Source organism: Haemaphysalis longicornis, unplaced genomic scaffold (assembly GCF_048455015.1).
Source record: "Haemaphysalis longicornis isolate Haplotype H1 unplaced genomic scaffold, Haemaphysalis longicornis Haplotype H1 scaffold_4, whole genome shotgun sequence".
Classification (NCBI taxonomy): Eukaryota; Metazoa; Arthropoda; class Arachnida; order Ixodida; family Ixodidae; genus Haemaphysalis; species Haemaphysalis longicornis.
Genome location: NW_027526361.1, coordinates 39,541,881 through 39,683,491, shown reverse-complemented (window position 1 = coordinate 39,683,491; position 141,611 = coordinate 39,541,881). Strand labels below are relative to the sequence as shown.

General features: G+C 47.3%; 5 protein-coding genes across 7 annotated transcripts; 4 read left to right on the top strand and 1 right to left on the bottom strand.

Annotated features, from left to right (window-relative positions):
- The first annotated feature begins 20,193 nt into the window (after nt 1-20,193).
- Nucleotides 20,194-50,564, top strand: LOC144180317 (uncharacterized). Of its 2 annotated transcripts, XM_077708690.1 has the most exons (4): nt 20,194-20,528; nt 41,589-41,611; nt 47,346-47,648; nt 50,343-50,564. In XM_077708690.1, the coding sequence occupies exons 1-3, from the start codon at nt 20,311-20,313 to the stop codon at nt 47,594-47,596; spliced, it is 492 nt and encodes a 163-aa protein (XP_077564816.1). In that variant the 5' UTR covers nt 20,194-20,310; the 3' UTR covers nt 47,597-47,648; nt 50,343-50,564. The 2 variants fall into 2 exon arrangements, with proteins under 2 accessions (XP_077564816.1, XP_077564815.1); XM_077708689.1 differs by lacking the exons at nt 41,589-41,611; nt 50,343-50,564 and having other exon boundaries at nt 20,202-20,528; nt 47,325-47,523.
- A 14,022-nt stretch (nt 50,565-64,586) lies between these two features.
- Nucleotides 64,587-71,320, bottom strand: LOC144180316 (uncharacterized). Its single transcript, XM_077708687.1, has 4 exons — nt 70,972-71,320; nt 68,360-68,516; nt 67,155-67,244; nt 64,587-64,830 (listed from the first exon to the last, which is right to left on the bottom strand). Exons 2-4 carry the CDS (start codon nt 68,504-68,506, stop codon nt 64,633-64,635), a joined length of 435 nt encoding a protein of 144 aa, XP_077564813.1. The 5' UTR covers nt 68,507-68,516; nt 70,972-71,320; the 3' UTR covers nt 64,587-64,632.
- A 4,203-nt stretch (nt 71,321-75,523) lies between these two features.
- Nucleotides 75,524-94,121, top strand: LOC144180315 (uncharacterized). The gene is made up of 6 exons (XM_077708686.1): nt 75,524-76,264; nt 83,775-83,970; nt 87,415-87,463; nt 88,523-88,643; nt 92,019-92,215; nt 93,621-94,121. The coding sequence occupies exons 1-6, from the start codon at nt 76,043-76,045 to the stop codon at nt 93,994-93,996; spliced, it is 1,161 nt and encodes a 386-aa protein (XP_077564812.1). The 5' UTR covers nt 75,524-76,042; the 3' UTR covers nt 93,997-94,121.
- A 12,944-nt stretch (nt 94,122-107,065) lies between these two features.
- On the top strand, nt 107,066-109,612 carry LOC144180314 (uncharacterized). Its single transcript, XM_077708685.1, has 2 exons — nt 107,066-107,231; nt 109,199-109,612. The coding sequence occupies exons 1-2, from the start codon at nt 107,086-107,088 to the stop codon at nt 109,572-109,574; spliced, it is 522 nt and encodes a 173-aa protein (XP_077564811.1). The 5' UTR covers nt 107,066-107,085; the 3' UTR covers nt 109,575-109,612.
- A 4,408-nt stretch (nt 109,613-114,020) lies between these two features.
- LOC144180313 (uncharacterized) lies at nt 114,021-128,242 on the top strand. Of its 2 annotated transcripts, XM_077708684.1 has the most exons (7): nt 114,021-114,133; nt 114,294-114,803; nt 117,945-118,137; nt 121,369-121,417; nt 124,173-124,431; nt 125,436-125,632; nt 127,628-128,242. In XM_077708684.1, the coding sequence occupies exons 2-7, from the start codon at nt 114,513-114,515 to the stop codon at nt 128,010-128,012; spliced, it is 1,374 nt and encodes a 457-aa protein (XP_077564810.1). In that variant the 5' UTR covers nt 114,021-114,133; nt 114,294-114,512; the 3' UTR covers nt 128,013-128,242. The 2 variants fall into 2 exon arrangements, with proteins under 2 accessions (XP_077564810.1, XP_077564809.1); XM_077708683.1 differs by having other exon boundaries at nt 114,055-114,803.
- Nucleotides 128,243-141,611: the final 13,369 nt, after the last annotated feature.

The window sequence follows — 141,611 nt, the reverse complement described above, 5'->3', positions numbered from 1 at the left end:
GTTGCGCATTCGCACACAATAGGTAAGCGCCCCCCCCCCCCCCTTCATGTATTGTTTATTTTTATTTATTTATTTGTAGATGCTGCGATCTCGTAACGAGACCTTAGCACGGTTGGTTACATCTTTGTAACGAGTACATAACATGACACAAAGTTATACAGGAACATAGTCGATGGTAGGTAATAGAAACAAAAGACAACAACAACAATCAAAGCAAGTGCGACTCGAATAAGGGTAATGAACTTAGTGAAACAACATCATTCGCCAGGTCATTCCAATCTACAATGGTCCGTGTGAAAAAAGAATATTTAAAACAGTTATTTCGCGGAACAAGTGGTGTAATCATAAGAGAGTGCCGTTTTCTGGTAGCATAACCTGAAGAAAAGGATAAAATGTGCGACGTATCTACACGGTAGTGCCCTTTCACTAACTAAAAAAGAAATTTTAAGCGACAGATGCGATTTCTCTCGGAAACTGATTGGAACCCACTTTTGTTTAGGAGTTCTGTAATGGAGGAGCGACCATATGAGTTATATATAAATCGAACTGCTTTCTTTTGTATTCTTTCTAATTTTTCTATATTATTCCTAGTGCAAGGGTTCCAAATGTCGACTGCGTACTCCATTATCGGTGAACTATTGAATTGTAGGCAAGAAGGCGTAGATCGGGTGTGGCGGACTTTAACGAATGCCTTAAAAAAAAGTTTCCGAAGACATTTTGCGGTTACAACATCAATATGCTTCGTCCAAGAGAGGTCATTTGAAATCCACACACCGAGATATTTGTACTCCTGTACTTCTGAAAGTAAAACGTTGTTTGCTGTGTAAGAAAACAAAAGCAGTCGCTTTTTATGTGTTATTCTCATAAATACCGTTTTTTCAAAGTTTATTGACATTTGCCTCTTATCGCACCAAGAAATTACTTTCGCAAAGTTTTCGTTTAGCCTGGCCTGATCTTCAACGGAACTAATTTTCTCATAGCAGTGCATTTCGCAACTGGTTGGGTCTGGTGCTTCCTCCCTGGATTAATTTAAGACGAACGTCTTTAGCATTCCCGAGGCTGCGCTGGGATTTTTTGATTCCGTTGCGAGCTAATATATTTCTTCCCGACATGCAGGTCATTTATTATTTCGTGGTTTCATTAACTTTCTAATTGGTTCTCGCTATACGGCGTGAGTGTGCACGTATTTAACGACGCTGAGCTTTGCACTATTCTTAACATGTTCGCGTGGCTTATATTCCCTTAGAAGACACAAGTGTTTGTTTGGTATTGGGATAATCACATCCCTTAGACAAATTTTTCAACGAATTCTATATTCGAAACTAAGCCACATTCGTTGTACGCGCTGCAGGACGATACCAAACCCTCACTCTGCCAATGTCAGGTTTAAACGAGGTGACAATAGAATTCGCTTGTGCCTGGCTTGTTTGGAGGTGACAGTGGTGATATGCTGCTGCCGTCGCTGACGCCCGTAAGAGAGGTCAGGAAGCGCGGACAACCGCTTCCCCGGATAGCTTTTGTTGGCGTTCGAGCACTCTACCAAGACGCAGCTGTTTTTTGAAGAGCCCTAAACTTATTATTTGCTTACAGACATGACCATAACGAGTTATTTAGGGCGCGGAAAGGCAAAAAAGAAGCGAAAGAAGATCAAAACATTGCATGAGTCCCTATCACCCACCCAGGGCTAGCATTCCGTAGACGCCGCGGAGAAGCGGGGGCAGGAGCTGCCATCGCGAACCTCGAGGCGTATAGAGGATTCCAACCAAATAAAAGTTTTTGTCCTCCTCCTTCTTCTCCTCTTTCTAAAACACGTATATAGGAAACTGAAATTGTACTTTCATCAACAAAGAAGAGTGGCTAAATGTATTGTATCTCCGCCTTCAAAAGTGATGGGACATAGGTTCCATTTCGAGAATTGGCGTACGCGTTTGGGAGCGGAATCTCCTTTTTAGTTCTTCTATCGCTGAATTTGCGTGGTGCAGCGGGTTTCACAGGACGTGGGGATGTACGGCCCAATTGGGATAGAAACGGATGGGCTACAAGGTTTCATAACTAGTGGCCAAATGACCAACACAGAGAAAGCAAAGACACTCACTCCACAATTTCAGTCAATCAATCAATAAATTTTGCAAATGCAACTAATAAAATCAACAAAACGTCGCGGGGTGTTGAAAGTATACGCGCTCCTCTGTGGTAGCCCCTCAAAAATGCCCTCAGTGGAACCCACACTCCGGAAGGGGAATTAGCTGTCGTTACTTTACAGCCTACAATTAAGCGAACTCGTATTTCCCGGCATCCAAAGCAAAGTTATGTTATCCCCGAATGCTCAAAAGTATTTCAGTTTAGAGCAACTCGCCGCTGTCTACCTCACCAACATTTTTTTCTTTCGAAAAGAAGGGTGACGGAGGCATCGTCTGTCACAGGGGTGTTAATCCTGTCAACCTGCCGACTATCACCGCTATGCTCAGGGACAAGACGCCGTCGATGATTAGAGAACTGGCGGTCCTTTCCGCTGCATTTGCTCATGCATTAGCACCGGTTCATGCATAAGCATTGTGCACTGAATCTCGTGCAGCCGTTCAGGACTTGATCGTACTGTGGATGAGCAGATAGCTCAAGAAATAAATAACCTGCACTCGCGGGCATCAGATAACCAAGATGGTTTTGCCCTGAAGTGGTTTAAAGCTCGTTGTGTCGTGGCTGGCAACGACAAAGCCGACCGAGCTACGGCTTTCGTTCATCACGACTCCTTAATTACCCCAGTGTCTTGCCCGATTGGCGAGACACTGGGGTACGGTTGCGGAGAGCTCTCAGCGCTCCCTCTGGATCGACCACAGCAAAACCTACTCGCCGCTGCACAAAATCCAGTCAGACTGCAGCTTCCATATGCCGAGCTGCATGCGTAAGCATGATGAAGCGTACAAGAAGCCTTTTTTTATTAATCTTCTACAGACTTAATCCCCTGTGCGCCAGATCTGTGCAGTTTGCGAGGGCCCCAAGCACAATCTTCGCTCGTCTCCTCACTATGAACTCAAGCGAGAGAGAGAGAGAGAGAGAGAGAGAGAGAGAGAGAGAGAGAGAGAGAGAGAGAGAGAGAAAGAGAGAGAAAGTTTTATTGAGCGAAAATAGGTCAAAGGAGTAATGGGGCCGCCGGCGCGAGTCTGGCGGCGACAGTAGCAGGTCTATCCACGGGTGAGGCTTGTACTCCCGGGTCAGAGCTACCCAGCGCTCCCTCCCACTGCTCCTCAGAGGTAATTGAAGGGAAGGGGTCAAGAGGGCAGCCCCACATGGAGTGGGGGACGGTAGCATGAATACCACACGCGGGGTAGTTAGGTGGTGGGTATAGAAAGGGACATGTGGTAACTCAAATGAAACAGGGGGAAGGTTTCTGCAGGCCTCCCATGCCCTCCAAGGTTCCTTTACGGGAACTTCTCGAGCGTTGTGCAACCTCAGGAACGACAACAAAGGCGCTATGAATATTTATCCGGCTGACTGGTCACGATGGGACGTTTTACTACTGGGGAATATGATTGTGTAGCCTAAACGCGCGTGTGCGTTTCGCGCGTGTGTGTTCGCATGTATATGTGCATGTGTGTGAACTTTTCATGCCACCTACACCAACTTCTGGCTGTGTAGTCGGGCGGTTAGTCTGACGGACCTCGCTTGTTCAATAAAAAAGTTCTCTCTCTCTCTCTCTCTCTCTCTCTCTCTCTCTCTCTCTCTCTCTCTCTCTCTCTCTCTCTCTCTCTCTCTCTCTCTCTCTCTCTCTCTCAAGGATGCCTTAATTTCTGTCCGGAAGCAAATATTCCTGCGCTCATACTCTTGGAGAACGCAACAGCTAGGCAAGCCACCAGCAAGGGAGAGTTTTAATGCCCTCTTTAAGTAACCCCTGGGGCTCTAAGACCGTCCTTTTTTTTTTCCTTGAAGACCACTTGTTTAATAGGCCACCGCAAGCCCCATAGCAGTAGCCCTCCGGCCTTGTCTGGCGTCTGCTCAGCGTTTGCAAATGCACGAATCCATTTCCTCACTTTCTTTTCCAATCTGCCGCTCGTATTTAGTGTTGCGACAGGGCGGGAGGAGGAGAGGGCGCACTTTTTCGAAAACAGAAACAAAAGTATCTAATTTCGTTCTGCTGTTAGCGAAAGAGCAAACAGTGGCAACTTTGTTGCAAGGGATTTAATCTGAGGACCTCTCGACGCTACATTACATTAACGGTCGCGAGTCGGTCGAGTTATGGCCGCCGCGCAGAACATAATGGAGAGGAGCTCTGAAGCAAGCCAGTTGTAATATATCTGATGCGTTTGTATGAAGTGCGTGCTTGTTGGTGTTTAAAATGATTGCAGCAGTCAACAGTGCATTATAGGGCGTAGTTTTCCATGGCGTGTGTCTGTCGTCATGGGTACGCCGCCGGTATCCTGGCACAAAAACTGCGACCGAGCATGGATTTGAAAAACAAAGTACTTTCGCCACAGGTTGAAAGTGATTGGCGAAAGCCCACGTCCTTCTGCTTCTGAAGAGGGATTCTGTAACTACTCGGGCACCAGGCGTCGAATATAAGAAGTACTTGCAGCATTTTAAAGACGATAGTCATTCTCGGTCTACTTAAACGCAAAAGTTTTGGTCTTCCTGTATGTCTGCCTGTCTCTGACTCGATTCAGCCACCCGACCAAAGTGAAACATAATTTGCGCAATAGTCTTACACACCCACAGCCAAATCTAAACGTCTAAGTCCGGTGTTAATGTTCATACTTGTCAACACTGCTGAACAAGAACAATACTTTACGGAAATATAGGGCTTAAAATCAATAAATGAGTGATAGTTCCAGTGTTCCTTGGTTAAAAAATTCACGGATGCTCGGTTTTTGCGACACCAAATGAAATACTACATCAACTGCAGAAAAACGTCGCCTGCTGTTGCTCACACTACCTGGTGGCATTTAAAAAATCAGATGGCAGTATCGAAAGGTTCCAATAGATAGGTTCCACGTTCCGCTTGGAATGCTCGTGGTGTAGGGAAATTTGGCTTTATAAATGTAGTAGGGTGCCTCGATTCACGCGCGTCTCCGCCGTACCGCAGCTCTGGCATCGAGGCACCCGACTTGGAACAGTGGAACGCGGTAAATCTAAATTGATTTGAGCAAACCTTTAGCGTGTTATCTTGGGCAGAACGAGACGGGAGAGGATCAGCATGAAAGGTGAGCGGGAAAGAGAAAGAAGGCATTTACTGGGCAGGGGCGCCAGTCGACTATCGTCTTTCGTTGACATTTGCAACAAAAGGAGCAGATACGCGGTTTTCAATCGAATGGACCACCGGTTTAAAGGCCATTAATTTCTTTGTTGACAGAACCCTCACTGAGAAAGTTTCCTCCAGTACTGGCTTTCTTAACGTATTTTGAATATTTCCGCCGTCAGCCATTTTTCGTGCCATACAATAAAAATAAAGAGTTTTTTTTTACTCATAATACGAAAGCAATAATGCTTTCGCGTTATCATCATACTCCCGCAACACGGCGTACAATGCGTGTAGTATTATCTACGCCGTCTAACTGGCGTCATGGCCGTCACTGGACGCAACGGAGCAAACAAGCCCTACGCTTTCCGAGCTGTACATGTATACACTGAGCGAAGGAAAGGAGAAGTAAAACAAACACGGTAAATAATTAACTCCCGGGCCCTTGGTCGCAATTGCCACCATGGCTGAGCTTGGTTTCCGATTGCGCCCCTTCATCTTGATGCCACAGTGCGCAAGGTGGCACGAGCGCTAACCAAGGATCCCACATTGCCCCGTTCTTGCCCTGTAGGGAGGCACTCGCCACTGGCGGGAATTGGTGGGACGTTGACGCTCTGCTCAAAGGGAGCCCGTGCGGCGGCTCCGGTGGTCTCACCTCAGGTCTCCGCCCAAACTGAAGCTAGAGCCCCTTTATACTAGTGGGCTCTCGTCGGTAACCCAAGTTAAGTACCGCTGACTTGCCCTCCCCTCCCACTTTCGTTGTTTTCCTCGTCTCCGAGCTACAGAAGCGGAATGATATTAACCAGCGACCTCGCCATCCCCGCGTGCTAGTAGACCATTGTTATTTCGTAGGGCACAAAGCCGGCGTAGACGGCCCGATTGCGTTCGGTATTGCGTTCGGCCTGATTGCGTTTTCGGCCCGATTGCGACTATTCTCGGCACAAGCAAAAAATGGGGTGTGCGTGTGAAGGGGGGGAGGGGGAGGGGGAGGGTGCAGGCGCGGACGGACAGAAGCAATTTTTCGGATCCAGGGGAACGGAAATTAGCAGCCGTGGCTCTTCAAACGGTGGCGGCATAATGATTCTTAACTAATATATACTTAGTGAATGGCGGTACGTTAAGAAAGCGTTGGAGGCCATTATGAATCCTCTACGGGTAAAAAGGAATACAATAAGTAAAGGGCCACACCTTTGTAAAACATAATAAAAATAGAAATGAAACCCCAATGTCGGGCACCAAATATTACGCTAGCTGGCCCATTGTTTCTACCTCTTACAATATACACCGAGTTTCAAGCGTGCTAATTACGGAAGCAGCAAATCCTGTTTACGTGCCACTGGTTGCCTATGAGAATAGTTTGGAGAGCTAAATACGAAATTAACAGACCATGTTAGCACTAATAGCGCACATGTCAGACTACCATCGGTGATTTGCGAGGCCCCTAAGTCACAGTTACAGCTAGAGAGGGAGGGAGGGAGGGAGGGAGGGAGGGAGGGAGGGAGGGAGAGGGAGGGAGGGAGGGAGGGAGGGAGGGACAAAGCTTTTTAATGTGGACTTGAGAGGTCAACTCTGCTAGCGGCAGTGCTTGCAACGACAGATCGGGAGGATTTCAGTGGGTGGATGTGGAAGATTGGGAAGTCAACATGGAGAGAGAAGAAGATATTGGGGTAATGGGAAAACGGTAGTGACGGTGATAATGAGGACACAATCGCATCACTGAACACCTTTCTGTGTAGCTCTGCGGCATCTACTGATATACACTTCGGGGCGTAAACGTCAGAGGAGACTGTGAAACGTGGTCGTCCGCGTAAGCACGTCTCAGAGAAAGATGCAAGAAAACACAAAAATGCCGCACTGCGTACGATCACAGAACACCACCACCCTCAGACAACACCGAAAACGTTACAATGCTAAGATAACAAGCCAGACATGTAGATGGCTTCTGAGAAGCACGCTTTTGTATACACTGAAATAACTCCGACTGACGTATACCATTAGACAGAGGATCACACTGCCTAAAATAAAATGTAACGCTTTCGCATTCCACAGCCTGAGCAGCCTAAGGTGTGTCTGAATTTTTTCATAGCTGACGTAAAGGAAGTAAAACGGAGCAGTTATAGAGACTACGGTGTCACTAAGCTACGATTTGATATAAGAATCCGTGAACTAACATCATTTCTCGCTGAATCATGTCGGCGAGTTATGTCACTCGATTTTGTGTCGCTTAGCCTTGTGCTTCTAAGCTTAGCGTCGCTAAGTGTCTGATCTCGGGAAACACGCAAGACGGCAAACTTGCCATATTGTGGCTATTTTTGTTCACCCTCTTCCTTCATGTCTTTTCCTCCTTCGCTGCGTAACATCGACGAATTACCATGAACAATTGCCCATGTGAGGCGAGCTCTAACTTGTGGGATGCTACTTTTCACGCACTAGTTATTCCCCACCACACAGCCATCCGCGCTCAGCAAATATGCCTTGCGTGCGCCGGCTGCGGACGGGTTCATTGGTTGCGGAGACAAAGGCAGGAGGCGACAAGGGCAAAACATCAATGGCAGCATTTATTGCAACGTGCAAATCAAATATACTGCGTACAGACTAATCGCAGGCCATAACGGTAACATTGGTAGCGAGGCACTAAACAACACTGGAGATCGAGATGGTTCGACTCACCGATGGAATACCGGAGAAGCGGGGCGCTGCGCGTGCGAGCGTGGGTGCAGTCTCCGAGCTCGCCCGGAAGCGTTCGCTTGTGGCTTGTTCCCCAGGTCCGGACCAGAGCGCCGAAACATCCGCGCGCTACCGCATCCCCAAGACGAGAGGCTGTCTCCTCGTCATGCTACATCCCACCAAACCTCGCCAAACGGTGGCGCAAGTGCTGAGGAAGAACTGCTTCTCCGGTAAGGCTGAGGGGAAAGGGTCCACTCCACCCCGGCGACAACAAACCCTTCGGTTGTGGCGCTCCCGTCGCGCGAACGAGGTGCGCTGTGCAACGCCGGCCGCGATGGAAAGCTAGGCAGAAAGGGGTTCGCGTCCAAGTCGCGATCCCACAAACTTGACGTAATTGTAACATAGCCTAAACTCATTCTACGTCTAGCTGCGGGTACCAGTTGACAGCGTTAAGCTTAATAGCGTAACATAAGGATTGGTGGAACGTTGCATGCCCGCGTACCACCACATCTAACGTCCCCCCCCCCCCCCCCCCCCCGCTCCTCTCTGTATACGGCGCCAGAAGTTTGGAGGCCGGCATATAGCTACGTTAGCAGCCACAAGAGTCGTCGCAGCCAATAGGGAACTTGAGCCGGCGCATACCGCGTTTGCAGCGGAAGAGAACTTTGAGCCGAGACTCTAGTTACGCGGGTCAGGGTGCTGCTATGCTACCGCCTACTGGGCCATAAGTAGGCCCTTAGCGACGCTTAGGCATTAAAATGCCCATGCAGCAAATCGAAACGCGTTCGTGGAGCTGAAGCTGCGCAACACCAGAGCAGCTGAATTTCTGTTTCTGATTACTGGGCTGTTGCGTCACTCTAACAGTGCAATATCGGCAGAACAGAAAAACTAGAAAACGGCCGACCAACATAGGGTTCAAGATGTTACGGAGAGGAATATGTAAAAATGAAGGTGTATTCCCCACCCGTATGTACAGGGAAGCGAGAACCGCGTTGTACCTAGCACGAACCCCTTCTACTCAGCTGAGCCCTAGCACATGTCCGCAATGCTTGGGGCTATGTACTACCTTCCCGTTCTTTGGCTGCTGACATGGGAAAGGGGACGAAGTACCTGCTCATCTGGAAGAGCTTGTTGCAGGGTTAGTTGGTTTAGCTTGACGCCATGACTTTAGCGCTAAAGCTACAAACACATGATAGGTGATAAGACACACGCTACTCACAACTAATTGATTGCGTTGCATTGCCACGACCTATCTAACAATGATGCACGGAGGGGTCTAGCGTACATCTATGCAAACACTCTCACCGAGGTTCGGCAGTGCCACATCAAAATAAAAAGGAATAAAAAAGGCAGATGAGCACTCCTTATGAGTGATAATAATAATGTAACATTAGTATTAACTTTAATTGGCGTGGAAGGTGCATGATACAGGAGATCCACGCAAGAGCATCGTTGTCATATACAACGCAGCTGAGTGCTCCTTCTAGCCTTGCGTGCCAAGTAATGGTGGCTTCTGCGCCCCTGGGGTCAGCGGGCTGCGTGCTTGATATGACGTTTCTCTGCCGCCAAAGGCCGCTCTCACAGCCTCAGCGGCACTCTCCGCTTTTCACTTGGCTCTCCGCAGTCGAAGGCGTTGCCTAGCGGCATGGTTCTCTACTTCCGCTTTTATTAACGCGCACCTCGTGACATAAAACGCTTCGCGGTCGCGTAGGAGCCGTTTCTCACCTTACGAAGCCGCCGTCGACGCCTACGTCGACGCCAACGCCAAAAGCCAAACTCCAATGCTGACACCAGATTTAGCTCTCAATTGCCCGTTTAATGCTCTCCCATAAAAGTGAATTACAGCCGACTTGTAAAGGCCATGCCACTAACACAACCAGCCTAGGAAGATGGTATGTGGCTTAGAGCGCTGGTGCAGCGCTCGTCCTGCCGCCTGTCTTTTCTTTGTCTTTTCGTTGCTATAATCACGTCTGCTCACCCAGGCCCAGTTCGAATGGCACAACTACTGGGTGGGACGAGGCTGTCGGATGCAGTTATGCGGAAAAGGCGTGTCAGGCGCGCGCCGCTATACAGGAACGAGCTCGGAACACCATGCGTGAACGGACAGCCATCCAAATGCCACAAGAGCGGGAAGCCATTCTGCAGTAGCATCGAGGGGTCGGCAAACAGCCACTGGTGACCTAGTGCCGCTCCGCGGTGGCGGACCTCAATTTCGAGAACCGCTCTCCTAACGACCAATTCGAGACGCTGTGTAGGCTGTGCGACAAACTTCGGTTCTCCGCAGACAGCTACCCGATCCGTGACCCGCAGTGTCATTCTCGCACGAGAATGGCATTAAAACTGACAAGTCGCATTACGTTGGGCTAAGTCTAGTTCTGGCTGATTTAATTTTTAATAAGACAGTTCCTCAAAATGTGCTTCATTCAAATACCGTAATTGTCCGACATATATAACGAGCTTAGTTAGGTCATTTCTTGACTTACACAAGTTTCGGCTGAGTGTCTCACTCGTCGCCTTTTCATTTTAGTCTTGCGTGTCGCGAATGACTTGCCTTGGCGTAGATAGTCCGGGCAACTGCAGCTAGGCGGTGTCGATTTCGGAGTACTTCACTACTGTTTTCAAATGTTTCCTATGCGGAGTGAATATAATCAGATTCTCGGACAGAACAGGCTGCCGCAAACAAAACAAAAAAAAAGAAAACGATAAGAAGACGGGAAAACAACGCGAGTGTTTATAGAAATAAAATAAGTTACAACCCTCCTTAGGGATGTATTTTATTCAAGGTAATAATGCGAAGCTTTCTATGCCTTACAGATGGCGACGTTGCCCCAAGACGAACTGCAGGAAAGACAACTTTCCCTGACGATGACTATGATCGTGAGTGAAGTGATAGATGGCTGAAACGCGATTTGTCTGGTCGAAAGCCGATGTCTTTAATATCCAAACTCAATGTCCTAAATCCATATCGTCACGCCCAAAACACACTGAAAAGGAGACAACCTATTCAATATGTTTCCACAAAGGCGCACCAAGCGCCTCAAGAAAAAAAGAACACTTTCCGCGGTTGGAATCGAGCCTAGGTCTCTCGCGTTATGAAGCCAACGTCTATCCGCTTGCGCCTTTCCGACAATTTTTCTTCTACCTTTCCAAACATGTTCCGGTGATACAAACACAATAAGTAACAAAACAGAATAATGTTGAACTAAATTATAAAATCACTATCCACTTTAGGTATAGCCCTAGTGGATAAAATACTTTCATCTCTATTAGCTTTTTCACCTCTGACAGCCAGTTTATTACATCAGCTTGTGCCTTTTCTACTTCAATGAAGGAGACTATGGCCTCTTGGAAATAGTCCCGGACAGGACGCCATCAATGTCGGAGTACCGCACCGCCATCCGACAGCTCCATATACTGTGCAGGCCCAGGAGCATGGTTAAATCCAATGAAATACCATCATCGCTTCGAACGGACGAATACCGAATACCGTGCGCGTCGATTTGCAGTTCTTTTGTCAGCGTTCGTTGCAGCACATCCATCCCAGGAGAATACCCCGTCCCAACTATCAATGAAAACGTGTCGATCGTTTCCGGTTCCTTTCAAAACCAACAATGTTCCCACCACGGCATGAAGAGGTCGTGGGGGGCCCATGGCATGAAGAGAAAAACGTTTTAACACCCGGTGCAAGTGGCATTTTTCAAACAGTCTAGATTTTTTACTTTGACTTTTATTCCGGCTGCATCAGGGAAAGACTCACGGTTTAACCATTTTTCTCTTAAGAAAGGGACCTTGATTATTTTACTGCTATGTAGTATACCCCTAACCAGCGAAGAAAATTTTCTTGTCCACGTCAGCAGGAAACTCCCAGGCTACTACCGGCTACTTTCCACACCCAAGCTACACAAACAAACTACTGGCACCGCCAGGAATCATTAAAGTGTCATTAAAGTGTATAAAATGTACACGAGCTCCTAACTCTGGATCGTCTACGGCTCGCTGACATTTTTCGGTCGATTTACCGGTTCGATATTCGGGTTTGTACCGAAGGGGTCGCATCCGTTCTCGTGTAGTGGCGCGACAGCCTCCGCGCCGCTCTTCCCCTTCTTCAAGAGGGACGCTCTTCTACTGCCACCCCATGTCTCCCTCCGTCAGCTACCCGGCCGTTGCACCCTCACGTGGATTTCCGAACTTGCCGCTGAAGGTTCTCCATAGCTGGCAGGCCCGGATAGTTCTGTCCGCAGGATTTCACATGTCTCCCAGAGCGGACCGCGGCGCTGGAACCTGCAGCAACCGGCTTTGTCGCCTGTAACGCAAGCTGTTCGTGCTTGCCACTTCAGGCGCGAACGCACGTGAACTGGAGAGAAGAGCACATGAGAGGTCACGCCACGAATGCTAAGGAAAGTCTTCTCGAAGGTCGAGTGGTGCGAGCGCGCGCGATGGCGTCCTCGCTCGGCGAAATTTTTTTTCGCGTATGTTCGGCCGCCCAAAGCAAGCTCAAGCTGCATCGCTGTAAAACTAACCGGGTCTTAGATTCAAACTCAGATCCTGCGGAACGGAAGTGCAACACGCATCCTCAGCACCATAGCAGAGCATTGGCATGATCACACAAAGGGTGGATCTACTGATTGCGATGTGGCCTTCGACTTAGAAACGGAAGTTAGAGACACGTATCGAGAGCCACAGCAGTAATCTGAGCAGTATAATTACAGAAGTAGCAAAGCACATTTGCGCTTACAAGGGAGAAGCACAAGGAAACAAAATAGAAAAAAGGCACCTCCCACCATGGGTGCACACGATGTTCTACAATAAGAAGAAGAAAACTGAGGAGGAGAAAAAAAGCACCCAAAGGGAAAATGACCATGGTGGTGTTAGGGAGCGAACACAATGGCCCGGCGGGAACATTGCAAAAGTATTGTTACGGGGCATACTTGAACGATGCCCCATGGAGCCATGGCTTGGCATCGATGACGACGAGGCGGTGGCGGATGTGTAGACTGCGCGGGCTCCGTTTTTGACGCCATTAAATACATTGTCCTCATCCTGTAAATACATCGCTTCATCACCAACCGTCGTTCCTCTCGTCGGTTCTGCCACCACGTAGCCGTGTTGTGAGCAAGCTAATTACACTCTGCGAGAAAGCGGCAAGAGCTAGCTGTAGCTAAAACCACGGCCACCCAACACCACGGAAACCAATACCACGCGAACACCCCCCTCTCTTCCCAGATATATATATATATATATATATATATATATATATATATATATATATATATATTATATATATATATATATATATATATATATATATATATATATATATATATATATATATATATATATATATATATATATATATATATATATATATATATATATATATATATAGATCCTCCTCGGGACAAGTACGTTGCCGCAACAGAAAAGGACATATTCCCGACACACCTACCATTAAACATACAGCAATGCACAGCTTGAAAGAAAAGGTAATGCTTTTTGTTTCGCTCTTCGAAAAATGAAATTTAAGAGTGTCATTTAAAGAACTAAATTTTTCGCTGAAATTTGCTGCCTAGATTCTGCCAAAACCAGACCACCTCACTTTTGTATGGTGATATATGGTGCTTGTTTGTCAGCCATGCCAGCATCCCTCAATACCAATAGGCCAGAATTGGTTTCTACTTCAGTAATTTCAGTTCTGAGAAAACAAATACCACTGCCATTCCTCTCTGTGGAGAAGGATTACCAGCGAAGTTTTTCGCAGTCCAAGGAAGTCACAAAAGCCTATTTGTTTGTAATTTGGCATTGAGTACACTTCTTGGTGAATCAAATGTGGAAGGGCTACAGTTCTGTTCTATTAGACAAACATGGGGTAGCCCGTTTCCCTTTCCCGTCGTAAACATCTTACTGTCCCTCAAGCACAAACCGCTCGACCTAAAGAGTACAGCATTCAGGCCGAATCAGAGCCGTGAGACGACCATGTTGAAGTCTCCCGCCAGGGCAACGGACATGTCATCGGTGACCGCATGAAGCCTAGCTGCGCGGGCACACTCATCCCACCCCTCCCTCATAAACCGCGGCAATTGGTACTGTGCGCTTACTTAGACGTGAAGCACACCGGCCAAAATGTCGCTCCGTAAGCCCTTCGAGCTGGACGGAAAAAACACCGGTAAGAACATCACACCTGAAGCACTTCAGAAGAAAACACAAAATCAATAAAGTGGGGATCCGAACAATTTCTGGTCTACGCCAATTTATCCCCACACGCTATATGTGGAAACCGAGACACGTACACCTTCGCTGTAAAAGAATAAATCAAGAGGACTACGTTTTTTGTGCCGCTTACGTCCACTTCCCCCCCCCCCCCAAAAAAAAAAATTACGGGGAAGCATAGAACTCTATTAGAATGTGAAGGCGACAGCCTAGTTTGACCTTCTGTTGATCTGCTGTCAAGTTTTCTCTGGAAGTTTGCGGCCATGCCTGGCACCGCTGGACCAGCTCCCTGGACAGCATCCTCAGAAGCTCGTTCCGTTCGCTCGCATCGCCAGAAGCCCGTTGTTCATCCCCGTAGGCAGCATCACCTCTCAAGGCGGCTCGTATTGTACATACTGCAGCAGGCTCTCTCCCCACGCGTCCTAAGTCGCGATTCCTCAGAAACCAACTCCGGAGCTGCTCTTTTCCTTTTAAGTGCAGAGCACTTCATGGGCTCGCCTTGTCGTCTTAGTTCGCTAACGGTCGATGCGACTTCCGGAATCAGGCGGCGCAGCGAGATAACGGACCCAAGTAGGGCCTGGTGTACCGTCGTTAGGTGGTCACGCTGAGGCTTTGAAAACCACGCGGTTTAAATAGTCATAACCATTTTAACCTCGTGAACCTCTGGCGCTTGTCATACATCTACCCGTTGTTGAGCGCAAAGACTGCAGGTACATTTCAGGCAGAATATGTGTATGTAACCGGCAGCCCCCGCGTTCATTTAGTCAGGAACCCTGGTTGGGTTGGTTTTTACGATAGCAAGCGAAAAAGGAACTAGCGATTACGATATTCCCTAATGCGATATTTGGGCGCGGCAGCAGTGCGCTGAGACAGCACTCACTCGTGGGTTCTCACGAAAACCCACATGGTGATCCTTTGCGGCTGCGGCGCGAAGTGCGCCTTAGCAAGGGACCATGAACTGCGTCTTAAGCGAACGCACATCATAGTCACGCGCACGCCCCCCTCACGTTTACTTCCCAACGTCGCACCGTCGAGCGCCACGTGCGGGCACAGCATGCTGCCCCCTCCTCTCCTCCACCGCATACTTACGGAGCGCGCTGGCTCGCGCCGCCACCGCGATCCACCCTCCCCTCCAAATTTCGTGACACTCTCCTACTTTGCTTGCTTCTATCGTTCGCTTTTTCTTTCACTAGTCGGTCCTGGCCACCGTGGTCCTGGCCATCGTTCCCTCGGTTACGCCGACAACCGGCTCAGCCCAGGGATGGCCGCCAAACTGCTGCGCCCTAAAAAGTGGCCGCGCAAGAAACAAATGGCGCGTTCGAAATTCCGCAGAAAGGCTCCAGCCGAGTAAGAAAAAAAAGGCGCGTTCGAAAGGCCGCAGAAAGGCTCCAGCAGCGCAAGAAAAAAAAATTACGCTTTCGAAATCAATCAAAATAGCTCCAGCATACGAAAATAAAGCAAGCACAAAAAGAGCAGAACTCCCGCTGGCGCAGTTTCAGGCAGGGGGTGCGCGAGCACTGCGATGGCGGGAAATTTGAAATGCATTGGTGACAGCAGTGAGCGGATAACTGCGCTGCAGCCCATTATGGCGAATCACGGCGCTGCCCTTCTGACAGCTTTCACATGGAGTGGAACGGTTCTAATTTTTTCCGGTGCGCCATCCTATTTTCTGTGTGATTTTGTGTGCCTCACAGCGATTTTCTGTACCTCGCGCTTTCCATGAAGCATACGTATCTAAGGCTGTAACCTTGAAAACGTCAAACAAGCAAAAAAAGTTTGCGAGCTGTTACTGTGGCGAGATATTGCTGCAAAGTGAATAACTTAGATTCTCGTGCGAGATGAATGCCACAAGAAAAGTTCGGGGAAGTTGTAAATAAATAAATACGAAGCAAACATACAATAACTTCTTGGTCGAACAGTGAACAATTTTTCCCTAGATTTGTGCAGTAAATTCAAGCATACTTTTTGGCCTGTGATAGCCTGAAAAAATGTAGATGGAACAATTGAAAAAGCAAGCAAGACGGCTATATGCGTCTGCCGTTCTTGGTTCTCGGTATTGCTAGGTGTTGACTGTTAATGCCATAAACTATTATTCCACTAACCAGATTTTTCATGCCAATTCAATGCAAAAAATCGTTCTCGTGCTGGCGTATTATATAAAAGGAGCGAGCATTCAAGACCATTTCACGGGCGGATACGGTGTGACGCAAAAACTAACTTTACATCCCTTAGTGTCAGCAAGACTCTAAATCTCCTTTTGGGAAGAGCTTTTCTGGGATACAAGCGAGTGATAAATCTCTAGAAAACTTTAAATAGAACCTCTTCCACCCATTAACGGCCTTCACAGACTGCAGAAGCTAGCTATTCTAAATAGGCAATTCCGCTTTTGCAATTTACGATTTTGCCTCCTGATATTAGTTCTTCGCAATATATCCATCACACGGAAAAGTTCGTCGTGATTGCGATTAGCCCGGATGTGCCCCTTAAAATTGCTCGTAAAAAGGAACCGGTATGCGCATTTAGGTCTGCCTTCACGGAAACCTATTATGCCTTCCCCTCTTAAAAAAAACACAACACCGTGCGACTCCTCCTATGAAATTTCAGTGTTTTTGTTTAAGGGGGGAGGGGTCATTCTGAACTTGCGATCGTGCTCTTTTCAGTCGCTTTCGGTAAACAGAGATAATATTGTTTTCCTATAAAAAAAACTCATTGAATCATCGTATCATCATCGTCGTCGTCGTCGTCGTCATCATCAGCCTACTCGGATCCACTGCAGGACGAAGTCATCTCTCAACCACCTCCAACCCCTCCTGTCCTGCGCTGCTCTAATCCACAGTTTACCCCCGAATTTCTTTATTTCCTTCCTCCACCGGGTTAATGGCCGCCCCTTCTTCTATACGCATCTCTCGGTATTCACTTAGTTACCCTAATTGTCCACTGGTCAACGGCTCGTCTCAACGGATGACCAGCCCAAGTCCATTTCTTTTTTCTTTATTTCAACTATGATATCGTCAACTCTAGTTTGTTCTTCGATCCAAACAGCTTTTTTCCTGTCCCTGAGTGTTACTCCTAAGATTACTTGTTCCGTGGCCCGTTGAGCAGACCTAAGTTTGCTTCCTAGTTGTTTATTTAAGGCGCCACGTTTCAGCTCCGTATGTTATTACCGATTGTAGGCGCTGGTTGTAGATTTTTCTTTTGAGTGACAGAGCTGGCTTACTTTTCATTATTTGGGAGTGCCTGTCGAGTGCTGCCCCACCCATATCTATTCGGCGCCGGATTTATTTCTCGCGGTTGGGGTCAGCACTAACCATGTGTCCAACGTATAGTTATATTCTTTAACTTCTTCTGGCGTTTTGTTACCTAAGCACGCTGTGGCATGCTTATTCCTCATTGCTTTATATTTATTCATATTCATTGTATTTCTTTTTCAGTGAACTGATCAAAAAATCCACAGAGTACACTAAACCCCTATACGTGCCATTTAGAGAGTGTACTCACCGCATCCTAGCAAGAAGCATTAAAGGACCAGTAAATAGAGATACCATCGCTCCAAACTGTTCGCACCATGTCTGGAGGGGGTGTTTAGAAAGCTTGACTGGGACAACAGAGTATTAAAGATAAACGGGGAATACTTGAGCCATTTGAGGTTTGCGGACGACATGGTCTTGCTGAGTGATACTGCGGAACACCTTCAACCAATGCTTAAGGAACTACAACCACAGACCACGGCCGCGGGGCTAAAAGAAACTCATTGAAACTCATTAAAATTAGAGAAACGTGCTCTTTCCCTCGATATCACGATACCAGGGGGGATAAAATTACTCGTCCATTAAGTGTAGGTAGAATAAAACACAGTCGAGAAACGTATTACAGTAGCATTACAAAATGCATGAAAGCCCGGTTAAACATTATGTTCGCTTGAAAAATAGTGCCAAGCCAATCTGCCAAAATATATGAAACAAAAACACCACGTTTTATTGGGAAGCCACCGTAAAGAATCCAGTGGGAAGCCATCTGTTTCAAGGTTGGTAAAAGCATCTGCGACCTAAATATTGCAGTGGAGATTACGAGCGGTATACAACGAAACTGGAACAATGGTCATAGAGGAATTTAACCTCCGGCAACGAACCCTGCTAGAATAATAATAAATTCTAAGTATGGAGAAAATGCGAGTACAAGGGATGTTCAATAGCCCCATTTATTTGGGATCACTATACGGGTCAAGCAGGTAGGTAATGATTCGTTGCTTTCTTATTCAATGCGCTCCGAAATGACTTCCGTGAGGTGTTCTATATGACGATAGGGTCAGGAGATTTCGTATGCTCGTAGATTATATTCCGATTTATCTTCGGTATTTTTAGATAATTCCGTGGTTGTATTTACGACATGTTCACGTAGCCGTTAGTGCACCAAAGAACCCAACACATCTGCCTATACATCGCTACACCGCACATATCCGCTCACAACACCACCTCAACATTAAAAGCACCGACGTAAACACGACAAAAACAACGGATGGCTGCGTAGCCCAATGCGCCGGCCCATTCCAGTAACGAGGGCGGCGTCGAGTCGAGGCGCCACCCGTCCAGCTGCGTGGTCTGTATAGGGGGACCAACTCTTGTAACTTCGAAACGTGCGCCCTACCCAAAAAATCCAGTAAACCTGAATACCTTCCACACCATGAAAATAAGGTGGCTTCGTCCTGACCTTGGCTTCAGAGTTTGCTCTGCAGTTTGTAGAGTTTGCAAAGTTAAGAGAGCCAAGCTGGAAGCAAACGTGTACGAACAAAATTAATTACCAAGGCTACTTCGTCCCCTACGATACCGCAGTACGGTACATGAACTGGATCAGACATTATTCTAGATACGATATGGCCAAACCTAAATACATTTTTTACCAGAGAATATTTATAAATTCTTTTCCCGCAGCTGACATCCCCGAAATAAATTTTAAACAAAGTGCATAAAAATATTTAGTTATGCAGTCCAGACGTAATTTCGGGGCGCTAAACTCACAAACTTTAAATTTTAAATAATTGGGTTCTTTATTCATGGGCAGTGGAATGATATTCTTGTGAGGCTGCTTAAGGTTGCGTGACCACATAGCACAGTTTTTCTTTTTTCGAAGATTGGCTCCATTCTAGCCGCATATCTCGGCAACGTAAGTGGTTGCTACTCAGGACGTTTCTTTTCAAGTCGTAAAAACTGTAAACAGTTTTCTTTTTCAAATACTCTGCTTAAAGGGCAAGGACGAGTTCAGCGACAAAACCTGAACTGTGTAGTTTTTTTTTTAATTTCTAGGAACATTTAAATGTGTCTAGGATTAAAAAACACCGTGCTGCCGGTTTAGCACTGATCGCAATTATTTGCGTTCATTTTATTCTGGCTGTTCACTACTATTACCCCGCCCAAATTCGTAATAATAATCTTTGCATTGAAAACGTGGAACGAAAATTCGCCTAAATAAAACACGAAGAGTGAAGGACCACTGTAACAAAGAGAAACTTCAACTTAGCAGGGGCCCCTCGAACACGAGTATATCGGCCTTCTAATAACGGTGTCACCTTTCACAACTCCAGCTGAAGGTCTCTTCAAGTCGCCCTTTAGTCGTTAGACGCCTAGCAACAGGTGTTTGTAGACATCTTCTCAAGAACAAGCGCTTTCAACTATACACTGCTTCCTTTCCCGCTCGCATGCGCTCAAAACTCGAGAAATTGGCATAGCGCGGGAAAACAAGATTACCCGCCGTTGTGAAAGTTTTCTGACGTCATTGGCAATTTTCACGCACGACAAGCGGCAGAGGCACAACGCTGATATTTCTAAGCAGGCCCTGGGACGCGGCGTTCACCCTCCCTTAGTGTAATGGATTATGTATTCCCGCTGGCGACTAACGCACACACACAGCCTCCCAGACTCACGCGTGTACGAGCAACAAGCTTCACATCGTTCAGCATGTATGCCGTGCGCATACACGCGTCACGAGCGGTCGGGCCAGCCACGGGCCGCAGCCCGCCGTCCGGGGTCCAATCGACGAGCCAAGCAGGCGGAACGGGGCGGAGTCCGGGCTCCGGCCGGCCTCTCCGACGGCGCGTTTTTAAGGCGCCCTGGGCGAACTTGACCGGCGCCGCAACTTCGAAAGGCCCGTCGTGCGAGAGAAGACGAAGAGCGAGGAACAAGTGGGCGACGTCCTGCGCAGTGCAGCGGAACATGACGCCGGCTCGAGCGTGGTCCTCCTCGGCGATCTCGTGCCCCGTTGCCGGCTGCCTCGTGCTCACGCTACTGCTGACCCTGACGCCCAGCGTCGAGCCGGCCAAGCGACTCGACTGCAAGGCCTTCTGCCGCCTCACGGGCTTCCGCTTCAACGCGGGCCTCTGCAAGTGCGGCTACATGCTGTTCGCCAGCAAGCGCTCCTGGCACCAACCGCTGTGAGTCGGGATTTTAAATGACACCCCTTCCTACACCTCCTCCCCTGCGACCTTGCGGATTCTCAGTCCGGGTACTAAATCGAATACTAAGCACATTTTTTTCCCTCTTTGATTGTGCCTGCTCTTGGACAAATGCCCTTAAGTGAAGTTTCTGCAGAATTTTCCACGCCCAGATGCTTGTCAACCCAAAGATAACGTCCATAAGCGATATGATTTCTATATATCCCACCTTATATTTTGAGACTATACATGAAATAATGAAAGTTGATTCATCTTGGTGTATCCTCGATTTGTGTTTCTATTTATTGTGAGATTTCAGTGAAACTCGATTATTTTCATAAAGGCACAAAGGCGTCAGCTCCGAAACATTTATGGCAATGCGTACTGTTTGTCAGCAAAGTAAAGTTTTGGTGACAGTATGGAAGCTGCTATGGCAGCTACGGAAGTCGGCTCTATAGAGTGCTTGTTGAGAACTATCGCTTGTGCATCTTCGGGGAAGCATTTACTGCGGATATTTCTTGGAAGTTGCTGTAGGTCTTATTTTGCAGGCTTTGTGTGTGCACTGTGTTCATTATTTATGGAGAGTTTTGCACGTGCCATTCGAAGGAATGGCGTCCAAAAAATCTCCCAACTACAAGTGATAGACAGCAATGACCAATCACAGTACTGTAAGCGTCATACTGATGCCCTCGCATTTATTTTTTGTTTGTTTGCTAGCATAGATTCTTTGAATATTTAGGTTACCAAATGAGAAGTGGGTCTCGCAGAAGAAGAGGCGGATGATCTGGAGCACTCTGGTACACAAATGGCACTGATAGTAATTCCAGTCTTTAAGGCCCGCTTCGTCTTTGGGGGTGCACGGAAAAGAATTTTGCTATCACATAAATGTGTTGTAAAAAAGAAGCTTTGTTACCCATTTGCCTGTTCCTGCTCATAAGACATCATCTCTAGTGTTTCATATCGCCCACCACCTCAAATGGTGAGACTAATTTCACTAGTAATTTGGTCAGAGAACTCAATACTTTATTTTGCCATGAGTTCTGTTCAACTGTTTTTATTTGGTTTGTGAGGAAAATATAGCACATAATATATAGACGACAGACCTATAATCAAACATAAAGCATCGCATAGCTGTATTAATAATGAGCCTTATTGGTTTCCTTGATATTTATTACTTTTACAATATATGTGTTTAATAACTATGTATTCAATGAAAAGTTACTGCCCGAGGCAATGCTCTGGACGGCAATCTCCGGCACGATGTCAGCTAGACATTCCGATAAGACGTCGGTCCAGAATTAAATGTCTTCATAGTGGCATCGGTTGACTGGAACGGAAGGATCGTGTTTCTGGTTTTAGTGCTTCATGATCCTAGAAGAAACTACCCGCAAAAACGGATCGATTTGGGCGCGCAAATGTGTACTCGAGACAGCAGTAATCCTTGCGGATCACACGAACTTTAATATCCCCAACTATGTTTTTTGCATTGTGCTCAACTGTTCAAGTGTCAGAACTCTTGGGGAGGCAGCCCGAATTCAGTAACACCCACTCCCTAGTGTTAACGGCTTCGCAATTGCAACTAAAATAAACAGAAAACAACAATTTTTAATTAGGCGTATTTTTTGAGCAGGAGATACCTTGAGACACTTGGGTCAGCGAAGCTAGGACGATTCCTGTCGGATAAGACCCAAAGTGTTAGTTGGATAGAGTGCCGGCGTCAAGGAATGTGACCCGCGACACCGGAAACCAGCCCGTAGAGGTCTGCTGGGCACTCAACAACCTTGGCGACAGACTCCTTCCTCATCTTTTTCTTGCCGCCAGGAAAAGGACGATTCGGTGAGCTACCCGGGCGGATTGCGCGGGCTCAATTCTCGCCCCGTTACTCTCATCGATCGCGTCGCTTGTTGCCACGTGGTGAGCGATTAAAAGAAATTCAACTGTTCCTTTCAGTGCAGCCTCAGGCAAGAAGGCATTGCTGATGAGCATAACAGATATTCAACGGCAACAAGCTCATAACTTAAGAGACAAGAATCAAGATCTGTAAATTTCACGGAATTTGCCTCACTTAACTTCCAGGAAGAGAAATAACGGTGGTGTAAGAATATAACAGCTCACCCTTGATGAGGCGTTATCAGCGCATAGTTTTAGAAGAAAAACTTGGGCAAACAACGCGTCCTTGACTGAGAGGCATTGGCACGAAGTTCCTATGTGTTTACTAAGGACAGAGTAAGAAGAAACATAAAATTGTCATGCAACCAATGACGCATTGCCACGGGTCAGGGTTGGTTTCGTGCGGTTGGTTTGGTTGGATTTTTAGTGGGCGTGTGTCGCTTAAGTCTTCGAGCCGCCATTTGTGTCGACACTTCATTGGTTAGTTTATGCGCAAGCTTTACTGCTCCTTGCTCAAAGCATGGGGTAAGAAAAGTTTCGACGTTCGTTCTTGAACTTCAAAACTGATGATCGCAACAGCAACAAAATAACAAAAGAGCCTGTTCCATTTATTGCTCTCAGAGCCCAATTTCAACGTGATCCATGGCCGGGCACTGCTTATAATTGCATTGATTTTCTCACTTTCCTAAGTTAATATGATACACATTGACACAAAAGTAACTATAAAATAACCTCACACCCAAAAAGCTTAGAAAGTGACGCTCTTCTTTCCAAGATCCACGAAAAAGAGCTGCATATTGAGGTCAGCCAGAGTTATGCACTCCTAGTACAGAAAAGGGGGCTGTGACAACTGCTTCCTCACCGCGTCACCTTTTTTTGGGAGGGGGGGAGGGGGCGTTTTATTAGAGAACATCTCATCTGTTCCAGTAGGCGCGACTCGTTGCTCCACAGCGACATTTTTGTGGCATCCTGGATACTGACAGTTAGGGGTCTGTTTCTACAGTTCAACATCTTTAACAAACAAAACAACAGGAATACAAGATGAAGTGCGCCGACGGAATCGCGAAGTTATTTCAACGAATTTTGGTTGACTCCTGTTTAATCTGTTAGTCCTTAAGGCGAAGATTTAGTGCCCTCACTGATGCCGTTGTACGCCAATATGCCCTGCAGGAAAGCCAACTTTCTATGACGATAATGACGAATCATTGCGGATGAAGTGAAATAAAAAATAAACGCTTCCCATGGCCGAATCAAAGCTGGATCCCTCGTGTTATGAATGTGGCGTCTATCTGACTGTTCCGTTTTGACGCGGTTGAAGCGAAAGCCAAGAAGCAGGTACCGATTAGCGCCATAAACCCAAACCCAAGCGTTAAGCCTATGGAGTGCAACGAGTTGTTGTGGGTATTCTAGAAAAGTGGTGCGTCCCTCCAGAGTAGCACATACTCGCAAAGTGGGATTGCCCAACCAAGGAATCCATCCCAAGAAAGCTTCGTGTTCAACCATCGTCCTCGTTAGACGGAAAGGGTGCGTGATTTTTTATCCTGAACACTACATTGCTGTGTTTTAATGCCTTCAAAGCGCTACACTTGTACTGCCGTACTGTAAACTGCTTCTCAAGTGTTGATAGACAAAAAAATTTCTTCTCATCTCGTTTGGTTAAGATACTAAATAATTATCTACCGTGCTGACTCAGGCGCAGCTTATTTTATGCCCAACAATAACGAGACAGCGATGATTCCGACTTAAACCTTCAAGGCAAGCGATATGAGGCGAACACGAACTTAACATGCATCTGTTCCGGTTTTCAGCGTGCCTTAAAAGGTTTTATTTATTTTCCCCCGAGTACAACAATATAAGCTCTTATGCTGAGTTCGCTCGTTACAATTGTTTAATCCTTCACTGATATGTTGCAACTATTCACCAGTTACCCCCGTTTGCTTGTAAGGACACTTTGCCTCATTATGGAAAATGTCAAGGACAAGCAAACAAAAGTAGTTTTTAATTTTTAGCTCATTTCTCATCGCCTGTATCATTCGGGTAAATGTTAAGGACAAAACAACGTTGAGCCATAGACGAAGCCTTTTATTAGAACGAAAGCCTTATATGTCTCATAGAGCTCGAGAAGTGACAGTCTTTCATCCACGCGAATGGTACGAAAAAGGACGCCGCTGGCGTGGAGCGGGCTTCAGTGCGAAGAATTGGAAAACGAATGTCGCGGTGTGCTTTTTTTTGCTCGCGGTCACCACCAAAGTTGTATGCCGTTCAAAACGGGAGATGAAATAAGTGACGGCACGTGAGTAGAACAGATGCGCTCCAGCTGTAGCGTGAAGTGCTGCCAGTCTGCCAGTCGAAGTAATTCGCGCTAAATGACGAAGTCCCCGCGCTTGCCTACGCATATTGTCACGCCCTACCGACCCGCGCCCCTCGCACCATCTCTCGGACGACGGCCCGACGTCCTTGAGGCCGGTGGACCGTTCGGCGGGACAGGAGAGCGAGGGAAGAGAGCACGCGGTGAGGGGCGCCCAGGCGCTACCCACAAGTATGAAGAAACAAAAACGAAGACAGTGACGCACAGACGATGTAGTAGCAAAAAAGTCTGATGATCCCTAGGCATTCACCTTCAAAGCCCGTGAGATTACTTCAGCGAACAAAAATGTTCTCTTTTATCTTTCTGTGTTTGGGGGGGGGGGGGGGGTTAGGTCTGATTGCCTGTAAAGGGAATTCTGCCTCAATGTATAAATATGAAGGACTAGCAAAAGCTTGAAATATATTCGAAGCCTTTTATTTTTTAGTAGCTTTTTATTTTTATATCAATCAATAAATAAATTAATTAATAAATCAATAAATACTTTAATTAATCAGTCAATCAAGCAATCAATCAATCGATCAGGTTATTTCCCAGAAATACATCTGGAGGGGTACATGGGCTAGAAGCAGTCCTAACAGATCGACGGGCCTCATAGACCCCTACATGGCAGTGGCAGTATGACAGAGGTAAATTTTACGCAAACTGTAACGTATCAAGTAAAACATAATGATAGCAAACTATATTTTACACAATGCAATAGAAATGAGGTAGCAGTTTCCGTACATCCTTTCGCAAATATACGATTTCGCAAATACAAACAATTTTCATATATAGTTAAACCTGGATGTAACGAACCTCTACGTAAGGAATTCCTGGATTTAACGAAGTTTTTCAATACCGCATTTCCACCTTCATTGAAGCCCATCTGTTTGCGACCTCTATGTAACGAAGGAGTTGCGACGGTTAACCTTGATGTAACGAATTCGCTACGCTGATGAGTCAAGGTTTCTTGCACTTTGTCTGAAAAGAAAAAAATCGGCTAGCGGAGTGCTCTAATTTAGCGAATTTCGCCCGCACAGCAATCTCTCGTGCGTTTCCACGTGTGAATGCGGTGTCGGTTAGATGCTAGGCCAGCCTGTCGGTGTGTGTAGTCGCGTGTTTCCCCTGATATATGTGTTATGGGTTCGTGGATGATTTCTGCTGCCTGAGTACGAAAAGATTTGTCTCTTCAAGACAAGCTCGAAATTTTAAATGCCGTCTACACCGGCGAGAAAGAAGAACGTCGCCGCCCGGTGCGGTGTTCCAGCTAACATCCCTTCAACAATTTTGACTGCAGAAAAGAGCATGAAGTTCGCAAAAAGGCGCCCTTTCAGCATAAGTTTGGTTCTTGAAATGCGTTAAGGGAACGAAAAGTATCAAAAAGCAAAAGTCACACTTAGTTATTTTTTTGTGAATTCGATGGCCGTGTAGACGCAGTTTTTCAGTGTGAAATATATCCTTGAAGAAGGCCGAGTTCAGAATTACTGATGCGTAGCGTATTGGTTTCGTTTCTGCTTCATTCCCGCGAGCTTTAACTGGCAACCTGCATGTAACAAAAACCTGGATGTAACGAAGAAAATGCGAATTTTCGTCAATTTCGTTATATTCAGGTTTAACTGTATCCAACTTTATCACGCTGTAAAGTACAAAAACAGCATCACCAATATCACATGAGGGAATGTAAAAAAAGGAGAAATTACGAAAGAAATGTCGTCTCCAATCAACGTTTCTTTCATCCTAACCCATCTCCAATTGGCTGTAAAGTGTACCTTGCCTCACCGTCATTTATGTTAAAGACAAGGCTGCCTGGAAACATCGAAGAAAGACCTTAGTTTTTAGACTGGCTCCGATTTCCTCTAAAATGCGCTTTGCCTTAACATAATAAACATAACGAAAAAGCCAACGTGGAAACGAAAACGAAACCATTTATTTTGCTGTTATGACTGATGTCGCCTAAAATTACTTTTATGCCGCATTACAATTATCGAGAAGATGCCAACCTTAAAGAATGACTAAGTGAAGTCTCCTAATTCTGGTTCAGCTCTGTTTTCCTTGACGAGATAGGACAATCCAACCTCGAAACAATGGCAAAGGAATGCACTATAATTACGACCACGATTTCCGACCATAATTAAACGTCCCTCAAAATTGGTTGCAATGACCATGAGCTCTGGACACCAGCCCTTTACAGCAGCTCTCATCCTCACTGACCAGCCCCCTTGAGTGGGTATGCCAATCACTGAGCGGGTATCTGGAACTTCTGCATGGGTATCTGTAGGTCGCAGCCAAATGGGGATTGGTGATGCAGTCGTAAGCTCCTGACGGCAGTTGTCATTATGATGGGAAAACCCCTTTGAGTAAGCATGCATCCAGTCAAAAGACCGTTAGGGAAGCCGTAGTGAATGCGTGTTTCCAAACGCTTCGCTGCACAGTGCCCAACGGGATATGTGTGATGTCACTGCGCGGGCTATTGCTGCTGCTAAAACGATCCCACCATTCGGGTTCCGTGGCCTCGGGGTAGAGTTCTCGGTACTTGCACTGACTGCCTGATTTCAAGCCTTTGCGGGTCTACATTAATTTTTATTGCATTTTTTTCTAAGCTCAACTCTTTCTCTTTATTGCGGAAGACCTCAATTTTCCGCGGTTTTTTTTTTTTTTGTTATAAATTGTAATTTGGTATGTTTTAGGTCGCTTCAGGCGCGGGGCGCAGCCTATGAGCCCGTTTAACGTTCTGCATCGCGCAAAGACACATGCTACGTGGGAGGGGGGGCTGTGGATCGAAGCGCTTGTAAATTCCTGTACTGGATAGCTTAGCTATGAATCTGTATCAAAGTGGCTTCATTAAACCAGCATGACACACACGAGATGTACCAGTAAGGTGCCACCAGAGGAAGCCCTAAAGCTTTCGTATTCAAAGCACCTAAGCAAACTCAAATGTACCTCAAATACGTCTTCTGTCTGCCACAGGCGTGGAGTAGTGCCTAAGTCCCTTGCAAGTCCCCGCGCGTCCCTGGGTTTGAGTAGGAGGAGGGTGAACCTCCTTATTGTTGCAAAGTTTCAATGGTGTCTTCAGCAGGTAGAGTCCTCAGTGCAGGGCGCAATATGCCTAGCAAGCCGCTACAGCTCACTCCACCAGCCAAAGCTGGTCGGACAGGCATGCATGACCACGCACCAGGAAAGGCACCACGGCGTGCCTCCAGTGCTCGGGAGTGTTGAAAGGATTCAGTCTGGGGAGAGGGTTGAAACAGAGTGCAGTCCGCTCCCCATAAGGGGCAGCTAGCTAGGGCAGGTAATTTTGACCTATACGCAGAAGTGACCGAACATTTTGGTCTGGCCCGACTCACACTTCCCCCACCCTACCTACGCCTATCTATCCAGGGGCGGTATTCTCGAGTTTTGCCCCTTTTGCGTCCCTTTCAGAAGTGTCCCTTTTGGTGAGCCCTGATTGGCTAAAAGCAAACAACAGGAAGTGACGTAACGCAAGTGCGGCAAACCTACTCCCAAAGCCCACTGCTTAACCGGAAGTACGTCATGATGAAAGGGACGCAAAAGGGACGTTTTCAAAAGGGACAGTTACGAGAATACCGCCCCAGGAGACACACAATTACCTCGCCTTTAAACGAACGCATTTTCCCACCATAAGAGGGTCTGCATAGTTTCGATTATCATTTATGCCCGTAGCCGTAGTTACCAGCGTCATTGCCTAATCCTTTTGAGTGGGCATGTGATAAGCTCAAAGACTATTCTAAACTTTGCACTGAGCAGCTACAAATTTGTATTTGGTAGCTTCATACATCCAGCAGAGCACATACGCGCGATACATCGAGTAAATGGAGCTTTCAATAGCTCCCCGGTACCACACGAAGTACAACCGGTTATACCCAATTGCAACAGTACAAAAACAGGCCAACCGGCAAAGAGAATTTTGTCCACACGAAGGTGGAGAGAAATTAACGGGAAAGACTTTCTTGCGACCCACCGCCAGGGGGACGAGCCCGGGGGGACCCCTCTTGTCCCCCCTAGGAAAAAGCCGGACAGGGTGGGTTGCTGTGAACGGGAACTTGGACATCGGAATGGGTTATGGGAAAAAGGGTGGGAATGAGGGAAGCAATTTTGCTCCAATCCTTTTGTCTGACTCTCTTCCAAGACTGATTGCTCAGCGAGGGCATCAGACAGTGCCAATTGCCAAATATGCGGTCCCGAAGAAACATATCGGGAGAGGAAGCTGTAAGGCTTTCGAATTCAAACAACCTGAGATTTAACAGCAGATCGAAAGCAGCGTTTCGGCGGAGTACGTGCAGGGTATTCTTTTTTTATTTTTTAGGTACGAACGTGGACAAGGGAAATGCGAACACGAAAATATTAACCTGAACATGCAAAATTGAAATATACTGTTTGTGGAGGTCCAAGAATAAAGCGCTATTGGTATATTTGGAAAGCCACATTTGCCAACTTTGTTTCTTTAGTTAAGCCACGTGGTGTCAATTGAACTTGCATGGAAAGAAATCGTTCTATTTGTGGGTTCTGGTTCCTAGCGTTTCATTTGTCTATGACTGTACGTGTATAGTAGTGTTGCAGTCACTTCCCTGTCATTGCTCGTCCCCTGGTTCGATTTCCGCTCCTACCACGGTTTTTCCTTTCGTTTTAGTTGAAGGCACGTGAAATTTTGCGTTCTTCCACTGCTTTCAACGAATGGTTTCTTGCCTCATGTGGCAAATAAGGCATTCGCAAAAAGCAAACAACCCAAAAAAACCAAATCCACTTTTTGTAGCCCACAATTCCGAACATCGGAAGTCTGGCATCACTGTTGTATTGCATTGGCTTTCCTACTTGCCTAAAATGTGGCCTCGCACCCATTAAAACAGTTTCATTAGAGCTCAATTATCAATATACACGGTCTGGCATCACTGTTTTATTGTATTGATTTTGTAATCGGTCTAAGCTGCGACCTGCTTTATCTAATAGACATTGAAATATACAATTACTGTAAAACACACCTCATACCCTACAAGCTTAGAATGTGGCGCCTTTTTTTCTAAGATGCTTGAAAAACAGCTGCCGGACAAGGTTAGCGTAAGCTTTGTGCCCCTCGGATGGACAGGGGATTCTTACCTCTTCCTCATCGCGTCATCTCGTCTTTTGCGTGTGTTTTATTGGGGAACATCGCACCTGTCCCAGTAGGACCGAGTAGGACAGAGTAGGTTTTTGGCAAATACTGACTACTGGCTATTTAAGGTCCGTTTGAACAGTTCAAGAGATCTATCCACGATTACTTTTAAACTAGTATTACCGTGATCCTGATATGTGTGCCTAAACTACTCTGTTAGGTTCATTCAGTTCAGGAGCGTGCAGATATTGCATTCTATGGACTGCTGGGCCAAACTACTGAAGTCAACAACACTTGATTTTTTCGCGCGATTACTGATTATGTAGTTCATAAAACTGGGAAGGTAAATTTAGGCCTATTTTTGATTACCAGAGGAAGGTCCTGTCAAGTGTGGCTATTTATTTAAGAAAAGATTTATTAATATCTAATTTCTCACCACGAACTATTTTTTTTGTCTGAGTGCTTCGTCCAAACTTCGCAGCGCTATTCCCATCGTCCATTTACACCAATACAAGTTTGTTTTTCAATGCACGGAAAACTGGTGTTTGGCCGATACCAAACAATCTTCGCTGCATGTTTTTGATACGAAAGGAACTTTTTCCACGCGGTTCTGCCAAAATATGTACCCTCTCTCCATCTTAAAGTTGGACAAGCTAAAGCTAGGATCACAAAATAGAGCGCCTGGCAATAGGACCAATTACCGTCACGATTACCGTCACGATTAAGTTTACTTTGCAAGAGGTTGATGAAGTTTTTGGCCGCGTAGGTGCCCCAACGGGTGCCCCAAGTAGGCTCTGAGGATCTTCACTAGAAGCCGATACAAGTAGGGAGGCCGACACCATTGACTTGTTCTAGATTACATGCATCTATGGCATTCTCAAATTCTCTTCCTTGGTTGTCTGTTCTAGTGCAACCTTACAGGGTATAAGCAGTCTGGCAAGTACCCCCTCCCCCCCCCCCCCCCCCCCCCCCAAATTTGGCCGTAATGCAAGTGTAACGCCTTTTACTTCCACAAATATGCATGACTGGCAAAGTTAGAACATTTATTTCTTATAACAGTGGAAATTTAGATTATTTCTCGCACTACAGTCGCGAGGGACAATTGAAGAAAAAAAATTATGAGAGACGAAATCGTTCTGTGAACCGCCTCGAAAGTTTACCTTTCTCGTAATATAGGTTGGTGAGCCGGGAAGTACAACGAAGAAGAGTAACTGATTGATAGATGTGATAAGAATAACAGGGAAGCATTATTGGCAGCGAAAAAAAAAAGTGGTGACGTCACCATCACCACATCCGTAACAAAGGGCAAGAAATTAAAATAAAAGAAACAACACCTCCGTCTCGAACAAACCAAATGCATCAATCCAACAGCATTCCAGCACTGTTGATACAATGTCTTTGCAGTAGTCGGATACGGGATGGCGGGTTCTTTTAATGCCACCAAGAAACATAACATCGGTAAAACGGATAAGCGCCGTAAGATTGCGTACTCATTTGTAGACAAGCCTCATCTTTCTTGAGCAGTTGTATTGCTTCTTCTAAACAATTTTTTTTTTAATTTAACTTCAGTGGTATCGATTTGGTGTCGTAGAAACAAACCCATGTCTATGCTTATTTAAAACAAGACTGGTACCCTTCTTTGTAAACAATTCTTGCCTCAAATGCACCCAAGGTAAGTGTACGAGAAGGTAGAGGTGTGTCGTGCGAAGAAAAAAACCAATGGAGAGCGCGGGTCCCTTTTGCGATGAAAAAATTGTATGGAGCGCAGGCGTTCTCCAGAGAACTCCTGCTGCAGCCAAGACACCATAAAAGTTTTTAAACCAAACTCGAGAGTTATTTGACGGGTTTTATAACACTTTATATCATAAAATGAAGATATAAGATTATTTAGGGCAATAAATAAGGATTAATTTAAAAAATGTAACTTCTAAATCAACTACTAAGCAGCGACCACCAGGGGCGCTGCTTACAACAGGACTTGCTCAGCAGAAATTTTCATCGTAAAGGGGACCCCCACAATCGGCCCCGAACGACACATGTCTCTGTTCTAGTACACTGCACCCAAGTGTTTCTTTGTATTTAATAATGTGGGTAAGTGTAAAACATGGCTCCAGTGCAAGTAGTTAGGGAAGTTGTTCGCCATAGTGTTCCAAGACCCTGCTTGGGAATGTGTTTTTTTAGCGGAGCAGCCCTTGTGAGCTGTAGTTGGCTTAAAAATAAAAAAAACCTAAAAAACCGAAGCCAGAAAGCGACTCTAAGCAATCAATACCAAAACAACCTGATGGGGTTCGCCCATAATATTATGAATATCAAAACAAACTAGTGGATTCGAAAAAACCAGCACTAGAACTTAGAAGTGGTAGTGTAAGTTACAACTTACAGTAAATCGATATTGCATGTATTGCAGTATATGAAATGTAGTTTCTTGCTGCTACCCTACCCGGTAAAACATTATGAGGCATCCTCGCTTCTGCTGAAGGTTCTGGACACATCCGAGGGTCAAAATTGGTGATTGCGATATTACCCGATAAAGGATGCCCTAAAGCTGCTAATTTGTCATACATTTTATCAGCTTTCTTCAGCAAGTTTCCTAAAAAGTGCCGGCCCCTCCCTGTACGTGCAATTCTTTCTTCTCCATCTTCGTGTTTAGTTCTCATGTGAGAAAGGCCTCAACATGTGACACCGGAATTGTCCAGCACGTGCGCGGAAATTCGTGAGAATTATAGCACTAAAAACTGGAGCTGTAAAAGTCGCGTCAGCCTTGCTCTGTACCCGGGCGCATCAGCTGCACGTGCACCCATATGCAAAAACTGACGACAAGATACCGCACGCCGTGACATTTAGAAAGTGCCCAAATCTAGAACAGCTGAGTATGCCTTGGAGTTTCTTGGAAAATCCTCTGCAGTGGGTATGGGTCACCATCGCCGCTATTATCTGGAGCCGCTGAATCTTCATCCAGCTTTCGTAGGCAATTTCCTTGATTTCACCTACTCAGTCGTTTTCACAATTTCAAGCGTTTTGCGTGTCTGTTATGGCTGATTTCTTGATAAAAAATATAAAATTTAGAACGAATCGGCCAGAAACTTATCAAGTACAATGCCCTATGAATCACGCTGTAAAACCTATGAGATGCTGCATGTGCGCAAGTAATGGACGCAAGACGTATCAAGTTCAGTGTAATCATTGTTTACTCGTTTCGCTTTTGTAAAACCAGCTGTACGCCTTGGTTCTTGTTCAAAGTTCTTGGGAAATCCTTCAAATATCCCCTGTACTTTTTTTTTTTGCCGACGGGTAGCGAAAAGAGGGAGAGAACAAACTTTATTTACCGCAGGAACTAGGTCCAGGTCCCAATTTCAGTCTTTGATTCAACGGGTCCACGTGGTACTGCAGAATGTTCGTGCGGATCCGGTGCACGTGTTCATAGATTCATAGAGAGCTTCCTGGAGAGCCCGGATGTTCACTATCGGCGGAAGAGACAGCCAGAGCCCCCAAGAAGTGATGGAGGCGAGGGATGGGGCAAGAGATGGCGGGGTGCATTCCAAATAAGAATGAGGGATGGATGGGTAGAAAGAACAGGTGGGACAGGAAGGATGGCCATGGCGCCGATAGATGCGAGGAAGAAAGGGATGGGAGAGGAGTGAAGAAGTTTGAGCCTACCTAATGAGGCAGGAAGCCTCACGAGTTAGACGGGAACTGGGTGTGGGAACATGATCATTACATGTCTCTGCGTTTATTCAGCGCGCAGGGCCTTCACTTTACTTCGCTTTTCTTTTTCTCGACTAACCATAGGACGTTGGCCATTACGTCACGTAGGGAACCCAGGACGGGAAACATGTCTGTTCAGTACCGGAAGGAAGCAGATCTAACTTTGCTGCTTTTTCCTTTCGTTGATTTTATTCCAAGACGTCTCGTCATGATAACGACTCTTCCGGCTTCACCTTAAGCAGCGGCCCGGAACCTTAATTTGCCCCTTTCGTGAGCGTCCCTCCTATTTCATTACACGCACACTTTGACCCACCTGCCCAGGGTCCAAAATAGTATGCGGGGACGCAGCGTTCGGCGCCGAACGACATGTTCGCTCGAGAGGCCACCGCGTCCGGCAAAGTTCCGGCGACGAAGCGGGCATACCCCGCCGACGACGGAGACACGCGCGAGGCGACCAGCGCAAGCGGCAAAATTAGCCGGCCTTCGCAGACAATTAACCTCCAGGGGGAAACCGGGAACGGGCCGTGGGAGAGCGGGGTAAAACATATCGACCATAAAGCTGCGCGCTGACACCATCGCAAGTCCGGTCCTCATCAAATATGCAGCAGCTCCGGCGCCGACGACGCCGCTGCCTTCGGATCTGGTGTTATGGCCCCACTCAGCACATCGCTGGACGTCACTGGATAGGAGATGGGGAAGGATGAGTGCTGCCAGAGAGGCACATGTTATGCGTCGCACTTCGTCCAAAATGATAGCGAGAGGAAGAAAACAGGAACGTTTCGACCATGCCTGACCAGCGTGGTTGCACAGGTGCCGTTTGCGTTGTTCGAATGGCCCGAACGTGACCGCTCAACATTCGTACTATGCGTTGCACAAAATATTAAGCGCTTCTCTTTGTCAGTGGGACTGTTAGCGGCTCAACAAATTGCCTTCGTGCTCGAATTACATCCCCAGTGCAGCCGCACGACCGAGTGGTCTCAAAATGCTGTAATATAGTGGCGAGCATTCAAGGGAGGGAACGTGCCTCTTTTGGACACCCGTTAAAGTAATGCCCAGAAAACAGGGGGCTCAACGGACTGTGACGTTGCCGGTTGATGTTCCCTGCCAATAATTAAAACGCTAAGTACCTCTGCTGTGACGGCGGCGAAAGGGAGGCTGGTTCGACATGTAGGAGAACAGTACAGAAATAGCCGATAAATTCACAATGCGCGGTGAAACAATCAGCCCCCACTGCTATCTTTGGCAGTAAATTACCAGAAAGGTTGCTTCGGGGCCGTGCAGAACTCACGGTACGCTGAGGATTTATATAGGGTGAGCGCCGACTTTTGTGTACGGCCGTTCTCCGTGATGAATGAACTTGCAAAAAGTTCAAAGACAAGCGAATTCTCACAAAGGGATACTGTCAAGACCATCCTTTGCTAAGCTGTTCCTTCTTCATGACACAATCCCTAATTAGATGTACATTGGAAGAATATAGAGCGCAGCATTCAGTTCTACGTATGCATAGACCGTAGTTATTTTCTTTCAACCATCGCAGGGACGATTTGCAGTAAGGTGATTTAAGTAACAAAAAATAGCACAGGCTGTTACAGCGACTGTCTTGAACTGAACAAAAATCTGGGAAGTGTATTTCTTTCTTTCTTTCTTTCTTTCTTTCTTTCTTTCTTTCTTTCTTTCTTTCTTTCTGTCCTTCTTTCTTTCTTTCTTTTTTCTTTCTCGCTGCTACCCTGTCCTATCGAGACACTGCAAGAAAAATATACGCAAGTGAAAAACATGTAAACCATGGCTTCCACGTCTCGGTAGCACATATGTGGTTTCTGGTGGCCGCCCGCATCGACATGCTATATCACTGATGCCAATTCGTTGCACGAAGTGCCACAAAATTGGTGATGCAACGGGTAACGAACTGAAGCAGATTCCAGCCTTTGGGAGAATAGATTATCTGCATGACTGCGATTGCATTGTACTCGTGGTAGATGTGTAATGGGTGATGTTACTCTACTCGATCCTGGAGGTAGCCAGCACTTCGCGTACAGCGATCAAATAGAGGCAACAAAGAGCCGCGACCACGAGAGAGTCATTGCGTGTGCGTACTTGGTGAATGGCGGCACCGAGATCATCCCGATCAATGCGGTGGAGTCTACACTATCATTGCGATTCTACTTGTGGGACAGATTTGCGTCAGCAAACTGTTCATCCACCCCCTCCCCCCGTACCTCTACCCTTCTGTGATGTTATTGGTGATGGCTAGTCCTCGGGCCTCGCGTTACACAACTGAGACAGGTGCTTGAGACGGAAGTAGTGGATGGATACGAACATTTACTGAGGCAGGATAGATAATTAGACTGGCGTGAAATGGGGAACAAGAATGTGATAAATAAATTATCCTAAACACGCCAAGTTTCGCGAGGGGGGAAAATCTAATACGTCCAAGTTCAGTTCTCATTAGACACGTGTCGGTAACATATGAAACATCTCACATTGTGCAGTCGATGTTGAGGCATTGAAAACCCGTGGTTATCGGCGCCCTCTCGGTAGGTGTCGCGGGGGAACCACTTCGGACAGCGGATGCCGGCGATTGAATGCGCGGTCAGCTAGTAGGCACGCCTGGCAGGCACGGCAGCCAGGCTGAAATTCCCAGCCTCGTCCCAATGGCCTCGCGAGATCCCGGCTACTGTATAGTGGGAGTCTTCAACACAGCCTTCATAAACCTTGTTCACTCGAATTATCTCTGGTTCCTCACTCAATCGTTGTTGTTGTTGTTGTTCCTTAAAATTATTGGCGAACACCCAATCAGGGGATCGGCCAAACATTAGTCGTTAACCGAAAGAGATAACTGCCTAGGTAGATTACTCGAAGAAATTTAGAACAATTTGGAAGCTTGTTTCTTCTTGTGTTTGAGGAATCGAGTTTGAAAGTTAGTCAATATTAAAATAAAACAAAGAAGGGTAAGAAAGAAAGAAATAAATAAAGAAGAAGAAGAACAAGAAGAAGAAGAAGGGGGGAGAATATTAGAAAAATATGCAGAAAGGAAGGCTTTTGGAGGGCTTTGGTGAGGTGCCAGAATAAGAATCGAATTACGTTGGGAATCTCTTGGAATCTTCTATGACTCAATCTCATGCCCTCATGCCCCTCCTCTTCCTCTTCCTTTCCCGTCCCTTTAATGCTTCGGCTATTTTGACGGTTCAGTTGCTGTAACATTCTTCAGACACATACCCCCACATGATCGATTGTCCATCTTAGGCCATCCCATGAAACCTTCTGTCCCCCGTATGTCCCCCCAAACACCTCTCCCCATTTCCACTTCCACCTCCCTCTTTCCAATCCCTTCACCCCGACCATTTTCGCCGAGGCTTCACATACAAACTGTTCAGTTTAAGAGGCCAAACAGGCACAGATATACCCCGGAGTTTGTGACATAGGACGATAATGCTAACAGCATTAACATCTATGTACATTTGTCCGCACTGTGCGGCCGGGTCAATATTGCGTTAGCGAATTTAATGATACGCGATACTGCATGCAACACTGCCTCGCGTGGCGCCAAACTTTCTCCACTAAATCACCGCTTCTGACACAACATGCGCAAGACGATATCACGTGTTTCACGGCTCGACTAACACGCCCAGAGTGCTCATCAACGCCAGTATTTTTTAAAGTATAAGAGCGTTCACTCCTACAGTAAGAAAAAAATAAATAGCGCGATCTCATTACGGAGTCCTGGATTCAGTGGTCCCCTGCGAAATACAAATCTTGAATCAGCTTGTACTGGTAACTTACAACTGATGGCGAAAATATAACCACGGAAACAGCGATCTTGGTGCATCTGTGAGGTATCTTTTTATGTTTTTCCTAGGGTTTGAAATGACTGACTGTTGGATTGCTTGTTACCTAAAGTTGTTCCTTTTCTGTGTTTTTTAATATAATAAGCTGTTAATGCCACAGCCTCTTTCTTGCGAACGATTCATGACGTTAGAAACCTGTTAAACGTTGTTCTTTGCTAAAAATGTTGGCCGTGCCACTGCCCTCTTTAATGCCCTTGGGCCATGAGGGTAAATGAAACAAATCAATAAATAAACTGCCTACACGAACACCATAATAAACGCGCCCAGTTTCGGTATGGAAAATATCCAGGCAAAGAAAAAAAAAATTGCATCATGCAGTGCAATTGCGGTAGAGCTTCACATATCACCTAAACTGCAAAAAGAAAAAGCAGGGTACTTCGGGGTACCGATTGTGCAAACAGACTCTCGTTAATGCTTCAGCGGGGTAGTGCGAAAGCTTAATAAGATTGTTTCGGCAGATTTGGCGACATAAAGGGCTAGTCTGCGAAGGAAAATTTTGATATCCACCTTAACGCAGCCGTACGGCTTCACTGGAAATCTGCAGCTTTCTCAGAAACTTCGCGGGTGAAGAAAAATTTGTCTTGTTCCAAGATAAACGCAAGTCTGTGCTAAACCCAATTATTGTCAGAACGCATGCAAGAAAACACTTCACCCAACCTCCTTACCTCCTTTCTCTTTGAAACCTCGCTGTGGATAAAAAAAAAGGACTTGCCCACGCTTAAGAGCGGAGCTTCACAATTCAAAATAAAAACAAACAGTTCACTTCCTTCACCAACGTACAGCGATTTCTTTAAGCGTGCCTATTGTTTGCTTACCGGCCGTGCACGCAGCAAAGCTTGTTGCGATGCTGAATTAGACACGCAATAGATCTGTCTTCTAAAGTTAATCCTGCTTGAATACTTGGCGCCTCGCTTTCTTACAGGGAGTAGCCTGCTCGCGGACACCAATCCCATTCCATTTTTCGCTTCGAATTAAGCTCAACGAGCATTTTTTGCTTCTTAAAACGCCTAAGTAAGACCAAGTGTCGGGCGGCGCCGGAGCGAGCGGGCAAGCGGGCCCGGCAAAAGCCGCCTGTGGAGCAGTTCGCGAATGCTTTGCGTGGGGTAACGCAAAACACCTTTGACAACTATACAAGCCCGCAACTGCGCTTTCCTAAATGCGTGTAGATAATTCACAAGAACGTGCCTCTTTTTCTTCTTCATCCCGTCTTCTTGCTCATGGGGGTATGTTGCACCTCTGTCGCTTCCCCTGTTCTTCACCGCCACCCCTTTTCTTGGGTCTTTCCGTTTGTTCTTTTCGACTATGAAACTAAGGAGCCGGCGATGTCGGGTGAATATTTTATGACATAATGCGAGAAAAACCATCAGGACGCGTACGCTGACAGCGCTTTAAAATTCTCAAGTGGGCACATAAATGGGAGCGATTTCAGATCTGTTTTTTTTTATTTGTTAAAATAAAGGGGGAAAGTAAGTAGAGAGCATCGGAGAAGAAACCAGAAGGAGGCTCTTGGAACAGTAAACGCAGGATAAAACGTGTCGCCGGGTTGACAGTCAGTTCTGATACAGATAATTACTCCCTCCTCTAGTAATCAGAACGTTTATATGAGCTACATAACGCAGTGTTTTAATTACATATATTGTAAAAATTATTGTTCTGACTGTCCTGACGAATACCGGAGTATACGGAGTGTATGGACCGAGAAAAGACCGCTTTTGTGACACCAGACGAACTGTACCAATTTAAGGTCATGCCGTCTGGTCTGTGCAATGCGCCAGCCACATTCGAAAGAATGATGGACTCGCTTCTTCATGGATTTAAATCGACGACATGCCTATGCTATCTGGACGACGTTATCGTCTTTTCTCCCACGTTTAATACCCACCTACATCTCCTCTCTGACGTCCTGGCAGTTTTTCGCAGAGCTGGACTTCAGCTCAATTCGTCAAAATGCCACTTCGGCTGCCGTCAAATCAAGATCCTTGGGCACATCGTCGACGCTACCGGAGTTCAACCTGATCCAGACAAAATCCGCGCAGTAAAAGAATTCCCTGTTCCTCGATCTGTGAAAGACGTTCGCAGCTTTGTAGGGCTCTGCTCCTACTTTCGCCGCTTCGTCAAGAACTTCGCTGCAATTGCCAGGCCACTCACGGATTTGCTTAAGCACGATACCCTGTTTTCTTGGGGCCCTGAGCAAGCTTCCGCTTTTTCAACCTTCGTCGACCATCTCACAAAACCACCTATTCTGGCGCACTTTGACGGTTCCGCTCCAACCGAAGTCCACACAGACGCGAGTGGCCACGGCATCGGTGCCGTACTGGTTCAGAAGCACGCTGGCCTTGAACGAGTAATAGCGTGCGCCAGTCGCCTTTTGTCACCTTCCGAGCGAAACTATTCAATTACCGATCGGGAATGCCTGGCTCTTGTATGGGCCGTCAACAAATTTCGCCCATATTTATACGGACGTCCTTTTTCCGCGGTCACTGACCACCATGCCCTATGCTGGCTGGCTTCCTTAAAAGATCCTACAGGCCGTCTTGGTCGCTGGGCTTTGCGCCTTCAGGAGTATGACTACTCCGTGGCCTACAAGTCTGGCAGGCTCCACAGCGACGCCGACTGCCTGTCACGTCAACCAGTCGACCAACCGGACACAGCTGACCACGACATCGATTCTTGCGTCCTTGCACTATCTGACTTTATCAGCATCGCCCGCCGACCACCAGCGCCGCGACAAAACATTGCGGTCGATCATTGACCGCCTTACTAACATGCCGTCAGACCCTGCATTAAACGCATTTTTGCTCCGTGACGGCGTACTATTCCGCCGTAACTTTCGTGCAGACAGCCCTGCCGAGCTTCTCGTTGTTCCTGAGCACCTCCGGCCTGACATCCTTCACCAGCTGCACGACGAACCGACGGCTGGCCACCTTGGCATCGCTCGAACTTATGACCGTGTGCGTAAGCGCTTTTATTGGCCTGCACTATACCGCTCAGTCCGCCGCTACGTCACGGCGTGTGACCTGTGCCAGCGCCGGAAACGCCCTTCCTTGTGCCCAGCCGGACCGCTCCAACCTATAGAGATTTTTTCCGAACCTTTCTTTCGTGTGGGTTTGGACCTACTCGGTCTTTTTCCTCTGTCTCGTTCAGGAAATCGCTGGATTGCTGTCGCGACCGAGTAGGCGACCCGCTACGCTATTACGTGTGCCCTTCCCACCAGTTATGCCACAGACATTGCTGATTTCCTGCTCACGACGTTATCCTACACCACGGTGCTCCTCGTCAGCTCCTCACCGACCGTGGCCGGTACTTCCTGTCTCAGGTTGTTGATGACTTCCTCCGCTCTTGTCGCACAAAGCAGAAGCTAACCACCGCCTACCCTCCTCAGACTAATGGATTGACTGAAAGATTGAACAAGACCATCACCGACATGCTCGCAATGTACGTATCCGTGCATCATCTGGATTGGGACGTCACTTTGCCATATGTTACGTTCGCGTATAACTCATCCCGCCGGCTATTCTTCATTCTTTATTCTCTACGGCCGCGAACCCACTCTTCCATTGGATACCCTCCTTCCTGATGCGACAGCTATAGCTACAGAATATGCTCGTGATGCTGTCGCTCACGCTGATGTGGCCCGCCAGGTTGCCCGTGCCAAGCTCTCGGCTTCCCAGTCCACTCAGAAGCACCGCTATGACAAGCAACATCGCACCGCCCATTTTACGCCCAGCTCCTTGGTCCTGGTCAGTACGCCATGCCGCCGAATTGGACTTTCCGAAAAACTGCTGCCTCGCTTCAAAGGCCCCTATCGCATTAAGCGCATGGTCACACCGGTCACCTACGAAATCGTTCCCGTTGCTTCGTCCTCACCGTCACTGGACCCTGCAGCTCAACTAGTCCACCTCGGCCGCCTCAAGCCCTATTTCTCAACGGCCTCACCTGCTCCCTGAGCCTAATTCCAAATGTGCACCGAGCCGGTGCTTACCCCGCCGGAGGGGGGGGGGGGGGTCATGCTACGTAACACCCGGAACATTTCACATAGCATTGGACTGGACCACCAGGTGGTCAATCCATCGTACACTTCACCTATGGGTATGTTCCCCATCAGTGGGCGCGTACAGCAAGCCGAGAGACGAAGAAGAGATCGCGCAAAAACGGACTGGAACGAGCTGCATTGGATTCCTTGGCTTTGGTATCTTGGCCTTCAGCTGTAATTATCTGTAAAGAGACAGCTTATTCGCATCTGCCTCGTAACAATATATATATATATATATATATATATATATATATATATATATATATATATATATATATATATATATAATGCTGGTCGTTAAAAAGAACGTCCCCTTCACCACGAGAACTCGGAGTGGCACTGGCTACCACCGCCAAGCATAGAAAAAACATTACGTTGATATAAATACCCCATCAAGTGGAGGGGAAAAATAGCCCCGCCCGTAGCGTAGTGGTTATCGCACCAGGCCGGTATTCTGGAGGTCGTGGGTTCGGATGCCACCTGGCGGGCATTTTTCTCCACTTTCTTTCTTTCCGCATTCTTTATCTGTTTCTATGACCTACCACATCCTCCCCTTTGCTTTCCGATGTTTTCTTGACTGGCAAACCTTATTTCTGTCTTATTTCAACTGGCCCCTCATTTCTTAGTCGGATTCGCTACATGCATTGCGAGGGCCTCTGTTCTGGCAGTCTTGGTAGCATAGGGAGCTTAAGAGGGTTCAACGCTGGTCGACCACTCTCGACATGTCGTAGAGACTCAAGTCACTATATATATATATATATATATATATATATATATATATATATATATTGTCACGAGGAGACGAAGAAGAGCTGTGTGTGGGGCGTGCACCCTGGGCGAACGCTCTGCAACAGCTGCCTTGTAAGTAATGTAAATAGATCATCTCGAACTGTAAATAGATCCCGTCGTCATCCTCCATGGTTCGCCTGATTAGAAAGTGTAGAAAAAATGCCCGCTGGGTGGAATCCGAACCCACGACCTCCAGAATACCGGTCTGGTGCGATGACCACTACGCTACCGGCGGGGCTATTTTCCCCTACACCTTCTGGGGTAGTTATGTTAAGGTATTTTTGGTTTCCGGCGCTTGGGGGTGGTAGCCAGCGCCACTCAGACTACTCTGGGTGAAGGGGACCTTCTTTTTAACCCCCGGGCCGTGACTCGAGTGTCTACGACATGTCGAGAGTGGTGGACCAGCGTTGAACCATCTTATGCTACCTCTGGCACCAAGATTGCCAGAACAGAGGCCCTCGCTATGCATGTAGCGAATGTAAATAGGGAATGAGGGGCTCGTTGAAATAGGACAGAAATAAGGGTTGGCAGTCAAGAAAACCTCAGACGTTGAAATAAGACAGAAATAAGGGTTGGCAGTCAAGAAAACCTCAGACGTTGAAATAAGAGAGAAATAAGGGGTGGCAGTCAAGAACAGCTCAGACGTTAAAATAAGACAGAAATAAGGGTTGGCAGTCAAGAAAAGCTCAGACGTTGAAATAAGACAGAAATAAGGGTTGGCAGTCAAGAAAACGTCAGACGTTGATATGAGACAGAAATAAGGGTTGGCAGTCAAGAAAACCTCAGACGTTGAAATAAGACAGAAATAAGGGTTGGCAGTCAAGAAAACCTCAGCTGTTGAAATAAGACAGCAATAAAGGTTGGCAGTTAAGAAAAGCTCAGACGTTGAAATAAGACAGAAATAAGGGTTGGCAGTCAATAAAAGCTCAGACGTTGAAATAAGACAGAAATAAGGGTTGGCAGTCAAGAACAGCTCAGACGTTGAAATAAGACAGAAATAAGGGTTGGCAGTCAAGAACAGCTCAGACGTTGAAATAAGACAGAAATAAGGGTTGGCAGTCAAGAAAAGCTCAGACGTTGAAATAAGACAGAAATAAGGGTTGGCAGTCAAGAAAACGTCAGACGTTGATATGAGACAGAAATAAGGGTTGGCAGTCAAGAAAACCTCAGACGTTGAAATAAGACAGAAATAAGGGTTGGCAGTCAAGAAAACCTCAGCTGTTGAAATAAGACAGCAATAAAGGTTGGCAGTTAAGAAAAGCTCAGACGTTGAAATAAGACAGAAATAAGGGTTGGCAGTCAATAAAAGCTCAGACGTTGAAATAAGACAGAAATAAGGGTTGGCAGTCAAGAACAGCTCAGACGTTGAAATAAGACAGAAATAAGGGTTGGCAGTCAAGAACAGCTCAGACGTTGAAATAAGACAGAAATAAGGGTTGGCAGTCAAGAAAAGCTCAGACGTTGAAATAAGACAGAAATAAGAGTTGGCAGTCAAAAAAACCTCAGACGTTGAAATAAGACAGAAATAAGGGTTGGCAGTCAAGAAAACCTCTAACGTATATATATATAAACATTCATGTTGGTTCGAAGCAGGAAGAGCAGTAACAAGAAAGCATACGGGCGTAAATTGTATGTTTATGTTATTTCGGGGAAACAACTTCAGTTGATGTGAGGTGTTATTCTACCATATTTCTGAGATAACAGATAAGTAGCTGCACTAAAAAAAGATTGGAAAGTTTGCCAAATTGTAAAATATTTTAGCCTTAGAATTATGCCCGGGCACGGAGAAAGGATGTTATTAAAAATGATTTTTCTACCAAATAATAATTATTCGCTTTATTTCAACACTGCAAGATAGACTGTAAGGTCCGGGTAAGGTGTAGTAACTTGCTTTCCCAAATTTCTTAAGGTCATCAATACACTTCTATTTCAGCCCTCCACCTCTCCCCCCCCCCCTGAAAACTGAGGGCTAATCGGCTGCAATAATCTGAGACATCTTTTCTTCCGGTGTTCACTGCCGGTGTTCTTCCAGTGTTCACAGAGCTATTGTCCTGTGCACATTTATTTTACTTCGTGGAAACTTACGTGCGGAAAAAGCTTCATTGAGCTCGTTTCGTTTGTGGCATATAGCACTGGCTGCGACACGTTGATTGCTACATGATGACGCTTGAGAACCGAGTTCTCTCCATTTGACTTTGAAGAAACACAAATGCTGCAGAAATTCCGATAATTGTCTTCTGATGCATATTATTCTTAAGCAGTTTGTCTAGAGTTGGAGCTCTTTAGGACCAAATAAAGCTAGGAGTAGTAAAAGACTGCATTATTCTATTAAAGCGAAACTTTGGTGTCCTCACTGATTCCGTTGTACGCCAATACGCCCCGCAGGAAGGCCAGCGATCTCTGACGATGATGATGAATGATCGTGGAAAAGGCAAAAACGTTTCCCGTTGCCGGAATCGAACCTAAGTCCATTGCGTCATGAAGCCGGCGTAAAACCCCTTGCTTCATTTTGACATGGTCCAAGTGGTCTGCAAAACCTAGAAGACAACTAAAGAATCCGTCACGAGAAGAGCGGCTTTTCTATGCAGGCCGTAAGCCTGTTAGCCACACGACGTTAGGCCTAACTTGTCATTTTGAGGTTTAGGACGTCAAGCCTAACATCACATCTTGGGGTTTAACACCTCAAACCGGCACCTACTCAAAAAATGCTCACTGAACGCCAAGCAGCAGGTACCGATTCGCGCAGTACACTCCAAACCCAAAAGTTAGCACACTCGAGAATTGCTGTGGGAACTCTAGAAAAGTGGTGCGTACCTCCACAGTAAACCATACAGTGTAGGGTTGGCGAAAGAAATAATCCATCTCGAGAAAGTTTCGCGCTCAAGAATCGTCGTCATTAGATGGAGAGGTGTATGATTTTTTCTTTTGAAGTTTTCTCTTGTTTGTTTCGCCAATGATGTAAATTGATACCATTATAGCTTACCGTTATACCATTACAGTGTCTTTACTTCACTAATTTGTTTTTTTTTTTAAGATGCAAGCCGTACTGCAGAGTTGGTCCGTTTACGCTATTTTTTAAGAAAAGGCCGACAGCCAATCAAAGTGTCCCGCGATAGAGGCCGGGTGGGTTAAAAAGGGTCACAACGAGAGTAGCCAACATTTGAACTGGTAACGGGCTACACTCTAAATTTTAATCCAAGCCAATGACGAAAGCGCGTCATCCCTATTTCATATTTGCCGCGCTTTCGAGGCGCTTTTTCAAAGAAAGTGCTACGAGTTGTGCCGCGCCTCCGCCAGATGGCGCCACGGGTCCCGCGACCGAGAGAAGACGCAGTGAAACATCCCCCTCGCGAGGGACACGATCAAATGCAGAGCATTTCCGGGGGCGCACGACGTTAAGTAGTTTGCGTTACGTTAATGTTGTTGCACTTGTGGCAACTGCTGACGAGAGAGCGCTCGTCAGCAGTAATTTGAATGAGTCAACGGTATAAGGCGCGTTCGTAGCGTCATCATTCTGTGTCGGCTTTGTGGCGCAGTGGGTAGAGCACCATGTACATTGCGTTCAGCCCGCAGGGTCGAGGGATCGAAACCGGGCGCCGGATAGTATTATTTTTTATATAGTAGGGAGGGGTGCAGTGCGGACTACGGACGTCAACGCGGATGACATCGTGAGTAACTGAAATGCTCTGCATTTAAAACGGGGCGCACGAAGAGTATATATAGGGAGGAGGCAAGAAACCAGGAGTCGGAAGGAGCTCGTGCGCTTCAAGGAATGAGGCAGGCGGACGCGGCCAGTCCGACGACCATGCCATCCGAGCCTGGGCAAGAGCGGGCCGACCTCGCATCGGCTGCGGCGTCCTAGGCGCTCCACCAACCTGTGTTTTGGTGGCCCCAGCGGCATTGGTTGGGCACCAGTTGTTCAGCGTCCACGCTCCGTCGACCTTCACTTCGACGGCCCTGAAATGCTACGTTCGTGCCGAGACCTACCTGGGTACCTCCGAAGGCAGCGGCTACCAGGGGGTAGCCACCGAAGAAATACGTCGGGACGCGCGGCCGTCCAAGGGACGACCGCAAGCATTTTTTTTCCCGCAAAATGTTTTTTGCCGACATTTTTTGTTTAGTCTTTTGTTTTGGCGGGAGATGTTTAACATGTAATTTTTTTAATTTTGCCAGATAATTTTTGTGAAAATTTTACTTTTTGTAATTTTCTGCTTTTTTTTTTTTTTTGGAGCCGAGGCGGGGTAGGGGTTAAACCTCTGTCTGACGAATTATCTCCAATACGACGCTATTATAACGATTAAAGGTGTTACCTCCGCAGAAGTTGCATTTTGTGAAAAATGCAGGGCGTTACGTGGTCCTGGCTGTGGGGGTACCTCGGCAAAGAATGCTACGCAATAATGACCACGCAAGCGACGTCACCTGAGGCAATCTCCCCCGTTTGCGAAATAAACGTTTTTTTTTAGTGTGTTGTGTACTTCAACGAGTACTTACGGCGCGCGCTGCAAATACTTGATACTAATCTTTTTTCAGGCGGTGAACTGAAGCACCACCTTGGCGGTTTTGTAACTTACGTCGTGGCAAGTTCAAATTTAGTAATTAATGGCCGGAGCAACTCATGCGCACTGTATAGCGCCGTGGTGGAAAGATGAGTTACAGCGACTGCTGATCGTTTATGTGCGCTAAGTCGACATCTCGGCACACGGGCGCTTTTTGAATCCGCAAGCCACAGAGCCACGACCGGGGTGGGGAGTTTCAGCATGACGGACATTCATTGAGACGCCGTTGTCTGCAGCCGTTGCCTGGAAGATATACCGAAATTAATTATTATTAATTATTTGATTAATTAATTCACTCATTCATTCATTCACTTGTTCATTCATTAACTGAGACGCGCTTCTTACGCCCATGCTAAGGTATCACGTACTCTAACGATAGAGACTTAGTAAGAGTCGATGTTGATTGATTGATTGATTGATTGATTGATTGATTGATTGATTGATTGATTGATTGATTGATTGATTGATTGATTGATTGATTGATTGATTGATTGATTGATTGATTGAGTGCCACTTATGCTCAGGTCAACGAGTTACTCGGGAAGCCAGGACCCCCGTTGAAGGCGGCTACCGAAGCCTGTCTCCTGCCGAGCGTTTCCAGCTAGAAGTGGCGATGCCTTCGTCTTTGGTCCGGCAGCCTGCGGATGCTGGTGGCGCATCGGTGTTCGACGGCCACGCGGCCCCGGAAGCCGCCGGTTCGGATGACGGAGGATTCCACGCGACGGCGACCCGGGCACTCCTCGCTGGACACAAGCCCGACGCCGGGCCCGACGCTGAAGACTCGTTCTACCGTTGACCGTCACCCAGGAACGAAATCGGAATCATCGTGTGGGCCACCAATCATACAGGTGCTTTATTAGGCCTTATTATCTCCGCATAATCAAGCGGGGGTAGTAAACAAGGGACGTAGTAAGCGCAAAAACACGACAGTGCTGCATTCACAACAAAGTATATTTGAGAAATGAAGGAGCCTGTGCATTCAACTATTTCTACCACGTAAGTACGCATCACAAGATACTAATTAGGCAAGCGAACTAAGACGTTAATTAGGCAAGCGAACTAAGACGTCAGGATGTTCCATGAACTCTTCGCTTTGCCGGCGCGACATTTCGCTTTTGTACAAAGCTGTACACAGGTCAGTCACACACGCCTCGCCCCACTTCTTAATACGGAAGGCATTGTTACCTGTTCATTGCTGTTTGGCACAGTATGGTGCAGGTATTTTTTAACGTTTCTTAAAATAATGAAGACCGGGTGGTCTTTAGTTAATGCATCAGAGCCTCCCCAGAGGTAGCGAGAAGCTATGTTTTAGAGTGGTTATGGGCACGAAATAGAGGGCAAGTAGATACTAATGTAAAACGCAGGAGTGCCCGGGGTTGATTTAGCGTCTCTTGGTGGGTGCACCTGGAAGTGGAAATACCCGATTTACTCGATTCTAAGCACCCCCTTCTTTCCAAGATCGCAATGCCAGAAGTAAAAGGGGGGGGGGGGGGGGGGGGGGGGGTGGGGGGGGCTCGATTCCAAAAATCTAAAGTGCCCCCCCCCCCCTCACACACACATACACACTTTGCGCTGCCGTTGTCAGATGAGACAGGCGCGAGGAATTTTGTTTCATACAGCAGACATTAAAAAAAGTATCCACGCACAGTCAGTGAACTGCCCGCTTACATCTGATACTCAGTCACTCTCAATACCACTCGAGTGTGTAGTACCGCATGAGCCGCTGCTCTCGCTACCTCACAGCATGTTGTCTTTTGTTCCCCCGAACATTTTTTTAAATGACTCAAGTGCAGCGAAAGGCGCAAGAACAAAGCGAGAAAGCGCTGTTGTTGGCCTGCAGTATTAAATGTATAGCCTCAACAAGGCGCGCTTTTTCGCTGGAAATGCGGTGCTTAGATTCGCATGCAAACTTTTTTCTAATGTTTTTTTCTGAAAATAAAGGGAAGGGGGTGATTAGAGTCGAGGGGTGCTTGTAATCGCGAAATACGGTAGTGTAAGCTCACGGCCCGTTATAAAGTAGGGTGTTAAGGGGAATCTGCTTTTGGTTTCTAATTGAGGACATGCCCAAGAATATGCGTACTCGCGAAGGGAATTTCACAGTTGGTGCATATGCTGCGATTATGAGGTATAAAAAATGCTGGTTTACAGGGGATAGGTTTGCTAGGGAGTGTCATTAGTTGACCTAGGGGGACTTGTTATAAATGGTCTCGATATATGGTAGCGCGGACACAAACGCATGAGTGGCACGTTTATTGTTTTGTAAGAAAGCGAAATACTATGACAACAAAATGCGCACTAAAAAACATCCGATGATTTGGTGATATACCCCTGCCTTATGGGCTTAAATTTTATAGCTCAAAATGCCTCCTGGGTTGTTATTTTGTAATGCCTAACCACGGGGTGAAAAGTGTCTCATTTATGTTCCATCTTGTCCCAAATAAACTGAGTTTGAAGGCAGCGCTTTCGTGCCGTTCTTTAAAATCTGGCCTTGTTTATTTGCGCTGATTCACCATGCTCTGCGCTTATCAACTAGCCCAGTTCTTGATGTTATTAACTTTTGTTCAACCTCTAGTCTAGGCTAGTATTATTCTTGTTTCCAAGCGCTAGTTTCCTGCATATATTGTACCATGAAAACGGCAAAAACGCATCCCTTGATGCCACAATCTAAATGCCCTGTCTAGCTTTCCCTTCGCAAGCGCGGCCTTCTGGAATAGCAGGCCATTTTAGCAGGGTTAGCTTCACAGCTTTTTTCCTCTTTCGCCTTCCTTCCTTTTTTTCTTCATTCCTTGCTTCTTCCCTCCCTCCCTCCCTCCCTCCCTCCATTCCTTCCTTCCTTCCTTCCTTCCTTCCTTCCTTCCTTCCTTCCTTCCTTCCTTCCTTCCTTCCTTCCTTCCTTTATTCTTTCCTTCATTTCTCTTTTCCTTTCGTTCTTTCTTTCTATTGTTTTTTTTTACTTTACTTACTTACTTTTCTCTTTCTTTTTTCTGTCTTTTATCCTTGTTTATTTTCTTTCTTTCTTTCTTTCAGGATATTTTCTCTTTCTTTTTCCTTCTTTTCGCCTTCTTTTCTGCCTGTCATAATTTAGGAATATTCTACAGCCTTAGCAAGAACGCGCCCTCGCTTACCATGCAATATTCGCTTAATTTTTGCATTTTCAAGGAAAGCAAAGACGAAGTTACACGTGTGTAATTGTAGCTCTGTGTTGTAAGAGCGAATATTGTTACAGAGAAGACGACGCAGAGACTAGTGGAGAATAGCGCTCTGCTTCCCAAGTCTCGTCGTCTTCTTCTCCGTAACAATATTTCTATGGATAAGCCGTCATCACTGAAAACCTCCCCCACCTCCAACCGCTTGAAAGATAGCAGCGACTATGAGAATACAGTTAATTCCGTCTATTGAGCTTTCCATATTTGGTTTATAGAACCAGTGGTTCGATCACCGCGCTGTTCATAGCTGCTTTGCCGTTAATATTACACACTGAGAAACTGTCTTCACAGAGCCAGGCAGAGCTGACTGAGTTTCATCCCCTCTTGTTCCGTCAGATCCCGCCCTGATGAAAACCTTGCTGCGGTCCATTCCTCTCGCACAAAGGGAGGAACGCAAGAATGAGCGTAGTACGGAATGGTGAGCCCCGTCATGGCCAACGGGGAAGTCCTTCCCGATTATCCCAGTCGACGACCAGCGTTGTCAACTTTGCTTACATCCCGCGCTGTGACTAGCGCACTGACTTCTGATGTGATCCGTCGAATAAAATCGTCGCCAATGCCACACCTGTGAGAGTACCACGTGTTATTATAAAGCTGAATGTGTTGATACGTGCATTGCCACGGGAAAATGAACCTGTCAGAATGACATTTTGAGCGACCTGAACGGCTTTCTCAAGACGCCTCGTAGTTAAATAAAAATTCGCCGGGACAGCAGAAAATTTTCAGCAACTGCGAAGTTGTCTGAAAAGTCTACATTTCCGGTAGATGTTAACTTTTTCTTCCCAGAAGCTTTCTCTACTTTTGGGGCTTTTATGGATATGGTTGACTAACGTTCCCAAGTGCGGTGAAACTTTTGCGGCGTGAGCTACACTGGCCGATGTTGAGCAGTTTCGCGTGGCTCCTGGAGAGCCATGCTGCGCATGCGCGAGGAGCAGTGACGTCTCACGGCGCACAGCTGGCGCGCCGGAGCCGCCGTCGCCGCGACTGGATTGGATTGGATCGGATCGAATTGGATGGGACTATAAACTGGATTGCATTGGATTCGATTGAAAACCGTTTTAGGAGCAGTAAGCATGATAATCAGCTAATCCTAGACAACCAGGCAACCTAAGAATAACCAGCTGAACCTTAGCTCGCGCTACGTACATCCTGGCATAGCCGAGCTAAGCCACTGCTAATTTTTCGCCCGTGTCAACGCTGCTCAGCGCAATGCAAACTTCAAGCCCATTTCAGGAAGGACACATATCGTAACCAATAGTGGCAGTGTTCCGCCATGCATCAGTGCGCATCCCGGAAAGCAAACTCTCTAACCGGAAGGTCGAGATTGTTCGGACAACGGACTGCGGCTCCATGACGGAGAACGGGGTTTCCCGTCTCACGGCAATCGCCCTCACCATCCAGGCCATCGAAGTGGAACGGGATCCGTCCCCTTTCGCGACCTACCCTGGAATCACGCTGCACTACTGAGAAAGGGCACTTATTCAAAACCGCAACCACTGCTAACGAGAATGCAGGAAGCCATCCAAGGTTGCTTCAAACTAGCCCTTTCCCATTCTCCATTAAAATTAACTTTGGCTTGTCCAACCAAACGACCCCCTATTCAGATTTCAAGAACAACCAGGCGCACTTTCTCAGCCTGCGAGTGCCAGGGCTGTCCAGATTTGCCACATACGAAGAACTCTGATGCAGGCGACAATCACAAAAAAAAAAAGGGGGGGGGGGGGTATCCACTGTACCTCGTTCAACAAGACACGTATTAGCTTCAGTTTGGAACGAACTTCGTCGACGAAGGAGAAATAAAATTAATAGACTAATTAATAGTCTTTCCTAGCGTTGCAGGTTTTTGATCAAGGCAAGGGGAGAGATGCGCGAATATTATGGACACAAGGATTTAAATGTCGGTGGCCGTGTCTTCTTATGTAAAAGTGCTAGATATAGTTCAAAGCTGTAAAATCAGCTATCTGCAAATGTGAAATAAGTCGTTGTGGCCCGCCACTTAGATGCCTCGGGTCCATTAATCACTTACTAAATAAACTCATTTCGCCAAATTATTTATTTTCCAGCGGGGGTGGTAGAGAAGCGTAACCTTCAAACCCAGGGAAAGTGGGCTTAGTAGAACTTGTTAAATTCTACTATTGCTAATGCACAATTTTCTGGCCCTAAATTTCCGCCATTTCAAAGTTTATTTCAACTGGGAATTTTCGTCACTACTCAAGGTAGCCAGCTTTCAATAGACGCGATCCACGGGGAGTAGGCATGAGGGGAGTTCAGTCGTTGACGAAAAAGGCGTCGACGTCTTTGTCGAAGAAGCGGCCGGGGACGCCGTGCTTCTTGACCCGAAGCGAGTCCTTGAAGGGCCGCTGCTTCACGTAGGCGGTTTCGGGCAGCGACGACGCAGCGCGCACCGCCACCCGGCCTCCCGTTGAAGGCTTCGAAAGCGCCACCTGGGGAGGAGAAGGAATCGCGTGCTCTAATTGTGTTTTCGTGGGTAGGTACTATTAAAGGAACCCTACAACACTTTAGATAAGTACTTTCACTCTTTCATTCGCGTCTGGAACCACTTCTAAAGCTACAGTTATCGCCAGCACAGAGCGGCACTGCGTGATTTGCTCGTCGCACCAGATACGCCTTCCATTTCTGCCTTGTTTTTGTGTCTCTCTTTTTTTAAAATTGCTATCGAAAAGTGCTCATTGCTGCAACTGAAGGAAAACCGGCCAACAGCCGCTACACGGCCTCAGTGACGTAATTCGGGCCGTCGAAAAACGTCAATACCGGGAAAGAGAGAAAAATCTTTTGAGCGAGTGTACAAGTTATCTGATGGGCATAGAGCAGTAATTTTTAGCTTAGGTACTTTGCGACCCCCCTAATCTAAGTATTGGGTGTGTTGGGTGACTACGTTCTGCAAGCATTTAAGATTTCCAAAAAAGTAAAAAAAGAGGTGCAGGGTCCCTTTAATAGATCGCGTAAATTTTGCTGCACATTTGGTCTCTATTAAGCTTTGTATCATCATCATCGTCATCGTCATCGTTGTCGTCATCATCATCAGCCCGTTTGTGCCCACTTCAGGACGAAAGCATCTCCCAAAGATTTCCAGCCAAGGCTATCGAGTGCTAGCCGACTCCATGTTCTCCCCAAAATTTTCGTACCTCATATCGGCAACGAGTTCTCGGCATACAGCTATTGCGTCTGCGGTCTATGGGAGGCCACTCTGTCAAACGGATGGCCCACCTGTTGTCCCTCACTCGCATTACGCGACCAGACCAGCCCATGCCCATTTCCCTCGCTTAATTTGAACTAGAATGTCCTCCACTGTCCCTCAGCATGGCCGCTAGCATTCGGCGTTCCGTGGCCCGTTGTGCCGATCTAAGTTTCGTTTCAAGTCGTTGAGTGACACCCCAAGTTTTTTCTCCGTAAGTCATTACTGAAGAACGGATTGATTATATGCAAGATTTGTGAGTGACAGAGGAAGCGTACCAGTGAGGACGTCGGAGTTCTTCCTGTACCTCACCAGACAAGGATTTAGCAACCCTGGTTGAGTACATTTGCTAAAAACCTCCCAATGAATATAAAATCACACTGTCGGCCTTCAGGCACTCAATAGGCGGGGCTGCAGATCCTTGTGAGAGGCCTTCGTACTGCAGTGGACATAACCAGGCTTAAGATAAAGGTAAAGAAGCTTCATATACCATATGTTAATTTACTTGTGAATCCACATCCACATTTCTTGTGCCATCATGTTTCTTGTACCATCATGTTTCCCCTCGCCTAGATCTGTAAGTTAAGAAGGTGTGTAAACAAAGATTGTTGCTTATATCCTCACTTGTCTCCACAATGTAGCGTTTGCGCGCTTTCCCCATCCTTACCATTTATATATTTGCACCGCTGCCCATCCAGTACTTATACACCGAGAAACGCAAAAACAGGGCATTTGAAGGAAATATCGCAGATTACTTATAATGATGGGTTATACAGTCCGACAGTAAATTGTCGTATGTACAAGAAGTGACGCGGAATATTCAAGACGATAAGATGGGGATTGCTGGTGAATTGGCAGAACAACGCCGAATTACTTTTAGGTAAAGGACGCTCCCAATTTTATTGAGGTAACACGATACTTAAAAGAGTGGTGTTATTGATGGCACGCCTACAAACACGCCCGACCGGTCCTCTGGATTTACGTGGTGTTCATGACCTTTCGCACTTGCGTCGGTATGGTCTCTGTACAATCTGGCGCCCCCACCAAGCACAGTTCCCAGAAAAGCAGCTATTGAGTATTTAAGTGGAACATCTTTGACCCATACAACTGGTCGACACCAATCCTGAACGTAGCAAAGGCTATCCAAGACACTCGAAAGTTCAACCAATGTTGAGATCTGGAAACTATGTTTACCGTGCACGCCCCATGGCGCGTTCTCTCCAACACCACCTCCCCCAATGAAACAGATCCGGTTTATATAATACGGCATCACGTCCTCTCGATATTTAAACCTGCGGTTTGATTAATATTAGGAAACTTGTCTGCAGCCATAAAACATTTTTGGCCCAGTATTCGATAGGGACCTTATTACCTTAATAAGAAAAAAATTGCCGTGTTTGGAAGCGATTAAACGAGGTTGTTCGAAAAATATCTCGGTTTTCGCTTAACAGCGCGCAGTGAACGCGCACAATAGTTCACAGCAAGACAACACAAACGCTTCTCGGCGTAATCAGCAAGAACGTGCAGTAAACTTGTATGCAGCCTGCGCCCCCTTCCTTGTATTCTTTTCGAATGACGCGCACCCTTACTCTCTCCTCCTATACCCTCTCCGCATCCCTCCCTTTGGAACAAATGAGCGACCAGACGCTTTCCCTGCGCAACCGCACGAGGCGCTGGCTTGACCTTGGCTGAACTAGAAAGTTAGATTGACGGAACGAAGTGTTTTCTGTGTTTTCACCGGAGTACTGAAGATTTCTCTCTAAAAAAACTATGAGCACATAAAATTTGCCATACATACGCCCTTTCTGGCCGAAGCTGCCTCACGAACGAGTGCGAGGCACAGGAGAACAGTGCCGAGGGCGCCTGCCCAATGCCCGAGCATCACACGACGAACCATGGCTCCACAAAGCGCCAGTTCTCCGCGCTCTCTAACAGGCAGGCCTTTGAACAGGAAAAGAAGAAACAGCGGGAGAGCTGTACAGAAATCCGGATTTGAAAATTGCCGACGTTGCTTTAGGCGTCACAGAAGGCACCCGTTTCCGTGTGTTGTGGAAAGCACAAAATAAAATACTAAATCAAAGTTGAAATTAGAAAGAAATACGAAGTACATTATACACAGCAACACGTTCTGAAAATTATCTGCCATGATCCAACTTAAAACAGGCATACACACAGAGAGAGATACTGCTGTCATTTACGCAAACACGTGAAATATGCACTCGTATTATATATATGAATAAGGGAAAATGTATTTGCATCGAGTATTGAAGGCCACAGTTTCAACAGCGTGAAGAAGTGGTTGTGTACTAAATACTGAAATTTTAAAACCCGTCTACTAACCTTATTATCGCATATACAGGTATTGCATCTGAAGCTAAAACTTCGAGACCCTCATAAGCTTAGCAAACGAACGTTTATCTGACAGTGCAAATGGTGCGGCGCTATAATAACTGTCATCGCTTCGCAAGAGGCAGGAGCACATAACAAAATTCTAGACGCAAATATTTTCGTAGGCACAGGGCAAGGACCTCAGACACCTCCTCCGGTCTACGCATTGTAATTTAAACACGAATATAGTATTTTCTTTCGAATAGTAAGTTTATGAAGCAGGCGCCAATCACGCGATAACGAGAAGTGGTCCATTTGATGTACAGTTTCCATGCTTATGGGATTAACAACAAATTATTGGCCAGGGAAACGAAAGGATCCACTTACAGCGCTCAGCGACGGTTAAAGCCTCACGGCTTCCTTCTCCTCTTTGTCGCAAAGCGTGAGCGTTTCAATAGTGAATATGTCGTCGTTGTTGCCGTTCCTGCTTCTCCTGGTTATTATGACGAGGTTGATGAATTCGACGACGAGGTGACTGTTCATCTACTAGCCTGAAGTTAAATAAGAATTTTTTTTTACCACAGATGCTTGGACGATTAATTGTTTGGGTATGTGCCATTGACAAAAGATCATCATGATCCTCATAACCATCATCATCGCGATAATAATAACAATAACGATCATCAGTTTGCGATTGATTGATCATGATGTTTAACGCGCCGACGCTACTCAGGCGATGAAGCGCGCTGCAGTGGAGGGCTTCGGAATAATTTTGACCACCTGGAGGTCTTCGACGTGAGCCGAAATCTCGAACACACGGGCGTTTTTGCTTTCAGCCTCCATCAGAAAAGCGGCCACTGCGGCTGGGATTCGAACCCGCGTCCTGGGGCTCAGCAGCACAACGCCTTAGCCACTGAGCCGCCGCGGCGGGTAATAATCAGTTAGTGTCGTCGTAGTAATAGGTTCATGTGGTTCCGCATGTCGCTCCACACCATCACGGGGCCCTCACGCTCAACATTGCAGCAGCGTCATGCGCCGTGACTTTTGCAGAGAAAGTGAGTGTGGTTCTTTCCTTGGGTGTTCTTTATGTTATGGTTCGTCAGCAGAATACGCTTCACGGCGAAACTAACTTTCCCGCGTGTGCTGTGCAGCTCTCGATCAGATGTAGATATTTCGAGAAAAAAATCATACTGCAGTCGGCCGCTAAAGGGAGTCTATTATTACGGCAAGCTTCATTTACTTGTCGTAATTAGTTCACCGTGGAGACGTAAACAATTCGGAATTCCCGCATGCTGTCAAAGCAAGGGCTGCTACCGGAGAGGTACGCTTACATAGAATACCTGCCCCCTGTCTTTTGTCGGGGCTATCAGAACTCGTGTTTTACCGCAACTAGGTAAGACGTTAATCTCTGTGAGCGCGTATTTTCTTGTTGATTGCCAACTACTGATTCATCTGTCTTCTTACTTTTCCTTTGTGTTCTAATTATAACGGCACTTGATGAGCACAGACGCTATTTTTCGACGCATCACGTTTTTGTATTAGTTGCTGCGGAACCCAACTTATTCATTGGCTGTGAACTAATTGTTTATAAGCAATATCGACATCTCACTGAAAAAAGTTGTCCTTCCTCGTCATTTTATGAAAGCAGAAACAGCTTTGGATTACTGCACTTGTGACCTGCCCTGGTGTCTGTTGATGGCATTATGTTTTGCGCGTGCACAAAGCGCTAAGTAGATGGGCAAACACGGTGATTGTGCACGCATCTGCACAAACATAGGGAAGTAAGATAAGCAGTAGCCGATTTAGGTTTTTATGACACTGCGCAAGCAGCGGATAGGGTAGCAGCAAAAATACAGTAGCCACCTTTTTCGAGGTTACTTCCACGCTTACCGTGCTCACTGATAATCTCCTTTGCCTAGACCGTCAACTTATTAAGCGACTTTCATCAAAACATAAGCACCTTCTTTTAAACAGTCCTAATGAAGTAAGCTCTCCTAATTCATAAATACGGGGGGGGGGGGGGGGGGGGGGGGGGGGGTGGGGGGGGGGGGGGGGCGAACCAGAATGCGCTTACGTCTCCTTTTTGGCCGGTTGTCAAGGTCAGAGAGGGTCTTGCTTTCTGCAGCGGCAATAACATTTTCAAATTATCATTATCATCATTGTCGTCGTCATCATTAACAACAATTTAATAATGTCCTTCGCAGGACGTAGCCTTTTCCCTGACACTTTCAACCACTCGGTAGCGAGTTTTCCCGAGTACGTTCCCTGTGCACTACTTTCGTATTTCATACCTGTATCGAGCCTTTTTTCTTCCCTGACATCGTTTACAGCCCTTTGACAGCCGTACTGTTGAACGAATGGTCCACCTGTTGTCCGTCATCCGCATTACAAGACCTGCCTAACGTCACTTCTCTCGCCTAATTTGAGCTAGAAAGTCTTCGACCTGAGTTTGTTTCCCTGTTTACAACGCTGTTTTGTTGGGCATAAGTCTTACCCCTGGCATACTTCTTTCATGGCTTTTTGGCCCGATAGAAGCTTTCTTTAGAGGTACTTATTAAAATCCCAGGTTTACGCGCCATACGTCATCACCAGCAGCGTACATTTCGTGTATGCCAGTCTTCCTAGTGACAGTTTTGAACACTTGAATTCAAATTAAACCTTAATTTTGAACACTAATCGAAAGAAGCCAAGCCTCCACTAATTCTAAGTTTATTTGCTTCTCATGATCTATGTTGGCTTTAATCACTTCTCGAATATAGTCTTAATTTACTTCTAGTATTTCATTACGCCCCCCCCCCCCCCCTAGAAAGCGCTCAAGGTCCTCGGACTTTTTTCTGATGTTCTCCTGTAAGTTGATCCACTTATGTCACAAATATGAGATAATTTTTATCAGCAGATTATCTGCAAATGTTTTTTTTATCAGCAAATGTGCCCATTATGGGTAGAATAATCAGAATTTTCTCCTTTTATTAAATTCAAAGAAAGCTTGCTGGCGCGTCATCTAAGTAAGCTACATGCCACGTACAAAAGAGTTTTCTACCGATAACATTTTTTCTTACGTCATATTGGGGAAATAGAATATCAAAGATATTGACACGAACCATGCATTGGATTTGTTTATTTATGTTTTGTCTTTACCGCCCGGCTGCGCCGGGCTGTGTTATCGGTGTCCCAAGTGAAGCGCGTGTTCCATTCTTTCTTTCTTTCTTATGCCGCATGGATTATCTCATTTGATAGTAAGAATATTTCACCCTAACGTCACTAGCCTAGAATAGTCTTCTTTGATCTACAGTGTTCTCGATGTAATTCGACGGTTTGAGAAACACTCGAGCCGAAAGATAAATGACAGCAAAGCAGACGCCGCGGCATTCAATTTCCAGCACTCGCCTGCGCACGTCACTTTGTTGACGGCTGCTTCGCCTCCTGTTTCAGTTGTTAGGGGAGCTTCGCCGCCTGCTTTAGTTCTTTGAGTTTTTAAGGGAGCACAAGTTCGCTCCAATAAACTTGTTTTTTTTTTCCTTCAAAGCAACTGCGTCGTCTTTGGCTTCGTGACAATATGCACATGAAATTGCCAACTGTCCTATCACTCAGGCACCACGCCCCCCCCCCCCCCCCCCCATCCCCCGCATTTTCCACCCATTTTTAAAAAGTCATGAGCCATATCACTTTGTAAAAGTGCATGACTGACCAGCGGAGCTTATTAGCACGCCACATAGAGGTGTCACACAATTTAGGTGAAACGTATGAGTATATTTTATGTATCTTGAGCCTTAACGGCTATCATTCATACGAAAGAAACATACAAACACACACACCCTTTTATTTGCCTCTACAGATCTCAAAAATTATACCTATGAATAACTAATCTGCTCAAAATACATACATTGAAATGAAAAGGCACAAGAGCTTAAGCTGTGATTCCTGTTGTAATTTTGAACATGGTGCCTATTATCAACTAATCCACTGGAGATGCGCATCAAGTGAGGAGACGTATAAGCTTATGGTCCAACTTATGTTTTAAACGGCGTGCGACTTCGATTGTGACCGCGTGATAGTAACGCAGTAACACTCTTCGGAGTGTTTGTTTTCCAACACCTCGCGCTTTAAGGAGACGAGCAGCCTCGAAAATGTTTGTTCGCAGACTTGAAAAATGCGTGGAACCGTACCCATTAAGTTTCGCTTTTAAAAGAAGTAGTTTACTTCCTGCGTTTCACCCAACAACGTCCACAGAACGCGTAACGCGCACTTTCCTGCTTCTAGTCAACCGCGTCATCGTAAGCCAACTGCCGGCACCTCGCTGCCGTATTCGTGGAGCTTAGTATCCAGCGGAGGGTGGTCGCGGGAAATTCCCTCGGGTTTGAGGCATGGGGCGGGTTCGGTGGAAGCGTTGCCTATCCGCTCGGAGTAGGCGCTAATTCCACTCGTGTATGCGCGAGCACAATGGTTGCGGCGGCCATTAGGAAGATGAACGAGCGAGGTTCGGAGGAGGAGGGGGCAGATACAGCACACGCAGGCTGCTGGGAACAGCTTCTTCGAAAGGTGGACTCATTGCTTGCGCGCGAAAAACAAAGCTGTTGCGAGAAGAACATGCACCGGAAGGAAGAAAGAGCGTTCAAGCCATGTGGGCATAAGCGCGGCTGACTCGTTAATCCTTCGGCAGACTGATATAGCGAATTCGGGAAGAGCGATTTCGGACGTGATACCATTTGTCTGCGAAGCAGGGTGAGACTCACACAATAACGATAATGTGGCAAGGCTTTGGTCACCAACCCTTGGTCCAATCACACTCAAAGGCATTGGCCTTCTTCGAGAGAAGACAGGTCGAGTTACCAACCTAGAACCTCCGGTTTTCGGGAAGTAGGCACGACGAATTATTCTGCGTAATATGGAAGTGATCTTTAACTTCCCGGAAGCAGGAAAAAACTAAACCGTCCGAACACCTTATTAACGCCAAGACCAACGGGAGCTGTGTCGCTCGCGTTATTTGCCGCATGGGCCTCAGCACTCCTTTACTTCCTGCGTACAGCTATGCTCAGAATACTTTCATGAATCATCCAACCACCTTTTTTTCAAATGTGATCGCTTTTGCTTTCTGTCCAACTGTTTATAAGTTTAAATATTGTGGAATGGTGTTTTGGCAGACGTGCACTGTAACCATTTTCCCCTCATTTTCTTTGGCCAGAACCCCGGCCAGAAGTTATAGGTAAATAAATAAATAAATAAATAAATAAATAAATAAATAAATAAATAAATAAATAAATAAATAAATAAATAAATAAATAAATAAATAAATGTTTATAAGTACATAGAACCTTTCCGATAAGGCAAAAAGACGATTACGGGGGACGCTAAGAATGTGAAGGCGAAATGCAAGTTGCTTATTTTGTTAATGCGATCTTAAACTTTCTGTTAAACAATGCGGTCGTGCCCGTCACCACTTGACCATCCCCCTGGACAGCACCCTACGAAGCCCGTTCCTGTCGCTCGCCATCGCCAGGAGCCTGCAGTTCGCCAGCCTCGGTACATAACGCCGCTATTCAAGTAACGTTTGTCAGTGCGTTCCTTTCCAGGCGGCTTGCATTGACGGGCGGAAGCTCCCTGCCCTCCCCATGTGCTGCTGTTTCTCTTTCCTCCGCGGCGCGGCCCTTTCTTAGAGCTCTCCTCCGACCCTTCTTCCACAGTGCTATTTCCCTTTCCTGGCGCCCCATTCCCAATCCACGCTCCCCGTACAATGAAGTTTTTACCACAATGAAGTTTTTACCATAATAAAGTTTTTACCACAATAAAGTTTTTACCAACCAACCCGGCTCGTCCAACTTCAACCTTTCTTGCGTCATCTATTTTCTGAATCCTACAATGCGCGTGCTTGAAACATAAGATTCAAGAAAATCTGTTGGGCACGTTGGTGCATTATGATTTTAAAAAATAGAGCGCGACTTAGACATGTAACGACAGTAAAGACGACAGTCCCGTAGTCCTTCTTTACTGTCGTTGTCTAAGTCACGCTCTATTTTTTTCAATCACAAGATTCAAATCTTTCGCAGTAAAATGAAGAAGTTACCGAGTAATTGTATCAGTAAAAGGGCAATAGCATTGTGCTTGAAACTTGAGATTTGACGCTTTCGCCCTAAAAAATTGACAAAGTTACTGGGTAACTGAATGGGTTAGAGGGCCAAAGAATTGTATTTTGTTCAGCCGAAATTTGTCATACACACGGTGTTTTGAGTAAGATAGGTGTAGACAAACGCCGTTTCAGAATTTGTTATGCAAATATGATACGCAGTGTTTGTGATTGGTTTATTGCACGCCCTTGCGAACCGATATCGGTCGTGTGCGCCGCTTTTCCGTACACAAAGTTTCTTGGCTATGGTGGGCATTGAACGATGGTGCCAGCGGTCATAACTAGAATCGTACTCCAACGAGTGCAACCCGCAGCCCGTAAGTTTCCCGACAGCGTGTTTCCAAAGCGCTTCGGTGCACAGCGCCCACCCCTTGACATGTGTGACGTCACTGCGCGCTATTCTATTGAACTCCTGCTGAAAGGAGCTCGCCGTTCGGGCTGGGTGGCGTTGAGGGTGAGGTCTGGGTACTGGCTGGATGGTCTGCGTTAGAGCTCCAGCGGATACACTTTTAAATTTATTTGTTGCAATTTTTTTTTTTCAATTTTACGTGTTATTTTTTTTGTTAATAATGGTGGTGTGGTGTGTTTTAGGCCGCTTTATGTTCCGGGCGCAACCTATGACCACGTTTCATTAGCGTTCTGTATCGCACGAAGAGACTTGTCACGTGGGCGCCTAAAAATACGCTTCCCGACACCTAGAGCTCACCACGAGCCTTTTCGTTACTTTTTAAAGCTTTTTTCCAGCTCACCTCCGTGCCCCTCCTAGAGATGGGTACGACTTTTCCGCGCTGCTAGTGTTCCTGGTCACATGAAAGACTCAATAAACTGGCACGACAAGTGGCGCCACCTGGTTAGGTATTTTATTAATATTGGTGGGCTGCTGCATTGAAATTATCGGCACAGCATGGTTCAAATAAACGTTTTAGCGTTTTGAACACATCGTGACTGATTGACTGACCAACCGGCCGACTGACTGATTGACTGTCTCACTGTCTGTGCGACTGACCATCTTACTGACTAGACGCCAGTGTCTAGTCTCGATGCCGTTTATTGAGGAAGCGAATCCGAGTCCAGCCGCTGGCTGCGGCTAAAACATGGCGTCAGAACAAGCAGCCCGCTCTCACGCCAGGGACGTGATCGCGTGAACCCCGGTCTACACGAGGGCATGAACGCCGAGCCCGGCACATAGCGGTATGTAGCAGGAATGGACATCGTCCTGCAAGATATAGAGTCTCGAACTAGCAGGGGGGGAGGAGTGCTATATGCCGCTATGTGCCGGGCTCGGCGTTCACGCGCTCATGTAGCCGCCCGGGGTTCACGCGCTCACGTCCCTGGCGCGAGAGCGGCTGCTTGTTCCGACGCCATGATTTAGCCGCAGCCAGCGGCTGGACTCTGAATCGCTTCCTCAATAAACGGCATCGAGACCTGACACTTCCATAGAGCTGCAGAGCGACAGAAGTAACGTAATAAGGAAACTCTAAAAACAGGGTTATCGGTGCGGTAACTGCATGTTAGCACTGAGATAGTACTATAAAACGAAACTACATGCGCCACTACAATCCCACAGTCACGTTTCTGGACGGCGGCTTTGGCAGCAGGCCGCCAATCACACTAGCAAGTCCATATGACGTCATAACAGCTTGACAGGAAACTGGCTCCTGAATAACCACTGCTTCATGCGTGTTCGTTGTCACGATTAAGCACGGGAGTGTCAAACCGGCCGGATCTCGCCGCCGTGAAGAATGAAAGCTCTATAGCCGCCTGTGTAACGGGGGACCATGACGTCATCGGGCAGTCAGCAGCACGCGAGCTCGAATGTTGACATAAGGGAGCCGTGTGCAAAAGGGTGGTCAGAAGGTACATAAAACTAAGCGTGGACCAAACGGAGTGGCGTGCGCCAGTATGTACGATCCGGGACTGGCAACAGATACCGAAGCATTACTCGGAGCCCGCCGTGCCTATCAACAACGTTTACGTCGTCAGCGACCATGTTACTGATCAGCGCTGAGGCAACTACCGCCAATCTGGAATAGAGCGTTCAAATTTTTGAGTGGTTTAGTTTAATGTTTGCGATCAAATTGGCATCACTGGGATAGCGACAAAGCAGTTCTTTGAATAACGAGTTCTGTGTTATGTCTTCAAACTTCTTTAAGCCCTCCTAGAAGAGATTCCAGATCCGGGAGCAGAGTGAGAATGCTATAATTACTTATGCGTTCTTCATTTGCTTAATTGCGCGTTGTTCTTCCACAATTTTGCTTGCGCGTTATTTTACCGGTGCCTCGCCATATGCAAGAATGTAGGGAAGTGTACATAAAGAAATGTAATTAGGGCTACTATGAGCACCAATCTTAACTATGTAGCTAGGCGTTGTTGGTATAGAAACCTCCGAAACATGACGGAGCAGCCGTTTAAAGTGTTTGGAGTTGAGATGGGGAAATACAGCTTCGGACATGGAGAGTTCCATGGAGCACGCTCCTGTATAGCCAGAACCAGTAGACTGGCAATTCAGCCAGCTGGGCGGAAAAACAACGAAATAGCCCCGGGGGAGTGCCTTCAGCAGTGTAACAAAAAGATATGAGCGAACACAAAAAAACTTAAGATTTTTTCAATGCACTCATACTTGAGCTCTATTGTTTTTGATCCATACCAGAATCCGTAATACGAGGAAAGAAACTAGGGTTTCGAGGGTTTTAGCTTGGCTATATCAAGTTCGTTCTAGCAGGCTTCGAAGTCCGAGCCATAAAGCTGTACCACTGCTGCACCATATTTGATGGGCAACACTACTCTCAAACGCTTCCACCAGAACCAACTTAAAACAGCACCTTAAACATATCTATGCTCTGCCTTGACTTTGTAATGTATCAACCAGAGTCTAACAATAGCCATCGTAAACGATAGAAACGAACCTTGCCATTGCTAGAAAAAAGTACACAAGTTTAGCGCGTTCTGGTTCCCATTGGCGGCAACTGGGCCGTCAGCGTTTATTGCGAGCTGAGCGATCTGTCCATCTGAGTTCTGCCAGCGTCCACGGCCGAGGAAGGCTCAGGCAGGCCCTGAAAGAACAGGGGTAGCTGTGCTGATGGCCGCTTGCCGCGAGCCCCGACGAATCCCGGCGGCTGTTCCAGAATCACCTCTTGCCGGCGTCCCCGGGCACCGACAAATCCGGGCGGAACTGCGTCCTGTGGCGGAATGAGGAGAAGGGGCATGTCTTGGTCAAACCGAGCGCCGCTACCTAAACTATTCATTAGGTTACGGCGAAACTGCGAAGGATAACGGGAGCAAACAACGTGGAAGACAATTTTAAAGCGTTTCCGGACAAATCCCAACGCTGACAAGGCGACCCTTTTTTGTCAACAAGTCCTAAAAATGCGCGTCTTGGCCATTCACGCATGGTGTGAGATTTTAAGCTTTACCTCTGTTAAAATATTTTAGAGCTGCCCTGACGACTGACCTTGTGCCGTCAGATTGAGGCGTGACGTACATAATCGTAGATATTTGACGTAGGTAGCATGGAGTGCGTAATCGTCGTCTGGGATTTCTTTGGGTTAAATGCTCTCTGGAATACTAGGAAAACCGAATAATTGGCTCAAAAAATATTATAAAATTTTTGTGAAGCAGAAAAACACTTGGGCCCGTTTGCCCGTGTGTATAAGTTCCCGATTAAGTTCCCACTTACGAATAAGACACAAATAAGTCGAAGTCGGCTACTGCAAATAAGCCGGTTGCCAGAAAACCCGACGGAAACGCTACCTTAACCGAGTGTTTGTATCAGTGTCGGGCTAACGACTTATTAACTAGACAGCGCTAAAATCGTAGTTGAGAACTTATTCCCGCACTTATCGCATTCGGGCAAACGGGCCCTGGTTTCAAAAATTCTTTCCTGGGGCCAAAATAAACACTTAACCAGTCAGTTGGCTAAGTATAGATGAATCACTTCAAATAAAATTAACAAGTGGGCACTGACTTCATTTGCCTGCAATACGCAGCTGCATAAATCGTGCTGTAAGCGCTTAGTTTACATTTCCTAGTGTCGCTTAAATATTGCGTGGTAAAAAACAAAACTGAGCCGCAAAACAAGTTTTCAGGCAGATTGTGCCTGGCTCAGCATGCTACAGCCTTTGCAGAAGCGTTCCCGCACATCACTTTGTCACGTGCAGAACGACAAGGGACTCTTTTGTTCTCTTTTTAGAAAACGAAATGGAGTTGAGTGCCTTTCGCATGACTGGCACACAAGAGAAACCAAACAAAGCCACAGTCAGTATAAAAGTAAGTGACTGAGATGAAGCACAGGACAACAGGGCCGGTTCTCCAATCACCAAATGATCACGAGGACCGCAATCTCCTTTTCTACTACCCGCGTGCACATATCTCCACAAGAGCTGCCTCAATGCGTTGCTGACTTTCCGCAATTCTTTAGCTCGGGGCTAACAAAAATCCCAGGTAGCATTACCCGAACTCGACACCGCTTGTCGGCCGCTTTTCTGGGCAACCTTATCCCCTTGTATCGGCTGGTCAAAAGAATCCACGCACTGTGCCACACTTAAGGTATGAGTCCGCTTGTATGTAAACACACAAGATGTAACATTTCCCTTCGCTGAAATCACATACGGCGTACCGCGTGACACTCAATTCAGAGCTTCTACTGTAGTTTATGTTTTTTTTTTATTGCGGCACCCAGATAGCGACGCCTAACGCAGCAGTCTGAAATAGACCGTACATTTGCTTTGTCAAGCTCTAGAATAAATCTGTGTTGAGTGTCTCAAACCCGTCCGCAGCTCTCCAAAATATTATTGAGTTTACGCTTTTTATCCGTTGCATACCGTGTTACTGCACGTTACTTGCACCAAGTTGTTCAGCTTTTCAAAGCCTGACAATAATTCCATCATTTTAGACCTGTATGTCGATATGCGATCATGCACACTCTTTAAAAAAAGGTTGTGGCATTCACTAACGGAGCACTAGCAGGTTACTTGTCCCAGCATACACTAGGTGCTTAGTAACTGGAGGTAGTAAATGCATCACTAGTCAGGGTTACTAACTGGAGCAGGCAGTAAGAACCACTACCTGCATTACTAAAGTTAAAGCGATAACACCCTTCGTTGCTACATGCGGTTACTAACTGGCCATGCATAACGTAGTCATAAGCACGACCTTAATCTAGTGTATACTACTTTCTTACACCCACTTAATTTCCTAATCATGCAGTTGCTAGTTGGTGGCAAGGCCTACGAACCATAACGCGAGGTAGTAAGGTTCGTAAGAAGTTAGTAAATACGGCCGTTACTACCCTTTTACGACCTTTTTTATTAAGAGTGCAGAACCTGAAAGATCTAACCGGTCTACGTAATCCTTTTTCAGCCATTTCCCAACACTCGGCTGGTGACTTTCTTTTTCTTTTTTGACGGAGGAAGACAAAGGAATAGGGAGAAGTGTTCTGCGAGGTTACATGCAGTGGGCGGAGCATGGAACATGTCCCGGCAGATGAACGAAAAAAATGTATGACCTGCACGTCGCCGCTCTCGGGCGATCGTTTCCGCAGGAGAGCGGCGTCTCGCAGCAGGCGCTGCAGGAGATTGGCGAGCTCGGCCCCGCTCTGCGAAGAAAGAGGACACAGGCAGCAGATAAACGGAACCCTCGAAAAAAAACTTTTTTGTGAAGAGTGGTATTGGGGGTAAAGCCTTACACCAACAAGTATCGGATTAAGCCAAGAGAGAGCAAGACAGAAAGAATGAACACTCATTCGAGCGAACAGGGGTGGTTGAGCCGTCACTCGGTGGGGTGGAATGGCCTCAGTCCAGGTTCCCTTGGCCCTTGGCTGCCGCCCTAACACGGGTTACCAGAAAGATCTGGCCAAGATGCAAAGTCTGTTTCGGGGATTATGGCGCGCGAAAAGCACGGACCTCGCCCATTTCTGTCTGCTCTGCGACACTGCGAATTGTTCACCTAAGCATTGCGGACCAAAGGGATGAAATGCCCCGCTTGAAACAGCTGCCTTGTTTTATTTTTATTCTTGTGTGAGTTTCGCTTGATGAGAGCATAGTTCTCTCTTTTGCTTTTCAGTGATTCCCTCTTCTGGTAGATAAAGCTGAAAGTGCGATTTTCCAGAGGTTTGTACTATAAAATAAAGGCAATTAGGAATGGTGCACTTCCAATACAACCGAAGCTACATCGTAAACTCCTCTGGTCTGAAATTAGAGACGGTAGTTCCAGAGCTAAAACCTTAGCGGTAGCTGTAAGGGTAGACAGTCAGAGAAAGTCGCAAAACCGATGAAGTTGCAATTCGCCAATGCTAGGGCACGTATGGTCCCCATTGCTTATGTTAACCTGTACGTGCATCATCACTGATTGCAGTTGTTTTTTTTTATTAATAAATTTACACCTAAAGTGTGGCTTTACTGCGCATGCGAAAGCGAAGGAAATTTGTATTTAGCCAGAGGAGTCCGTTTCTAATAAATCAGTTGTAAGTCCAGTGCCGTCTGTGTCTGTATTCTCCCCTTGTGTAGGGTCTTAACACTGGTCCCCACTTCAAAGACATTATGGTAAAGCTCAACCACACATTATTTTAGTGTAGTTACTGAGAACTATAATTGTATATCCTTCACGCAACTCAAACATCAGCATGGAAACCTTTTCTTGTGATTCAAATAACGTTTTGAATAAATGAGCATGTCTTTCTTGCGAGGAGGAGCAGTATAGGCGTTGCGTTACCATGGCAGGGGCGTTGCGTTGCACGCTCCTAAGGTAAGCCTCGGGGCCAGCTCCATACAGTTGCACGTACTGAGCTTGGGCCGTGCGCAGAGGAACCAGGGCTGCCAGGAAAAGCAGTAGCGGCCCGCACCACGTCAGCTCCTGCATGCTGAGCCAACTGCACAGACAAGTATTAGCAAGTGTTAACCATCGAAGCAGTCAAACTTACACGGGTGATTAAAAGAAAGGCGAACGACGGAGCGCACAGCCTCTGACGTATGGTGAACCGTCTGGCTGCAAAGTCCGTAAACCCCACGCATGCGCACTTATTTGAGAGCGGTTGAGAGTGCGGTCTACATTTACGGGAAATGCTTGATCAAGAAGCAACGCCGGTCGTTTATTTTGAGGCGCCTTTTCATGATCATATGCTCTGGCGTTGTCCCTCACTTCGGCGCCCTCAAAGCATAACCGAGGAAGAGTGGCGCTCCGACTTGGAGAGCCCCGATCTACTACACCAGCTAAGGGCCGTCCATAGGGCCCACGACGCGGCGGAGAGGCTCGGCCGTCCCGTCCCCACGTGGGAGCGGCCCGCAGCGCTGCCGCCCTGAACAGCGGCGGTGCTCCTCAGGACCTTCAATAAAGTTCATTGTCTGTCTGTCTGTTTTCACGCTGCGTCGCTACCCATGGTCGCTACTGAGCATGATAATCTTTGAAGAGCATCATGCTAGCTGCAATCAGCCAGCTGTGGGCTTGGCTCCCGAATGTAGTAGATAACAGGATGCTCAGTGGCGACAGAGCATAAAGACGCCTAAAAATAAACGACTGGCGTCGCTTCTTCATCAAGCATTTCGCCTAACAGCAGGCCGCACTACCAAACACTCTGAAAGAACTACGCATGCGCGCAGTTTACTGACAGTGCAGCCAGACGGTGCGGAATGCGTCGGAGGCTGTGTGCTCCGTCGTTCGTATTCCTTTGATTCTCTCCTGTACGTCTAAACTAAAATCCAAATTCCAATATTCAAATTTCGGGGTTTTGCGGGCCAATCACTGCGATTTGGGTATGAGGCGCTCTGTAATATAGGGCTACAGATTAATTTACGCAGCCCCAGGATCTTCAACGCGAGCTGAAATCTTGACAAACGGGCGTTCTCGCTTTCCGCTCCCATAAAAATCACGGCCGCCCTTGGCAAGGATCGAACCTCTTTCCTCGGGCTCAAGCTTGAGCCATTGAGCCACCGTAGCGGACACAGAAAATTGAGAGCGAAGATGGTGGCTGACCTTACTATGCGGCCTATACTGGGCATTCTAAATGCTAAGGGCACGGCTGGACGTAACGTAGACCGCGTAGTCCCATGAAATGTGTCCCTGAAGGAGGGAAACAGCGCAAATTGGACAAGCATGAGAAGGAGGTAACGACAAGATGGCGCTGACTTACAACAGTTGATTTTTCGACTTTCGGGCACAGATGTAGCAGCACAGTAAAAAAAAATACAAGGAAACGAAGACTAACAAGATAGTGCTCCTTATCACCAGCACTTGTCACTCAGCACAATAAGAGACACTATCTTGTTAGTTTTGCTTTTCTTTGTATTTTTTAACTGTGGGGGTATATATGCTGCCGAACGTCGAAAAGTAAACTAAGTCAGCCTGGTGTCGTCGTTTCCTTCTTCTCGTGTTTGTCCAATTTCGCGCTGTTCACCTCAGTCAAGACCATGAACCAACTTGCCCAAGCCTCAATCCTAGAAGTATGTCCCATTTTGCTACATCTGGCTTCATAGAGAAATCTCAGCCGTCGCACAGCCGAGATAAGGAGACAGCTGCAGAAAAAAAAATGGCTGCTGTTAACCGGCTGTGGCAGAGCGTTTCTTTTTTTTTTTTTTCTTTTTCTCTCTTCTGTGTCCTATTCTTGGGCTGACCTCACAAGTGGACCGGTATTTTGGAAATCAACAACGCCAGAGCAACTTCCAACGTTACTGCAACTGTAATTTTGCAGTAATGCCGGCAGTAGTGGTGCAAAAAGACTGCTAGTGCCACTACCATCGCCAATTATAATTTTAGTGGCTGATTCTACAGTCGTACGCGCCAGTATTTGCCTAACATCTAATACGTTGTCTAATACTTCCTTCTATTCTCTCCGATTTGCTAGGCCCTGATATAAACTGATATAGACCAAAATTACTTTGAGATCGGAGTCCACCGGAGGAACAAGTGCCTACTTACCGGATAGCCCAAGACCATTAATATGCAGTGGCTTTTCTGTCTACACTTATGCAAATTATGAATATGTCTGTATTTAATTTTTCGCGTAGGTTGAATACCACATTTTCGCACCACAATCCCACATAGGCACTGTGGATAGTTGAGCGAAAGGCGCGAGCTTGGCTACGACGGCTAATTGTTACGTTATTGGACCACTCTGCGGTGCGTGTATTTATTAATTAACACAAACTAGGAAGAAGGCGGAGGAGTAAAAGCGATCTAAAAGGATAAATGCAATCGCACTAACACAGCAAAGCGACGGTTAACAAAGACATGGTCAGAACTAAAACTTTAGGAGGCCAGATATCAAAGTTTTCAGTTCTTAGCTCTGCAATTTTTGAGCGCAGGGATACTTGCGCAACAGCGTTACTCACCTGGAGACGGCGCTCAAGTAGCGAGGAAGTCACAGTAGCAACAGCCAGCCCCATCCTTATATACCCTACGGCCGAATGACTCGTCGGCTGCCGCTTCTCCACGACGTGCGAAAGTGTCGCCGAAGCTGTCCTGACAGGTGGCGAACGGCCGCGCTAATAGAATTCGCTCGCTAATTTGACCCTGATCAACGGCAAGGGGTTTTAAATCTGCTTAGCGGTACGCGTGTTCGCCGATACGGCGCAATCAACGCACATTCCAGAGTGCACTGATCGCCGCCCTCTGTCGACGTTGTACGTTCCCGCCTCATTCCCCAAGGCGCAGTTCGGTGCAATGCTACCGACGCTGGTAGCCAACCCGCATTGTCTCTGTTGCTGGCGAACTAGAGAGCATGCTTGTATCCCTCCACCTTGAGTACAAAAAATAGTTCCCTAATCACACGCCTTAATCAACCTTACAAGTAAGACAAACTTTCCTGGACGTTGCCTGATAGTTGTGTACAAGCGACCTGATAGAGGTGCGTGTAACGAAGCTGGATGCGTGTACATGTGGAGGTAAACGGAGTATAGGTGCACTCCATTTTGCACGCGCCCTGCACGCAAGTGTGGGAGCGAGGCGTGGGATTTTCTTGCGTGGGATACGTCCCTGTGACACCGCCTCGACCGGCCTAATCGACGCTCGTAACGGCCTCCCAAAATAATGCACGCCAAGGGAGGATTGTGTTGTCCGTGACGCACGTTTTCGATAAATTGTCCTGCTGTTACTACTCTTGTTTTCCACCATCCGCATGTCGCGGTTGAAATCCTAAAGGTCGGTCGTCCCCAGCGGCACAAATATCAAATCAAAAATTGCGGGCTATTTAAAGAGGCCCTGCAACACTTTCTTCAACTTTTTTTTTGAAATCTTAAATGCTTGCAGAATGTAGTCCCCCAGCACACCCAGCACTTAGATTAGGGGGGTCGCAAAGTATTTCAGCCAAAATTTACTGCTCTGTGCCCATCAGATAACTTAGAAACTCGCTCAAAAGATCTTTCTTCCTTTCCCGGTCTTGACGTTCTTCTATGGGGCGAATACGTCACTAAGGCCATGTAGCGGTTGTTGGCCGGTTTTCCTTCAGTTTCAGCAATGAACGCTTTTCGATGGCAACTTCAAATATAAAGCCACAGAAATAAAGCAGAAACAGAAGGCGTATCTGGTGCGATGAGCAAATCACGCAGCGCCTATCGGTGCTGGCGATAAGTATAGCTTTCGCGGTAGTTCCAGACGCGAAGGAAAGAGAGAAAGTGCTTATCGAAAGTGTCGCAGGGTAACTTCAGGCATCGTTGGGGAAGGTGACGTAGAACCTGCTGGAACCGTCTATATGGTCCATATTCGACATAAATAACGCGCGGCCGCCGGCACTAGTCATGCATGTTCCATGCATGGTTATTCAACCCGCCGCGTATCTCTTTATTTTCACTGGAACTGCGCAGAGCAGTCCGCACTAGTTCCGGCAAAAAGCCTTTCGGAGGTTTGCGTGTCGGCTGTCCGAGCTTTTTATGCGTACAAATAACAGCCGCGAACCCACCTGGAAATGGCGAAGCCTCTGAAGTCGCGCCTGCGCAATGAATGAGCGTGACGTAGCGACAGAGAGACTGCGCGCGCCTCGAAGTAAAATTGCAGCAATGACAAAGGTATTGCACCGCGTGGCAAGCGCTTGTTTTCGTTTCAGCGCTTTAGGTGAACTAGGATAAAGTTAAAGTCGTTCCGCTCAACGTGAAGGCTGACGGAAGTGCAGAGAAAGTGATTTGCCATAATGGGCTGTAGCGCCGTTATCCGCTCAGTGCTGCCACCCAAAGCAATTCAAATTTCCCCGCCTCCGTAGTGCTCGCGCACCCCGAGAGAGAGAGAGAGAGAGAGAGAGAGAGAGAGAGAGAGAGAGAGAGAGAGAGAGAGAGAGAGAAAGAGAGAGAGAGAGAGAGAAAGAGAGAAAGAGAGAGAGAGAGAGAGAGAGAGAGAGAGAGAGAGAGAGAGAGAGAGAGAGAGAGAGAGAGAGAGAGAGAGAGAGAGAGAGAGAGAGAGAGAGAGAGAGAGAGAGAGAGAGAGAGAGAGAGAGAGAGAGAGAGAAACGTTTATTTGAGCTTTCTGAAATGGGAGTGGTGCCCTAGTGCGGGAATCCATGAGGTGAGCAGAGAGCCTGTGCTCTGGATGCCAGGAGTTGCTGTACATCCAGATGGTCGCTGGTCAGGACCGTACCCAGAGGGGGGATTTGGGGGTTCGAACCCCTCCCGAAATCTTTTCCAGGCAGCACGTAAACAATACTTACTGTTGCTTTCAGCAAAACTATCCCCTTCCCAAAATTCATAACCCCCCCCCCCTCACCGGAAAAAAATTCTGGGTAAGGCCCTGTCGCTGGTTACCAGGTTCTCCACAGCTCAGGGGTGGGAAGAGGGGATTGGAGAGGTGGAAGTTCGGGATTGCGCCCACACTGTATTATAATTTGAGGTAAAACTGGCATTCAGCAGATTATTGAGTTGGAAACATGTGACGCAGGCGTTCCTAACTAAATGAACGCGTGTGCTGCCGGTTAGTTACATATACTTTGCGTCAGATGTGCTTGCAGATTTTTTTTTTTTTTTTGCGTTAAACAACGGGGAGATGTATGACAAGCGCCAGTGTTTCACGAGTTTCGAACGGTTACGACTACTTAAACCGCTTGGTTTTCGAAGCCTCTGAGGAACGCCCTACGACGGAACGCCGGGCTTTAGTTGGGTCCGTTATCTCGCGGCACCACCTGATTCCGGCAGTCGTTTGACATCGACCGTTACAGCGAGCTACTACGACAAGTAGAGCCCCTAAAGGGCTCTGCAGTTGGAAGCAAGCGACGGTGCCTCAGAAGAAGCATCTGAGATACCTTCATTTGTTCTTCTTCTGAAGCAGAAGAAAAACAAATGAAGGTGTCTCAGCAAAAAACAAAGAGGCATCACAAGCAAATCTTGTTGTCTTACAGGAAATCCAAAAATAGATCAATGGTATGGGTGCTATAACGGATGTGCAACATTTCGTTTAATTTTTCAGGCACTCCTGCTGATCGGTGGGCCAGCCACCCCTTCCGTGGAGCACAAGTTATGGCCTGCCACCCCGCATCCTCTATGGCAGAAAAAAAAGCAAATTTGAAAATCACCTACTTGAAATTTAATTCAGATCCGACTAGATCCTAATCAAGGCGTTTCTTTTTTTTTTTTTTTTTCAGCCTTCTACTTTCCCACTCTCTTCATGTGAGAGGATCTGTTGTTTATCGTCCCCTGAGTACTGTCCCTCATTAGCTTTAACAAAGCTTGGCCTTTTGTACTCTTGCCCGCGCTGTTCTTTTTCTTCCTTTACGCTCGCCTGGGGCGGAGCGCGCATTGTGAAGGCAGCATTGCATGCGCCCGGGCCAAAGGCGCGCGTAGAACGGCAAGGTGCCGCCTCCGGTGTTGTCAAGCCGCTGCTGCGGGGACGTCGTCCGGTAGGAATGTGTTTCCATTTCTACCATTTTGATTCGCGCGCGCCGACGCTTTCTCAGCGGATAAATCGATGCCTCGCTTTCCGAATGAGGACGCTACATAGCTCAAGGAGATGTTCCCGGTTGTGCTGCTTAGCGACATCCTTTTCTTGCCCGGGTTTTGGTCTCGGTGGCTCATTTTCCTCCATATTGTACGATAATTCGATGTGTCTAGAGTGCCGTCCCACGGCTTTGTAATGCCATGTTCAGACTACCGACGCAAAAGACCCGCCGCAGTGGCTCAGGGGTTAAGGCGTTGCGCTGCTGAGCACGAGGTCGCGGGCTCAATTCCCGGCCGTGGCGGCCGCTTTTCTGATGGAGGCGAAAAGCAAAAACGCCCGTGTGTACGAGATTTTGTCGCACGTTAAAGATCCCGAGCTGGTCAAAATTAATCAGGAGCCCTCTACTACGGCGCGCCTCATCGCCTGCGTTACGTAGGCGCGTTAAAATTAAACCCTACAATCAATCAACCAACGCAAAAGCCATATCGTGACCTATGGACGTAAAAAAAACGGCGTGTCACGCAGTTCGGTTGGCTGAGACATCAAATTACGTCATTCTTTAAAGTTATAACGACAGTTGCGGCAACACTCTGAACCCGGCCTAAGCACTCTTAAAAAAACGCCGCGTCTAGCCGTATACTTCGCCCTCCCCAATGTGGATTCATTTAACCTAAACTAACCTACGCTAAAGAAAAAAATCAGTCATTTAAAACGTCAACAGGTTGGAGCCGGCCTAGCCTTAAAAATGTGTAAATTAGAAGAAATAAGCAGAGGCTGTAGCATGTGCGGCACAGTCAAAGGTCGAGATACGTTTTGAAGTGTCTATTCTCACGGCAGCCGGGAGAATCTCTAGAAAATTTCTAACGGAAGTTTCAACAAAAGTATGGCAGGATTTTGTGGAAGATTAATTAACCCAGTCTAAACTGAACTAACTAACCCAACACGAAAGAGTGTAACCTAACCTAACCCAACCCAACCCAACTACACTGAGAACAACCCATCTTAAACCCAATCCAACCCAGTGGAAGTCCGGTGCATCAATCGCGGGATAATTGAAGGAAGAACCGCACTGCAGAAAATTCGCTTACAAAACCCGATTAACGGACACTTTTCGGATTCTTGCAACCACAAAAAACACCCCTTTAAGGATTTGAACTGACGTCTTCCCGCATCACAGCGGGTGCTGTACTACAGCACCGTGACATCATATGGCATAATGGATGCCCCAGCGATGCTACAGGTGGTGTGCTTGACTAATCACAGGCGACTAGTATAATTTCGGGGGCGTAACTCTCACGATAGCCGTGAGATTAGACACTGCCACTTTTTTTATCCGTTTCGTGGTGGCACGTCGGGAATGATTAATCGAGTAAAGCTGGCTGTTCGAATGCTTCGGGGAAAATTTACTCTAAGACACTGCAACCGCAGCATCCTCTCCGCGTCGCAGCTCAGCGAGCTGAACGCCCGCATCACGGCAAGTGCCGCTGAAGCGACGGTAACACAGGGAAGAGGCCTGGGTCGGCACCGAGAGACTTCGAGAGCGAGCCTATGAGTTCCCCGTCGCGTCATGACTCCGGCGTCGCGCTCGAGCGGCTCGGAAACAGGCTGAGGCGAACGCTCATGGCGGCGCCCGAGGCCCGCAACGGTACAAGGGTTCAGCGTATGGCGGCGTCCGGTGACGCTGACGCTTCGGCGGCGACGCAACAAGTCACCCCGTTCTGTTCCTGCTGTCAGTGCGCCCGTCCCACAGCAAACGATGCTTCGGCCCAGGTAAGCCACCAGTTTTCATGTTTGACGTTTTGTTACCTGATGACCTGCGCCTGCGCCGACGTTGACTGTTAGCCACTTCCCTGGTAATAGTTTTAGCTGACCGTTTCTGATGGTCCGCTCCGGTAGAAAGCGGCAGCGCCATTGCGCATGCGAGGCGCGCTAGGGCGCTAGCGGCGATACCGGAGCGGGGCCACACTCCTCTAGCCGGGGCCTCTTAGGGGACCGTCGCTCACGCTACCGCGCGGAATTGTAAGATGGCTGCCCCTTATGAGGCGAGCGTGCTACGGCAAACCCCGTTTCTTTAGTTGAAACACTAGCGACGAAACGGTGAAAGTGCTTCCGAATATGCAAAGGTGCCACACATCTTAACCACGTTTAGAACGCGAGCGAAGAACGTCAACCGAAGCGCGGGCCTACTTTTATGCACCTCCGAGAAAAACAGACTTGCTTTGGCTATTCGAAAGTTTAACGGCTTCTTTCAATAAATATTTAGACCACTATAACGTGTCAGCGACTAAATTTATATAAAAAAAGTGAGATAAGGCAGTAAACACGGCACTTTGCTTTATTTGAGAGCCTAAAATACCAATCCTTATATTTCCTTTGGACGGCGTTTTGGTTTAAACGCGCACAGGGCACGACCAGTGAGCGAATGATTCGCCGCCGATGGAGATATGGTTATCGCTTAGCTAAAAGGGTTTCTGCCGCTGACGCTCCGGTCGCGCTGAGTGGGCCGCCGGCCGCGGAGCGGACCGTCAGAAACGGTCAGCTAAAACTTTCTAATGAATTCCAACGCCGTTCCCTCGCACCGCGGGCTTGCTTATACAGTCGAACACGGATATATCGAACTCCAAGGGGATCGCGAAATAGTTCGATATATGAAAAATTCGATATAAAAAATATAGGCTCTGAGACCTCGCCTATGGCGGACGATCCATTACCGATCGTCGCATTCAAGAATGAACACTAATTCCGTACTCACGACGCAACAGGGCGCTTTATTTCCGTGAAAAAAAAAAAGCTGATCTTGGCCTGTTTCTTCGTCCTGGAAATGAAATTAAAGACGCTGGTCTCGATCTTCTCGAGGCTGCACAACTAGAAAATTCTAGCAGTACGCTGCGCCTTCGCACACCATGCAAAACACGCACGCAAAAGAAGAACAGCGCGCACGTACCACACGAACTTTGAAGGTAACAATTCCAAGGCTCTCTGAACGGACTCCAACAAAGCGCTCGCGATGGTCATCTCCGAGAAAAACAGTGATCTCCGAAAGGTGCGGGACAACTCTCCAAACAGCAGGAACAGCAGCAAAATGCAAAAGAAGGAGGAGGCCGCCAGCGCCTTTGTTCCCTCTTCCCTTTCCCGAGACGACATCGGGGGAAGACAGATCCAGATAGAGAGAAAACAAAACTCTTTTTCGGCCAGCCAAGGAACGTATGCAGCCGCAAAAAAAAAAAAAAAAAAAAAAAGGACGTGCGCATTCGGGGTGTCCCTACCTCGCACTGTCACATTTTCTCAGCGTTCGGGCTTGTGTGCCTAGAGAGATTTAGCATACCGGGCTCCGTCCGCTAACGCTACGGCGGCCGGTAGCGGGGGCCGACTGGGCAAGCGCAAATTCGTTCCGGTAGGGGGGATTAGTTCCGCGCAACGTTACTAGATAATCTAGTAACGTTGGTTCCGCGAGCCAGTCTTCGCCATGCCCGCGCATTCCTCCAGATCCTCCCAAACCTCAATCGTGAGTGCAGCGACCGCCGAAGGGCACCTTCCAGCTCGCGCGGCGTTCGATATACCCAATGTCGGGAAAAATTCGGTTCGATATAGACGTACGAATTCCTATACTTTTACACAGAATTTTCAAGAGGATAATTTATGAGTTCGATATAGACAATAATTCGATATATCCGTGTTCGATATATCCGTGTTCGACTGTATGCGTTAACCCTCGAATTAAGGCTTTAGTTCATTCTCTGGTTGTTCGAGCTTGCGCGTACGGTGTTGCGTCACTATTATGAACTGGGAAATAGGGGTGGCTCGGGTTAAGGAAGTGCGTATTGAATATTAGCTCCTGCTAGTCTTCGACTTCGACTTGCTAGTCTTCGACTATGTCAGCAAGATTCAAAATTGTAAACCATGATTTGACTGAGTGGGTTACTGTCCCAACAGCGGCGCATCTTGTGTGCTTATGTTTTGTTTCTCATTTGTTGTAGAAAACGTCTGCACGACGTTTCGCGATCAGCAAACGAAATTTGATTGCTATAGGGACCACGCGACCGTTGTATGGTGCCTGCGTCGCTTTAACCAAGATATCCGGCCGTGGCAGAAAAGAAAACCAAACAAAAAAAAAACGCTCGTCAGGGAAAGACAGCTTAGAGGCCCAGCTGGTAGCTCTTGAAGAGGCGTGCGTGAGCATGGCTTTGTCCGTCGTTCTGCGGTGCGGATTTCAAAGCTTTCATCGGATTTCAAAGCCTTCACAGCGTTCAGATCGGGGAATCCTAAAAAATGAAAGCCGTTCCACTGAATGTGAAAGCTGTCGGAATTGCAGAGCAGTGATTCGCCATAACGGGCTGCAGCGCCGTTATCCGCTCACTGCTGCATTTCTACTTTTCCGCCTTCGCAGTGCTCGCGTACCCCCTCGTGAAACTGTGCCAGCGGGAGTTTTGTTCTTTATGCACTTGCTTTAATTTAGTGTGCTGGAGCTGTTTTGAGTCATTTCGAACACGTACATTTTTTTTTTCTTGCGCGGCTGGAGCCTTTCTGCTTCATTTCGAACGCACCATTTTATTCTTGCGCGGCTGGAGTCTTTCTGCGTCATTTCGAACGCGCCATTTCTTTCTTGAGCGGCCGCTTTTTTCGCTTACTATCGTAAAAACCAACCCAACGAGCATACCTAACTAAATGAACGCGGGGTTTGGCAGATATATACGCGGATTTTGCCTGAAATGTACCTGCAGTTTTCTTTCCGCTAAACAATGGGAGATGCATGACACGCGCCAGTGGTTAGCAAGGTTTGAACGGTTATGAGTATTTAAACCACGTGGTTTTCGAAGCCTCCGAGGGACGCCCTGACCCCGGTAGAGAAGGCTCTACTTGGGTCCGTTATCCCGCTACGCCGCATGATTCCGGCAGTCGCATCGACCGTTAGCGAGCTAAGACCACAAGGCAAGCCCATAAAGTTCTCTGCACTTAAAAGGGGACAGTGTTCATGAGTCACACCACGTATACGATGTGCGCGAAATAAATACAGGCAAAGCAAGTATTCAGTAAGTGCTCAATAGGCCAGCTAAGATGTGGAAGTGGAAGTAAATGCCAAATAATTCATTTGCGTAACCGTTGTAACACACAAAACGAATTCTACATGCCGCAGTATTGCCTGCGGGCCGGGGAACACTAATGTTGCTGAGTTCTCTGCCAATGCCCGTGTGAACCGCTGATTCAAGCATGTTGCACCATGGCATTCTCCGTTGATGAATTAGTGGCATTGGGCACGACCGTGAGTCAGAGGTATAGGCGTCTTCTAAAATTTACCCCGACTGAAAAAGGCAGTGCTCAAAAGAGGATGCTCCGTAGCGCCATCCAAGGGTATTAATGTAATACGAGAGTTACCAACATCCACCTTGTAGTATCCGTGGGATTCCGTGAGGTCCGCCCTCAAATGTGTACCATGATACCCGTTGGTGCTGGACTTGGTAACCGATGAACTGGAACTCGTGCGTCCAATTTCTGATCTGTGAACAAACTTGTCAGGGCCCTGCTTCATTTGTTAAGTTGCAACAGTACCAACTTTTTCTCGTCTGTGTAGGGGTGTGTCACTCGCCCTAGAGATGTTTATTCGGGTCGCATCAATACGGATAGTGACCGTTGTTTGTTTTGGATATGTGGATGTTACTTCCTGGTTTTGGTTTCTTATTCTTAAGGGGGGGGGGGGGGGAGAAAAATTCTGTATCCTCGGTTATATCAATGAGATCTATGACAGTTGTTTGTTTTCGGTATGTGGTTGGTATTACCTTTGTTTTGGACATGTGTATGGCATTACCTTTGCTGGTGGTTTGTCAGTTGTTTGTTTTGGGTATGTGAATGTTATCTGCTGGTTTTGTTCTCTTCTCCCTAAGGGAAGAAGAATGTAGTATCTGGCGGTTTCAGTTTTGGTTTTGATGTCGGTGGCTCTACCACCAGGGGTCTAACCCGTGACGTCAGTCAGTGTAGATACGTGACGGGATCCGGAATAAAGGACCTTTTGGCTTGACTCTTCAACTCGAGCGCACGTCTTCTCCTTCGAGCCCTTCGGGGCCGTCGCCGGCGCGACACTACACACCTATATGCGTTTTCAGATTAAACACCGCATGACAATAAAAAAACGTTGGGTGATTCTTCTGTGATAGGAATCAGTAAAACAATAAAGTGAAATGTGCAGCGGTGCTTGATTTGCGGGTCGGCGGCTGTCTTGTGGGTGGGCTTAACGAGCGACGTCCTGCTGGCGGGTCGCTTCGGCAAAGGTGTGCTAGCGTCATTTCCATGGCGGATATGATGTGAGTGAAATCTCGGGGTATCGCAGCATAAAACACTTTCGTGTTAAAATATAAAACCTGAAAACGAACAACCCTAAGTATACCGCACTGATTATGATGATGATGATGATGATGACGATGATGATTCATATTGGTTTCCCCTTTGAAGCGGGGTGATGACATGTCATCTTACCAAAAGGACTAATACACTCTTGGTTTAATACTAGCGCTGCTTAGGGCAGGCACTAAAGCTTATTAGGCCCGAAATACTTTCTTTTCCCTGTTACAGGTGGTAACTGTCCTAGGCAATATACCCCTTTCAATATTCCCGGCACTCTTTAGTAGTAAAGGTTGCTTCCCCGCAAGGAGACCTGTGTGCGGGGGGCACCCTTTATAGGCCGCTTACTTCGTTGTACTGTCGTCACTTCCGTGATGGATATGACGTCAGCGAAATCTTCGTGTACCCGAGAATAAAACATTTTCATGTCAAAAAGTCAATGCCTCATGCGGAAAGGTAAGGCTTTGTGTTTGAATTCGAGTTTGTAGAACAATTATGCGTGCAGGTTTTTCATTGGCTGGGAAAGACCTGCTTTCAGTTTCACGTCCGCATAATGCAATCGCGTTTTCTCGCGTTTCTACCACCTACGATTTAATAAATGGAAATAATCTCACTTCCTCTACAGTGAAACCGCTGTAACAAGGCGTACGCTCAAGCGAAGCGTTTAGCATAAAGCAACAAAACGACTAAAGTTCACGCACTGCTGCTATAATTTGTAACGATCATGGTGAGGTAACGGCACCGGCCTTTTCTTGTATACAGATGGGAAAGCGCTGGTATTCTAGCTTTGAAAGTTGAATTCATCGGATTGCCGCTAAAATGACTACTGCCACTTCAGTGCCGCCACTCCAGTGAAACAGAGCTTCCCGTTACAGGAAAAATTTGTAATCTGTAACAACGTTTCCACGACCACACACAGATCAAGCTAATGCGTATGTACCTCTGTCTTCGAATAAACCGTATCTAGATACTGAAAACATTTTGTTAGTGCTGAAACACGGCACACATAAGCAATACAATCGACGAACATATCCGCATGTCTGGCAGTGCGTACAGGAGAGTATTGGTTTGGGCGAGTTGGTACATAGCGGCGTATTGAAGCGCAGCAAAGACGAGGACAGGAACAAAGACGACGGCACGTAGCGCCCTGTGTGTCGTCGTCTGTGTTCCTGTCCTCGTCTTTGCTGCGCTTCAATACGTGGCAGTGCATGTTAGATGGAAACTGGAACAAACGAATCGCCAGTGAGAAGAGTCCGACTGGTTCCCGTAGCTTTGTGCGCGGCCAATGGCACACACAATACGTCTCCGTAGACCCCATGTCACTGGACCTATTAACGCACAACACCAGCTAAACATTAAGAACACCGACGCAAACTGAACAAAAAATTACCATATCTGCCACAAAAAGTTGAGAGAAGTGCGGAAGCTTTCCAACAACAAAACTGCGTCAAAATTGCGTCGAAACCTTCGCTAAAAGCGCGTCCATTCGATCATCAAACGTTCAAAGACCCAAATCGCAAACGGAGAGCGGACCCACGCGACGGTTTTTCGTGTACTAAGTAAACGCATATACGAAAGATATAAATGTGTACCGATCCGTTCATGGTTTATCAGGTCAAGGTACACAATTGTACTCCTTCTTCGTGGTCGATGCGTGTATCGTCTTATCTAGAACCTTTCTTTTTTCGCTATTTTCCAGTAAACATTTTGACAAAATGGGAGCCGGGCTTCACGCACGCGCTGTGTCCGGAGATATTATCAGAGCTTTTCGGTCAACCAACCGGTCTATGCAAAAATGTACTAATTTTTCGACAGAACGCCATAGGCCCCACTAAGAAAGCTTTCGCTTTAAAAACTCGCCACAGGCTTCATACTGAAATGCGCCCGCCCATGCCGGTAACGAGGCGAGCGCCGTGTGGCGGCGCCACCTGTCCACCTGCCCGGTCCATATATTTTTGTTTACAATTGAATGGCGCTTTCTAGTTTTCAGCGATGTATGAAACCAAAAAACACGGCAAGCCGCAGCTCATGCGCATATTGCGTGACTGGTTCGGGCTGGAGCCCGCCTAAGGCGTTGTTCTGCTGAGCGAGAGGTCACGGGTTCGATTCCCGGCCGCGGCGCCTGCTTTTCTGATGGAGGCGAAAAGCAAAAACGCCCGTGTGTACGAGATTTCGGCGCACGTTAAAGATCCCCAGGTGGTCAAAATTAATCCGGAGCCCTCCACTACGGCGCGCCTCATCGCCTGCGTTGCGTCGGCGCGTAAAACCCTACATCAATCAATGGTTCGGGCTGGAACCTCCTTTTAAGTATTCCACGGCATAGCTCGGTTTAAAAATAATGGATCTCTAACACAAGCGCAGCGTCTGGTGCGCGTGATTTGCACGTTCATGTACAAATCACGCGTTGGTTACGTAAGTGTTGGTTACGTTCCTGTTGGTTACGTAGGCGTATCTTTTGTAGCGTGAGCTGCACTGGCCGAGGTTGAGCAGTTTCGCGTGGCTCCTGGAGAGCCGTGCTGCGCATACGCGAGGAGCAGTGACGTCACACGGCGCACAGAACGTTGCTCACTGCCCCGCGTCTCTCACACACCCCACGCGACCTGCGTCTTCGCCGACCTCCGTTCCGCACGTGGCGGCCCGGTCCACTTGATGATCATGAGAGGGGTGGCCGGGTGTGGAACCGATGGCTCGGGCGTCGCAGAAACACCGGTGTGCGCCTGTGGAACCAGCTGAGCTATGGGGCGATTGGTGACGCTGCGCCGGAGCCGCTTGATAAATATACATGTCACATAATGCGTTTACCATGTGTGTGCCATTGGAGCAGCAGTAAGCATGATAATCAAGCTAATCCTAGACAACCAGGAAGGCTAAGAATAACCAGCTGAACCTTAGCTCACGCTACGTATATCCTGGCATAGCCGAGCTAAGCCACTGCTATTTTTTTCAGACGGAACAGGGACCGACAGCTGAAGAACCAGAACCCAGCTGCGGCGAAGGAGCCTGCGAGGCTAATTCCAAGGACGAAGTCAACGAAAACCGTCTTTCTATCCCACACGCCGACAAGCCCACGTCCACGGCTGAAGACGGCGCAGCCTCAGCCCACCGGTATCAGGCTGTTGATATGAACAACTTGGACTCCCTCCGTAAGTAGTTTACAAATCGGCGTTTGTAAGGAGGCACGATGGAAGTAGTTTTCAACCTCGCACCCGTCTCTTGTATATTGGCAGGAAGCCAATGACGACGCAGTTGTCTTCAAGGAAAACAAGTTTGTTGGAGTGAACTTGTGCTCCCCTAACAGCTAAAAGAATACACAGGCGTCGAAGCAGCAGTCAACAAAGTGACGTGCGTAGGCGAGCGTCGTCGAGTCGAATACCGCTGCGTATGCTCTGCACGCTTTTTCGCTTCGAGCGTTTCTCGAACTGTCGATTTACATCCAGAACATTGTAGATCAAACAAGATTATTCCAGGCCAGTGACGTTAGGGCGAAACGCTCTCCTTATCCGAATGAGATAACCGTGCGGCATAAAAATAAAGAATGGAACATGCGCTTCGCTTGGGACGCAGATAACACAGCCGGGCGCAGCCGGGCAGTAAAAACAAACCATAAATAAACAAACCCAATCCATAGTTCGCGGTAATATGATTTAGTGAACGTGACGGGTTTACTTTTTTACAGTATAGGACCCTTGTAATCAAACCGCTTTATTCGAATGTTCAAGTTACCCGAAGTTTTTCGTGGTACCCGCCGTCGGGCATAGAGGGCAAGTCATCCTGCTTTTAGAGAAGTACCGCTTACAACAAAGTCAGTTTTTTTTTGTTCCGACGACTTTGATATAAGGAGAGTTCGTTCTGCGTGATTGATGCAAAAGGGGCTGGATATAGTTTGCATCCTTTATGTATATAAGAGAATTAACAGCGGAACAATGAAGCTTTCTTTGCTCCTTATTTGCCAGTTCAAAAAATAAATGTAGGATTTGTGATAATATCCCCTGCAAGTGTTAGCTACCAGCCCAAAACTTCTAACATTACCTCACAACCTGCAAAATTACGAGGAATGCACGGGATGAACTAATATAATTACTTTAAACAAGCCTAGTAGTGAAAACAAGGAATTGCCGAAAGCGAAGTCTCTGATCGCGTGTTAGAAAAGCAAGTCAAGATTATTAATAATTGATGACAGTCCGTAACAAAGAGGCACCAAACATAAATAGTACAATTCCTCTAAGTAGCCAGGCTCATAATACAGACTTTGGATTGGTTCAAGACTGGTATTGCAGTTGTAGCAAAAAATAGCACTGAATTAAAAAAAAAGGCCCATTTATAAGCAACATGAAAGGTATTGTTATTCAGGGAGCAGTAAACATAATTGTTACAACATACTGATATCGATAGTCCGTTTTAAGTTGTTATAGATCCTAACTCACCGTTTTTACAGGTATTATAATAGCCCAACTTTACTGACATTACATGCCGTAATCACAAGTTTAACGCACAACACCACCTAAACGTTAGGGTTATTCATCAAATATTTGTATGTGTATTTTTGTTGGCCCAATACAAGTAGTCAATGGTATCACGAAGCACAACATCGCTATAATTTAAATGGGTTCAAGACGTAGAATGACGTCTTTTTGGGAAAGTAGAAACACGGAAATTTTCTCTACGTTTTAATCCTGCATGTCACAATTCTTCATGTAGGCTTTTTTTTTTTTTGCTTTTTGTTCTTGTATCTGCGTTCCCAATTCTACACCCAGACTACTAAGCTATCAGTAGTTGATGGCAGCGAGCTCATTTAATGGCGGGCTTTAGAACTGCACACGCTGGCGTTTTTCAGCGAAGCTGTCAGCGTCTGGTTGGTCGGAAAATGTGTCGTTAACAAAAAAAACAGGCAGGGCCCAGCAGTTCTCGCCCAAGACGCCGAGCGCATGCGTCAGGATAATCAAGCGTGCAGCATAGAGCTCGATATTTGTGTAAAGGAAGAACCACAAAACCAGCATTGTAACCGCATGATGGATGGTAAGGTGCCGTTGAAAAATGGGACCCCCCCCCCCCCCCCCCCCCCCAATGTGTTCTGGTAAAGGTTAGGTTTGCAGCTGCTTTCAAAAGAGGAAGGGGTTGACGTCATTCGAGGGCTAGCGCATGCGTCGGGCAAGGCAGGACCCATCAGTTCTCACCCAAGACGCCGTGCGCATGCGTCAGGACACAGCAATTGCCGCTAGAGATGCCGAGTGCAAACTAAAAGCCCGCCGAGACAACGAGGAAGATTTCATACACTCCTTTATCAGCATGTGTAGTGGTTTGCAACAGCTGCGCTGGAGATCCACTTTCGCATGGCGGGATGGCGTCCATCTTTTCTTTTCTTAGAATTTCTTGCCTTCACCAGAAAAACGGCCGGCACAGCCGGGTATCGAACCAACCTCCTCGTCCTCACATGCAGCGCGAAGTGTTAGCCACAACCAAGCTTGGTTTCTAATTTCAGTGTATCAATTAAAAATAAATATCAGCGATGACAGATGCGCAAAAAATTGGGAGGAAGATGCGAATAATCCAGGCCAATTACCGCTGTATCAGCCGCCTCATGCAACGAAAATGCATTGAGAGTAGCGTAATAACCCTTCACGATAGTCATTCGTAACATCAATGCTCATGGTAAGACCCACTTGGTTAAAGCCCTAGTCTCCCATCTTCTCGGGTGGTCAGTAGGAGCGTTCGGGGCCTCTCCTCGCTGCTCGCCGCTATAAGAAAATTGAATATAGCATTTCCTATGGTGTGGTGTGGTGTAGCAATGACGTTAACAAACGACATTGTGATCTTTTGTACCTCCTGAGAAGTTATTATTTGGAACAAGGCTCTACAGCAACACAAATCGCGAACCGTCAACACAGAAGGAGACACGAGACAACAGAACGCTGGACTAGAAACTGCTGCATATTTTGCCAAAAGTTTCTAGTCCAGCTTTGTGTTGTCTCGTATCTCCTTCTGTGTTGCGTCGTTTTTTTCGCTGGTCCCCCATCCATGAATATGCACCAACTGGTCCAGCAAGCTGCACTTCTTCGTCCCTCTAACTTCCATTCGGATAGGGCGGACAATTCCTCTAGCTGAATATGGCTCAGGCGAATTCGAGGTGCGCGACCATGTGGATGCGTACACGTCTCCTCAGAACTACGGCTCTAATGCAAGCGAGCTTTCTAAACTCCTTCAACGATGAAGCTGGCGCTCACTTCAACATTTATAATACACTACTGCATATAGAGAAAAGAGCGTTATTTTTTCCTGTGCAGGCCAGTACGCAACTGGGTATCGTATGCTTCATATGCATTAAAACCGCGTCCGAATGACAATGGCAGTTCATAACGTTCTATGCAGTAGTTTAATGCAGGCGCTGTAGCCACGCTCACTCTGGTTCAAAGGATGGACGAATACTACGGATTGATTGATTGATTGATTGATTGATTGATTGATTGATTGATTGATTGATTGATTGATTGATTGATTGATTGATTGATTGATTGATTGATTGATTGATTGATTGATTGATTGATTGATTTCTGTAATTACTTTTGCAGTTAATTGATTTATTCTTTCAGCTGAAGCTTCGAAGACCGAAGAAAATGTCATGATGAAAGAAGACAGCCGGTATGTATATGCCATTTCACTTTTACATTCAGCGAGTGCACATAGCGGCTGAACTGGGGAAGTTCGTCACTAACCTTTTCTGGTTTGATACTCATGTCATACCGCTTTCGCACGGGAGGTAACTAAGTTCCTTTTGTGCACCTGCCTTAGTTGATAAGAATGATACACACTTCCGCAGATACGAGACAAAAAAAATGGCCGCGTACCTGCTCCTTTCGTCGCAAATGTCGACAAAAGACGATAGTCTTTGTGGACATTCGCCAAGCAAATGCCTCCCTTCGCTTTCCCGCTCACCTCTCATGTTGTCCCTCTTGCGTCGCGCTCCTACCAAGGTAAGAGCGCTAAAGGTTTGCTGAAGTCAATTTACATTTACCGCGTTCTACTGCTACAGGCCGGGTGCCTCGATGCCAGCGCTGCCGTACGGCGGAGACGCGCGTGAATCCAGGCGCCCTACTTCAGCATTTATCGAACCGCGTTGCCCTAGTCCACGTGCGTTCCATAGCGGAACCTTTCGTTACTGTTGCCGCTTGATTTCTTAAAATGCCACGAGAATCTTTATGGCGCGGGCAACAGCAGGCGAAAGTGTGAATTTATTTTTCTGCAGAGGATGTAGTATTTCATTTCGCCAAAATCAAGCGTCTATGATTTTTTTTATAAAGGAACGCTGTCAATATCCCTTCTGTATTAATTTTCTGTCTGACATTTGCGTAGTGACTTGTTCTTGTTGAACAAAGTTGACAAGTAGGAACATATAAACCTGATTTAGACGTTTAGATTTGGCTGTGGGTATATAAGACTATTTCGCAAACTTCGTTTCACTTTGGCCGGGTGTCTGAATCAAGTCACAGACAGACAGACAGACAGACAGACAGACAGACAGACATAATAAAGGGCTATAAAATAAAATAAAAGTCACAGACAGACGGACAGACAGACAGACGGACAGACAGACAGACAGACAGACAGACAGAACAAAATCTCTGGGTTTAAGTAGCCCAAGAAAGACTATCGTCTTTAATACTGCGGGCTTCTTTTACGCCTCGCACACTTCGTGCGCAGGTACTTCGACAGCCGACGAGAGTTCTTAGGCGAGGAGGACCCGGACAGCAGCTCACTTGCCAGCTCGCGAACGCGCCAGTTGGTCTCAGGGCAGAGCAACACGGAGGACGTGATTCTCGAGGTAATTCGCGCAGTGTGGCGTGCGCTAAAACCCGCTTTGGCCGTCTCAGTGAACTCATACACACTGTATACGATGCGACCTTCGCCAAAGGGCTCGTCGCCACCTGAAATGCGAAAACTCCACATTTCAGACACTTAGTGAAGTAGTTGATAGGGTACTGATTATCACCTTGAAGGCTGGCTACCTATACCGGCAATCTTCTCTCTTACGCAGTTATGGATGCCGTATACATAGCAAGTGGCTTTGTAGGAGGTGTAACACCTGTCATCAGAAAGTTCCTAGATGAAAACTGCAGCTTTACATAGGCGCAATGTAACATCCATTAGAATACCGCTGGCTGCACCAAGACGTGGCACTTTAGGTGCCACAATTTTTTTATTTACCATCTTTTTATGCCATCTCTTGCAGATTGAGCAAAGAGAAATAGGTAGCAACTTTCATTCTCAAGTGTGTTTTGCCTCTGTTGGAATCTAAATCTTAGACTCGGATGTGCATCGTACTTAAACGGCTGCGCATTAAGTCTTTTTTTTTTTTTGCTGTAAACACTGCAGCTTTGTGTTTAGCCTCAGGAAAATTTCATTTGATTCATATGGTACAAACTCAAAGCAAGGTCTCAAATGTCAGAAAATATTAATTTGCCACACCGTGAGCGCCGCTGTGCCTTCTTCGCTGTAGGATATGGAACAGGTTTATAGCAAATTGTAGTATAAGACTTAGCATTTACATAGGCGTCATGCAATGATTGACGCTTATGGGAAACACCTTAACCAAAACGTATTCTTTCGGGCATAACATACGCCTCAAAACACCCAGAACGACGACGCAAGCGGAGACAGTGAAGCTTACTGTATCCAGCACTAAAATGTTGTTGTAAAATGCTAATTCTTCGAACGAATGGACATGTTTGTCGAGTTTACTACCGTCTGTGAGCCCAGGGGACGCGGTGCGAAAACAAAATCGGCCGCGTACCTGCTCGCTTCGCTGCAAATGTCGTCCAAAGACAATAGTCTTGCGCGGCACCGGCCACGTGACCGCCTCCTTTCTCTCGCCCTCCCACGTCTCACGCCCTTTCCCTCCCGTCGCGCTCCCACCATGATATCCGAGATGGAGGTTTGCTAAAATCAATCCAATTTTACCGCGTCGGGCTGCTCGAGCAAAATCGGTTGGGACCTTTTACTACTATTGGGCTTGGAGTGCCGTCACAAGTTTAAGGCTCGAGCGTGAGCCGTTTGTGTATTTTTTTGGTCAAAACATTGTTTCTAAAACGTGTTTTTTCTTTTTGTTTGCTACCGTAAATATTAAGCTAAGCCTTTTTGTAATTACATTAACACTGCTAGTATCAGTTGTGTATTTGTTTCGCCTCAAATATTATTATTGCTTTTTTCTTTGCCGAGTATGCTACCAGATCTATAGTAGCTTAGAAAGGCTTTGCCTATATAAACGCTTCTTAAAAATTTTTAAATTGTCCCGGGCGTCTGAATGGATGGACAGACAGAGAGGCCAGAATTTTCGAGTTTAGGTAGACGAAGGAAGGTTATCACCACCGTCTTCGCCTCTTCAGAAATTCACTAGCCTCCCCGCCTCCACTTTTTTTTTTTTTTGGTTGGTAAATGGGCAGCAGCCAGCCGCCATGTCCTTAGATTTCGAACGCGCCGAGGTCTGCTTGAGGGACACGGCGGTTTTTCGATCACCGCGCTCCATGGTCTAAAGGTAGCCTGGCTCAACACCGTGCATGGGGCAAAACTACGGCGTACGACCAGTCGTCTGTTAACACGAAACTCGTGCATAAAAAAATAAATAAATGTAACGCATAAAAAATTTCTCGGGGCGCTGAAGTCTACTGATGTGCTTTGAAGGAGAAAATCTAGCAATGCTTAACGAGACACTTATTAGTGTAACGTCGTATTTGCGTCTCTCTCTTCAACTTCGACAGGCTTCTTCGACAGGCTTCTTTACTGCTACCTCGGGCTCGCGTCTCTCTGGAAGATCCACCAACCCTTGAAATGATTACTGAATGCGCTCTTGAGAGTGGTCTCTTTTCCCCTAGAGTGCACCAAGCATGCTCCATCTGCCCGGTTTATGTGCGAAAAGTGAGAAGAAAACAAGCTAGTGAACTGTGAACCGCATATGAACAGCGAGCCTTTGCATTAATATGCAGAGAAAGAGAACTGTGGGAACAGGGAGCACCGCTGAACTGCTCTTTCCTTTACCTTTTTACCTCTCTCCCCCCAGGGCATCTGGCCTCCTTACCTCAATAAAGCAATCTCTCTCTCTCTCTCTCTCTCTCTCTCTCTCTCTCTCTCTCTCTCTCTCTCTCTCCTCTCTCTCTCTCTCTCTCTCTCTCTCTCTCTCTCTCTCTCTCTCTCTCTCTTTCTCTCTCTCTCTTCGCATTCGTTGCTTCATATTTTGCTGCGAACCAGTTCAACAAGCAGACTAGCAAGACACGACACCACATCTTCCCCGGAACTAAAGTTCTACGCGGCTGGGGTTCACCAGTTCTACTCTCGTGCCACTACGTTCACTTGTCAAGCGAGACGCACTAATTTACCGTTTGTTCTGCCGCTGGCAACGTGCGTACACAGCGCAGCGACACCGCACGGGTGAAAATGCCACCAAACCACACATGTGTGTATTATGCCTGCCCCCCGTGTCGACGCGGGCGGAGGTAGTTGGCCGATGGAAGGACCTTCTGCGCATGCTCTCGCGCATGCTCACGGCGCATGAATCGCCGAGGAAGGTCGGCGCGAACTCCGCCCTGTTATGGCTTGTATGTATTTAGTCAGTGTCTGGTGGGTAGCGCGCGAGGGCTTCTACACAGTCGCAGCGACTGCTAATGCTAGAATCTTTCTTGCAACCATGCTCGCTGCAACATTGTTTGCACTTCATTTCGTCATGGGTTAAGCAGTTTTGAGTTGGCCTCTGGGCACTCGTCGTCGGATTGGAGTCAACTCTCGCACCAGGAGCTCAGCGCTCACGCTACCACAATGGAGGTCGTCACGGAATGCTGAGTTACAGCAGATTTTAGGGAAGACAAGTTGAAGTACAACTGAGAACACTACAAGAAAAAGCCTTCTCTACGTCATGGCGTCTTTGCTACCTTCTTTTTAACGTTTTTACGTCGCTTCTTCTCTCCAATAACCTATGATCAAAGTTGTATTGAAAGCTGCCCCTTTAGCAAGCCTCCTTTTGAACAAGTTGGAATTTTATGAACGTTACGGCGATGTGTATCATGAAAAAACTTTCGTCCAGATTACTTTCGTCTGCTTTTATTTCTCCTGCACATCCGCCACTGAACAACCAAATCATTCCTGGATAGGGCATGGAAGAGGCCGTTTCTATCAGAGTTGTGACGTCACGACCTATCCAATATCGCAGGCGGAGGCTGGAGCTGAGGTCAGCACTATGACGGAGTCCGTCCTGGAGTCCGTGGAGAAGCAGGAGGAGCAGAACCGGGACCCATGTCTCGATGAGCGGAGATTCCTGGTTAAGGAAGAATTTGGTGCAATCATGGAGCATGTCGAGTCACGCTGGGATGAGCTGTGCGCGGAGCTCAGGGGAGATCTCGGCAGCAGGTGGGAAAAACAGTGAGGCTGGGGCGCACGAGATGACAAACGGAAAAATAGGCACTGGAGGGTCGATGCAGCATATCTGTATTGGTCCGCATTTTGCCTGATATGCTTTGTGCCAGATTTAAGCTTTATCCTTCTACGTCTAGCGAGACTATCTTTATTATTACGTAAAGAGTACATGGTCAATCGAGCGCAAGCCGGTGTCAGCATCGGAACACGTGAAACGAATCCTAACCCACGCGTCTGTGAAGCGTTCTATAGCGCGAGGTTTTCCGTTGCACGCGAGTGCGGTCAGCAGTATCGAAAGATTGTTGTCAACGCCACTACACCGCAGATGAACTAAGGGAGAGGAGAAATGCAGCCAAACGAGTGAACAGACAGGCAGCGAATTTAACCCCTGTCCCCAACTCGATCTACAATTACACGGAGGCGGGAATCAGCAGCTGCGCAACACATAAGAGACGGGTCGAAGTTATATGCGAAGCGTTAAGGCGGATGCGGATCGGGAGGCAAAGCATCTAATGCGGCAAGAGGACAAAGCTTTTTTTACGACGTGGGGCGGAAGTTTAGCGTCTCAGACATTCAATTAGATATTTTGATAACAAATTCTTAGGTGTCTTTTAAACCAGACTCCTAAGAGATCGGCCCAGCCATCCTTAAAACTGTGTGTATCGAAATTTCTTATCGCATTTCAAGGTCAACTTGGATATAGCGAATATTCAAGGGGTTCTTCGGCATATTCTTCCTAGACAAACCCCGTTGAAGTAAATTTGATTGCGCTCGTTCACGACGGCAATCTCCTGAAGAAAGACTGGTTAGTCTGGAGGGTGCCGTTAACTTGTAACTTGTTTTCGGAAATCACTCGACAGTGGCGTCCGATAGGTTGCTTACATTTCGAGCATCGACCGCATACTTGCGCTCGATAGAGAGGCAGGCAGACAGACAGCCTGTATCCTGTCATGTCTAACTGCCTGACTTCTCGGCATGCCTTAGGCATGAGCATCGGCGTTCGCCAAAACTTTCCGAAAGGCGTGGGAGGGGCAATGCAAATGCGGTACTCTAGAAGGAAGTTTGGCGATTTAACCTTTATCTTTTAAAGGTTAAAATAACGCAAGAAAAATTTGATTTCAGCTGATAGATTGATTCTTAGCCTCCAAGGGGAGGGATGGAGAGGGCTGCCCTCATTTCTGCATCATCCTGCTCTGCTGATTCCTGGTATCCCAGGTACATTTGTGTCTATACTGACCTAAACGTCTTGCAGTCCTTGTACGGGTTAATCCTCATTAATCTTCCCTGCAGCTCTTAGCGCAGGCAACCCCGGGGGTATGCATTCCTCATCACCTTTCTTCTTACCAATTCCTTCGAAACAGACTTCAACTATGATTTTTTTTTCTTGCTCCCTTAACAGGCACAACCTGTTTCTGGCCGAATGTGGGTACTGCCTGGAAAACGAGTCGTCAGATCCCAAGCGCAATGAGCTGCGCCAGAAGATGGCCAGCGCCCGGCGCGAGTTGATGGCCAGTATGGCGGATGAGTTCCGCGTCAAATGCGGGGAATTCAACGACTGGTGTGACAGGTACATGCAGAGTGAGCTGCGCAACTTGAAACTGGCGCGGCAGCAGAGCGAACGTTACCGGGTACTGGCCACCGCCATCCGTTACGAGATCATTAACCACACGCCCGACGTCCAGGAAGACCTACGCAAGAAAGCCGCGGTGATCTGGAAAGCGCTCGCCAAGCAGATGGAACTTGACATGGAAACTTTGTTCAAGCAGTTCTTTTAGCATTCGCCTACTGCCTTCAACCGGTCCTGCTGAGCTCATCACTGCCGAAGGCAGTCTGTGGCCCGACAACGCATGTACCTTGCTTTTGAATAAAGTTGTCACAGAGCTATGGCTTTATGTATGCTTGCCCGGATTCAAGCCTTCCTTAAGCCGGTGGTCAAGTGGGCGTAGGTTCTAAAAGGCGCCTTCCCGACTCCGCGTAGGGACAGTCCTCGAGAAAAGCAGCCATTTACAATCCCATGCAGTCGCAAAATCATCTCCCGCCGCAGCACTGCCACTCCGCCAAGCAGGAGATTCTGCAGGCGTCATTCCTGTAGACCGTGGCATGCAGGTCATAATAGTTCTCGGCCAGTTCCGTGAGTGAGTTTGTGTAGGACAGTTCTGATACCAGGTAGCTTTCGATAAATAACACGCACATCCAGCAATGACCTTTTATTTTTATTAGGATTAATAGGAAAGAGTCGTGTCCAGGCGCAACAAATAAAAATATTACGTGGTAAATTATTGTCGAAGAGAGGCGAAATACAAGCAAACATTACCAAAGCATACCGCCTCGAAGTGCTCTAAGTATGGCAGAAGCAAGGGTCCCAACAGATAGCGCGTCAGCAGTGCGAGCGGGAGCAGTGCGAACTTCAAGGCTGTCGAGGCGACGAAAAGAAGATTAGAATGCTGGTGGAAGAAAAGCAGAGAGGGGAATATTGCCTAGCACTGCTACCACCTGCAACAGAAAAAATAAGTATTTTGTGCCTAATAAGTTTTTTTGTAACAGCCCTAATAACAGCTATAGTATTAAACGAAGAGTTTAAAACATAGGTATATTAGTTTCTTTCTAGTTTTTTTTTTTGTAAGATGACACGTCATCACCCCGCTACAAAGCGTATACCACTATCAATCACCATCATCACCATCATCATCGGGGAATTTTTTATTGCATTGAGAACACCTCTGATGCATTCACCATGCGTAGAGCGCGAGGGCGAGAAGAAAGTGAGGGCTGGGAAGGGGAGACAATAAAGCGCGCTGCGTGGCAGCGGTGGCAGTCAATTATAGGATTTGCACTTCATTCGCAGCGAAGCACGCAAACGCGCGGCCAATCTTTTTCCCGCGTCCATTTCATCGGAAAATTCACGGAGAATAACGAAGTGCATTTGCCTAAAAAAGACGATAGTCTTTTTTGGGCTACTTAACCCCAGAAATTTTGGTCTGCCTTTATGTCTGTCTGTGTGTCTGTCTGTGACTCGATTCAGTCAGCCGGCCAAAGTGAGGCGAAGTCTGCGCAATAGTCTTATATACTCACAGCGAAATCTAAACGACCAAGTGCGGTTTCAGTGTTCATTCATGTTCATACAGAAAAGCAATACATAAGCGATATTTGCGGTGTTCCTTTATAAAAAAATCATAGATGCATGATTTTTGCGAAATGAACTACTACATCTACGGCGGAACAAAAATGCCGTCCGTCACCTGCTGTCACCCGTGCCACTTTAGCTTCTGGCGGCATTTTAAGCAACCAAGCGGCAACAGTTACGAAAGGTTTTACTACATAGGGTCCACGGTCTGCTTGGAATGCACGTAAAGTAGGGCAACGTGGTTCTATAAACGTTCAAGTAGGGCGCCTCCACTCACGCGCGCCTCCGCCGTATGGCAGCGCTGGCATCGAGGCACCAGGCCTGGAGCAGTGGAACGCGGTAAATTTCAATTGACTTGAGTAAGCCTTTAGCGTGTTTACCCTGGGAAAAGCGCGACGGAAGAGGAACAGCATGAGGGGTGAGCGGGTAAGCGAAGGGAGGCATTTAATTGGCAAATTTTGACAAACACTATCATCTCTTGTCGACATTTGCAACGAAAGGAGCAAATACGTGGCCTTTTTTTTTTTTTTCTTAAATTGTGAGTGGTTTGGCGTTTTTTTAAACCTGGTTAAACAGTGAACGGCTCGCGTCGCGGCGAGAATCCGTCGGTGACAGACGTTGCAGGTTCTGGATTTATACAGTGCACCACCTGGGCTTCTGTTGGGGTAAATCGACTGTAGTGAATACCATTCAGTAATAAGGGCACTGCGCTGGTATCGCCTTGATTGGTTTCGAAGCCTTCTTTTGCTTTCAAATCAGTGCGCTGTTCAATGCGAAATACGGACTCGTACTGGCTTACATTGGCTCGTTGCTAATCAAGGTAAGCATCTCTTTGATCGGGATAGGTGCCTGTTCTACCCTTGTAACAATTTAATAATTCATTTATTCATTTTAATTCACATACCTTCATGTTTTTGTTTCCTCATATGGCGTAGCAAGCTAATCGAAATGGCTCGGCTAGCCTCGCTGCTACTATTAAACGTACTCTCTCGTAAGAATTCCGCCTAAGCCTTTGTTTCCTTTTTGCAACACGCTGGTCATAAAACGCTCGTAGCGCCACAGCTAATGTGGTTCATTAAGCCAAAGGTTATCCGAGGGTCGTAACCGAGGGGTCCGTGAATGAGCAAAAAGATACAACGCTAACATGAATGCTGGTTGGCATTTATTGTTCTTTTACTGCTCACAGTGGTTGCAAACAACGAAGAAAACGCAGTGGTCATGCCCAAGGGGGCCAAAGTACTGGGATTCTGCCACTAAAATCTTTGCCGTGCGTTACACTCCTTCATTCTGGAATCAGGCCGTCTGCCGTGTTAGCTATCATTTGGCCCTTCTGGATTCCCCTGTCAAACCTACGTGCGCCTTGCTCACTGCTTCGTCTGCACCACACTCTCTTCGTTATAGGTGGTATTCATTGAAAAGTTTGGCCGTTAATTTCTTCGCTTGGCAACACTAGAAACGGCCATGGACATGGCCGATGCGCCACGGAATATGGCGCGGCTTGTGCCGCTGCGCCCGCACGCCGAAGAAAAAAAAACACCGGCGTGCGTCGTCTGCTCCGTTTCAACCCGATTCTCAACGGTGGTGTCAACAGAGACGTTATTAATCGCACTCACATTGTACTCGAGGCATTACTCTGCGCCCGGTTGGGTAGAGTTAGAAACGTCCAACAGAAATCATGTGCTTAGCACGGACAGATACCGCCATCCCGTGGAGCCCGACGTAACCAGTAACGGCGCACTCACATGGTTGCTTGCATGCGTGCCACACCAGTGAATACAAGCTATAGTTACTCATTATTTTCATGTTTCTTTTTACCTTTTTTACTTCTGTCTATAATCTCTTAACTTTTGATTCCCTAGTCATCCACTGCTAATCCATTATAATATTTAAATATCCTTCTTTTGCCCCGAAACCTACATAGTTTCTTTCGGTAGAGCACCTATTTCCTCGCCAATCCCCGTGAGTGGGTATGAGACATCCTTCTGGTACCACCACCACCACCACGAGCGCCCGTCGCGCAATCATCAAGCTGCACTCAGGCTGCATTCAGCAGCATTGAGCAGTTTGAGGAGTATTTGAAAGGTACCGGGAAGATCGCAATAGCTGACTCGGGAGCCACCTCCTGCGTGTTGACTCCGCAGCCCCTGCGCAGGTTATGAGTGAGCTGAGAAGGCGGCTGGTGACGGCTGACGCCCGAAGCGCTGAGTGCGGCGATGGCCATGGCGACGTCCGACAGATGGCGGAATCTGGTGACGCCTCAACAAAGTCACTGCCAACCTCGGTCACCACGGTCACCTCGTGTGGATGCACGAAGCACCAGGGCGTGAACGTGCACGTCACGTTGATCTGTCCTTGCGCCCGTACCACAACGGCCGACGCCTCGACACAGGTATCGCGTTATTTTGCTGGCTGGATGACTTAAACGTTGGTTCACACGAAGTTAAATTTGTAGTTCACTGCTAAATAAATTAACGCGATGGCTGTAATATGCTGAGGTTTACACGCCATTTGGACAATATGTTGGGGAACCCGTCAGATTATTTTTAAGTGTTAAAGCTTGCGTATGCTACGGTACTTAGCGCTGTTGTCAGTGGATCTGACTGCAGGCATTTTCTCAACTGCGTTTTTTTTTGGGGGGGGGGGAGGAGTTTAGGGGCTCGTCTTGTCGTTGTAGCTCGCTTGCTGGACCCAAGTAGAGCCACACGCCGTACCGTCGTAGCGACTTTCGTCGCGGCGTAACCCAGAGGTTTCTAGAGCCAAGCGGTTTATATAGTCATAAGCGCTCGAAACTCATACTCTCATACATCTTCCCGTTGTTTAGCGCAAAGAAAACCGCTGGTACATTGGAGACAAAATATACGTAACTAACCGACGGCGCCCACGTTCCTTTAGTTAGGAACGCTCGTTGGGTTCATTTTTACGATAGTAAGCGAAAAAAAGTGGCAGTGCAACGCCAGCACATGCGGGGGGAAAAGCAAGTGCAGAAAGAACAGAACTCTCACTGGCACTGTTTCAGGCAGCGGGAGCGCGAGCACTGCGGAGGCGGAAAATTTGAATATCATTGGGCGGTAGCAGTGAGCGGATAACGGCGCTAAAGCCCATTATGACTAATCACTGCTCTGCACTTCCGGTAGCTTTCACATTGAGTGGAACAGCTATATTTTTTTTAATTACAAGCTGAACTTTTATAAAACCTACCATTTGGCTACCCGGAACTGGTGGGGACCCCGGGTAATTTCTCACGACAGTCGCCTGTGAGTTTCTATACACGGTCATTTGTAGTATCATGGATATAAATATGCTGCGAAAACTAGATATCTGCCTGGGTAGGTAGCGGCGGGGTGTCTGGTCGTTTGTTTACATAGGTAGTAGAGATTTATTTGGGCGTAAAGTCAAAGGCCGATGCGGGAAGAAGATTAGGGAATGTGTAGGACTTATGTTCATACCGGAAGGTCATTTTGGTTGCTGTTTTCAGACTTACCAGTTGTAATTTGTCACGATATTGTTATCCAATTTTTAAAGGCCCTTACTTTTTTCCTTCGATATTATAAACTGACCTACTCTAGGGACTTTAATTAGGCTGAATTAGGTTGGATTAAGTTGGGTTATTTTAGGATGGTACAAGGTAGGGTTTGGTTCGGCTAGTAAAAATTAGGTGAGGTTACGTTACAAACAGCAAAGTACCTGCAACTGAAAAGTTCGCGTAAAGCTGTGTTTAGCACAGCCCTGATAATGTTATCAAGCTAACTTAAAGCCTGTAAGCCAGTTAAACGTATCGAACAATGGAAGTCCATTATTTCGAGCAGGCAATTCATTAATGCCTCTTTAAGCCTATTCGTAGAAGGGGATGTACAGTGCGCGTCAGGCTTGTCTAGGGCAAGCGAGCGCGCGGCTTCGGAGCATGCTGGCGACATCTGCTGATAGCGGCTGGGTTGGAGATAGCTTGCCATTGCGCGTGCGTGGATTTCAGACAGGCTCGGGCCGGTCGCCTTTTAGCATGGGCAACTCAAACTTACAGACGCCACCCGCCGAAAGGGGCGCTTCTGTTCTGCAGTGCCGGCCCGTAGGCGATCATACGGGGGAAAGCGCGTAATTTGACGCGATGCATTGTCACCGCAGGTGTTACGTAATTGCACAAGAGGTTCGACGGAAAGCGCTGCAGTGTACTCTTGTTTCGTGCTTTTCGTTTGCTAAACGTAAGATTCAGAAGATTAGCGCAGGCCATTTTGCATGATTGCATAACCACCTGCGGGGATAGTGCACTGCGTCGAAAGACGCGTCTGTTCAAGGCTCACTGTGGGCCCTGTGGAAAGAAAGCGCCAGACGAGGGTGGTGGCGTCTGGAAATTCGAGTGGCATATGCGAAACAACGACTGGCCTAAGCCTGTCCGAGATGCCCGCACGCGCAAAGGCAAGCTATCTCCAACCCAGCCGCTATCAGCAGATGTCGCCAGCACGCTCCGAAGCAGTGGGCTCGCCTGCCCTAGAGAAGCCTGACGCGCACTGTACGTTTCGGTCGAAATAAAATGTCGGTTGTGCGTACATTACGACTGTCCTTCATCCTCACCAGCGCTCTGAAGTGAGACAGAGACCACAATCCCCATAAGAGTCAGTGGCGGATCGTTGAGCGTGGAGTGGTGCTAGAATGCTCCTCGAGAACGGGTAAATTCAACCTAAATTGCATTCCGCCTTTCTTAAAGCCTCATCGCATTTGGCCGGTGCTACTTTCAACGTAGATTTCACTGTAGAGCACACAAGAGGTCATTCCCATACAAAGACGTATTTGACTTTCCTTACTTTAAGATATGTTGTCTTTGTCACTGTAAGTTGGACCAACAGTTGTCTGGATAGAATTATAGATCAACTTCCCACACATTTGAGTCGGAGGAACGCTATCCGACTTAATTACCCGATGAGAATGGCCCCGAATACGTGTCTAGAAAACATACTATTTAAAGTGCGAGCAGTGAAGATTTTCAACGTAATTAGGCATGACGTCAATGTACAATGAAACTTCGTTAAGCCGTACCTGACGGGGATGCAAAGATAGTACGTACTAAGTGGCACTACGGTTTATCCGAATGCATTAGGTTAAACGGAAACGAGTCGCGGATTTGGTTTAACTACACATAAAAAGAAACTACGGCTTAAGCGGGTGCGGTTTGACGAGATTCCACTGTACATTAAAGGCATCCAGCCCAGCGGTCACCACGGATAGGCACCTTAACGGCGGTTTGTTTTCGGTGTGGTCCATCACATTGTTTCGTCAGTGCGTATAGTGCTAGCAACATGCCGACGTTTCATATACGCACACAAAGCACTCCTTATTATCTAGATCCTTATTACAGCTGTTTGAGAGATCAGCTTCCATATCCTTCCGTTTTTTACGGAACTCCTGCAGAACAAAATGAAGAAACTGTGGACGCTTTCACTGGATTCACTTCAAATAATTAAACGTCTGGCAAGCAACCGCAGTTGACGTAAACGGAGCAAATCAGCTGTATTGGCGTTTCTTTACGCCTGACGAACCGCGCACTAAAAGAACGCGTATTAAACACGAGCAACGGCGGGTAGTAATAGCGTATCAAGAGAAGCAGTGGTTTACAAAAATGTTTTTTCCAGACAGATGATGAAGTCATGGGGGAAGACGTTGAGCTCAGCCGAAACAAAGAATACGGGGCGTCCCACGCAATTGAAGAAAACATCGTTCCCAAGACGCTCCCCATCCAGCGTAAAGGTACGGTTGCCAGTGACACATTTTCATCACGTTTGTGCGTGCGCGGCGTTCTGCACATCTTGTAAACGTGCCCTAAATTTCTCGCGTGGTTAGAGCAGTTCAAATCTTCTCTTTGTGAAGTTTCAATTCGAAATGTTCTTTCCATTTCCTACAACCAACCCACTTTGTAGCCTCGTAGGTCTATTCTCTTGAGCATCGCCGCAGAGGTAACTAATCACAGGTATACATACAGGCAAACATGTTTCCTGATTACCAGCACCGGTAGCACGGTTTGTACGTGTCAACATTATTAGTGTGAAGGAAGCTTGAGCACATTTGAGACAAAACACATTCACATAACCGATACCAACACTGTTCGTTTAATGTAAAATCGACGTTTAATTGGTACTTGCTGAAAACAACGAAGATCAACGCATCTGGGTAAGAGAACACTACGTCGGAAAGAGTCAAGGTAATTGCACAAAGCGAACTTTGACGAGAGCAGTGACGAGGAGTAGGCAGGAGATGCGCTGCCAAGCTGAGTGCGTTTCGGTCCTATTTGTACCTGCAGCTGTCGTTACACCGTTTTTGCATTGCGGACGCAATTCGTAGCATGGCTGAACCAGCTGATTTCAGTAAAACAATGTTCAGGTTGCTGCAGTCACACTGACTGTTTACAGTACTGGCTGGCTGGCTTTACTATGGCATTATTTATCATTGGAAGATGACCTTGAATGACCCCGTTGTTGACACGAATGGTACAAAAATCCACGTGTCCTAATTAAGCACAGAAGCTAACCAAAGCATGCCAGCCATATATAAGAAATTACTAAAGATCATCAAAGTTAAAAATGGATGATTACTAATTGAGAGGTACAACTAGTAACGTGCGATTAAGGTGGATTAAGGTTTAGGTCGGTAGGTTGAAATGAATTAAGCTGGATTAAGGTGGATTAAGATAAAGTAAGATGTAGTAGGGGGTTAAGGTTTTATTAAGTTGAGTTAATGTGGATAAAAAGGGAAAAAATGGATTAAGGTAGATGTGCGTGCGGGAATGGACGTCGGTATAGCTCTAAGACGGCAAAACAGTGCGAGGGTAAATTAGCGGGGCTGCTGTGTTTATGGATTGGCGTGTATACGGTTATAGAAGGCACCCGACACAGCAGTACAGCCCGAACTGGAACTGCCCCGTCGACGGCGGACGGGAATAAGTATCGCCAGGCTGTCACATAAGCAGACTTGAGTCCCCCGAGATAAGTTTATGTATTTATATATTTGTTTATTTCATTTGCAGCTAAAGTTTATGGAATTGAAGAAGGACCTAGGATGAAGGAACACAGCGGGTGGGTATCTTTCCACGATGCCTTGATTTTGGAGAACGAGATAAATCGTGTTTCACGGGAGCGTACTGTGTGCATGGATGGGAGACATTATAAGACTTCTCATACTCGCTTTGTGTCTTCCACATGCTCTTGATCCAACGTTACTGACGTAGATCTTCCGGTCATAGAAATATGTTCGAATTGTAACGGCATGGCGTATCCAGACCTTCATTTAGCTTGGACGACTATTTTGGTGGAGCGAAAGCGGTGGACAGAGCGCACACTGACAAATAAAAAAACAACAACTCTCCAGAGGAGATTCTCAGATAGCCTTTCTTTCAGGAACTCATCTCTCGTAATACCTTTTAATAAGTAACCGAAATGACCCATGAATAAATATGGAGTGCTAAATCGATACTTCTTTACAATAAAAGCCCATAAGTCTTTTTAGATACCCTGTATGGCTTATATGTAGACCTAAGAAGCGCATCATGTTATGCACTATGGCGGACCATCGCATTTCAGGGGGAAGTCGTCAACGAATGCTTACGTATTAAATGCAATAATTCCGGGGTAGTTCCTTTGCCTTATATACGCAACTATACCACGGAAAAGAGAGAGGGAGAGAAAAATATCTCTAAAGGGCAGGCGAGGTCTTTCAGGATAGCCGACCCACTTGCTACCCCAAATGGGGGTGAAGATTATATATATAGATTTCCCGTACACCGGACTGTTTAAACACATAGACACACACAGTAAAAACACACAATTTGGTGAAGCAGTCATTTGTCCGAGAGTTTATAGCTGACTGTCGTCCAGTGTTCCGGAGGAACGTGGAGAGCACCTTTGTTGCGCGACATGCCACTCCTGTTGGAGCCACGGTCCAAGAAAAATCCCACAAAGAGATCTAGACGGACACGGGCAGGCCCAGAGAAAGCTTGGCGGTGGTGCGTGCAAGTTCGTAACGGAGTCATGCGCAGAGAATGTGCTTCAGGTCCTCGCAAACTGCACAAGTCGGGCACAGGGAAGTCTTTCAATCGTGCCGATGGTGTTGGGCTGCTGCAGATGGTCAGGACTGCGAAATGCTTCAGAGGAGACTCCATTTGTCTTGTGATGAGTGCTATTATTACTGGCAAATGCTCCCGAGTAGGCATGCGAGAAATAGGAGTAGGGTCACTTCACCTGTTTCTTACGTGACTAAGAAGCGGATGAGTGAGCATCGGGCCTATTTCAGCTGGAATCTTTTATGGCCGTCGTGTACGTTGACAATAGGAACATTCAATCCTCGTCAGTCTTTTCCGCACTAACGCGAGAAGCAGATGACAGAGTATTGTCCTTCTTGGGAAATCGGGTTGTGGTTTTTATCAGAACAAGAGGACGAATGATGTTCGTGAGGAAGAGTATTAACAAATAGGGCCGTATTCTTAGTCCCTCCTCCCCTACACTGCTCCCTCCACTCGGCTGAGGGGAGGATTCCGCAATGCTTATAAATGGGGAAATCGATTTCAAGGATCTCCTCCACTAGAGGCTCGAGTGGAGGAAGGAATTAAGAATACCAGAGGTAATTCCTTTATCATTCAGCCATTCAGGCGCTGCGATAAAGTGATGGCCAGACCTATTTGATAATTTATCCGTTTTCGCTCTTTTGTTGATGTTTTTTTCCTTCGAAACATGTCCCTGTGAGGCGTACACTGACTGTCTTTTCAGTACTACCCCGCGCGGGTATGCGGACAAGCCTTCGGGCTTCTACAACGCCGAGGATCTGGACAGCAGCGAGCTGCAGTCGCCCGAGTCGCACCAGCGCAAGGTGACCGAGACGGTCGCGCGTGCGCGCGACAAGATTTTCGAGGTGCTGCGCGAGATGCCACGTCCGCTTGCTGATACTTCGAACTCCGGAATCTTCGACACCATGTTCCCGATGGAAGAAATGTCGCAGTCATTTTCGGCTTCGGTTACAGCTCACGATCTCTCATTCTCAGCGAACCAGGTGGGTGCCCGAAATTTGACTGGCATTGTAGTGGGTTCTATGAGTGCGTTCTAATTTCCCCTTTAGATGGCTTCTTTGCCATCTTCGCGGACAGTCTTCCATGTTAAACCCGTTCCAATTAGAACGAAGCAGTCAATGAAGACTGCTGCGAGGAGACGGCATCAAAGCTAACAACGATGCAGGCTACTTTTCCGTCTAAACTAATAAGCGACGCAGCGCCACCTTTATGCGTATTAATGTTGGAACAAATGCCCTTGTTTTTATTGAAATATTTAGTGTATTTTTTTGGTGGTGAAGGTGATTTAGTTAATTTTTAAATCAAGTGATCTTTGTAATAATAACGGTAATATTATTTACGAACCCTGTGGCTTGCGTTTCTCAACACGTCTGCTACGAGGTTGCGTACAGAACCATTCCGCAATTCCAATTCTTATTCCTTTAAACGTCCAGTTAGACTGCTTTGTAAGCTGTCTACCAAGCTGCCCGCGAATTGGAACGCAGACTATGTGTTCAGATCGGAAACATAGATTCGTTGCGTCGTAGCTGACCTTTGACCTGGGGCGAATACATACATACAGCTTTTCGACCTCTGAAACTGCAACCGGCCTACAATGTTCAGTCGGAGAATTGACACCCGCGAATTGAAAACACTTTATATATGAGAAAGAAGCATCGCTTGAAGGGAATACTAGAACGGATACTCCGCTAGTTGAAAAAAAAAACTCGGTGAGAGTTCATCGTTTTAGGTGGGCTTTAAATTTAGGAACTTAGATGATTAGTAACCGTATGGCAAACTAAAGAATGTGCAGATGGGAGAGTTCGTACTTGAGACTGTAATATTCCTTGAAGTGGTGAGGGCAGGCTAAAAATAGGGATAACGTAAATAAACCACACAGAACCAATACCGCATACATCAAGCAACTGATCATGCCTTATTGCGGTTGTAAGGTACGTGTAAAAATTGTAGCAACAGTGGGGAAGAAACTTCGGTTTAGAAGCAGAATAAGGGGTTAATCCTGCCTCAGGTCTAAGTATCCCGTATCGACAACACAAAGAATTCTTCGAAGATCAGAAATATATATCCAACGCCACTAGCGTCATGGGATTTTCATTCTTTCGTTGTAAATGTCATTTATTCCCTAACTTATGAAAGCTGCTCTACAGAAAGGAACCAACCGAAAAACTCGTTCGCGAAAGCGTTTCATACATTTTACACAATAGAACGTAGTTCTGTATGAAGCGAAACTATAGGTGGTACAAATAATCAATACTTCCATTGACCAAGAATTATTTTCTGATTTCTCCTTCCTCCCTTTGCTCCTGTTTTGCATGCACCCTCCTTCTTCCCTCAATAAACTTTTGAACTGGCCCAAAGCAGCGCACTTTTTATATCATCCTGCAGACGGAAAAATAATTCCAGAAAAGTTAAATCATTCCTTGCCTCGTAGTCTCAACTGTGCATACAGTTTGTCTTTGTCAATTTCTTTGCCGCAGTGTATCGCAAAATTATATCACCCGAAGAGCTGCGCTCGAAGTTTGGATTCGGGAGTACTGAAATCGTTGAACTGAGCACCTTCGAGGCACAGGCCTCCATCCTGACAGAACCCCTATAAGTCGGCGTTCTGCCAGGATGGAGGCCCCATCACTACACCCTCTTTACCCTCCTCCGTGAGACAGGAGTCAGCCTGTACCCGTACCTGTAGAGATACGTATACCGTCGGTAATCTTTTTAGTGCAGAACACTTTAGGGGCTCGCCTTGTCGTCCTAGCTCGCTCGTTGGACGCAAGTAGAGCCCCGCGGCGTACCGTCGTAGCGGCGTCCCACAGTGTTTCGAAAACCAACCCGTTTATATGGTCATAACCGTTCGAAACTCGCGAACCGCAGAGGCGCTTGTCATACATCTCCCCGTTGTTTAGCGCAAAGAAAACTGCCGGTACGTTTGAGGCAAAATATACGTAATTAACCGGCAGCGGCCGTGTCCATTCAGTTACGAACGCTCGTTGGGTTGGTTTTCACGATAGTAAGCGAAAAAAAAGTGGCAGTGCAAGAAAAACATTGCGCGTTCCAAACTGCGCAGTAAGGCGCCGGTGCCGGTACGTGCGGGAGGAAAAACAAGCACAAGACGAACAGAACTCCCGCTGATGCAGTTTCAGGCAGGGGGCGCGCGAGCACTGCGAAGGCGGGAAATTTGGATTGCTTTGCACAAATCTCCGCTCCATTCATCAAGGGAGGTGTGCGACAGGGTGGCGAAGAGCGTGATGGGTGGCAGCAGTGAGCGGATAACTGCGTTACAACCCATTTGGCGAATCACTGCTCTGCACTTCCGACAGCTTTCGCATTGAGTGGAACGGCTTTATTTATTTATTTTTTTTTCAAACCCAAAGCTCTAGACACTCGGCGGAGAATAAGACTTTAATTGTAGCATGGGAAGCCTGTTTGAGGCTTAAGAGTGGATGGCTCTACCAACCATGAATTTCTTAGTGGATAATGGAGGTTCGTGCCTGTCACGCATACATTTCTGGCAGGAACATGTAGACAATGATTCAGATATAAAATATCCCTGCTGTACGCTTCCAAGTATCGAATGTTCAGGGGTAGAGTGTCTTTCCTCCTAGAAATAAGGTGTCACAACGGTTCCCCGCCTCGAAATTACCGGTGCAGACCTTTCCTTCCATGGATTACACGAAGTCGTTGGCGGAGTCCATCTTCGAGTCGATGGAGGCGCACGAGGAAAAGGACCGGGACCCGCGCCTCGACGCCCCGAAATTCCTGGTCAGCGATGAGCTGTACGCCATCTACGATCACATCGAGTCACGCTGGGCGGAAGTCTGCTCGAAACTCAGGGCCAGTTTGAACAGCACGTAAGAAAGGAGAGTCATTTATGGCGTGGCATAAACCAAAATGCATTACGTCGCACATAGTAGAATAAGGGACCTCGGTGTAAATCAACATTCCATGGCATGCTTTGTGACACATTTTGGCATTTCACCGCATGACATTTTAGCTATGCCTTTTTAGCCTGCTTTCTTTTGTAAAACTCTATGTACCGTAAGCTTTTTCTCTCAGTATATTTCCTGGGCACGAAAAGAAGCCCCATGGCTGGCTTGCATACAACAAATATTCAAGACAAAGCGGAAAAATTGTTGCATTCGCCTATTATTCTAGCAGCAAGCAATTAACCCAGAAGTAAATGTTCACTTAATATTGTTACGAGGCGGCAGGACACATGGAAATGAACCATGGAAGATGCGAGCGATGTATTTCCAGTATGGACACGATGTCGGCCATGAGGGAGCCCGATCAGTTGGATCTTCTTCTCCGGTGGCTGAGCCGACAGCTCTTCTCTTCTTCTTCCCGTGACACATACCCCTCGCTAAAAGCAGCCGTCCCGGTTGAGGCCGTAGAAAATGTACAGATGCGGTGACGATGCGCGATGAGAGGAAAAAGGGAGTCCTCGCCGCCACGGATGAGGATGAAGGCCGTGGTGAGCACTGGCCCCGAAACAGCTATGTCCGCCGACGCAGTGAAGCAACGTCCAAAGGCCTCGGAGGCGCGCCGGAGTTCAGGGCAGGGGAATGGCGTCGTCTTCTGTTCAAGTCGAGGCTGGCGACTTCAATTGGTCTCGGCAAGTCATGGACTGTGGACACGGGGTTGGGGAATGGTGTGTCCATGGCTCACTGAGGCTGGGGTGGGCCGACGCGATCCAAGGGCCTTTGAGCGATGTTCAGTATCAGCTAGTCTAGACGAAGCGAAGCTGGGGCCAGGATAAGCATGAACTCCGCAACCTCCGCCAAAACATGTTACGTGGCGGCAGGACACAGGAAAGGGACCATGGAAGATGCGGTCGATGTATTTACACTATATCACGATGTCGGGCATGAGGGATTCCGCACACCTGGGTCTTCTTCTTCTCCGGAGGTTGGACCGATAGCTCTCTTCTTTCTGTGACAACATAGTTGTTGCAAATTGTACGAACTTATTCCTCGACTATTTGCTTGCGTGAGCTTCCAGTTAGTTCTCTGATTCCGATAAACTAAGGAAGGACAAATTTTATGTGTCTTAAATTCCATGTCTTAGGTTTCCTTTAGCTATTTCATCTTAACAGCACCCCTCAATGTCATGTGATGGTAGCTGCTATCACCGCGGTAGTCACGCTAGTGTCACGATAGCCACTTACACCGCGACGACACCGCGACTTTGTCGACTTCGCGCATCGACTTCGTGGTTTTGATAACCATAAGCGAAGTTTGCAGGAGGGCCTGTACGTGCCTACTGCACACATTTTGTGCGTTGGGATGGTGGTGCCTGCAGTATATGCATGGTGGTGCAATCGGTAACATTACATTCACTCCCTACTTGCGCTTCTGAACTGCTGCCTCCACTTTTATGAAAGGATAAACAATTGACAACTGTTCTTTGGCGAGGTCAGTTGTCCTTTTTTTCCAGAAGTACAGAAAACTATATCACTTGGCACGGAATTATGGCGTAACAGCGAAAAGGGAGCCAGGGTGGAAAGAAAGGCAACAGGACAAGCTTTGACTACCAACTAAATTCTTACTAAGGAGCGCCAACGTATAAATTGGAGCTCGCGCACTGTACAATGTCGAAAAACACATTAAAAATATGAAATTATAAACCTAAGTGCAACATCAACCACAATAAGCATTTCCCACCTCAGGATAACACTTATTATCAAGAAGCGCTACACAGGGGGAGAGTGTCGGCATTATTATCTACGTAAGGGCTTCAGTAATTCTGTTGTCGCCTGTCTTTGCCTGCAAGCAAAACAGACGCGCTTTGTTTCATTTCCCCCGCACGCGTTTCTCAGGTACGACCAGTTCCTGGCGGACTGTCGACGCTGCCTGCACAGCGAGCAGCGAGAGTCCGAGCGCGAGCAGCTGCGCCAAGACATGGTCGAAGCCCGGCGTGAGCTGCTGCTCGGCATGAAGGAAGAGTTCCGCGCCATGTGCGAGGAGTACGACCAGTGGCGCGTCGGGTACCTGGAGGGCGAGCTCGACAGCTCGTGCCTAGCGCTGCGCCAGAAGGGGCAGTCGAACGTGCTGGCCGCGGTGCTCCGCTTCGAGATCCTCAAGGGCCTTCCCGAGCTGGAGCAGCGCACGCGCGCCCGTGCCGTGGCTCTGTGGAAGGAGCTCATGGAACAGATGGAACCCGACGAGGACGCCTTCCAGAAGAAACTCGCCTAGTCGGCCGCGTTTCGCCAAGAATGAATGGCTTTTGTAACCGCAGCGCAAAGATCAATAAGAGAGGCAACCGCACGTTGGAAGTTGTGCTCAGAAATGATGGTACGCGTGACCATACAATCGGGAAGGCTGGTTGAATTCACACGTGCTGAATACGCGATACCATAAATTCGCGATCTCAAGGCGATCACAATAATCAATCCTCTGATATCTTGGGGGGTTTTTTGCGTTGAGTTTAAAGCCGAAGATGTACCGAATTCGGCTGTTAAGAACACTGGATAAACTGAATGTAATTTGATCATAAAAAAAACAGCTCAGAGAGGAAGGGCAAGACGGGGATAAGGAAAACTGTAGTATTTCCTTGTCGTAATCATCATCACTCATAGTTTATTCTTCTCTTAAGAGCCATTCATATGGGAAGTAGGTTGGGGATAAAACGGACAATACGTAAACTTCACATTTTTGGTCCAAAAATGGGCTCATGAACAGTGTTTAACAAAAAATGTACACGGCAGCTTCTAAGACAGATTAGTCGTGGTTGTTACTTAAAGTGATCTGTAAGTACGTACGGAAATTTTTTTGGGTCTATTTCAGTGCAAAATAATTTTCGTAGCTCATTCATACATGGTAAAAATATATTTCTACAGGTGAAGTCGATTCATGCAAGCACTAGGTATTTGAGGAATTGATGGGGGAAGGAAACAGAAAACAGCAGTGTGTCGGCATTTCGGTGCGCAGGAAGGATTCCAAGGAAGGCAGCATTAATTCGTAATGATTCACTACGGCGCATCTGGTAGCTCAGTTGTAGCTTCGGCCCGTAACCTCCGCCCCCCTCAGCTTTCGCCCCCTTCCCCTCCAAAGAATTTTATACCCGAGGAATTAAACATGTGACGTTATCTACTCTCCATTGGGAACCAGCAAGAACGACGGAAGGGAGCAAACTAATTGGAGAACCCGAATCCTTTTTGCGATGAAAAACTTGTATAGTGTGCCAGCGTTCCCTGGAGAACTCCTGTTGCAGCCAGCGCCACCTAAGGATTTATCAACCAAATTTCGCAATTGTTTAAGGTGGTCTATTAAACTTTATTCCACAGAATGGAGAAATAAAAGTATTTAAGGCTATTAATAAGGATGAATTTATCAAACAATTCTTGTGAAGCCTACTGGTAAGCAGCGGCTGCGAGGGGTGCTGTTTACAACAAGAGTTCCCCACCAGAAACTTCCCCCTTACCAGCACCGGGTGACATACTGTTATAACACACTACTGTTATAAAAACTATTATAACCATCATGATCTACTCTCCAGCGCAAGCCTGTTAGGAACTGGCGCAGGCAGGCTGATGAAAAATGACACTTCCAGGAGTGTGCAAAGTGCGGTGTGTAACCCTAACTGACGACACTATCGATAAAAAGATTTTGGGCTAGCTGTGTCACGTAAGCCCACAGAGAGTACTTGAAAAGCGTTAAAATTAGGTGTAGGCTTATAACTTTCCTAACATTGTGAAAATGAAAGCCAAGTTGCACCTTCTATTGATCTGCCGTTGCGCTTTCTTTTGAACTTTCATGGTGCTCTCATCGGGGCTGCTGCCGCAGCTTCATCCATAGTCGCCTCCTCCCGAGAGTGGTTACGACGAGCAGCGTTTCGAGCTGCTCGTAACCTCTTCCGCCGTGACGCACTTTCTCGCTCTTCCCCGCCCTTGACTATGGCCTGGTGCGCCGTCACCCATAGCGATGTGTGATGCAACTCTGAGCCCAAGCGGTGACGTATACCAGGCGCTTCCAGAGACAGAGAGAGAGAGAGGAGAGAGAGAGAGAGAGAGAGAGAGAGAGAGAGAGAGAGAGAGAGAGAGAGAGAGAGAGAGGAGAGAGAGAGAGAGAGAGAGAGAGAGAGAGAGAGAGAGAGAGAGAGGAGAGAGAGAGAGGAGAGAGAGAGGAGAGAGAGAGAGAGAGAGAGAGAGAGAGAGAGAGAGAGAGAGAGAGAGAGAGAGAGAGACACGTTTATTGGAGCTTTCTGAAATGGGAGTGGTTCCCTAGTCCAGAACAATCTACGGGCCGTCGACCTTTCACAGAACCCTCCTCTGGCGCTGCTGTTTCTCTATCCCGGCACGCACTTAGATTTTGTAGCGTGAGCTACACGGGCCGAGCTTGAGCAGTTTCCCGTGGCTCCTGGAGAGCCGTGCCGCGCATGCGCGAGGAGCAATGACGTCTCACGTCGCACAGCTGGCACGCAGGAGGCGCCGCCGTCGCGATTGGATTGGATTGGATTAAACTGGATTGAATTTGAACTCGTTTTAGCAGCAGTAAGGATGATAATCAGCTAATCCTAGACCACCAAGAAACCTAAGAATGACCAGCTGAACCTTAGCTCACGCTACGTATATCCTGGTATAGCCGAGCTAAGCCACTGCTATTTTTTTAGTACCTTACATTCAAATTTTTTCTACACTTATCTGTACTTCACAGCGGAACTTCACAGATATAAATCTTATGATTATTCAATGTCACACCCGCAAGACAATCAGAAGCTTCATGAAAAGAAGTTCCAAGTGTGCTCAAGTACGCGAAAGAGGATATCTGGCAAGATGCGAGACAGAAAAAGCATCGGGGCACTTCAGCTTGGTGATATTCATCAGACTAGTTTATTGCTACTTCGTGTTTTATTGAATAATGACTCCAACCTGCCTTATTAAAGTTTTCGGATTAATAAGGAAGCGCGGTGTAAAGTGTCGTACACGTAAGGCAGAATGCTACCCCAGGCTGAATACAATATTCATACTCCTATCCTCTTGTGCCGCATCGATTAATCAGTGGCCACACGTATATGCACGACCACAGCCTTCTTAAGGCAACAAGAAGGATATAGTTAAACCTGGGTATAACAAACTTCTATATAAGAAATTCCTGGATTTAACGAAGTTTTTCGATTCCCCACTGCCACCCCCATTGAAGCCCATGTGTTTGCGAACTGTATGTATACCGAAGGCGTTGGGTGGTTAACCTTGATGTAGCGAATTCGCTAAGTTGGTAAGTCATTGTTTTTTGCCATTTTTCTGAAGAATACGCTAGAGAAATGCAGTAATCTAGCGAATTTCGCCCGCACCGCAAACTAGTGTGCTTTCCCACGAGTGAGAGTGGTGTCGGTTGGGGTCTAGGCCTGCCTGTCGGCGTGTAGTTGCGCATCGCTACTTCTACCAGTAGTGTCGGTTCTGCTACCACAAAACGAAAAGACAAACTCGAAATTTTAAACGCCGTCTCCTCCAGCGATAAAAAAGAACGTCGCCGTCCGGTAAAGAATCCCAGCTAGCAACCTCTCAACAATTTTGAGTGCGTAAAACAGCCTCAATTTCGCAAAAAGGCGCCCTTTCAGCATACGTTTGGTCCTTGAAACGTGTAAACGCACCGAAAAGTGTCAAAAGGCAAAAAGGATACTTCAATTACGTTTGCGCATACGCTGGTAAGTGACCTTGCTCCTTTGGATGCCGTGTAGTTATTAAGCTCGTGGTAAAGCGGCAGGCACAAATCACGCAGTTTTTCACCGTGAAATAAATTCTTGAATGGGGTGTTCACCGTCACATATGTCTAGCAGTCTAGTTTCGTTTTTGCTTCATTCACGCAAGCCTTAACTCGAAACCTGCATGCAATGAAAAGCTGCATGTAACGAAAAATTCCGATTTTTGTAAACTTCGCTGTATACAGGTTTAACTGCATTGCCGCATGCTTTCGGAGCTTTCGCAAAGTGGGCCGCGTTGCACGCGCAAGAACCGGCTGCAACCGGCAGCGCAAATTTGGCGCCGGGAGTGCGAGCCTGTCTGTGTTCGCCAGCGGATGCGCGAGCGCACGTGCACTGCGAGAAGAAGATTACGCCACAGATCACGCCACGAGCGCGGGAAGTGTGTGTTCTCGATGGTCGAGCGAACGCAGGGCTCTTCTTGTTCGGGCACAAGTTCACCCTGAATAAAAGTCCTTTCTTTACCATTGTGGTCTATCCTACGTGACAATATATTCAGGTGGTATTCTGTTTCTGGCAGCGTAAGAAGCATCCATCTGACAGCCATACCAACGTGAAGATATCTGTAGAAAACCACAGTAATCAAAAACCAATGGCGCAACAGTGAAGGATACCTGAGTACCGAAATTCAGATAATCAGGAATGTTTCAACAGCAGGAACGCTGACTGAGGCCACACAAAACAGATCCTCTTTTACGAACCTTCGATCGACCTCCTTTACGAATCTTCGCGGCAGCAACATTACTATACGCGCCCAGCCTCACGTTAGCTGTGCGCCTCCAGCGAGGGCAAGGAAAAAAAAGAACAAATGAAAAATAACTACACCAATTTTATTCTCTCCCAGATTTGTTGTTTTCTTATTTTATTCTTCTTTGCCAACTTGATCTCAGCATGTCTACTACCCCGCTTTTTCGCTCCGTTTTCTTTTTCTTCTTTCACGCCGAGTCCTACTAGCACGTGCACTGTGAAGACGGCAGCGCGCTCGTGCCACAGCGACGCCAGAGCTGTCAGGCTGCTCCTGCGTTCCAAAACAGCCACGGGTTGACGTCGTCGGGTAAGAACAGCTTTTGATTTCCCCTGACTTGACTCTGTTCAGGGCTTTCGTAGCTGTCAGGTCAATGCCTAACCTCGCCCTCTCTACAACTAGCTCGTTCAAAGAGCGGATCTAGCTTGTTTTGCTCTCACGACGTCCCTAACGCGGAATCATGTTGCAGCGAATGTGGTTTGGTAAGCCGACAGACAGCTGAACGCCGGCCGCGGAGCAACCGACGTCGAAGCAGAAACTGTCTTGTCAGGAAGACCTGCGGGGGATACCAGAGAACTTCAGTTCGCCGACAGACAGCTGAACGCCGGCCGCGGGGCAACCGACGTCGAAGCAGGAGCTGCCGTGTCAGGAGGACCTGCGGGGGATACCAGAGAACTTCAGTTCGCCGATGGACAACCACCAAAGGCCTCACTCCGCCAACTATGCGCGGCTTATGAGCGAACTGAGGGAGCAATTGTTGGCGACGCCTGTGGCCCGCAGCCACGAATCCGGCGATCATCAGCCTCGCACACGGCCGCTGGCCATGCCCGTTGGAGACAGTGCTTCTTCAAGGAAGGATCTACCGACTTCGATCGCGTCTGTGGACATGTGTTGCTGCGGAAAGCACCCGGATGTGCATCTCCACGTCACACTGCTCTGTACTTGCCAACGTTCCAGCACCAGCGACGCCTCAACCCAGGTATGCCGCTTCCTACGCGTTTGATCAGTCAGATAGATGTGGTCGCGGGTTCGATTCACGGCCGCGGCGGCCGCTTTTCTGATGGAGGCGAAAAGCAAAAACACCCATGTGTACGAGATTTCGGCGCACGTTAAAGATCCCCAGGTGGTCAAAATTTATCCGGAGCCCTCCTCTACGGCGCACCTCATCGCCTGCATTGCGCCGGAGCGTTAAACCCTTTAATCAATCAAATCAATCAATCAATCAATCAATCAATCAATCAATCAATCAATCAATCAATCAATCAATCAATCAATCAATCAATCAATCAATCAATCAATCAAATCAATCAATCAATCAATCAATCAATCAATCAATCAATCAATCAAACAATCAATCAATCAAATCACATAGATGAGTTGGTGATGCTAATTGCATGATAACTCAGGCGCACATTGCATGTCAGCGTAAGGGATTTCCTTAAAGGGACACTGAAGTGATTTGTAAACAATGCGGGATTACGAGCACAAACTGTAGTCCGGAGTCCCTGGGCCCTGTTTCGACCACTCTGTGCGCGTTTACGCGAATTTATTTAGTAGAAAAATCAATTCGAAAATGCTGTCCTCCTCCCTTTACGCTCGCCAATTTTCTGTGGCGTTTTCGTGTGACGTCAGCAGGAGAGGAGCTGACAATTGGCTGCGCTACTGCACGGCTCGCCGACCTTCCGCCCGCGGCCGAGTCAGTCGGCCCACCGTTTAGTCCGCCGGGCGCCAACGGGTCGTCGCAATTCGCTCGATTAGTTGAAACTAAGCCACAACACGTTCGGGAATGGAAGAATGCGCCTTTATTTACTTCGTTAGTTTGTACACTGTATCTAGCTCCAAGTCAAGGTCGCTTCACACAAGCGCTGCAGAAGCGCACATGCGACGCTTCGCTGATTGGTACGCCTGTAGGAAAATATAAGGGCTCTTGAAGGGGGAGAAGAGTGAGCGAAGTCAATATAGGTACTAAGGAAATAAAATCAACTGATATTTTTACCGTACAGCGTAAAACTAGGGTGCGGGAAGCACTTTTTTGCGCTGGGCGGACAAGCAGAGCGGTCAGCAGCACGACTACGCATCTGCGAACGCTTTCCCGTCTACGAAATGCAATTGCTAGACGTGAGCTATTGTGGAAACTCGGGGGACGCTTACTGCACAAGCGCAATACAACAAATAGTCACCTAAGCTGCTTGAAATACTAAAACTAAATAAAAGTGTAAACTGGTTATACATTATATACCTTATCTTTTTCATTGCCGCCAGCGGCCCCCTGTGGCCTAGTCGTCTGAGGTGCTAGGTATGTCATCGGACGTGTTTTGCCAGTCACAAGTTCGAATCGCCGCGTGTACATGCTTTTTTTTTTTATGAGTTAACTTTTTTGTTTTTCGCCGATGTTTTCTATACTGAGTTCACCTTTTTTGGGGCCGCAACGTTCATTGCTCCACGAACTAGTCCACAGAAATTGCGCAGGCTGGCACTGCCACGCTAGTGAGTTCTCGTTGGCGTGCTGTTGCCATAAGCACCGACTGCTTGCGGGCAGTGGGCACAGGCCAGAATCAACAGACCCTTGGCCTGGTGCGAACACGCTTTTTACGATACAGGCATGAGCGAGGCAAGCTCCAAATATGGGGGAAAAGCGCATGCATTTGAGCGTCTGCGGGGACGCGGAGGGCGTTCATGCACTGCGTAGGCCTCAGATAGTGAATGCTACGATTCCAAGCCGTCCTGGGAGGCTTATCTTATGCATTTTACAGCCGACAACATGGCAGAAGCGCGGTACTACGATAACTGGGATATTGAGAATGCCCATCCAACGACGCCATCGAATGTCAAACATGTTGTTTTACAGACCGAAACCGAAACCGAAACTTGTTTGATTGCTAACCTTGGGCATCGTCCAATCACGGCGCCCCCTCCTCTCAACGTCACAGCTTAGTTTGTGCGGCCGCCGCAAACCGCGCATGGTAGTTTTTCTTCTTTCGCGCTTTGTAAAATAATTACCGATTTGTCAACCGGATAAACGATGAAAAGTGTGCTAATTTGAGCCAGTCTACACAGTGCAAGCAAAAACGGGAGCTTGACAAATTCACTTCAGTGTCCCTTTAAGGAAGTGGCAATATTTCCGGCATTTGGTATTTTAACGGCAGAAGGTCACTTTCCGGCATGTCGCCTGATTGGCTGGATGGGCTTGCCTTAGTGCGAGTGCTATTTTACATCTGAGCACCGTTGACTGTGGACTACGCTCGAACAACGAGATAGCTCCCACCGTCCTCCCAATTACGACCGAATGAGAAGTAGTGGACATTCCATCTCCCCTTCTTTTGCGAGGCGTGACAAACGAGCTGGTTCCGTAACGTTTGTTGTAGACTTAAGCATACACCAGTAGGGAGATTTAAATTTGGTCGGTGGTTTGCTTCCCTCAACGTTGGCGACATTGCTTTTTCTCCTCGTTCATTAACGGATCCTTATTTAGCGCTGCAAGGTGGCGCAAACCGCGACCTCCTGTTTCCAATTCAGTGCAGGCCATGTGCTTCCTGTTAAACCTAGAGCCATGTAGTGGGCAGCTTTGAACACTGCCGCAATCTTTTTAATCAAATGCTAAAGCGCGCATGCTGTAAGGACCCTGTGTCCTAGTGGGTAGCGCCGTGGCTTCTATTACTTACGTTTTGTGTTTGAGACGCAGAAATTTTATGTCGTTATATTTTTTACCTCTGTTTTTCTCCCTTACATCAGTCCTACGCATACTTCCCGTAAATAACGGCGGCTCAATACAGTTCAGGCCACTTTATGCGCGGAGAGGAGCCTACAGCACCAATTTTAATTATTTGTGCATCGCACTGGAAATGCCCGTCCTGCGCTGGCTTGGATACATTGTCGTGACACGAACCCATGCAGCGAGTAGTTTAGCTCTCTGAAGAATTTAAATTAGTGTAAGTTAGTTTGACATAATAAACAAGTGAAAAACAAAATACAAGAGCAGGACAAAGACGAACGAAAAGACAGTGAAAACCAAACGGCGCTAATATATAGATTAACCATACCTACATGTTGGTGTCGTTAATTCTCTTCTCCTTATTCTTTATCTCACCCTTATCTAAGATATAATTATGTCTTGTTTTAGACAGACGGATACGTTGTCAGGGATCAGCAGAGCAGCTGCCCCGTCGGAGCAAGCGTGGTTCGTCCCCTTCAGAAGTTCAACGAAGAGGTTGTTTCCGATGTACGTTCTTCACAGTCTACAGCATCCGTTGCCAAGAGCCCGTCCACAAAAAGCCAGTATCAAAGAGTTTCCAAGAACTGCCTCGTCCCCTCCGGTGAGTAACCTTCAGTCCACTTTCCCCGAAGTCCTAATATTCCAAATGTTGTCCTGAAATTAATTTAACCTTCCGCGGCCACCCTCCTCCCAACACACACCTCATTTCCTCATTTCTTCATGGTTTGCCAACAAAAAGAGGCCGGTTATACGTGCCACTGTGCAAATTTTTGTGTTCTAAGAAAGTCACAACGGCTTAGGAACCTCAGGCTTCTTCAGTCCTTGTGACCACTTTATTTTCAAAATGGTGACCAGACCAGGCGAATGCGTCAAAAACCGTTCCTTGGCACAGAGCGTTGGAGTTAACGAAGAATAGTGGGTGATAAAAAAGTGGCTCGCTTGAATATGGGGCAGATTTGAAACGTACATTTTTTGGGAGTATCATAAACTGAAATATATGAAGATGATTCCCTTTCCCCTTTCCCCTCCTTTCCAATTTTTGATTGATACAAGGCCGTTGCAGAGTTCAGGAGTGAAGCTAGAATTATTAAATCATATTTCAACTTTTCACCCCATTCGTATCTCTGTCGAAATACCGGCTTTAATAGGCCCGGTTTAGAATCCGCAATTTTTACATCTGCAAAAAGAATGGAGGCAGTGTAAGAACTCATCCCTGTCCGCTCGATTCTCCGGGGATCACACACATTGTTTCATATCGTAAAACGCACGAAATAGCTTGAGAAGTTCGTAACCAACCATAAGCAGCTTTCGTGAGGAACATTAATTCTGAGCTATAAAGGCGCTATGGCAGCCGACTAGTTGCCAAAAGAGTAGTCTACAAATGGAGCCCACCGTCAAAGTGGAGCAATTGGTAAATCTGGTAGGGCGGGTAGTTTACAAGCAAACCCCGCCTACGGGGAGTATGAAAAAGAACGATAACGAGCATACGGCATCGTGTGTGAGGACACGAGCCAGCGAAGATAAATCATCTTTACCACTGAATACTACTGGCGCACCCAGCGTCCGTCACGCCCAAGGCGACGACGACGGGGGAAGATCTCGTTTGGCGCAAGCCCACGCGCACGCCTCTTCAACACCGTGAGCTCCTCGCGTGGCGCAAGGTCACGTGCTCTCACGCGAGGTGTGCGCAAGGTCACGTGGGCTCATACCCGCCGCGGTGGCTCAGTGGCTAAGGCGTTGCGCTGCTGAGCACGAGGTCGTGGGTTCGATTCCCGGCCGCGGTGGCCGCTTTTCTGATGGAGGCGAAAAGCAAAAACGCTCGTGTATACGAGATTTCGGCGCACGTTAAAGATCCCCAGGTGGTCAAAATTAATCCGGAGCCCTCCACTACGGCGCGCCTCATCGCCTGCGTTGCGTCGGCGCGTTAAACCCTACAATCAATCAATCACGTGGGCTCATGCTAGATGAATAAATCGGTCTGAACCTAATCGATGTTGCTGCTAGTTGTCTCTGCCGGGTCGCGATCCCATCATCATTATTTCATAATCTATATGGTACCGAACTATGCAGACTCTAAATAGGTGGGGATATGAAGTATCTTGGCCTGTTTTCAGTAATAATTTCGAAACCACTTACAAATCGTTCGTACCTAATTTCGTAAGGAAGCACAGATCGTTGTACAAGTAAATCTCATCCCATGAATTTGCCATTTGAGATTTTCCGAATTTATCACCTATAGATATTGAACCTTTCGTTACACTTTGCAGCACTCTTGAGATACTTCCTTGTTTTGCAAACTTTGTTAAATTTTAAGTGCAGAGCACTTTAGGGGCTCGCCTTGTCGTCGTAGCTCGCTGTAACCGTCGTTGTCAAGCGATTGCCGGAATCAGGCGACGCAGCGAGATAACGGACCCAAGTGTAGGCCAGCGTACCCGTCGTAGGGCGACCCGCAGAGGCTTCGAAAACCAAGCGGTTTAAATAGTCATAACCTTTCGAAACTCGTGAACCACTGGCGCTTGTCATACATCTCCCCGTTGGTTAGCGCGAAGAAAACTGCAGGCACATTTGAGGCAAAATATACGTAATTAACCCGCAGCGCTCCCGTTCATTTAGTTAGGAACCCTCGTTGGGTTGGTTTTTACCATACTAAGCGAAAAAATTGGCTGGCGATTACGATAATCCCACATACGATATTTGGGCGTGGCAGCATCGCGCTGAGGCTGCACTCACTCGTGGCTTCTCTCGACGGCAGCGATAATGAGCCTCTGCGTCGGGGGTGCAAAGTGCGTCTCAGTAAGGGACCGCGAACTGCGTTTTGAGTAAACGCACATCATAGTCACGCGCACGCCCCCGTCACGTTTCCGCCAAGCGTCGCGCCGTCGAGCGCCTCGTGCGGGCACAGCATACTGCCCTCTTCCCTCCACCACTGCACACTTTCGGAGAGCGCTGGCTCGCGCCGGCACGGCGAACAGCCCTCCCCTCCGAATTTCGCGACATTCTCTTGCTTTGCTCTCTTTCATCGTTCGCTTTTTCTTCCACTCGTCGGTCTTGCCATTGTTCACTCGGTTACACCGACAACGTGACTCAGCCCAGAGACGGCTGCCAAAGGGCTGCGCCCTAAAAAGTGGCAGTGCAACGCCGGCATGTGCGGGATGAAAAGCAAGCGCAAGTACAGAACTCCCACTGGCACTGTTTCAGGCAGGGGGCGCGCGGGCACTGCGAAGGTGGGAAATTTGAAATGCATTGGGTGGTATCAGTGAGTGGATAACGTCGCTACAGCCCATTATGACGAATCACTGCTCTGCACTTCCGCCAGCTTTCACGTTCAGTGGAACGGCTTTATTTTTTTTTTTAAACACTTCTTGGCTTTTTGTTACAGTTAAGCAAACATTAGAACAGGTGTATCGTATAACATTGCTGTTGACTTGCACGTACTTGAAAAAAAAATACTTTTTGGGTGTTTCTGATTTTTACGGTCATGTGTTAATTCTATTGCTGGATATGTTTTGATGATTGTTTCGCTTGTTTTATGTAGTGTTAGAGTGTGAATGCTTTGCGCGAACAAAAGCTGCTGTTGACAATCAGTCTGCAGGGACAGAGGCCCGGTCAGGCCATCTTTGCATTTAGTGTCTCTACATACTATTGCTCCTTAAAGGAGCCAATGTATCGCATCCGAACCCAAATAATCCATTGTCGGTCATCTGCATCATGCATTTTTTTATTATTTATTTATTTATTTATTTATTTATTTATTTATTTATTTATTTATTTATTTATTTATTTATTTATTTATTTATTTATTTATTTATTTATTTATTTATTTTACTTGCAGCTGGAGCTTCTGGACCCGCAGAAAACGCCTCGAGGAACGAATACAGCCAGTAAGTTCCGTGGCACCTAAAATACGCCTTAGGTCTGCTTCAGACTGTTGCCGCAACGGTCGTAATATCTTTAAAGAATGACGTCATTTCACGTCTCAGCCAACCGAACTGCGTGACACGCCGTTTTTTTATGTCCATAGCTCACGATATGGCTGTTACGTCGGTAGTCGGAACATAGCCTTACGTGTTTAATAGCACTTCAGACACTTAACTTGGCTCGATACCTGGCCGTGTTGGGTTGGGGTTGTCTAGGAGTTGTCTTGCTAGCCAGTACAACCCGGTTTCCGTTCCCGTGTGGAGGCCGTATTTCGTATAATGGCTGAACAGGAATGCACCCATGTGTTTCAGATTAGCCTCCACTGTATACAGCCGGTGTCATAACACAGGTGTAGATTGGCACGCATTAAATCCTAAATTCGACGTCGTTTAAGAAGCCATGAAGAGAAAATACAACTTCGTTTAATTTGAAAAAACCAGGATTCGGTTTCTCACTCAGCTCCATTACAGCCACAAAAGATGCTTTTTTTAACGAAAAAAAAAAGCAAGAAGTATTTAAAAACTTTCAAATTTTGCGCCACAGTGACGTGTTATGAGCAAGAATGACGTCATATGGGCCAACAATAAAACATAATTTTCAGGGCGTTAACTGCACGTTAGCATTCAAGTGATGCGGTGAAATGGAACTAGAGGCCCCATTACAGACGCCCATTCATGTGTCGTCGCGAGAGGTCAGTAAGGCGGCCGCCAATCACACAAACAAGGTTCCGTGACGTCGTAGAAAAGTTGCGGGAAATTGGCTAGGGGGTCGCGACTGCTTCACACGTTTTCTTTCATATCTTCATTATTTGTTCGAAGATTGCGATGATATTGGTATCATTGTTATCGGGACTAAGCAGTCTTCCTAATAAACCCCACTTGTATTTTGTCTTCATGGCTCCTTTAACGCATCTTGCGGGCAGGCGGCACAGATTAACATATTTGACCAAGAGTAACACCCAAACATCCAACGTCCTATTTCTATCAAGTGTTGTTGCCGTCAGCAATTGCACGTATCGCTTAATGTCAAGCGAATGCAGAACTCCTCGTGATTTCACTTAATGGTCGTCATGCGTGAAGGGCTGCGTCTTCAAACTTGGCATTTGACGCCGAGCCTGATAATTCGGATAGTTGGTGGGCTCCGAGGTATACCCCGGAGCCCACCAACTATCCGAATATATGACCCCCGAGCGCGGCTGTATTTCAAATTCAAAATTTTGAGGTGTCTTACGAGCGGAAGCTTAGCCTGGGCTACGATGAGCGCTGTAGCGAATGGCGTCACCGAGCGCCGAAATCTTCGCACACAAACGTTTCTGCCTTCCGCCTCCTTCTGAAAAGCGGCCGCCGTGGTCAGTATGGAACCCGCGTCCTTTGGCAAGAAGTACAACGCCTTGAGCCCGTTCTACATGGTGCGAATTTCGCATGCGAATTCGCAGCTGCGGCGCTACTCGTGCGGCAAAACGATCTATTTTTGCTATTTTCACTGCTGCGACGAATTGGCAAATGCCAAGCGGCGTTCACAGAAGGCGTTCCGCTGTTCCAAACATTTGGCAATTTGCCAGAGCAACGAGAATAGATTGTTTTGCCGTACGAGCGGCGCCGCAGTTGCGAATTCGCAGGCGAAATTCGCACCATGTAGAACGGGCTTTAGAGCCACCGCGATGAGAGACGGCTGGATTATAATTGAACCAGAAAATTGCAATTACCACAAAGCTGTAACCACTGCACGAATAGTTGTACTGCGCTTCGCCTTTTTCGGGCTTCGTGGTGCTTTGCTTTTGTTGTTCGTCTGATTCAGCTGTTCTTAGGGGTTGATATTCAGGCATTCGAACTTTGATTAGTTCTTTCATGCCGTTTAGTGCGTGATCTTGTGTGTGAAATGTACGGGGGTTGGGGGGCAGGGGTAGTCATCCCAGATTAGAAGACTGTGCGACTGCGCGAGAAACAAAATCTAAAGACCTTTTCTTTCAAATTCAAAATTCACATTTAGGTATTTCGCATTTCCCGTGGGTGCAAAAAATGCACACAGAAGGGTCAGAAAGGTAAAGTTACCCTAGCCTCACTTGGTCCCGTCCCGCCATATTGGCAGCGAGCGACGAGAAGCAGCAGCACATGCAACTGTTTCGTTTGTTGTAGTATTTCACATGGGCACCTTCCGTGCTAGGTCATTCATAAATTCTCCGAGCCTATAATGGGGTGTTAAAAGGTACCGCCAGTCGCCAAGCTTGTTTCTCGCGAAAGCAACTTGTTGCACAGTGTTGAAAGTTTGTAATTATTAGAACCGGAGTTTAACGCACCGAAGCTGCATTTGTGCGTTGAGGGCTGTGGATTATCTTTAAATACGCCAAAGTTTCCACAAACAGCCCTTTGTATATTTTTTTTCTCCATCAGTAACACAGCCGCCGTGGCCGGGATTGCAACCTGGGAATTTGTGCTCAATAGCGTGGCACCTTACCAATTGCGCTACATCGGCGGGTCAGAGCTACTATGTATACTGAGCTGATATTCCTACCTTCGGTTAGCGTGCTCCATGATCATGGGTGACAATGAAGGTATCACTGGTCCACCAAGCTCGCTCTGTGCAAACCGTCGCTGTACTCCTATTGGAAGCCTTATTGTATTTGTTGCCGAAAAGCGACGGGGTGCTTACACCAGTAGGGGCTTACGGCTGAATAACCGCTGTAACTTTCTGTCCCGATGGTGTCTTAACCACACGCAGGTACCGGGACAACCCACTGATCTCCTGCGAAACCGAAAGCCCGGAGGGCAGCTTGCAGTCTAAGTCCAAGGCACGTAGGCGCATGGTGGACGCCACTATGGCCCTGGTGCGGGACACGCTGTTTGAGGTGCTGCGCGACACGCCTGCAGCGCTGGCGACCACATCGACCACCGGCATCTTCGACACTGTGTTCCCTACGCCGACAACGTCGCCGCATTCGTCACCGTTCTCAACGCCAAAATCTATCTCCTCGCCCCAGGTAGGCACCGCCATCTTTTCTAACACTTGGTGCGGTTTTCTAACACTTGGTGCGCTCCAAGCGGAACGTGGAACCTATCTAGTGGAACATTTCGTCGCTGTTTCCGTTTGATTGTTTAAATACCACCAGGTAGCGCGGGAAACCGCAGGCGACGGTTCTCTGCAGTCGATGTAGTATTTCATTTGCTCTGGCAAAAAAAGAAAAAAGAAAAGAAGCATCCGTGATTTTTCAATAAACACTGCAAATATCACTCATGTATTGATTTTATGCCTTATAGTCGCGTAGTGACTTGTTCTTGTTCAACAATGTTGACAAGTATGAACATTAACACCGGTCTTAGACATTTAGATTGGGCTGTGGGCATATAAGACTATTGCGCAGATTGTGCTTCACTTTGGCCGAGTGGCTGAGTCGTGTCACAGACAGACAGACAGACAGACAGACAGACAGACAGACAGACAGACAGACAGACAGACAGACAGACAGACAGACAGACAGACAGACAGACGGATGGACGGACGGACGGACGGACGGACGGACGGACGGGCAGGCGGACGGACGGGCAGACGGACAGACGGACAGATGGACAGACGGACAGATGGACAGACGGACAGACAGACAGACAGACAGACAGACAGACAGCAGACAGACAGACAGACAGACAGACAGACAGACAGACAGACAGACCAAAATTTCTGGGTTTAAGTAACTTAAGAAAAACTATCGCCCTTAAAATTGTCTAATCTGCTGCTAATAGGATATAACCAACGGAGAGGAGTGCTTCCACGATACAACAAATATACCTGCTTCACTCTACTGAGCAGCCCTCGTGGAACCAACTCGGTCTTTGTCAATTACTGTTTCCGGCTTTATTCAACAAACATTTCGTAAAATGTCTTGCATCATTTTTATTCCTATGCCATAGTCGAGGTGCAAAAGGCTTATGATTCCCTTTGTTGTACTAAGGCGTAGCGTTACAAAGCGTGTCTTACTTGTGGATACAGACGCAGGCTGGCCCCAACTCGGGGCCAGTGACTCCAGCCGCCCAGGAGCCCATCATAGGGAAGGACGAAGGGAACCCAGAGCCACAACACGACTCCCGGCGATACCTGGTCGGCGACGAACTTAGCACTATCTACGAGCACGTCGAGTCGCGCTGGGCTGAGATCTGCGCTCAACTTCGGGCAAACGTGAACAACAGGTAGGAAACGGAGGATACTTGTGGTGCCGGAAAAGCGGTACAGAAGGAGTCGAATCGCCTCCCTATTCTTGCCCGTCATTCGCTGTGCTCTGTGCTAGTGCATTTGACTGCAGTATTTTCGAACATACCGTATGCACACCCTACACTGCTCGTCAGTTCTAGAGTAACGGTACCACCCTGGGATTTCACGGGGAAATCTAGAGGTCGCTTTTATGAGGACCACATTACGGACATTAAATGTGCGAGCACAAAATCATGTGGAGCAATCAGGTGGTCAAGATTCACCACTAAGGACATCGTGTTGTTAAGGGTGTTAATTCCTAAAGAACTTATGATGATGATGATGATGATGATGATGATGATGATGATGACGGCGGCGGCGGCAACGGCGGTGGTGACGACGACGACGTTCTGCACTGCACTGTGCCACAGCCTCACACTACATGTTTGAGTAAAATAGTACTTAGGCTGATGTCATTCTGGCCCAGCAACTGCACTTCTACATTCGGTGAAGGAGCGTTGTTGGCGGCATAGATTGGTCAATAGGGACAATGTGGTGAAGTTGAAGTGAAATTGCCTTAGAGTGCAGAAACAGTTCCCGTATGGCATTTCCTCAGTGGCTGGCGCACTAAGTTTCGCCGCTCAAGTAGAGCGTGCTTTTTAGGAAACACACAAATTCAACGCTCTGAACCCACAGCAATCCAAGCTTTTCTTTTTATTAAACACGAAAGTGTTTTATGCTGGGGTACACTAGCCTCACCGATGTCATATCCGTCACGGAAATGAGAAAAAAATTCATTAGCGTGATGGCGCTAGGTTTCGAGCACACGGTCACGATGGCGCCAATAGGAGGTGTGAAACGCTCTGCCGACTCAGCCATGAAGTCATGCCCGGATGGCTGTACGAACGCGCCTTATGTCCTTCCCTCTAACTTGTTCATTCAGATGGTTATGCCGCAGAGGAGAGGTTAAGCGAAGTAGTGCGTCATAACGCTAATGAACGCCGATAGTTGGCGCCTCAATAGCGCAGCGTGTAGCAACGGAAGCTGCTTTGTTTATCCGTATGCCGCCTATATGGAACGCCGCTGAGCTTGTGGAACGGCGCCGCCGCGTACTACAAGCTGAGCTCGTCGCGACGCAAGCGTTTGGAGTACACGACACGGAGCACGACTTGGTCGCAGCTATGCGTAAGCGACCCGCCAGCAGGACGTCGCTCGCCAAGCACACCCACAAGGCTGCTGCCGACCCGCAAATCATCCTCCTTTCGCTGTAGCGTACTGTGGCTTCACTAAACAATTCGCTGACAACCCGTTCGGTTTGGTTCGCACGGTTCGCGAGCGGCTGGGGTTTCAATAGTATTTGCGCAATGCTCCGGTGCGTATAATCCAGTGTCTAATGCTAACGCGTCTAACGGTGCCATATTGACGAAATATAAATAGCGATGTGCAAGTTCATATCGATACGCAATGAACATTCAAATGCTCCTGTGAAGGCACATTTCACTTTCGTGTTTTACCGATTTCTATGAAAGGAGGATCAACCACATTTTTTCTACATTCACGTTGTTCAAAAACAAGTTTTGATTGTGCTTTTCTTGCTTTTTGTATGTTTCGTTGTGCATAGCTCTGGAGATAAAAGAGCAAGAGCGGAGAATTTGGTATTTTTTAATGTTTTTTTCTCCAATTTTTAGGGTTTGCACTACAATAAGCTTTTTACGCACGCTTGTTTACTCCTATTCCGTAAAGAAATGAACGAGATTGTGTTCCTCCCACCATGAGTTTTATGTTTGTTTTTCCCTGAGCGTCAACCCAATTTTCGCTTCACCTGCTCATGTTTCTTTGCTGTCTAACTGACATTGCCAACCCAGTTTTCGCTTCACCTGCTCATGCTTATGTTCTAACTGACATGTCCATCCAATTTTCGTTTCACCTGCTCGTGTTTACGTTCTAACTGACATGCCAACCCAATTTTCGCTTCGCGTCCATGCGTGTCTCAGGTGCAGCACATTCCTGGCTGACTGTCGACGCGCCCTGGAAAGCGAGGGCCGTGAGGCCGAACGGGCCCAGCTTCTCCAGGAGATGTCCGAGGCAAGGCGCGAGATAATGACCGAGATCAAGGAAGAGTTCCGCACCAAGTGCGCCGAGTTCACCTCGTGGCGCAGGGACTACCTGGAGACCGAGTTGGAGAACACGTGCGAGGCACTGAGCGAGAACGCCCGCCCCTGCGTACTGGCCGCTGTTCTCCGTTACGAGATCCTCGACAGCCTGCCGGACTTCGAGCAGCGCACACGCGCCAGCGCCGCCGCTCTCTGGAAGGAGCTGATCGAGCAAAACGTTGCCAGCGTTGACGCCATACTCAACGAACAGCGTCCTGACGCATAAAATATTGTGCGAATGCTGTGTAAAGGGGTTGTTCATCAACCAGGTAATCTGACACAGGATCAAATAAGTCAAATGACGGAAAGAATCTTTTGTGCTGTGCGTGTCAACCAATGGCGAATGCTGTAACATTCGAATTTCGTTCCGTGAACCCGGCTAACAAGCAAACGTGGGGTTTCTCTTATAATAAACAGGCCGAAAAGAATAGCAAGAGCAGTTGTGCATTAAGGCGAAAGTATTTAACGTACTGGTTCTCGTGTATGACTTGAGCTACGCAGAAAACAGTTGTTGCAGCAAAGCCAACTTTTTCCTGTTCGTGTCCGAAGTACCTGCGAAGGAAAGCTTGACATCCACCTGGATGCAGTCATACGGCTGCAAAGGAAAGCTATACAGCTTTCTCAGAAACATCGCAGTTGAAGAAAAATTCGTCCTGGTCCAGGATTCGAACCCGGGACCACCGCTTAACCGGAGCAGTCACTCTACCAACTGAGCTAACCAGTCGTTTGTAGCGCGAGAGCGAATTGATCAACTCGAAGTGAAGGACAGGTGTTAATCGAACAGATTTAGGGGAAATCCCCAAGGTGGAGTAAGTTCCTGCGCAGGAACGTTTGACATTTGAAGGAAAGTTTGAGAGCTTTTTAGCTGTATAGCTGTATAGCGAAGTAAAGTTTGACTTCCACCTCAATACAGCCCTACGGCTACAAAAGAAAGCTCTCAAACTTTCCTTTGAATGTCAAACTTTCCTTCGCAGAAACTTACTCCACCGTAAGGATTTTCTCTAAATCTGGTCGATTAACACCTGTCCTTCACTTCGAGTTGATGAATTCGTTCTCGCGCTACAAACGACTAGCCTCTTGGTTAGCTCAGTTGGTAGAGCGACTGCTCCGGTTAAGCGGTGGTCCCGGGTTGGAATCCTGGACCAGGAAGAATTTTTTTTCAACTGCGAAGTTTCTGAGAAAGCTGTATAGCTTTCCTTTGTAGCTGTTTGGCTGCATTGAGGTGGATGTCAAACGTTCCTTCGCAGAAACTTACTCCATCTTGGGAGATTTCCCCTAAATTTGGTCGATTAACACCTGTCCGAAGTACCGGATGGAGCTGTCTTCCATTCTTGTCCCTTGCAAACAATCCAACGGACACCTTGCTAAAGCTTGCCCGTGCCACGCCTCTCTACTACGGAGCATGGGCTTTGTTGTAGTTCGAAGCATCTTCTTCGCTTCTCAGATTTCGGTCTAGCGACTGAGAATAACTTGGATAAGCTAACGACAGCTAGGAATTAAGGTATGATACGGTATGTTAGGGTATGGTGTGGTAGGGTATGCTGGCTTATAATGTAGTACAAGCTTTCATCAAGATGATCTGGCTGGCTCGTGCCTGACCAAACAATTTGTTGCCAGAGCGGAAGCTAAAATAAAATACTTTCGAAATTCCAGTTGAATGGCAGAGCAACTTTTGTGTGTATGAAGAAGTCGGGGGGAGGGGGAAGGGGGGACAATGACTGTTACGCGAATGTTGATCACATTTCAACCAGGCAAAGTGCATGAGAATAAAGTTTTCGGCGTCAGCATTGGGTGGGTTGGGGCCCACACCGGCGAAGTTTGATATTGTCTGTTCTCTGTTCACCCCATACATCATTACAATAGGTGGTGCCGTTCCCCTTCTCAAGTAACTGGAAGGCGAGAATTTGTGGTGCTTTTATACACCTGCGCTACCTTCTTAAAGTGGAATCGCTGCTCATTTTTCAAGGAGTCAGTAGTGATACGCTTGCGTAATTTCGGTTCCGGAAGGCACAGTTTTTTCGATATGCTTTAATGTGCAAGCAACACCGGGTATGTATGAAATGGAAGAGTGGGTTTGGGGAATTCTAAAGTGGCAAATACTGGATCGTGCAAGTACTGGCGTCAAATTGTGGAATTGCCCACAACTCGCTTCCACGATATAATTTTTTTGTCAGTTCAACGTCAATCACGCACAATAGGTAATGTATTTCTTCCACGCGCTCCAGAGCTGATCATAGCTCCCGCTCGAGTCGTAGCTGCAGTAAGGTAGGGTGACTGGATCAGAGCCGTGTCCGCGCTGCCTGGTGGATCATTAAAGCAGCGTCAACGTCACGTAGCGACACCCCTCGGCTTGCGTCTCAACCATCGAGTATCGACCGCGCGGGAAGAGCATGAGGAAAAACTTCTAATGGAGGAAAGCGCAGGAGTGTGGCGCATCCTTTCGGCCAGCTTCGAAAAACTACCGCTACCGCTATTGGTGGACTACATGCATTCCGCACGTCTCTCGTGCCGCCGAATTCGAACCTCTCTTGAAACGCGACTTGAAAATTGAACCTTGTAGCTGCAGGAAAACGAATCGTGAAATTCTTTAAAGGGCCTTTCGGCTCATGTTGTTATTGCATCGCGCAGCGGTCATAACTGTTATTAAAAGCCAGCTTCTAAACTTTCCCTGGCGACAAAGAGAAGAAAGAACGAAGCTGTTCAGCAATAAAGAAAATATTCTGGGTGGTTCCCTAGTCCGGTAGATTATTAATGGTTCCGGAGCCGGGAGTAAAGTCCACAGTAATGTCTACTGCACAAAAATGATCAGCTATGCTATTACTACTGCTACTACTGTTCATTTTGTCTCACTTGTTAGCATGCAGCGCAGTGAACACGTCAATCAGTGCATGAGCTGATGCACCCACGTCCTCTTGCGTCGAAGCGGCACTGAACAGGAAGGCATTCTGTGCACTGCCCAGTACCGTTGTGCATTTCTCCTTCTACGACGCATGTGATGTCAGTAACCTTTACGGACTACTGTACGCTTTCGTCTACTTCTGTGGCCGTCTTTTAGTCCCATTAAAAAAGCTGCTCTGAAAAGGCCCATTTTTTAAGCATGTGTAACGCTTTTACAACAAAATTAATAAACACACCGATACATTAGTCTATAAAGCAAAACAAACAAAAAAAAATCCCAGCCAACCACAGCGGCTGTACTACAAGCGCATAAATTCGCCACCTTGGACTGGTCATAAAAAATTGCTGTGGGGGAACGGGGTTTACTAAGTTCGTTAAACTTAAGTTTGTTTGTTTGTTTAATTAAGTTTGTTAAACTAGGAGAGCGCGCAGTAAATGCGCACACAATTGCACTGTAAGACAAAGCGCAGACGCTGCACGGTGCAGTTCCTCGCTATACGTGCGCAAGCAGTGAACTTAGACGCAGCCAGCTTCTCCTTGTATCATTATATGATTCCACGTGTCATTCCCCTTCCTCCCTATCTCCTCGTCACCCCTTTACTTGGAACAAACGAGTGACTAAGCGCTCTCACGCGGCGAAAGGACCAGATACCCCTATCTCACGTACAAGGACGTCACAGAGCATCACCGGCTGGGCCGAATGCGATACCCGCCAGTCTATGAGCAACTTACGAGTTCTCAACAGGCTACTTTTCGTCAACTCCAGATGAACACGTACCCACACACTACAAGAGGGTATAAACTTTCTTTATTGAGACAAAAAATGGAGTCTTAAAAGGTGGCTTCCTCAGTACACCTTTAGCTCGGGCCGTGTCCACAGCCCTCACGACCAGATGACGCTGATCCTCTAGGATGGAGCTGGCCAAGGCCATCTCCCAAAGCTCATGGGTGGGATAGGGGTTGGGGCGGGGAAGTGGGGCTTGGTCGCAGATTCCTACAGGCTGCAGGCTATATACCGCACTCTCGGCGATCCCTTGTGCAGACACTGCGGCGTCCCTGCCACTCTTTACCCCATGTTAGGGGAATGTCAGAATAACCCTCACATGAACCCTATGCCAAATCCCTTTCTAGAGCAGTGAGAGAGAGAACTCGCTAGCTCCTGCTCGAGCAGACAGTTGCAGTTGATCGAACGGGCGAAGACGGCTGGTTGCTCCAGTGGTGTCCTAGACTCGGGGCTCAACCCACAGGACTTTTCTCACTTGAATAAAGTGGCACGCGCTCGCTCCCTCGGCGCGAACGCGTGAGGCTGTGGGTTTACTTTGGCTGAGCGTGAAGGTCATATTGATGCTGCAAGGCGTTTTCTGGGTTTGTACCTTGGGTAATAGAGCTATCGCTCTATAAGTATCACCATCTTTATGCGTTCTTCAAACTTAGGGATGAGTGATCGCTGCATGTATCGTCACAGAGCATATCGCTGCTATTGTACGATTGATTTTTTATTGAAGCGACAGAAGTATTTAATGACCGGTGTAGAGAGTAAGCCAACAAAAGCGAAACCCTGCCCAAGGAAAAAAACTAAATCAAAACGACTCCCTGCGTTGTGGTCGGAATGTGATGCATGCATACGCAGAGGCTGATACCATTCCAGGCACCTACACACACAAACGATGCAACCACCGAGAATTTTATTGCCCGATACAGTTTCAGGGAGGTCTTGCAAAACAAAGTTCGTGCGCAGATACAGAAGTTTGCCGGGCAAGCATTTTTCTTCAATAAACAAGAAAGTGATGCTGGCTGTACTGATCGATACTGGCAGCGTTTTACGGCAATGTTTCGACGCGAATAAGAAATCGCATTACGAACAAACAAACTGCAGGGCTTTTGTCTCGGATGTTTTTAAACTTGGCTGATTGATTTCATTTTACATTATTGCGCAATGACTGACGTTATGTATTACATTAGGTTAACGTAATCAAGAGCTTATAATTTCTTCACAATTCTTTCCTTTTCCCTCCATATGTCGCACAGTGCTGCACCAAGGCTTCGCCACAAAGCTTTCGAGGTGGTTAACTTCGCTTTCCTCCTTTCTGTTTCGCAGCAGGTAAATCCTTTGTTTTCCCTGGAACGTTCTAGGTGCGCTGATAACTCGCGCCTTAACCGAGAGAGAAAACAACTTCCCCTAACAGCCCCGTCGTGTTCCCACGAGAGCCTGTTTGCTTTTACCAGGTCCCTTTCTACTGCGAGAGCGTTATATGTTCGTTGGATGAAACGTCTGCGTTAACTCTGCAGCTGAACCCAAAATGACCCGCCGCGGTGGCTCAGTGGCTAAGGCATTGTGCTGCTGAGCACGAGGACGCGGGTTCGATGCCCGGCCGTGGGGGCCGCTTTTCTGGTGGAGGCGAAAAGCAAAAACGCCCGTGTGTACGAGATTTTGGCGCACGTTAAAGATCCCCAGGTGGTCAAAATTAATCCGGAACCCTCCACTACGCGCGCCTCATCGCCTGTGTTGGGTCGGCGCGTTAAACCCTACAATCAATCAATCAACCCGAAATTCCTATTGGCTGTGACGCTTCATAAATAAGACTCAAATAAAGGGGTCCGCCGTGGCGCTCCACTTCTCTCGCACAGCGGCGCAGCCGTCCCCAGCGAGGCAGGGCGCCGACGCTGCTGAAAAAAAAAAAAAAAATGAAGGAAGCTCACGTAAGAGTTGAAGGTAGGCAAGCTGTACGCAACCTTCACGGCCATCGCGACGATTGCAGCCGATTTGCTCCTTTTCCGCTGCCGCAACGACGCTCCATCATTGTTGCTATAAGTGCGAGCTTCCTTCATGTTTTTGTAAGTGATAATCGTTGGACGTCACCTTGGATGGGCGTACGCTATAAAGTGTCATTCTCGTTTCGAGAAACCCGCCGCGGTGGCTCAGTGGCTAAGGCGTTGCGCTGCTGAGCACGAGGTCACGGGTTCGATTCCCGGCCGCGGCGGCCGCTTTTCTGATGGAGGCGAAAAGCAAAAATGCCCGTGTGTTCGAGATTTCGGCGCACGTTAAAGATCCCTAGGTGGTCAAAATTAATCCGGAGCCCTCCACTACGGCGCGCCTCATCGCCTGCGCCTCATCGCCTGCGTTGCGTCGGCGCGTTAAAGGGACCCTGCAACACTCTTTGAGCAGTGCAAGTAAACCGGTGCGACGTTTATATTACACTGCCAGGAATACCTGAGCCAAATATTACACGTGCACGTGATGCGGTCAGCGCGCAAATCGATGTGAAGGACGCGGAAAAACCAACCGCTCTCTCTTCAGTTGTCCTCATTATGCCACCCCTGGCATGGGCTAAGGGACGTCACATAGGCCATGGCTGCCTGATCGGCTGTCACTGGTCAACTTCGCGGCTAGATTCTCCCATTTCCGTTGTCGTCATCGCTGTGTACGAACCTCTTCTATGCCTGAACCTGTAGGCACAGTTTTGCCGCTTCTTTTGTGATTTGAGTGCGCGCGGAGCTTGAGTGATGAGCTCAATACTTCCCTTTCAACGGGACCACTCGACTACAAACGTTTATTGCTTCAAAAACGCTCTACCAGCCCGAGCGCGCACTTGCGAGCAGGCACCTATGCCTGCTTTTTTAAGTGCAATGCACTTCTTAAGCGACCCTGAACCTGCGTCCACCGGCGATGTCCGCGCACGTGGAGATGGGCGCGCGCAGCCTGGCCGCTGACATGGCACATACCCACGTGGGGGATTGGCCAGGAATCTCCTCGTCTTCCTTGGCAACGGGGGGAGATGGGCGCGCGCTGCCTGGCCGCTGACCTGGCACATACCCACGTGGGGGATTGGCCAAGAATCGGGCGTGAGAAGGGCTAATGCACCTGCTTAAAGGAGTACTGACACGAAATTTCAAAGCTGAGATCCGCTCTAGCAATCAAGTACAACGACAACACAAATAGGTGTCTGTGAATAAATGCATCTTTCTTTCTTTGTAGTTGTGTGTGTGTGTGTGTGATCTCTCTTTCGCGAACATTACCGAACCGCGCAAATTCAACTCGTGCATTCGCACTTTCCCATTCTTCCCCTCGGGGAAATGCGGGGAATTTTTATGGCACCAGACCGGAAATAGGCTCCTCCGCTTTGCGGAGAAAAGGAGAAAACTACCCGGCATGTGATATACCGAAGGCCGCCGAAGAGAACGCCGCGAGCCGCCCCCCTCTCCGGGAGAGAGCGCGCAGCTTTCGTCGCGTTTCCCGCGGTCGAGTTGAGAGGGAACGATTATGCGCGATTTCTCATCGCGCGTAGTTTCATTAATTGTGAACGGATTTTCATAATTCTTGCGGGAGGAGATTTCTAGCACAATAGACTTTATCCCAAAATACATTACTAGTAGTCGATGGCAAGTGTTGCAGGGTCCCTTTAAACCCTACAATCAATCAATCAATCAATCATCGTTTCGAGAAAGTGTTGCCACGATTGCGGCGCTGGACCCGTTTGCCCGTACGCATAAGTTCTCGATTAAGTTCCCGCTAACGAATAAGTTGAAAGTTGAAAGTTGAAAGTTTATTTCCAGTAAAGCATATACAAATCTTTATCAAGGGAAATCGGGAAAAAGTTGCTCAATTGCAACTCAATTGCAATTGGCAATAAGACGCCAATAAGTCGAATTCGGCCACTGCCAATAAGCCGGTTGCCAGAAAACCCGACAGAAAAGCTACTTTAACTGAGCGTTTGTATAAGTTTCGGGCAAACGACTTTTACCTATACAGCGGTAAATTCGTAGTTGAGAACTTATTCCCACGCTTATCGCGTTCGGGCAAACGGGCCCGAGTTCGCCGCAATCGTGGCAACACTTTCTTTTTTTCCTGTTTTTCTTTTTTCCAATCTTGGCCAATTTCCCTAATTGGGTATATTCGGCTGCAGTAGTTCGTCGGTGTCGCCGGGTAGTCACCGGGAGGCCCCACACTCGAGCGCTCCGCATTTTCTTGGTTTTGTTAACTGTCGGGCTGTCGCTGCGAGGCACGCGCTTAGGTGCGCTCGGTATTTTCTCGGTTTTTCAATTTTTTTTAACAGCCTCGCTGTAAGAACAAAGGAGGACGACAAGCAGCCAACGCTGCCACGGAAGGGAGAAAATGTGACCACAAATGCAGGAAAAACACGGAGCATAGTTACATACCCAGAAAAAGCTTAAAGCGTCAAGATCTGTTTCTCGAGATGGGCGCAAATGTAGAAGCCGGAGAAGCCCCTAAAGCGGGACGCAACGCCAGCGCGGGTTCTTGTAGCGGCAGCGCGCCATGCCAAAAAGATGACGCTGTGTGTCGAACGTTCGTCCTGGTGTTAGAGCGTTGGGCCAAGGGACATAAAAAGCAAACCAAGGTTCATAAACGAAGCATTCAAAGCAAACGAAGGTGTCTCAGCAGAACACTAAGAAGCTTCACAAGCAAATCAAGGTGTCTGATCAAGAGAACTCCAAAGACGCATATGTGCATACACGCACTTACAACGGACCTGCAATAGACTGTTGTTCCAGTTTTCTCTAACGTGCACCCACAGCATCCTTACAAGCAAGCTTAGACTGCAAAAAGTGATAACTTTATTGACCAAAAATTGGCTGGCGATTACGATACTCCCTAATGCGATATTTGGGTGCAGCAGCAGTGCGCTGAGGCAGCAATCACTCCTGGGTTCTCTCGGCGGCAGCGATGATTAGTCTCTGCATCGGCGGCGCGAAGTGCGTGTCAGGAAGGGACCATGAACTGCATTTTAGGACGCGAACGAACATCATCGTCACGCCCACGCCGCCCTCACGTTTTCCCCGAGCATCGGGCCGTCGAGTGCCTCGTGCGGGCGCCGCATTCTGCCCCCTCCCCTCCCCCACCGCTCACTTTAGGAGAGCGCTGGCTCGCGCTGCCACGGCGAACCCTCCTCCTCTCCCAAATTCACGACATCCTCCTGCTTTGCTTTCTTTCATCGTTCGCTTTTTCTTTCCCTCGTCGGTCTTGCCTTCGTTGACTCGGTTACGCCGACAACGCGGCTCAGTTCACAGACGGCCGCCAAAGGGCTGCGCATAGAAGTAACCCGTAGTCCAAAGCTCCCGGCTGTAACGAAAAAGCCATCTTTACGAATTCAGCCAGTATTCGTTATTTAGCCACACTGGATACTCTCAGTCTGCTGTCCCCAAAATTTGCGGTCTTAATGACCGTAGAAACCCTAAGCTTATGTTTTGTTCGCGTGTTTACGGTGCACGATAACCACTTGGACGGTCCCCGCAGTTGTGACACTTGAGGGTTCAGGAGTACACCTGTCTAAAAATAGGACCAGCGTCATCATGACAACGAAGACAGTGGCCTACGCCGTCTTGCACTGTTTGTATCCGCTGAGTGGAGGAGGCCACCGGCTACTGAATGGCATGGACCAAATTGGCTCTCTCTCTCTCTCTCTCTCTCTCTCTCTCTCTCTCTCTCTCTCTCTCTCTCTCTCTCTCTCTCTCTCTCTCTCTCTCTCTCTCTCTCTCCACATTAGCAGTAGCAGTCGTCATCATCATCAGCCTATCTACACTAACTGCAAGGGCAAAGGCCTCTCCCATATATCTCCCATTATCCCGATCCTGCGCTAAGTGCGACCTGTTTATCCCCGCGAACCTCTGGATCTCATCTTCCCACCTAATTTTCTGCTGCCCCCTGCTTCGCTTGCCTTCTCTAGGTATCCACTCTGCAACCCTTAATGACCATTGGTTATCTTGCATTCGCATTACATGCCGCGCCCACACCAATTTTTGCTTCTTAATTTGTACTAATATGTCCTCACTTCTGCTAATTGTAGTAGTAGCAGTAGTGGTAGTCGAAGTAGCATGTGGGCGGTGGTGGTAATTTTCTCGCCCATCTGGCGTAGCAAGCCAAGGCGACTGGCTCTTTTCGCCAACGTCGCTAGCTTTCTTAAACGACCGTTCTCTCCCTTTCTCCGTCCCAAACCGCTCAGAGGTGAGCCTCATCAAGAAGGTATTTACAGGTAAAGAAGGAATTTACAGAAGGAATTTACAGGTAAAGAAGGAATTTACAGGTAAAATTTGTTTCGCAGTAAGTCGCACGTTGGCTACACGCCGCATACAGCGCCATAAAACCAGCTTCCTTTCACTAGACGGGTGAGGTCAAACGCTGCTTCACAGCGTTCTCGTGACGTGCGGCGAACGCGGCCAGGTACGGCTGAAGTGGGCCTTGGTGTGCGGCCGTCAGTCTAGGGAGCAAGCTGCAAGCCGCTGAGGGGGCCTGCAGGGCAAGGCATGGGCACAGTGGTTCGGGCTTCTCCGCTATGGTCACCGCGGTCGCCGTGGAAGGGCCGGTGGCGATGCAGCGGGTCCCTCTGCGCGAACACAGAAAAGGAAAGACGGAGACCCTTTCGTTGCCATCTTCGGAATTTACCGCACTTCTCAATAGACGCTGAGAGACCTATTCCAATCCGTAAGCAGCCCTTGCCGAGTACCCAAGAGTACCACCAACCATGTAGCGCCCAGAAACTCCAGAAAAAGGCATAAGTGGGCAAGTTAGCAGATTTATTTGTTATAATAGCGTGAATATAGATGATTGATAAACAAGAAAAAAAATATAGTCCCCAAATGAAACACGAAGTCGCCCAGTATGGTCCAATATAGCAAAAAGCACGAAAAGTTTCCCAGTTGGACAAATTATAGCCAAATGAGGGGTTTTATTATTTCTTTTAATGAGCCAGATCCACCTAACGCGAATTTGAGAAACAAGCGGAAGTTTGTTACCGGACCAAAACATACCACCGTCAAATTTATTATATGATATATTTTAAATGTCAGCTAGGAGAAGTTTATGGCCACAAGTAGTTAAATGTATGCCGTGAATATGAGCAATATTTTGGTGATAAGTTCGGATTTGGCTCGTATTGAATTGAAACACTCAAGTTGATGCGGCATCCTTATGAAAGCTTTATTTAAATTGGCTTTCAAGCATGGTGCGATTGCGTTTTTTTTTTTTTTTTGGAAAAGGCTTAAAACGTGCAAGAGGGCTTCAAGAACAGTGCAACTACAAATGGATAGCAATTGAGTCCTCTTGGCACCATTCGCAGCTGTTTTCGAATTCTTCCCAACGATAATTTTCTTGGGAACACCTGACGGCAGTCACGAAGTAACCAAGCTCTTCATTGCTTTACATTAATTTCTAAAACCATTCACAAGAAGGCTGCTGAGATCTTATTTTCCACATAATATTTTGGTTCGTTCTAAGAGATGGGGGGGGGGGGGGGGAGATTTTCTAGTGCTTGCAAGTGGCGGCTATTTAGTTAGGTACTAAAATATATGGGAGTAAAAAATACATATAACCAGAATTATTTCGTAGGGTAGGGTGAGACTAAATGAAATCATTGTTTGACATATCCTAGTTTCATTTCGTTCACTTCGTCGTTGACATCTCGGGGCAGATCTTTCACTTATCTCGTAATTGCCGTCCGAATCCATTATAAGTTAACTCCCAAAAGGAAAAAGAAACTTTAGAAAACACCCACGAAACAGTCGTAACCGTCAAACCAAAAGCAAATGCCCACTGGGCACATGGATTTGGCTCATTTCGACCCGTGAAACAGAAGGATCTGTCTCATTTTCGATACGAACTACGATCTACGCGTTTTCAGAGCGTTATCTGAACTATTTTCTTTCCACTAGCCTTCTTATGTGGAAGTTGCCGAGTTTTTCTTGCCAGTGCAGTTTTATCAGATGTAGGTTCGGTTTCTGAATCTGACTCATTAAAAAAAAAACGACTCAAATATGGTCATTGAAAATTCACAAACAAAGGAAAACAGAAGCTATGAGCTTTCACCTCTACTAAAAGTTTGGATGGCTGTGAAAGAGTAGGTGTGATTTGAGTTCAATCGTACACTCGGGAACAAAAGGCCGCAACTTACGCCACCATAGGGCAGCGCTCGGGCGATCGCGTGTCGCCGTCGTCTGAATTGAACAAGTGCGACGGCTGCAGCTGCTGCGGCTGTGGCTGGAGCTGTTGTCTAGGCTCCGAGTTCGTTGGGGGCAGCAGCCTTGTGGCGGAGGGCGGGGGCCGAAGGGGCAGCGGGGCCCAGAGGGTGTCGGCTCGGCGCAGCAGTGGAAGAGCAGGAGGAGGAGGAGGCTGCAGGCCGCGTTGCTGCTTGCGCCACTTGGCGCGCCGGTTTTGGAACCACACCTGCGGCACATAACCACGCAGTGCTCTTAACGCGAGCTTTGTGAAATAACAGCGTTATCTAGCATCCTAAATGGGCCCTCAAGGTAATTAGTTCTTCTTTGGCTGCATTACGCTGTGTCTTTCAAAAGCAAATTTCTTTATCTAATAACGTTGGCATATAATGGCGGAGAAAGAGAGAACAACACTGTTTGTAATGCGCAACTATACAATCTCGCCACAGAGAAAAGCAGGTACGTCTCCGCGCTTTACGCACCTCTCGCCGGGATCTTCCTATGCCACCCCCCACGCTTCACCACCCGAACGCTACATTTATTGAGCAAGCGCGTATGAACTCACTCCCTTGTGACATGGCAGACCACTAATCCCCAACCTCAGAAGTACACCCCACTGCCAAGTTTTTCGTATCTTCCATTATAACGTCCATACATGTCGGTAATTCCTGAAGGTTCGCCCTATCTCGCGCGATCCATCCTTCCTCCTCTGACCACAAGTGACATCACGACTCCGACCAGAGTCGTTGGAATTAGTTAACAGCGGAGCTGGTGTAGGTCGAGCTTTCCCGTATACGTCTGCTGTAGGTTGTGCGTCACGCAGGGGCAGGAGGGGGTTCCCAGACCCGCCAGCGGGGCCTCGCAGAAACCGGTTCCCATACGCACCGATAGAGGTCACAGTGGTGTCGCAGGGGCTGGTTCCTCTCCCTCCCGCTAGGTGGAGCTAAATGTTTATCGTCCGTCAGCTGCCGTGTAGCTGCCGATTCCTTTACGCGAACCATTTTATTCGCACGGTAACGCCGCTGCCATTTTCGGACAAACGCCCCTTGACGTTCGAGTCGACACGAAAAACCCATCTCCGCTGTTTTATCAAAGTTCTTACTAGATGTAACGGGATTTAATTTTTTTCGGTATTTATCGGCCGTTAAAAGTTTGATTCTCGCTTATTACACCGTTAATTTGCACTATTTCCTTGCTTTGCATACACAAGATAAACATGACAGTAATCCGCTAAATTTAGCCCCGGGGAACTGCCAGTACGACGTCACAGCCGACATCAGCAAATCGGCGAGTAAATGAGAGGGGCAAGAACAAGTTGCGAGAGCATGGTCTGATGCTACAATTTAAATGAGATCACAACAAGATTACAACGCAAGTCAGCGAAAAGCCATAGCGTGATAAAGCTTGCCGTTGTGAATGGCGCCTTTTGTTCTGTTTTAAGGAAGTAGTTCATCCATTCCAGTGCTGCCACGTGGGCGGGAAATGGTACTCACCTGGACCCTTGCCTCTGAAAGTCTGATCCTTCGCGAGAGCTGCTCGCGCAGGTAAAAGCTTGGATAGTGCGTCCTTTGGAAGAGGGCCTCCAGCTCGTTCAGTTGTGGCGCCGAGAACGTGGTCCGGTTGCGCCTCTGAAAGTGAATTTGGGTGTACGCGTACGACGTGTGGCCAAGGAAACAAAAAAAAAAACAAATGTGCAGCGCTGATGTGTGACGGCGGACAAATAACCGCTCATTATAGCATGAGCGCAGCTGCTGAAAGCTTGTAAGAGCTTATAAGGTGTAGCTTATAAATACAGGGACTGGGAACTAAATTATAAAGTGAATACTTTGTTATTAGCCTCTTAAATCTCGAATGATACCCTCCTGAGTTCATTTTCTATGTCGAACAATAAAATTGGACAAACAATTTCCTCGGATTTAAAAGTACAGCAACCCTTGGTGTTTTCTGTCTTAAAGCGACCATCGAAAAGCAGAGAGTTTGC

Excerpts from the sequence above, each read along its gene's own strand:
- LOC144180315 (XM_077708686.1), top strand. The coding sequence starts at position 76,043 with ATGAGTTCCCCGTCGCGTCATGACTCCGGCGTCGCGCTCGAGCGGCTC. Across the intron at positions 83,971-87,414 it reads GAACAACTTGGACTCCCTCC|CTGAAGCTTCGAAGACCGAA; the intron begins GTAAGTAGTTTA and ends TTATTCTTTCAG. Across the intron at positions 88,644-92,018 it reads CGGAGGACGTGATTCTCGAG|GCGGAGGCTGGAGCTGAGGT; the intron begins GTAATTCGCGCA and ends CCAATATCGCAG.
- LOC144180314 (XM_077708685.1), top strand. The coding sequence starts at position 107,086 with ATGGAGGCGCACGAGGAAAAGGACCGGGACCCGCGCCTCGACGCCCCG. Across the intron at positions 107,232-109,198 it reads AGGGCCAGTTTGAACAGCAC|GTACGACCAGTTCCTGGCGG; the intron begins GTAAGAAAGGAG and ends CGCGTTTCTCAG.
- LOC144180313 (XM_077708684.1), top strand. The coding sequence starts at position 114,513 with ATGGACAACCACCAAAGGCCTCACTCCGCCAACTATGCGCGGCTTATG. Across the intron at positions 124,432-125,435 it reads AATCTATCTCCTCGCCCCAG|ACGCAGGCTGGCCCCAACTC; the intron begins GTAGGCACCGCC and ends TTGTGGATACAG. Across the intron at positions 125,633-127,627 it reads CGGGCAAACGTGAACAACAG|GTGCAGCACATTCCTGGCTG; the intron begins GTAGGAAACGGA and ends TGCGTGTCTCAG.
- LOC144180316 (XM_077708687.1), bottom strand. The coding sequence starts at position 68,506 with ATGCAGGAGCTGACGTGGTGCGGGCCGCTACTGCTTTTCCTGGCAGCC. Across the intron at positions 67,245-68,359 it reads AACGCAACGCCCCTGCCATG|AGCGGGGCCGAGCTCGCCAA; the intron begins GTAACGCAACGC and ends CTTTCTTCGCAG. Across the intron at positions 64,831-67,154 it reads CCGAGAGCGGCGACGTGCAG|GACGCAGTTCCGCCCGGATT; the intron begins GTCATACATTTT and ends ATTCCGCCACAG.
- LOC144180317 (XM_077708690.1), top strand. The coding sequence starts at position 20,311 with ATGACGCCGGCTCGAGCGTGGTCCTCCTCGGCGATCTCGTGCCCCGTT. Across the intron at positions 20,529-41,588 it reads CGCTCCTGGCACCAACCGCT|CTGCATTGGATTCCTTGGCT; the intron begins GTGAGTCGGGAT and ends GACTGGAACGAG. Across the intron at positions 41,612-47,345 it reads CATTGGATTCCTTGGCTTTG|CCAGGACCCCCGTTGAAGGC; the intron begins GTATCTTGGCCT and ends TTACTCGGGAAG.